Raw genomic sequence first — 133,859 nt, 5'->3', positions numbered from 1 at the left:
GACATCTGTGCTCAGAAGTTGTCCTTCCACCTTTTGGCCAAAGCAGAGCAACTGTCTTTGTGCTGATGGAGCATCAGAGCTCTCGGTATTGTATAACCACAGAGGAAAAAAAATTTATGCAAACCTGTAATAAATAAAAATAAAGAAGACTTTTGGATTGATCTTCCCACATTATGATCATTAGCGCAGAGGGTGAATCCTGGTTAAAGAAATAATTAAACGAAGAATTACGCAGAAATTAATGTGACCTTAGTATTTGGGTATGTTTGTTTGAGATTGTAGTGGTTTTGGCTAGAGATCAAAGCAAAGAATCCCTGAAGAAGTAACATTTCATACACCATTGCATAAAGTACCGTTCATTTCTAATCAAGATTTTAAAATCAACAGATTTTAATCACAAATAAGTAGGTAGGTTTTGTAACCCATCTACACCCTTGTTTGGTTTTGCCAGGAGCCAATTGCTCTTGCATTTGTGGAAACACAGATTTCAGTCTCTGTAGCATTGCACTGACGAAGACCTTTCCCAGATATACAGAGAGTCTTGCTCAGGCCCCCTCAGAGCCCCTCTGGGTTTTGTTCTCCACAGCAGGACTGTATTTGGTGCCTCCCAGCCATGGAAGGGAACAGCACATCACATCACATCACAGCCCACAAAACCCTCCCTGGCTCAGGGTAACCAGTGGATCAGTAATCAGCTGCCTGCCTCGCAGATCTGGCTTCCCCACCACTCCTTGGACCAGGTCTTCCCTGGCCCTTCCTTCCAACAACAAACATTGTTGTGAAAAACTGAGGTATGCGGGGAGATTCTTGGATAAGTAGACCTCACTCCTCTCAGACGAGGGCTCTGTAATTTCTGCTCACATTTGGAAGAACAATAAAATGCTCTGAAAAACTTCCATAATCTCCTGGACAGGAGCACCTCAACCTCAGGCAGACTTTGCTGTAGTTTCTATGAGGCAAAACCTTGTGTGCTGCTTTGGGCTGCCTTTGTTCAGAGGATCCTGTGGCCTCAGTTACCTCAGTACCGAGCTAATGCTAGTTTCTGGGTGTTGGAAGAAATTCACTGGCAGCTTAAAAATGAACCAATGCATCCAGAGGGTAGATGTGCTGCAGTAGTGAAAACATCTTTGCAATGTCCCAAACATCACAAATAGCACAGAGGTCAGGAAATTCATGGTTAGTCCTTGCTGTAATCCCAGTACCAGGTAACACTAATTTGGCTGTACCCCAGGCTCCTTTCTCTTTCACTGACTTTCTCCACAGAGGAGAGTGCTCTGCTCCTGTGGGACTGGAGCCTTGGGAGCAAAGCAGGAATATCCATCAAGTGTTCCTCCTGTGAAGAGACATTGTGGGGTACTGTAACAGCCCAAATGAGAGGGAATTCACCCCCTGCATTAGGGAGACTGTGGACAGATAGAAGCAGCTGTATCCAATATTGCAAAACAAGGTATACATCCCTGGGTTTCTGTTGGGATTATTGGCAATAAACCGGTTGGGTCTCTGTGTGGTGCTGTGTGTCAGGTGAGGTGACTGGATGCAAAACCTCCCCTGCTCATGGCTCTTGGCTGGGAGCTCTCCTGCCTTCTGCAGGGCTGTTTCATGTAGCCCAGATCTAAACTCCTGCCAACCTGGCCAGGGTTCCAGGGCTGGTGGGACAGCTACAAGAACGCCCTGATCTGTGCCAGTGTGTCCCAAAACAGGCTCTCTCACCCAGTGTGCAAGAGGCCAACCCACACACAGAGCTGAGGTATTTTATTTATTTATAGTTCTGCACTGGATTGCAAATCCACAAAGCCAACATGACAATGGTCAAAACTTTTGACTATATATTTCAGCAAACAAAAGGCATTAATGTTCATTGGCTACTAGTTACCTAGTTCTCATATCAATTAGTATTCTGTCTTCCATTGCTTAATGATTCTTTCACTTCCCATGCTAATTAGTCCACAGTCTTGGTCTTTCTCTTCTTTTGGGTTGGTGGGTTTCTTGGGTCTGTGGCCATGAGTAGGTGGTCACAATCTGCCCCTGACAGAACTACCTTTTACCTGCTTGGAGCTGATACAACCCAACTGCTGAGTTAGCATTATTGGTTTCTTCCTTATCTTGGCGATTCTGCATAATGTCCTTGTAGCCCATAAATCCTGCATTCCTTGCTCCTGCTATCAGTAGCACATCCTTCTTCCCAAGCTTTGTTAACCTCCCATTAAGTCTGAGATCATCGGATCAAGACAATTCGACCAACAAGACAGCGCTTAGAGCTTATTAGCTGCTGTCTGCTTGGGGGGTTAAATCTCCTTTCTTTTTGCTGAGGTTTGGAAGCACGCAGAGATCAAACAGATGCCATCCTTTCTTAAGACGATCGCTCGGCGTTTTGCGGCCCCGCTCCGGGCCGGCAGCGGGCGCGCTCGGCCCCGCGGCGGGGCTGGCGGGGCCCGCGCGGACGTGGCCGCGGAAGTGGGTGGCGGGGGCCTCCCCGTGCCGAGCCGCATCCCCCGTGGGCAGCCGCCGGCGGAGCCATGTCGCGGGGCAGCGGGAAGGGGCTCAGCCTGAAGGACAAGCTGGACGGGAACGAGCTGGACCTGAGCCTCTGCGACCTGAATGAGGTGCCGGTGCGGGAGTTGGTGAGTCTCCGGCCGTAGGCTCCCCGGCAGGAGTGGGGACCGGCTCCCGGGAAGGGGCAGCGTAGGGGAGCCGGATGTGCTGGGGGCTTGTGACCCGGCCTGCAGGTATTTAAAGCAGCGTGGTTCTGTGTCCCGCGGGCCCGGCAGCCGCTAGTCCCTGCTGTCCTGGGAATAAGAACCTTTTCGAACACAGAGATGGATCCGGAGATGACGTGACCTCGGAGCAGCCGCGGGGGATGGACGGACTGACGCGGGAGAAACCGCAGAGGCCGAGGCAGAACAGGTGTCAGAGGGGATCGGGTGAACCTCTATGGTCATTCAGTGCCTTATTTGTTTTTCAGGCCGCTCTTCCGAAAGCTACTGTGTTGGATTTGTCCTGTAACAACCTCATTTCCTTGCCGGTAAGGTGCTAGAGAGCCTCCGTGGGGATGAGTCTGCTGGGCAATATTTGGAAAGATAGATGGTGCTTCCGTAGAGGCTCACCAGGCACTGTGGAACTGGCACTTTCTCTGCCCTGGGGTGGCTGAATGACTCAGTTTTCAGTGACAGGTCAGTGCTGGCAGTGGATTTGGCTGAGGCAGGAGAGAGTACAGGGTTGAACTGTGTGAAGATTGCAGTACATTCCTTCCAGAGCATCCCCAGGTGAATACAGAGGAGTTTCATCAGCAGTGGAGACTTGGGTTTGTTCCTCTCATATTGTCATCCATAACCTTCTCAGTCTGTCATATCTGTCCCACTGTGTCTCACCTCCATCTTCCAAGGCGAAGGAGGAGAGTGATTTTCCTCCATCACAGTCCTGTAGTAAGTCAAGGATTTGTGCCTGGTGTGAGTTGCAGGCTGTCTCCACTTACTTCCCACTGAGGTTGTTCCATAAAAGTAATGACCAGCTTTCTCTGGGTTTTCTTTGCTTGGGTTTTAGTCAGACTTCTGCAGTTTGATGCATCTGGTGAAACTGGATTTGAGTAAAAATCGGTTGCAACAGCTGCCCTTGGACTTTGGCCGCCTGGTCAATCTGCAGCACCTGGACCTTCTGAACAACCGCTTGGTCACCCTGCCAGTCAGCTTTGCACAGCTCAAGGTAAAACTGTTTGCTGGGCAGTTACGTAAAGCTTTGGGATGCAGCCCAGGGTCTTGTGATCCTGCTCAAGTTGATTTCTCTGGTAAAGCATCCATCCTGCTGACTACCCATTCCAAAATTCAGCTGGGTCTGCACTGCAGCTCAGTGAAAATCCTCTCAGTGTATTGAAAACATCGCTGCTCATCTTCTGTATCTGTTTCATTAATGTGAAAACTAAGCACTTCTTTGCTTCTGCTTTGGCTCTCTTAAATAATTCCAAGACTTCCAAATAATTACAGCCTCCCCTTTGTTGTGCCTTTTTGCAGAACCTGAAGTGGCTGGATCTGAAGGACAATCCCCTGGATCCTGTCCTGGCTAAAGTGGCAGGAGATTGTCTGGATGAGAAGCAGTGTAAGCAGGCTGCTGTCAAGGTAAGGAGTCTGGTTTTATTCTATTTTTTTTTTTCCTTTCATGGCTTTGCCAGTGATTCTTCCTCTGCTTGCTTAGCAAGCTGGGCAGCTGCTGCAGGAGCTTGAAGTTTCTTCAAGGAGTGAGGTGCAGGTCCACTGCACTGACTCCCCTACTGTGTTGCCTGTGGAGAGCAAACACCTGGCTGAGGAGGATGCTTCTCCATTCGTGGAGTTAAGAGAGGATTAAATGCTGGTTGCCAAGAAAGTGGAGGCATAATCAGACATAGTAATCCATGCCTGTGCTGATAGTACAAAAACCTCTGGAGAAGTTCTGGCAAACATAAATAGAAATGTTCTGTGATCCTCTGTATCACTGAGCACCAGTTTGCCGTGTTTGTTTTTAATGGGAAGATTTGGTTTTTTACAACAGAGACTCACATAAGTTGTGAGTTCTTTTCAGAGCCGTAGCTGTAGCGATAGGTGAGGGTTGAGGGTCAGCCCCAGCTGCCTGTCCTCAGCCACACTCCATCTGTTCTGTTCTGAACTGACCGTGCCACTAGGCTTCTGCACAGCTCTCAGGTTGTTTTCTTGGCTATTTAAGGTACTGCAGCACATGAAAGCGATCCAGTCTGAGCAAGATCGACAACGGCAGCGGAAACTCCAGGCAGAGAGAGGTAGGGACAAGGAGCCCCCACGTGCTGTCTGCTGAGGACTGCTCTTGGCTTGTCTAACACACCCAAACATTCTGATTGCCATCTAACAAATTGCCATCTAACACATACTTTTAGCCACCCAAACCCAAAGTACTCGGGGAATAGTAGGGTAAAAGGGCTGGAGGGAGAAGTATAGCAGGGGTGTAGTGTGTGTGATTTCTTGGCCTGAGGAATAGTTAAATCTCTAGATGGAATGTGCTAGAGGTTACCTATAAAACATGAAAGAAAAGCACAGCAAAGTGCAAGGTATGTAATGCTAAATAAAATTATAAAAAGAGGATAGTTGTTTAATTGGTTTCCTCATTCCAGTTGGGATAATAAGGTAATAAGGAAAATGGCAGTGACAACCCTTTACATAAAAGGGAAAAACTTGCTGTTAACCCCCAGAAATGGAGAAGAAGCGTGAAGCAGAACAGCGAGCAAAGGAGGCTCTGGAGAGAGAACTGCGGAAGCGAGAGAAGGCAGAGGAAAAGGAGCGCAGAAGGCGGGAGTACGATGCTCAGAAAGCTGCAAAACAGGAGATGGAAAAGAAAACTAAAAAGGAAACAGTGCACACCCGAAGTAAGTAGTGTCCATTTTGGGTGGGATTGTGTCAGGTTTCATTGTCATCAGACTGTGATGCTGCCAGAATTGCTTTCATGCAGCCCAGGTACTGGGAGACTGGGAGACGCTGGGAGAGGGTAGGATGGAACTTATAGAAGTTCTGATAAACTCTGCTGCTGTGCCCTTTTCCCCTTTTCCTGTGTTCCCATGAACTGTGGAGAAAGTCAGGAAGTTCTCCAGCTGTTCCTAATGAGAACTTCCCTCCACTCATTTTTTACTTAAGTCTATTGGGCTACATTTGCATAATCAGACCTTGTGCAACACAGAGGTGTTTTACACCCTCTGCACTGCTGCCTGTGAAACTGGACCTGAGACTTTTCCTAAGCAGTTACATCCTGCACATCTACTTATTTATCAGAGCTAAGTGATGTTAATTCACACCAAAAGCCAACTGCAGCAGAGGATTAAGTATTTTACCTGAACAGTTTGTTTGTGAGCACAGCCTGTTAGAGTTGATAATTCCTCACATCCTGTCCTATTCCCGTTCTCACTGCAGAGCCAGCCTCCAGCTCCCGTCCCCCTCAGCCTCCCCGGCACAAGCCCTCGTGGTCGCGGTCAGTGCTGAGGGTCCTGCTCTTTGTGCTGTTCTGCATCCTCTGTACTCTGGCTGCCTGCAAGCTGACAGAGCTGCAGCATCAACCCCTCTGCGTCAGCGTGAACACCCTCTACGAGGATGTGGTGGCTGCTCTGCAGAACCACAAAACCCTGCAGAACATGCTACAGCACAACTCGCACCAGTGATTGTCCTGGATGGGCACTCGCTTCGTCAGCATCTCCTTCCGCCATCTACGCAGCCAGAATTCCTATGGAATTGTGTTCTGATGAAACTGCTTTGAACCAGTCAGCGTTGGTTTGCTGGTCCACTCCACAGAGCAGAGCTGTTGTTCAAACTATCTTTGTTGTGCATGTCTCTCAGTCGGCCTGTAACTCCCATTAATTGTGCACGTTAACCTAAACTTGTTACCACTCCTTGCCTCCAAGTTGTGTCCACCAGGATTGTGAGGTACAGGAAGCTGACAGTCTATAGGAAAGGGAACAAGCAGCCCTCACATCATCTGGGTCAGACAGCTGTAGCTCTGAGCTAGAGGTGGAAGGTTTTTCATACATATCCGTTCCTTGCTCTCTTTTCTGTTTGTGCTAAAACTGGTGGTATGGCTGTATGGGAATAATACACTAAGGCCCCACTCCAGGACCAATTACAGGCATGTAGGATGGCTGTGCATCCCTATGTTGGAGCAAAGAGGCTGATGTGCTATTGAAAGAAGCTGAAAATTTTCAATACAACAGTTTTCACAGCAATTTGTCTGAACTGGATGTTTATGTTGTTAACATAGCTTTCATTTTAATTAGGCCTTTTAGGAACAGCCACAAATGATTTCCAAGTACGTGGGAATATTCCTGCCTGCTGCAGAAGCAGCACTGGGTGGCACTGTGGGAGCACTGCTGGCAGGAAAGGGGACGTCTCGGGGCTGGGGAAAGGCTGGGAGCTTTGGTGGTTTGCACTCAAGAGGAAAACTCACCTCTGCAATGGTCTGTGATTTATTTAGAATTTCCTTTAAAATTATTTAAAATAATTCATTTTAAAATTTCTTTAACTCCCATCAAGCAGAATTTTTTCATACCCTTAAGGGCTTTGTGAGTACTTAAAATGAAGTGCAAGTTTCAGAGAATATCTGTGCTGCAGACTCCACTGAGACATTCTACACTGGTCTCCAGAATCTTCCCTCTTGTCACACCTGGGATTATTGCTGCCAGGAGCAGTGCTATGGGGAAACCATCACAGCAGTAAACCTTCATTTTTCTGTAAGCTGATGATAAGATTGTGGTTCCCTGAATATCACACAGGAGATCAGCAGCACAAGTATCAGATTAAAGGAAGGAAGGGCTGCCTCTGCCTTAGTCCGGTGCATGTTTTCAAAGCTTCCCTCAAACACCTTTAAGCTCTGCTTTGGGTGTAAAGCTCATCCCATTCTTTAAAATGTCCTTACTCTCTATCCAGAAATGTTCATGAAAATTACAAACAGCATCTAAAGCAATGTTTCTTCCATGCAGCCCTTCCTGCCAACATCCAGATGAGTGTTGCATAGGTTGGCGAGCATGGGCTTACACATTTATAGATTCATGTCAACAGCACTTCTGGTCAGGTCAGGGCTCCAGCTGGATGCCTGGAACAAGCAGGGCAGGTAGGGATTTTTCCACTGGAGGCAGTAGGGTTCCAAAGAGTTAACTTCCACACGTGGGATGCAGTTTAATTCTCTGAGCACTCAGCAATGCTGTTACAAAAACCCTCAACTGTCCTTGTGTGCACACAAGTGCTGATGGCTGCACGGACAGGCTGTGGTCCCCAATCTAATTAAAAGGAAGCTTTTTCTGCCAACTGTTTAGACCTCATAATTCCAGCACATATAATCAGATTTCAAGACCTTCTCTAGATTAAGCTGTCTGGAGACTGAATCAGAGCACTCTAAACTTCTATCTGAAAATTAGTCTTACTCATTCCCATCTGCTGCAGCGGAACATGAGAGGCTGTTTTGTGAGGTAAAGTTCTTTCACCTCGCTGGAGCAGGTGCTGGGGGGAGCACCATGTTGCTCTAGCTTCAGGATTTGTCCCAAAGGAGGGAGAAGGTAAGTCCTTGGAGTTCAGGAGAGCAACAGGAATTATTCCTTTCAACAGAGGACATACCTGTCTATATTCATGACACCATGTTAAGAAGCAAAGGTTATTCTTCAGAATTATTTATTGAAAAACAAAGCAACATCAGTACTATAAGTTGTGTGCAACTCATGTGCTTAGGGAAGATGCTCACCATCTTTCTTGTGTAAATTCTTGCTATTCAGCAACTTTATCCAACTTTTTTCCTTCTACAATAAAGTCTAAATGCTTTTCAAGTCTTTAAACAAGGATCAGTGAGTGTTATCTAAGCACTTCTTCACAGAAGAAAACTGAAAACTTGACCAAACAAATGGTAAAAACCCTTATTCCCTGGAGCTACCCAGTGAAATGCAAACCTGAACACTTAACTGAACGAACAGTACAACCCCTTTTTCCCTGTGCTAGCCGGTAAAATCCAGAGAGAGGTCGGGATCGTGGGATGTCATCTGCAGATAGATGCGTCGGGACAGTTCCGGCCCGACGCGCCGGGAGGTGGCCGTCACCCCCTCCCCACGGTGCACAGGGATATTGGCCAGCATGTCCTCCCGCTCCCGGTCCGAGGAGCACCTCTCATAGGCCTAAAAGCAACACAAAAGCAACAGTGGCATCACCCGCTCGCACCCGTTGCTCAAAAACCCAGTCAAAGCTATGCACCTGTACCTGCTCTGCCCTTCCGCAGCGTCCGCTCGTTTTTCTCTTGGTCTCTGCCCAAGTCCCATCTGTGAGCTTGGAGAGTGGAGCCAGTGCTGCACCCTCAGTGGGAAGGCAGAATAGTATCCTTGGCACCCTTGGATGGATGCCAAGGAATCAGTTCCTTCGCTAACCTACTGAACCGCAGTGCAGGATCACTGTCTAATTTAGTAGTGATTAAATTACTTCTTCTGCCCCCTGCATGAACTGGCTGCCTGCACACAGTGCTGGGTATCCCTGAGGCATCCTCACCTGGATCAGAAGCTGAGGAGAAGGGTAGGCAGACACGATAGCCTCAGCCATCTCAGAGCTGACACGGTTAAATTGCTGTATCTGCCTCTTCCAAACTTTCAAGAGGCCCTTTCCAGAAGGATCCACCTTCACCCCTTTGCAAGAGTCCTTCTCCAAGTAGAAGGAGAACCCTGTGTTCTCTCGCTCTCGCCTAGGGAGAACAAGGAATGAGGAAGCAAACGAGACAATGAGGCTGCGAAGAAAATCCTGTCCCTGCCATCTGTTGTCACAGAGCCAGAGCGCCATCCCTCACTTGAGCTGTCAGAGACACAACTGGCATCAAAAGAAACATGAATAATTTGACCCTCTTTTCTTTACATGAACTACCAACTTCTTTCAGACCCAGATTGCTCCTGAAGAAGAAACAATCCTGTACTCAGCAGCAATCCTGACACAAGCCAACTTGCAGACAAAGTGGTAAACAAGAATTCACCTTCTGGCTGTCAACCATAACAAAACACTTTTAGATGTCATTTTTAATGACAGCTCATCTCTTGTCATGGCTGACATGGAAATCCAGCAGCTGCTGTGATAGGAATGCCAGGATTGCGTGAGACTGCACAAGATGGCTTTCTTAGCTATCACTGTGCAACAAGCTGCTGTCCTCCCTTATCAATGGAAAGAGTCAAGTGGTTCATTCTCAGGCATGTCTCTGCGTTACACACTGAAGAAGAAAAGCTGGCACTCTAACAGCCAACCCTACTTGCATTCCCTTCCCACTCCAAAAATCTGGCTCAGAACAAGTGCTCTACTTGATGTCAAGGCTCCAGTGTGAAACCTGAAGGTGCTGAGGCACCAGAACTAATTGCTCAAAGGAGTTGCAGATACCCAAAGGAGCTGTGGATACCCCGTCCCTGTAAGTGTTCAGTGCCAGGCTGGATGGAGCACTAAGCAAACCAGTGTAGTGGAAGATGTCCCTGCCCATGGAAGGGGTTGGATTAGATGATCTTTAAGGTCCATTCCAACCCAAAGCAGCATCTGTCCTGATCCCTCTGTGAGCAGGACATCAATTTCATGAACAAGTCCTGTGTTGAAGGAGCTGTAACAGCAGATGCTGTGTCACCTGCACCTTTAAGAACCATTATACCCTGTGTTGTACCTGCTATTCCTTCCCAGTAGCTTAAAGTGCAGCCTCTCCAAAGGTAGGACCAAACTTACTCTGCTTACTCACTTGTATGGTGCCTCAGCCACAGCTTTTGTGAACATAGTGGCATATTCCCCAAGCTCCTCACTGCTCTCAAAAATGCTGATTTGGACTTGTGTACTCAGCTGCAGATCCACCAGGGCCTGTATCACCATTGGGAAAAACAAATGGCACAATCAGTCTTGTTGCATCAAATTCCATATTTGTCTGAAGCAGAAAAGGGTCACAAACGTCCTGCTGTAGGACAAGAACCTTCACTCTCTCTCCATTTTGGGAGCAGTTAACTTAAGAGATTGAAGTATTTAGGGGCAGTCTGTCTCCTGACAGTTAATATCACCTCAGTGTCCTCTGAGCTGCTTCAGCTCCTCAGTGGCTCTTGTTACGAACAGGCCAAGACCAGCAGGCTTTGCCAATAGGCCATGAAGGACAAGAGATGCTGAGACTGACATCAGTATCCAGGTGAATGAGACACATCAGTCTGTGTGGGAACAGGTACAGGACTGAGCAGGGGGAGCTGAGCCCACAGAGCTCTGTCCACAGACTGACGGACTAAAGAATAACGAAAGCCACGTGCTCCCATTCAAAAAATGGTGTGACTGGGTCAAATGTTCAGACACTGGGAGGTCCCAGATGATGGTTGCATGTGTTTTAAAAGAACTCACTTCTTTCACATCCATTCTGGATAAGTCCAAGCCAGAATCCTTAACCTCCTTTTTTCTCCTTTTTCCCCATTTCTCTTGATTCCCACTCGCTGCTGTCTGTCGCAGCCTTTGTTTTGGCTGAACTTGGAGAGACCTAAAAAGAGTAAAGTAAGACTGGGGTGACAGTCTGGATGGACCTTTGCCTCTGCTGGTGTATAAAAAGTGGTAGAGCAGTTCTGGGAATACCTCTTACACTCCAGTCTTTGCTAGAATGAATTAACATAAACACCTATGGCATTTTCAAGGCCAGAGAAAACACAGAAACATCTGGAGGGAAGAAGTCTGACCTGAAATAATTTTCTACTCCAACCACTGCCAGAGCCAGAATTCTCCCAGGCATTTTCTCCATCATATGAACTACATAGCTCTGCAGGGTCTCCTTCTGCTTTTCTGCACAGCCATCAGCATTCTACAAAGATGAATGGGAAAAATAAGGAGTTAAACCATTTTGAGGTATACAGAAAAGCACAGCAAATTATTGCCCTGCTCGTAGGTCTGCAGATGAGTCTTGCTCTTCAGGGTAAGCAGGCAATACTTGATCCCATGTAAAGTTAGAGAAGAAAGAATGAAAAAAAATAAACCCACTTGATGTAACAATGTAAGCCTTCAGAGGAATGTGTGAAAAATTTTAACTAGCAAAGAAAGCTTGTCAGAACTGTGCATTATACAGCCCATTAATGGCTTCTACACCCAGATTTCTGTTTCAGTGAAACCCTGCATTGCTAGAATGAATTAACATAAACACCTATGGCATTTTCAAAGCCAGAGAAAACACAGAAACATTTGGAGGGAAGAAGTCTGACCTGAAATAATTTTCTACTCCAACCACTGCCAGAGCCAGAATTCTCCCAGGCATTTTCTCCATCATATGAACTACATAGCTCTGCAGGGTCTCCTTCTGCTTTTCTGCACAGCCATCAGCATTCTACAAAGATGAATGGGAAAAATAAGGAGTTAAACCATTTTGAGGTATACAGAAAAGCACAGCAAATTATTGCCCTGCTCGTAGGTCTGCAGATGAGTCTTGCTCTTCAGGGTAAGCAGGCAATACTTGATCCCATGTAAAGTTAGAGAAGAAAGAACAAAAAAACCAAAAAACCCACTTGATGTAACAATGTAAGCCTTCAGAGGAATGTGTGAAAAATTTTAACTAGCAAAGAAAGCTTGTCAGAACTGTGCATTATACAGCCCATTAATGGCTTCTACACCCAGATTTCTGTTTCAGTGAAACCCTGCATTCCTCCCACACCAAAACCTTCCTGCCACTAAGAGAGATGACAAAACAGAGCTTTTACATCAAGACATGTTCAGGAGCATAAAAGTCATAAGCATTCTCACTTGCTTGTAGTTGTGAGCCATGGACAAGAACTCCTCCAAGCCAAGCAGAACTAGAACATTTGGTTCTTCTGTCCATTCATCTCCTCCTCCCATCTGTTCAGATGTGAAAACAAACAGGCCACAGACTGTTTCGAATTCACTCAGACACCCACTCAGACCTCTGAGCAGGGAAATTAGAGGGTGTTCACTTGGGTTGCTAAATACAATTATTAACAACTGCAAATAACACATGAGAAAAAGGACAAGATCATCAAAATTTTGCTCGCATACCTGTGATGTCACCGTCTTTCTCCTCCAGGTGATGCTGCAGGGAACAGTGTGGTTCTCAAACACACAGGAATAATTGGCAGCCTGCAAAGCACTAAGGATCTGCTCGCCACCTTCTACCTGTAAGATGACTGAAATCAATGCATGGGTCAGGCCTCCAGAGAGAGGAGACAACAGTCAGTACAAGGCAGCTGCAGGCTGTGAGGACAACTACCTGGATCTAGCACCACTGTTATGTATTTCTGGCACTCTCCTGGCCGCTGAGCTTTCAGCATCTTGGCAACGGCTCTCTTCCTCCCTTTCTCCTCCTCCTGCTCCCTCCTCTTTGCTTCTTGCTCCTTCTTTCTCTGCCACGCATTCTGGAAGATTGCCTCCTGTTCCTTCTGACTATATTGTCGCTTCTTGAGAGGGAGCGAAGTTTCCGGCCTTTCTCTGCTTACGGGGGGGCTACTAGGCCTGTCAGAGTTGACTGGCAAGGAGCACCAGGAGGATGTCTCAACACCGCGTGTGCCACTCTCAGTATCACAAGCTGCTTCCCCAGACGGCATCAGGTCTTCCCAAAGCCCTTCGCCCCCAGGAGCCATCAGGTCGCCACTAGCACAAAGCCCAGATGCCTCTCCTTTATCACCAGCGCCCAGGTTGAAAGGCTCAGGCTCCGCTCCCACACTCATCTCGATCCTCTCGTTCAAAGGGACAACGTCCATCACCTCCTCATCCCCCTCTTCACTCCCACTGCTCACCATCTTGACAACCTCTGCCGGTTCAGGATCAGGAGATGGCAACCGCGGGCGGCTGGGCTCGCCGAGGCATGGGGACGGCTGCAGCAGGTAGGCGAAGGAGGGCAGGCTCTCCTCCTCACTGCTCTCAGATCCTGATTCACTCTCCGCCATCTCCCCCGTCTCCTCAGGGCCACCCGCTCTCGCCTGAGGGGAAAGCCCGCGCCGGCCGCTGATTGGCCCGGAGGCGCGCGCAGTGGGCGGCGATTGGCCCGAACGTTAGCGAGGGCGTGCGCCGGGACCAATCGCCACCCAGCGGGCGCGCGTGCGCGTCGCCTTCTCAGCGGGTGGAGGCGGGGAAGCGGCGCCATCAAGATGGCGGCGCTGGGACGGCTGTGTGAGTGAGGGCCCGTGGCAGCTCGTTACCCTCTGAGGGGCGGGGAGCGGCGGTCTGGCCTTGCAGCGGGAGGGATGAGCTCGGGAGAAGGTGCCCCAGGGAGGTCACCCCGCTCCCGGTGGGATGTCACCGCCGAGGGCGCGAGGCCGAGGCTTTCGCTTTTTCCTCCGCTGAGGTGATGGCGATGGGTGGGTTTGTGTACGTGAAGCTGTAACTATGCTTCGTCTTTGTCTAATTTCCTGGGAATCGTCAAGTCTCGGAGGCTTTTACTTAATGGGTAATGGCCCGAAATTAATGGGGTTTTGTACCCTTTCCTCAACAGTATTTCTTAGAATTATGGACAGGTTTGGGTTGGAAGGAACCTGCCCTGGGCAGAGATGCCTTCCATTAGAGCAGGTTGCAGTAAGCCCCATCCAGCCTGTGCTTGAACACTTCCAGTCGTGGGACATTTCCAGCTCGCTGAGTATCCGTGATGATTTAATTAAGTTAAACAGCGGTTTTGCTCAGGTTGAGGAAACAAGATAACCACTGTTCTGTACTAACCTGCTGCTTAATTGGCAAGAGGGATTCAGAAAAATTAAGTTTGTCTCCTACCTGCATAAGAGATGGTACAGAAGAGATTTTTAAGATAATGATGATTTGGGTTGGGAGAGAACTTAAAGATCCCCCAGTTCCTACCCCCTGCCATGGGAAGGGACACCTTTCACTAGACCAGGTTTCTGCAAGCCCTGTTCAACCTGGCCTTAAACACTTCCCTTAAACTGAGAGGATTAATGGAAAAAACTCTGCTCCAGACTCCCTTTCTGCCATTCCCAGGGCTCTGTATTCCTTCTTAGAGCCTTTAATCATAGAATTACAGAATCATTAAGGTTAGAAAAGACTTCCAATCCCAGCAAGTCCAACCTTTATACTCCTGGATACTCCTCAGACTGTTTCTGGCTGGTCATAAATGTTTATGTATTTTCCAGAATTGGACTCTGCTCATTTGTAAGATTTCAGGATGTAACTGTGTAAGTGAATGCCATTTGGTCAAAGAGGAAACTGAAACAAATCACAACCCATCTTTTCTCAAAGCACTGTAAGAGCAATCCACAGCAACCAATGACATCTGTGCTGCATTTTACAAGAATGAAACAGAAATTTGTGCACATCATTTAACATGGTTGCTCAGAGTTTTATTCTTACCTGAGCAGCAGCAGCAGCACTTGAGATGTGACCTTTTTCCAAGGAACTTAGGCCATTTTGGTCTAATTTATCTTGGAAGTACTTTTTGTTTCTCCCAGGGCTTTCTTTTGCCTTTAATTTTAAAACCTGTCTTAACTGATATCCTTACATGTGACAGAAGGAATTACATGTGATATTTTTTCCAGCTGATGTTGTTCTTTCTCCTTACCTAGTTCTAACCACTCACCATACCAGCCTGCTTGCTGTCAGATGGGCTTCTAAGAAAAGTGGGGGCAGCTCAAAAAACCTGGGTGGCCGAAGCCCGGGGAAACGCTATGGCTTCAAAAAAGTCGAAGGTAGGCCTGAGTGTCTTATTTGCATTTCACTGGGTTCTTCACAGCTTCTCTCCCCTGCTGCGTGTCAGTTGTTGAGCGTTTCAGGAGGAGGTGGGCAGGGCACTTTTCCAGGAGAAAGGGGAGGATCAGTGAAACCTCACGATCAAGGGTTGTTGGTGGGAGGGCAGGCTGAGTCAGATCCCCCCACCACGAGTGAGCCGGCTGCCAGCCAAAATTGCCTAGAGGAAATGTACTTTGGTTCTAACTTTGCCTCTCCAGAGAGCCCGGGAGGAGGGAGCCCTGTGAGACACCTCATAACTGCATTGCACTTTGGAAAAACTGAGCATTTCCAGTGTTTACAAAGGAGAGAAGTACAAAGCTTAGCAGAAGCCAAAGTGCAGATTCTTGTGGTTGAGTGCTTAATAATTACTAGCTTTGCTGATGGAAACATATCAATGTAAATGTAATAAAACAAATGCCTTCAGCAGCCAGAAAAAAAGCCTTGTACCCTAGAAGCAATCTTTTCAGAGATCTGACTTTTTGCCATGGTCTATCCATTGCCCTTTTATTTCCTGCTAACAGCATTTTCGTTCAGATGCTTTTAACATTTGATGTAACTTTTCCTTAGAAAATGCCTGCAGAAAGCTGGGATTTGTAATCCTGGAATCATTTGTGTTCTGCCAGGGCTCTGGAAGCTCTTTCCCTGCAGTCTGACTGTGTCACTCTGTTGCAGGTGCCTTTGTCCATGCAGGAAACATTTTGGCTACGCAGCGGTTGATCCGCTGGCATCCCGGCGCTCACGTAAGGCCTTTCTTCTCTCTTTGGTTCTCAGAGAACAGCAGTCCCCCCCAGAGTGCCACATTCACTGCCTCCTCTCTTTCAGTCTCATTCTGAATGCTCATCCCTGTCTGCTGTGGTATTAGTCACAGTCTGCTCAGAGCCTCACCTGTCAGGTGATGCCAGGTTCCCGTGTTCGTGGGACTCAGGGAAGGTCTGCAAGTAATTGATATCCCAGAACACTGCTGTGACCTGACTGGGCATTTGTGCTTCAGGGTGGAACGGGTGTCTCATGTCTCATACTGAGCACCATTGCAAACTGGTTGTTGGAAGCAAGTTGTGTGGTTTTGTTTCAAAGAATAAAGCAACAGATGCTGTTGAAGCCAGGGTATCAAACAAGGCAGACCAATGAGCAGATCTGCTTTAGTTGTGGATGTCCAACCTCTCCTTTCTAATGCTCCTCATCCTCTCCCAGGTGGGGATGGGCCGTAACAAGACACTCTATGCCCTGGAGGATGGGATTGTGAGATACACCAAAGAGGTCTACGTGCCCCCACCCCGCAGCAGCGAGAGCAGGGATGTGATCTGCCAGCTGCCCAAAGGAGCAGTCCTTTATAAAACTTTTATCAGTGTTGTCCCTACCACAGAGGTAGGAAGCTTCAAACTCGTCACCATGCTGTGAACCTGCTGTGTCACACGGGCACAGATGGAAAGGACAGACCACTACAGCTGTGCTGGCATCTGAGGACAAGAGTGGCTCTGAAGATACCGTTTCAGGACTTGGTTTTGTTCCTGAAGTGCTTGTGATCTGTGTTCAGGCACTGAGATCACCGGCTGGCATTTTTAAGAGTGTTTAATAAATGCTGTGGGGCAGCTGAAGATCTTGGCTGCTCATGGAATGTGTTACCATGGTCATGTAGTATCTGGAAAGCCTGGTCTGCTGTGCCATTGGATGAATTCCCTCTACAATCACTCTTGTGTCAGTACTTGTCCTGCTAATAATTCCCTCTATTTTTGCTCATTTTTAGTCATTACTGTTCTGTTTGTACCTTAATTCAAAATACTGCAGAACAGATCCTTTTCCACGTGCACCTATGCTGTGTACCCAGAAGCTGGATTTTGTCTCTAGCTCACCTCAATGATTAACTTAAATATCTGAGTGTGCCATTCACTGGCCATGTAAGGTGAGTTCACAGGCCTAATTGTAACTCATTACTGAGTTCAGGGGGCCTGGCAAGATGCCCTAATCTGGGCTAGTATTTGAAGCCTCAGCAGCTGGAGGTGTATGATAAAGCATTATCCAGGATACTCATCCTTTTATCTTTGAGTCATTACGTGACATTTTTGAGCTTGTATTGCTCAAAATAACGGAGCCCCAGTGTGTTGTGTCCAAACTGATCTCATTTTATCTACAGGTTTGTAAACAATTTAAAACATTGACTCTGCAGTAGAAAACAGGTTATCAAAATCAGTAGTGTAAGGACACCGGTGTTGACATTATTCAGACAATTCTTCTGCTCTGCAGAAGACCAGGTGAACTGGGTCAGGCACATGTGTCCACCTGTGCTTCACAGTCTTCATGTAGACCTCCAGTTCAGTCCGTGCATCTGTCCTTTCCCAGCCTGCAGATCCATCTTGGTGGTCTGTATTTGGGTATAACCCATGGAGCCTCTCCACATCCATGGTGGGCTCTGTACAGAACCACTGTCAGTCACAGAGGCCACTGGTGCCAGAGCATGCAGCAGTGCTCCAAAGCCCATCCTTTCTGCCACTCAGGTGAGGATTTGCACCTGGCAGGTAATCCAGATACAGTAAAACACCTGATAACCTAAGAAACAGGTGAAGCAGCACAATACCACCAGTGCCTGGGGTCTGAGCCGTTGTGCAGCCAGCAGTGCTGCCTCACAGAGGTATGAAATGCTGCTCCTGAGGAGCTCTGGCCTAGCAGACATTCCTTGGCTTTGCCCTGTGCAGCTCCAGCAGCTGGACCTTTGCCTTTGGTGTTTGCCAGAGAAGAGTGAGCAGATGTCCCTGGTTCCTCTGCTCAGTGCAGCACCCAGCAATGGCTCTGTGGTTGTTCTTGTGCTGCAAGAGGGATGTCACTGATGACTGGGTTGGTCTTGCCTGTGTTTCAGCTGATTGTGGATCTGGGTGAAGGTTTGGCCATTCACTGTGGAGGAAAATGGTATCCCAGGCACTTCTGTTGCTGACAGCAGTACACTGAGGGCGAGGCCTTACACCGCAGTGTTCCGCTGAGTTTGGTAGCTGAAGGGGGCATGGAAAGGGTCTGGAACACCATGTCTGTCCAAGGTCCCTGAGCTTATTCCTGTTCCTGAGAAAGCTGGAGGATGCCTCAGAGCATGCTCATAAGGAGGTGGCATCTATTGAGGAGAGAGGAAGAGCATTACGGAGGATCAGAAATAACTAGGAGATTATCCCACCTCTTCTTACAGTGCAGATGAAAAGGCTCACAGCTGCCACCAGCCTGAAATTAAACCCCCACAGTCCCCCAGCACAGCCAGCTGTAGGCTGGGGAACACCTGGAGATGACAGCATCAGTCTGGAACATGGCACAAACCTGCTGAGAGACACATTCTCCCCTCACATTCTGTGCCAGGTTCCTGCTCTTCCCTGTTCCCCTTCAAGGACTTGGCAGAAGGCCAGAACAAACTTGACTTCTGTTGGGAGAGGGCTGTCATTTGTTTTCCCTTGACTAAAGAAAAATTACTGGGATTTACACAAGTACCTACAAACCAGGTGTTGTACCCAGGTTTTGGCAGCAAGTCTCACTGCACAGAGAGAGGAGCCTCCAGGCCTTGTCACATTTCTTTTGGCAGAGCTGGGCTAGCTTTCTCCCCACAGGTGACAGGAAGTGGCATGACAAGGAAGAGCTTCCAGTGCTGTTCCTCAACTACTTGTCTTTGGAGCTTTACTCTCCTGTGCCCTCAGTGCCCAGGTTTCATAGAGTTACAGAATGGCTTGGGTTGCAAGGGACATTAGACATCATCCAGTTCCAGCCCCTGCATGGGCAAGGACACCTTCCACCAAATCAAGCTGAAACTTTTCAGGCAGGTGTCATTAGATACAGCTCCAAACACGGAGTGGCAAGGGCTAAATATGCCAGGCTTTATGGTACAGCTTTAAGAGCTCAAAATCCAGGTAAATCAGTGAACTTTTAATGCTTTACTCAGGGTTTCAAAAGTTTTTGTCCTGCTTTAGACAGAGGTCTCTGAATGGGAGCATCTCAGGATGCTGCCAAAGGACCTACTTGGCAGGATGCATTCACGTTTCCCTGTTCATTGTGGGAGTGCAAATCTTAAAATATCATAACAAGCAAAGCCTCCTGCTCATAAATAAGCCATAAACACTTCAAGGTAATACCAAGGCATCTCCCCAGGAGTGTCCTGCAGGGAGAAAGAAGCAAGAGCCCATGAAAGCCTTAGAGATCCAAAAATAACACTCCCAGCCTGGACTTGTATGGAGCAGGTGATCTGAAGAGCCTGCCGTCTCTCTGTGGGGCTCTGCCCTGCCTCCTGGTACAGGCATTTCTGCAAATGCACTGGGGGAGGGGAGATGGTTCATTAACCAGCACAGATGTACACCAAAGGAGCCTCCCGATACACTTTGTGCTTTCCCAGAGATTAAAGCTATCAGGAAAGCAATCACAGAGCACAGAGTCCTCAGCTACCACCAACTGTGAAGCAAGACACAGATATGAACCACAGTGGTGACTGCCGTGGGCTACTGCCAGCCCCCCACTGCAGGGAGGGGAACTCACCTCCTGGGATGGCTCTGCCCACAGCCCAAACCTGTCAGCAATCATCTGATGGATCTCCCGCTGGCGATCCTTCTTCCGCACGCTCTCGTAGCTAGGCAGGCGGGGCTGCTCCCAGGACGGGAGCTGGTACGTGCTGGGGGGTCCGACACAGAAGAGCTCGTCTCCCTAGAAACGTCCATCCCCAAAAAGGGTCAGTGTGATGGTGGCTGTCATCACTAAAAGTTTATGTCCTGCTGCGACCTTGAGTTAATTCAGGGTTCAAAGCTGTAGGTAGTTGTGGGCTCCTTTGAACACCCAGAGAGGATATCCACCCTCCCAGGGGGCAATTACCACACGACCTGCGCTGCAGGATCCCAAAGCCCCCAGGATCTACCATTGGCACTTCCTGCACAAACACTTCAGGGCACTGTGGTATCCTCTGCAATATTCCTTCCCTCCACATGCCGCCTACCCCCGGGGTTTTTACATACTGGCAGCACTTGCCAAAGCTGTGGGATAGCACCAGAAGATTCTGCCCAGCACCTTTTGCCCCAGGCAAACTCCATAACTAGAGTGTCTCTCCAAGCCCACGAGCACCTTTGCTGTCATTCCCGCGCAGCTCCCAGCAGGGAGCCTGCCATCACCTGCATGCCGGGGTTCTCAGCACTGCTCTCCAGCCGTGAGGCTCCACGCTGGGGTCCCACCAGCTGCTGGCTGCTGCTGAAGTAGGGCGGGGGGCGGTCCTGGAATGAGGAGGACATGAGCAAAGCCAAAATCCCTCTCAGCAGAGAGCAGAGCTCAACCAGCTCTCACGGGACAGCAGGACCCTGGCAGAGGAAGAGTTGCTCCCTCTGCCCATGTGGCTCCTGCAGCCCTCCGTGCTGGCAGCAGCCCCTTCCTGTTCAGTGACACCAACAGCTCCAGGACATCTTCCCAGGCAGCGCAGGGTCTGCTCCGAGGGCTGGAGCCAGCTGGAGCAGAGCACAGCCAGAGGGACAGTCTGGGCCCCAGGGCAGGGTTTCATTGAAAATCAGCAGAACCATCTCTTTTTGAGGTACAACAAAAAACAACCCAGCTATTCTGCTGGTGTAGATAAGAGCTCTATCACATGCTCAGAGTTACAGAATTTGTTAGCTCCTATCTACTGAGCTTGTCCTTTCAGGATCATGCAGCAAGCAAATCCACAGGGCAATAGTTGTACTGTTCCCAAGTTGTCTCGCTCCAGTTAAACTGGATTTCCTGTCAAGCTGTTGAGTAACAGACAGCAGAAATCCTGTTCACAGAGAACAGCTCCTCGAGCCAGAGCCAGGACTTGAGCCATGGCTGTACCTTGCTCAAGGAAAACCCCATCTCTGCCAGCAGAAACCAGCCCAGAGACTGCCAGAGCAACCAGGGATGCGCAGGGAGGACTATGCGGATTTACTGTTGCTCTTAACAAGCAAGGAACTGTTTGTCTTGGCCCTACAGCACAACTACAGAAGCTGCAGGAAAACAGCACCCAACTGTTGGTTCAATAATTCATGAGCAAAACCAGTGCAACTATTCCTGCCTCACACACTACAACTGCTTCTCTTTTTCTGAAGGAAATACGTTCTATGTTCCCTTTCCTTACATAATTCTTTGCATCTATTCTTCTGCACAGTCCTTTGCTAAAGGCAAGATGCCTGCTTGAAGTTTCCACCTCAGAGCTCAGGGAGCATCCCTTACTGCCCCAGAGAGCAGCTCCACGGGGCAAGGGAGCACAGCAGCAGGGCCTGCTCCCAATGTGTGGCATGGGCAGGCAACAGGAGGGAAGAGAGGGAAAGAAGTGGAGACAATCAGACACGGACACCATCAGTGCAGCCTATTTCCACTGTGATTTCTGGTGGGGACTTCTCAGCCAGTGCTGGACTGTTAGAGTTGCATTTCATAGCACTAGCCTGTCCACCTCTTGCTAGTGAGGCTGAATGTCCACTCTTCTCCCAGGGACTGCAAAGTGGTACCTGCAGCCCTCCCCTCAAAAGCCATCCTTGCAGCTCTGTAGGCTGAGCTTTCCCCAGGCAGTTACTGCCACAAAAGCAACACTGGCTACACACGCTGCTCTTTTTTCATCAGCTTCCCCAGCTGAAAGCCAGCCCTAGGAAATTACAGATGCAAGCGAAAGGGCTTTGTGTCTCACTGCTCCTTCCCCAGGAGCTGTGCACAAGAGAGCCAGTTGTCAGGGATGCGGGTGGCTTTGTCTGCCTTTGCCCTGAGCTTCCAGCTCCCTTCCCTGCTGGGCCTCTTCCTATAAAGCGCAGCCCGACCCCACACATGACTGTGTAGGGGGAGGAGAACCTCCCTCCCGAGCTGTGTGGAGAGCAGGGAAGTCTTTTAGTGTTGGGTCTTGGAGATACAGCCACAATGGCACAGCCAGGCAGGACCGGGTGGGTGGATGGATGGATCTCTTGGACAGAGTGGGAGCAAGGAGGTGGCAGAGCCCAGGACCCATGTCCATCAACAATCCCAGCCAGGCTGCAGGACAGTAACCCAGCAGTGCAGCCCCACAGACCCAGCACAAGGGAACAGGAGCTCGGGGGACTCGTGAGCAGGGGAAAGAGAGGAAGGACTCTGAGGACACTCACATACTGGCTGGGGGTCTGGAACAGGCGGCAGGAGCAGAGGAATTGGCAGCACATGGGGTCCCGGTGGTACAAGAGCAGCAGCAGAATGAGGATCGCCACGATGAAGACGGAGGTGGACACCGCTGCCAAGAGACGGGCGAGGCGAGAGAGCCGGTGGTTCGACGGGCTCGCGGGCCTCCTCCTGCCGCCCGCTCTCGCCCCACGGCTGCCTCTTGGAGAAGCCCTGAGAAGCCGATTCCACCTGCTGCCCGTCTCAACAGCGCTAAAGCCCCTTTGTGCCCAGCATCTCTCTCCCTACCAGACGGTGAACAACCTGCAGAGGCAGGAGGGGCTCACCCCATCCCGGACCACCCCGTGGGGACCAGCACCGGCACTCACCGTCACTCGCCCGGCGCCTCGGCTCCCTCAGCACCACGGCAGGGAGCCGGTTCGCCAGCGTTCCGGTCTCCCGGGAGAGCCCGCGGCTCTCCCCCGGCCCACCCGCGGATCTGCGGAGCCCACCCGCACCGCCAGCCCCCGCCGCCGCTCCGCTCCGGCCCCAATCCCGTGAGACAGCGGGGACCCCCGAATTCGGGCCGGCTGCTGCAGCGACCTCTCCCCCGCCCGTCCCCAGGTATCGCCTTATCGGCACAGCCCGGGAGGCACCGGCAGAGGCCGATCCCGCCCGGCGGCCGCCCCCGCTTCGCTCCCGGCACCGCCGGAGCCCCCGCCCGCCACTCACTGGCGGCGATGACGATGGCCAGGACGTTGTTGTCCATGCTGGCGCTGGCGGTCGCCGTGTGGCCCGAGGCCTCTGCGGGCTGCGCCATCCCGACCCCGCAGCCGGCAGCCCCTGCCCGCCGCCCGCGCCCCACGGCCCGCGAGGGGCGGGGCGGGGCGGGGCAGAGCGAGCGGGCTCAGCCGCGGGGCTCCCCGTTCGGGCTCAGCCGCGGGGCTCCCGGGGCTCCCCCTTCGGGCTCAGCCGCGGGTGCCGCGGCCTCGTGCCGCGGTTAGCAGAGTCCCGCCGTGCCAGGCCGCGGGTCACTGCCGGGGTCAGCGGGCAGGAGACAAGCCCAGCGCTGCCCCGCTCCTGCAGAGGGAAAGCTGGCCTGTGCCGCACGGGGCTTGGCCCCGCAGGCAGCAGGAGGTGCCCGCTGTTAGCCGATTAACACCTTAATTAAGTGCCATGTCAACGCTAAGTATCTGGGTACCTTCAGGGCACCCGCTGGCAGGGTGTAACCGGGTCACTCCCGAGCTCTCATCTCCAGCCACAGGCTTTGAAAACACCAAGCTTGCTTTTGGGTTACACATCACCCATCTGAGGAAGGCGACCCTGCCCCAACACCCTCACAGCCCCTGTCCCGGTGCCCAGGAAGGATTTGCACTCTCACCGGGTACGGCCGAACTTCCCCCACCCTCCACCAATTCCGTAACACCACAAAAATCCGACACACCAAACTGTAGAGACAGAGATGTATTTGTGGTGATGTTGCATATTTAAGACAATTTTACATAATGGTTCTGACACAGAATTTTGGCGTCCTCCCGTGTGCGGCCCTTCTCTCCCCACATTGCTCCGCTGCCCCAAAGCACCCCAGGCAGCAGTGAGTGCAGGACAGGGGGGCTGAGTGCCAGCAGGTACCTGCCCTCACACACAGGGGTCTCAGCCCCCTCCGTTTTACAGTACACATCTTGCAACACCCACATCCTTAAATTTGGAGATTGGGAGTGTCAGACCCGCTGGGCGGAGAGAGCTGGGAGATGGGAGAAAAGTTAGGATGGCACAGATCCATGGACAGCAAAACCCCACCAGCTCCTGAGACCCTGCTTTGAGCAGAGGGCTGGGCCAGATGGACTCCAGATTGTCCCCAGCTGTGAGGTGTCTTCCCAGGATGAAACCAAACCTAGACTTCTCCAGGCAGCATCAGTCTTGGAGAGAAGAATGTTGGAGGCAGAGCCCAGGGACATCCTGGGGGCACTGCAGGGAAGGGGGGGAAGGGGGATGCTTCACTGCACCCCTTCCCAAGAGGAGGTGGCGCCTCTTCCCTCTGGAGCAGTGGGAAGCAGAAACAGCGGAGGGAAGATGGGGCTGGCCAGACCTCGCCTCGCTGCTTTGCTTTTTGCCCAGGGAAGCACAGCAGGTCTTGAAAGCTTCTGCTGACGTGGGAGGAAAGAAAAAGTCGGGTCAAGGAGCTGTGGCACAGGGCAGCACTCCAGGCACGGCTCATCCACAGCAGGACATCGGCCTGTGGATGATATTTTGGCAGGGGATCAGGGCGTCCTTTTGCTGAAGTGGAGACAGAAGTGGCAGGATCTACAGCGCAGCTTGTTGGACCTGAACCACACACTGAGCACTCCCTGCTCACTGCTGCACAACACGCCAGGGCTCCAGACATTTGGCATAGTTGGGCAGCTGCCCCACAACCTGGGGGCAACCCTGCCCCAAGGCCAACAGGTTACAGGTCCCCAGCAGCCCTCAGCAGGAAATGGGCAAACAGCAAAACAATAACAGTAATAATAATAAAAAAGGATGTAAACGACCCAGCACCCTGTCCTGTAGTACCAGGACACCCAAGGGAACAAGGTATGTTACAGTCTGAGGGGAAATGGAGACACAGGGACTTCCCGGCCAATGCGGGGTCTCGTCTCTATTGCACTTTGCATCATATATATTTCTATATATATATTTATAAAAATACAAACTAAAGGGCTGGGGCGGACAGGATGAGATGTAAACCCTAAGACAGCAGCAGCTCTGTGCACATGGCAGGTTTTGACCCATTCTGCTTCTGCCTATCCCCAGTCCCTCATCAGCCCACTAGGGCAATAGCCAGCAACAAGGGCCCATCCTGCCAAGTTCTAGTCCGGGGCTGGGCAGGATGCTGAGCTGGTCCAGAGCCTTCCTCACGCACCAGCCATCCCTCCCCTCCCACATCACCCTTTCCTGAAGCTCCAAGGCCTGGAGTAACAAACACACAGCTTTTCCCAGGTGCCTGCCATGCGCCCCCAGGGATGGGCACTCCAGCATGCTCTCCCTGGCCAGCAAGGACTCATTCCTGCAGAGATGGGCAAGACCCACCTCACACCTCTCCCTCTGCCCAAAATACCCCACAGGAGAAGGTTCTCCCCTGCCTGGAGGTTCCCATTTTCTCTTCCTCAAGTGACTACGGTGCAAATGGCACAGGGTGATGTGGTCCGGAGACACCCCCCAAATCAGAAACAGAGGATGCTCCCTGCTCCCAAGGCTGCCCTCAGGCTGCTCCTGCTACCTCAGCCGCCCGTCAGGTTTGACGGGCCCCAGTTCTGATTTGGGGTCTGGGGAGAGGGAGCTCCAGGAGGTTTTGCTGCAGGTCTCCAGGGAAGCGCAGGCAGAGGGGCTGCTGGCACAGACATTCGCTGCGGACCAGAAGGTGCCGATGGCAGCATCTGCCCAGTCCTCCAGCTCCTTGCCCGTCAGCCGTGCCTTCTGCGCCGCATCCTCCTCCGCTGCCTCGGAGCGCGGCAGGCTGAGGATCCCGCCCAGGCCCTGGAAGTTCTGGTCCATGTACTCGTTGCGGGGGGGGCCACCATGCAGCCAGTTGCTGTCATCTGGGAAAGACAGGGAGAGAAAAGAGTGAGGATGAGGAGTGTAGCAACATTCTGGCACCCTGCAGGTCCTACCCCCAACTCCAGTTGGGGCACAGCACCCCATTCCTTTGCAACCCCAGCTCCCATCTGGCACAAGGAAAAGGACACTGCTGCAGGAAGGATCTGACTGACATGGGCCAATGGGCTCTCCACGGCTGCCAAGGGGATAGCCCAGTCTAAGGATTCACATGGGCAAAGGGCACCAGTGGAAACTGGCTCCAGCCTGGTCATCAGCTGCAGCCCAGGGGCCAACACAGGGCAAAAGCACTTTGGACTGCCCACAGGGACACCCTCTCATACAGCCCCAAACTCCAGAGCAGCCTCACCTTTCCTGAGAGGCTGCTTGCGGTTAAAGGTCTGAGGCACCACCAGGAACTGGTTCTCCCCCAGAGGCTCCCAGAACTGGAGGAGGCGGATGGTCCAGATGCCAGGGCGCAGGGGGTGGTTGAGGGGGGGCTTGTACTGGGTGAACTCTGCCTCAGCATCCACCGTGATGTCGTAGGAGGCAGCAATGACATAGGTGGGGTCAATCCACACCACCGTGGCCGTCAGGTTGGGGCCCCGTGACCACTTCTGCATGGCCACTGGCTCATCAAAAGGCCCCATCAAGCCTCCAAAATTGCGGAAGAGTCTTTCCTTGGGGTCCCACTCTGTGCCCACCTGGAGGGACAGGAAGCACAAGCAGTGAGACACTGGGCAAGGAGACATTATCAGCTGAGGTTCTGTGTTTCACCTCCCTGAAACAGAGAGCACATAAACCTTGGCATCCAAAGCAATGGACACTCCGTGGATCACATGCCAGCACTAATTCAGCTGTGCAAAGCCTCCTGCAGCTGCAGGCACTGGATCTCACCTGCCTCTGAAAGATCCCCTGAAGGCCTATTCACCGATGATCAGCTCCTCACAAATAAACCAAACTCCCAGACAAAGGTTTGTTCTGAGACACAATGGCAGTTCTGTGTCCCTTCTGTCCCCATGGCATGCAGGTGGGGCAGAGGAGGAATGGCAGCACAGTGTGGGAAAGCCAGGAAGGAAAGTGCCACATTTACCTCTAGGTTCTGCAAGCGGTTTGCCTGCCCTCCATGACCTGACAGCTTCAGAGCTCCTTGGGGCATCATCCACACCTCCAAGGATTCTGTCTGCCCAGTTGCCAAATTTTGCACTTCCTGCATCACCAGGTAACCCTGGAAACGGTCGTCATAGAAATATAAGTGCACACTAGAGGGGAATCCTCGAGGCTCAAATCTGGATAGACAGAGAGATTGCATATCTGAGCATAAGCATACTTCCAGCACAAAATAAAGGCCTCCATTTGGAGCCTGGGTTGAGACCACAGAAAATACCCCACCTGCAGAGCTTGTCAGCCTTGGCTGCCGGCGTGGATGAGGCTTTGTGGAGCCCCAGCCTGGAGAAGGCTGTATAGAAGGTGAGGGTGACATCGGTGAGACCGCCGAGCCCATCGACACGGTCATAGACGTTTTCCCAGTAGGCCTTGAGGGCCGGGGTGTTGGCGGGGTAGCTGCCATAGAGGTGCGTGTCCAGGATCTCCAGCACCTCCTGATTCACCGTCGACTCAAACTTGCGGGCGAAGAAGGTGGGTCTGGAGAGTTGCTGGAAGAGCACAGGCATTTCTAGCAATGTTGGGGGCAGCCACTCTGCCCTCCCACTCCCTCAGGATCCATCCTACCCACTTTGAAGGCACAGGCTAAGGAGCAGCACAGCACAGCCAGCCTGAATGTGGGATCCTCTATGACAGGATCAGTGGGAGCACACTGACAGTTACTGGGAATGCAGATGGGTCCCCATCTCTCCCACCACCTTCCTCTTTCTGTGCCCAGAACCAGCCATGTGTCACCCAGCTCCTTTGCTGCAACCTCTACTCTGATGGGCCCCCACCCACCAGAGCCACTGCATTATGCTGAGCCCTGCATTAGCTCTGGCCAAGTGGCACAGCCTGCAGGAACAGTGTCTTGGGCTATGCAGGCTTGGAACTGCTGGGAAATCCTGCCACAACTGCTCTTTTCAGGGCTGGCTCTATCTCCCCCAAGCCTGCCGTGTTCAGTCCACATCCCCATGCACTGAGAGCATGGGAGACATTTTGTCACAAGGCATTTTGACCTGCCAAAGAAACAGCACTCTGAAGGGGTTTTACTAAAAAGGTATTTCCTTCAAGTGATACATTTGCAGGGAAAAAGAAGGAAAACAGGAGAGAAAAGTCTAGGAATAGGAGCAACGCTGCAAGCAGAAGCCTGGCTGAAGGGCAGGACAGTCAGGATAATCCCACTACCTGTTTACAGACACATCTACACTGAGCCCCACTGGGGAACCTGATCATGCTCCAGTCTCTCGTAGGGACATGCACAGCAGCTGGTACTGCAGCCTGGAGTGCCCACAGGACAGCTCAGAGAGGACAGGGAGGAGGGGAAAGAGCAGGAAGAGAAAGGAGGATCTTTTTCACCTGTAGCCGAAGGAAGTCCTGGGGTTTGAAGTCATTTGGGGAGCACCCGCACCAGTCGACTATGTGTTTATATTGGCACTTACAGCCCAGCTTCCGGTTCCAGTTGGTCACTCGGAGGTTGTTATCGACCAGCGTCTCGCAGGCATGGCTGTTCTCCAGGACCGTGTGGAAGAAGGACTGTGCAAGGCAGAAAAGGGGCAGGACACCCAGTGGGATGGAGGACAGGTGGTTAATGGAGATCCCCACTTATACAGGAGAAGGACAGACTTCAACTGCTACTGAACAGAAACTTCCCAGTTCCCGGTAGATGACAACACTTAAGAGACCAGGCTTGCACCAGTCCTCATCTGGCCCAAGGGGTGACTGGACCTAAAGCTGGCCTGTACATAAACACAACCCCTGACCTGTCTGCTCCTCTCTTCCCTCTTTCATACCTAAGTCTGGAAAAGGGGAGGCACAAAACTGCCTGAGCAGAACCAGCAATACCCTTTGCAGGTACCCAGAGCAGGGATGAAGCGGTAAAGAATGCTAAGCACAGTGGGAAGGAAATCTGTCCTGTGGCCCACAGCCAGCACCCACCTCAGCTGGCAGGAGTGTGTAGGTGTAGAACTGGCGCAGCTGGGACACCAGCTGGTCCTCAGCATAGACCACGTATTCCACAAAGCTGCGTGTCAGCGAGAACCAGTCAGAGCCCCCGTCCACCACGATGCCCTCGGGGATGTGGCGCTCGCCCAGTCGCCACATGTGGGAGTCACACTCGTGGAACAAGCGGTCCAGGCCCTGCTTCTTGATAAACCTGGGCACGGGGATGAGGAGTTCGGAGTGTCAACCACCTTGCTATGTGCAGATGCAGAACATCCCCTCCCGCCACAGCTGTTTCAGGTCTTTTCTGAAATCCCTCATTTTCTGTTCCTCCAGTTCAGCTCTGCCTCTAGCTGAGATTACCTGGCGTTGTCTCGGCCATGTGACTTCAGGAAGTTCTTATCTCGGTATTTGGACAGGAACATCACCAGTTCATCATTGGTCCTGAGGCAGAAATCAGGAATCATTAATGCTCCTGGGGTGAAGCAGCCCAGTAAATACTTGTTCTCCTAGAGCCATTAGACACAAGGAACCCAAAGCTGCTGACTCAAACTCTTGTTCCATCACTGGGCAGACACAGACACAGCCTCTCTGCTGTCTCATGCTTCACATTCCATTCTCCTGCAATTCCCAGACTACAGGAAAAAACAGCTTCGGAGGCACTTGCTGGGCTCCTCTGCATACACAGGTCCAGCCTAGCACCAGAGCATCATCACCAGCATGTGGGTGCAATCTCCAACCCCATCTCCCTCAGCTCCCTGCACCTCCCTGCCCCTCCCAAGGCTTCTGCAGCATCGCAGAGCCCCAACACCTCCAGCCGCCTCCCCTACCCCAGTAAGGCACTCACCTTGTGGGGTAATCCGTGGCACTGAGATTGATGAAGAAGTCCCAGGGCCACTCAGACAGTTCCAGGAGGTCCTTCATGCTACGCAGGTACATCTTCAGCAAGCTGGCACCTCCCCAGATGGTCACCATGCGCCAGGGTGTCACACGGATGTTGGGGTAGTGCCGGGCCAGCTCCACAGCCTCGCGATGGAGGTAGTTGGAGCGCTGCCAGGGAACATGGCTCACCCTCAGCAAGGAGCACATCCTCCCAGGGCCCTGTTTTCCTTGCCACCAGCCCAGAGTCAGCCCTTAGCAGCCTCCACAAGGAGAGAAGCATCAAATAGGACAGGGGGATAGATCCTACTTCCGTGGGGTTGCAGAAGTAGCAGCAGAGGGTCACAGCCCCACAGCAGCAAAGGCTAACCCTATCCAGCCACTCTCCTCACTTACCACCACCCGTGCCTCAGCTCTGCTCCCTCTCCCAGGGACCAATGGAGCAGTTAGCACCCACTCCCTCACCCCTGCCACACACCTTGTCAACGTGGATGTAGAAGAAGTGCTGCTGGTGGTACACGGCCTTGATGAGCCGCTTCAGCTGGCGGACGGCCCTGCCATGCACCACCAGCATGTAGGCAATGCGCACAGGCTTGCTGGGGGGCCCCTGCTGCAGCCGGCTTTCGTCCCACTGGATCACAGGGCTGACTTTGCCTGCATGGGGAGGGAGAGGGCTGTCAGCCACCCCCGTCCTTGGTATCTGCTACCTGGAGCTCCTGAGCAAGGCAGGGGACAGCAGGGAAGCACTCGGCCTCAAGCAAACCCCAAATTGGCTGCAGTGCCAAGGCATGGTGGCACATGCAGCCCCTTGTGTTACATTGATGGGGGATTTTGGGAAAGGGGGTGTCCTCCTCTGGTGCCTCAAAACAGAAAATGCAGCTGGGCCTGGCTCTGAGCCCTGAAGAACTGCAGACTGGGATAAACAGCCCAACTTAAGAAGGCTGGCACAACTTTGACTGGATTACAGAGGCAGCAGTAATCTGGGAATCAGTGACGGATTGAGGCTGCTATTTGCCACATGGGACAGTTTGGTGACATAAGGAAGGCGGCCTACCAGCCTCCCTGGGATATTCCCGATGCCCAGGGTGACCAGGAGCACTTCAGCAGGACTCACCTGAGAGCTGGCAGTGGCGAGGCACGGACTGGGGCATGAGGCTGCCAGCCCGATGCAGACACACCACGTTGGCAATCTCCTGTTGGCACTGTTTGCTGCTGGCCCGGGCCAGCGCCGACAGGGCGTCTTTGCCCGTGATTTCGCACTTGGGGGTGAAACTGTTCTCAGTGGGCTGGGGAGCTCCCTCCACGCTGCCCGTGTCACCCTGCTGGAAGACGGCCAGCTGGGCTTCCCCACGCAGCTCCGTCAGGTTCCTGTGGCTGGAAGAATCCAGCATGGCCGGCAGCCTCCATCCTGGCTTGTGCCTGGCTGTGACAGCTCTCACCACCTTGGACACCATGGCCCCGGGGCTGTCCAGCCGGCCCCGCCATCGGCCATGCTTCCGGCTGGCGCTGCTCCGGCGCCCAGCAGAGCTGTCCAAGTCCTTGGAGCCATCGCTGCTCTCGGGAAACCCAGCTTTTTTCTGCCGCTCCTGTTGCGTTCATGTGGATGCAGAAGAGAGGACAGACAGCATTAACTCAGGCCTGCTTCTCCCTAGATCTGTCAGCATGCTCCTCAGAGCATCCGTTCCCAGTCCCCACAGAGCTCAGTGCTCCAGGAGCAACCGCTGTGCGGCACAGGCCATTACACAGCCCCTTCACAGCCAAAAGCCAAGGCTAAGACCCAGCAACAGCCCCCTGACTATGTCCCCATCATGAGGACACCCAGACAGCCTCACTCTCTGTGGCTGGGCTCGCTGCAGACTAAATGGACACAGTGGGTTGTGTCTGCACCAGCCACCCTCTGAGGTCTGCCCATCTGCAGGGACATCCCTGATGCTGGAGATGAGCACTGGGCCGTACTGGCTGGTGATGGTTATTTCACTGTGAGGTTATTGGATCAACTCTTCCCTGCCATGACCATGCTGTGAGCCCAAGCCTAGCATAGCCAGAGTCCCAGGTGGCCATAGCTGTGCTCTCTGGGCTGAAAGCACTGCACAGGAATAGACCAAGGCCCTGCCCATGCTCCCTTCCCTGGGCCCTGGCTCCCCATGCTGGGCTGGAGCAGGCACTGCCATCACCATGTTCCCTAGAAATCCAGTCACAAACCCTCCTGTGGACCCAAGTGGATGTGTAAAGGGAGCACTTAATTACGCTTCATTACCTCTGCCAGGCTGGCTGAACAGCAGAGTCAGTCAGCCTTGTGGAGAGCAGGGAGCTGGAAAGTTTAGATGCCACTCTTGTGGGAAAGAACTTTCCCAGTGAATGTACCCATGATGCCAGGGTCACATGCCCCAGCCCACTGCAGGCACTCCCGGCTGCCTGCTCCAGCCCAGCCTCCCAGGGCTGCCTCACAGCACCCCCAAACTCTGACTGCCCAGCGGCCGTGCCAGGCTCCACAGGGAGCTGTAAGGAACAACCAGGAGTATTCCTGAGCAGCGGCGCCTCACAGGGACAGACAGATGCCTCACAAGGACAGCAGGACTGAACTAGCCCCTGGCACAAGACTCCCCTGAGGGTGTAGCTGCTGGGAAGGTCACAGCCAAACCACTGCTTAAATCCCGAAGGGTTGGTTCAGCGGGGATCAGCCAAGCCTGCCTCCACCCAGACAGGCGTCACAGGCAGCCCAAGACAGGCAGTGAACCCTTCATTAGTCACCACACAGGACCATCTGTTCCAGAGCTACAAACCTGTTTTCCCCACAGAGCATCACAGGAGAGGGCAGCTGGAAGGCCACAAGTGAGGAGAGAGTATCTTCCATGTTCGTACAGGAAGAGACTTGCTGATCCCACTCACATCCTGCACTCCCCAACACATCTGACTCTGGGGACACCCCCTATTCTATGCCCACCTGTGGTTACAGTCCTGCTCGTCCCCCTGGAAGGAGGCCTGTTCCCAGCCCAGGTGCATGCCTAGCTGCCTTTCCCAGTGGGGAAGTTGTTAGAAGCACTGCCAGCCCTTCCAGAGCTGCCAGCCAAGGAACTCAAGGGTTTCTAATTACTGCACCACAGCAGAGTGATCCCTCCACCCCAGCCTGGCAGGGAATGGCTCCAGCCACATTGTTCTGCTGTATTTAAGCCTTGTGTGGAACAGTCAGTGAGGGTCCCCATCCCCTCCTTCTGACACACAGATGACTCCTGGTACCAGCCAGAGCTCACTGAGAATCACAGAATCATTTAGGTTAGAAAGACTCACTAAGATCACCCAACTGTTAAACCCCTGTCAAGGCCACCACTAAAACATGTCCCCAAGTACCACATCTACCCATCTTTTAGATACCTCCAGAGTCTGTGACTCCACCATTTCCTCATCCAGCCTGTTCAAGGGCTTCACAGCCCTTTTGGTGATGAAGTTTTCACCAATATCCAACTAAACTGCCCTGGTATAACTTGAGGCTATTTCCTCTTGTCCTGTTGCTTGTTACTAGAGAGACTTGTCCTATTCTGCCTCCCCCAATGCAACAGTGCCAGCCCAGAGTGAAACAGAGCCATGGGTCACGCATCTACCTGCACCCCATCCCCTGCACAGGTCCCACTGTGCCACTGGGAGGAGCAGAGCTAACAGCACCTGGTTTCTGCTGAATTCCCTCTCTGGCTGTCTGACTCTGGTTTCTGCCACACACCAGCACTTAACAGACAAAACCAGCACCAAAATGTTCCAAAGTCATCAGAGGAATCCCGAGTTAAAATGGCTGGAGTAAGTCCCCTACAAACAAACTCTTTGGCAGGAAAAGTAACTATTGAGGAATCTCTTCTCCGGAAGAAAAGACACTTCATAGGAAGCTTCTCTTGTGGCCACAGCATACAGAGGACACCAACACACGAGCCCCAGAGAGCTGCCACCTCCTGCCTGGACAGACAAAGACAGGAGACCAAGTGGCTAAAACACTGCAGTGACAGATCCTCTTCTCCACCCACAAGGAAACTTTTGTGGTTTGAGTTTTACTGGTGCCAACTCCACCACGGGCTAAGAGCTTCAGGAAGGTCGTGTGCTCATTCAGGAGCTGTGGGTGTCACAATGACAGAGGCAGGATCACTCTGGTCTCTCAGGCTCCCACTTGTGTGGGGAGACACTCATGCTGACCACAGCAGGAATGGGAATTTCCTCTCTCATCCCTCAGTCTGGATAGGGATTGTGTTGTTTGATCCTGGTGGAACAAGATTAATTTGGTTTCCAGGAGGAAACACAGTGCTGACTTGGACAGATGGAGACAGATCCAAATACTCCTGGTCTGCACTCCATCAAGCTTGGTAAACACGGGGAGCCTTGTAGGACCCCAAAATAGGGCTTGGGAAGAGAACTGATAGATCCAAGAGGCACAGCCAACTCCACAGCACTTCCAGGACTCGAGTGTTCTTTCTTTCTCCACAGCCAGTCACAGCCCGTTCACGGAGGGGATGAGCTGTGTCCATTAGTGGGAAGGAGCTATTTACTGTGGCAATTAAGAAATCCCAAACTTCCACGGATCCTTTCAGGCCTGCAAGGTCAGACTCTCCCGGGACTGTTCCTCTGGCTTCACCAGAAATGCCCTTAGGGAAACGGTGTCTCCTCTAGGTCTGGCCAAAATCAGATGGCAGGATGGCACAGAAACCAAGAGCTTTGCATTTTATAAGAATTAAAGGTTAAATAGACTTTTCCCAGCTTGCTAATGGGTTCAGGCTGTCTGTGAAGGTAAGGATGCCTCTTGTCAATTCCCAGGATTGCTGGTGGTGAACCAACTCCTCTCCAGGAAAGGGGACCCACAGCAGCCAAACCTGTTCAGCCACTCAGCTCAGTTTTGGGATGAGACATGGGGAAACCAGGCAAGGACCACGCAGAATGAGCCAGCCCAAGAGGCTGTGAAGGGCAGGAGCAGAGAACAGCAGACAGAGTGCAGGATGGCACAGAGGGAAGGAGAAGCCAGGACAGGTGAAGTAATTTGATCAAGGTCACAGAACAGACAGAGGAGCAGCTGGGCACTCCTTGGTGCCAGTTCAGTCTGCTCTCAGGCTTCCAGTGCCTCCAGATCACGATCCTCTCCTTGCCACATTCATTCCCTGGTTCAGTGATGGTGATGGGTCTATGGCAGCACATGAGGGTGCTCGTGGCCATTTCCCGTGCCCAGGAGGAGGCCTAAGGCTGGGAATTCACCTGCTGAATGAGTGGTGTCACTCTGGAGACCTTTCCCACTGCAAGGGGCTGCCCTGTTCCCCTTCTCACATCTTTTATCTCAAGGAAAGCCTTCTAGACCTGCTGCCCATGGGATCACCCTCCACACCAGGGAGGCAATAGGAGGCTTCAGACACTGGTCCACACAGATACAACAGACCTGGACACAGTCTGAGCAGTTTCCAACAAATAAACAAATCCAAATTAACAACCCACAGGTGCAAGCTTTGTTTGAAGGTGGCAGCAATGCGCTTCATCAGCCTGGGTCCTCTTTGATACCTTCTCTGTGACCTTGGGCAAACTCCTTCACCAGACCGTGCCTCAGTTTCCCCACACTCACAAGAAAGAAGTGATGCATTTGGCCTTAGCAGGGTGTTCTGGTATAAAGACATCAGTGACTCCAAAAGGTCCCCCACTTCACAGGAATACCTCCTGCCAGAACAGCTACACAGGAGCTGACACAAACCTGCCAGCTCTCTGAACTCCATGTTTTTTGGTTTGGTGTCCCTGACCCCAGTTTCCCACAACATTCCCCAAACCACAAGTGCAAGATCCCCATCAAGCCCCCCACCCTCCCCACTCTATGCCAGACCCAAAACAAACCCACTGGGCCACAAGCTCCCCTTCTCAGGTGCTTCTCAGGTGAGCGGTCCCCGGGCAACATCTCGCTGCCCACCCCACCACCAAGCCCTCCAGCAGCCTGAGGCTGCAGGACCCCCCACCCCAGGAACCCCATCCTGGGCCTTGGCAGCCCCTCAGAGCTCACCCCCTTGGTCCCCACCCCAGCTCCTGAGCAAGGGGACAGGCGCCAGCCCCAGGGCACTGTCCCTCCCAAGGGCTCCCCCACGGAAGCCCCCTCCCAGCACCCATCGCCCTCCCATGAGACCCCCTCAGGCCACCTCGAGCCCCTCAGGCCTCCCTGGTCTCCTACGTCGCCCCCAGCCCCCTCACGGCCCCCCGGCCCTTTCATCGCCCTCATTCAGCACGGCCCTCAGCAATTCTCCAGCCCCTTCCCGCGCCCGCCCGCCGGCCACCATCGCCCCGCCGGCCACCATGGCCCGCCGCGCCGCCGCCTCCCGCGCATGCGCGGGAACGGGAGGGGCGGGGCTGGGGCATATGGGCGGGGCCAGATGCAGGGGGCGGGGTCTGCGAGAGAACCCGAGCGTGCGAGTAAATGAGAGAGTAAATGAATGTGTGCTAATTAATGTGAGTGTGAGCTAATTAATGTGAGTGTGAGCTAATTAATATGAGTAAATGAGAGTGAATGAATGTGTGAGCTAATTAATGTGAGTGTGAGCAAATTAATGTGAGTGTGAGCTAATTAATGTGAGTGTGAGATTAATGTGAGTAAATGTGAGAGTGAATGGATGTGTGAGCTAATTAATATGAGTAAATGTGAGTGTGAGCTAATTAATGTGAGGAAATGAGAGTGAATGAATGTGTGAGCTAATTAATGTGAGTAAATGTGAGAGTGAATGGATGTGTGAGCTAATTAATATGAGTAAATGTGAGTGTGAGCTAATTAATGTGAGTAAATGAGAGTGACTGGATGTGTGAGATTATTAATGTGAGTAAATGTGAGTGTGAGCTAATTGATGTGAGTAAATGTGAGAGTGAATGAATGTGAATGTGAGCAAATTAATGTGAGTGTGAGCGAATTAATGTGTGAGTGAATGAATGTGAATGAGTGAGTGTAAATGAATGTGTGTGAGCTGTTGGTAAATGAGTGGATGAATGTGAGTGTGCAAATGAATGTGTGAGTGTGTGAATGACTTTGAGTGTGAGCCTGTAAGTGAATGTGTGCGTGTGAATGAGTGTGAGACAACGGGAGTGTGAGTGAACACGCGTGGGGACTGAGTGATGGGAGCTGTGTGTCTGTGCCACTGCTGGCAACCCCCTGCCATGGCAGCGACACTTCCACCAGCCCAGGCTGCTCCAAGCCCTGTCCAGCCTGCCCTTGGACATTCCAGGGATGGGGCAGCCACAGATTTTCTGGGCACCATGTGCCAGGGCCTCCCCAGCCTCTCAGGGAACAATTCCTTCTCAGTATTCCACCTGGCACTGTGAAACCATTCCCGTTGTCCAGGCACTCTGGGCCCTTGTTCCCAGTCACCCTTCAGCTCTCCCAGACCCCTGCAGGCACTGAGGGGCCTTTAGGGGCTCTGAGGTCTCCCTGGAGCCTTCTCTGCAGCCTGAACACCCCCAGCCCTCTCAGCCTTTCCCTGTGACAGCTCCAGGGGGAAGTATTTCCGAGGGAATAGGAAGCAGTGGCCGGGTGGTGATAGCAGCCCCGGGGAGTTCCGTGGCTCCTGTGAGCTCTGTGGGCAGACTGTGCCCATAAAGCCGAGGGAGCACTGCAGCCTGGATGCCCTGAGGGTTTTAAGAGGAAGAGCTTTTGATAGCAGGGGCCTCCCCAGGCTGCAGAAGGGCTCTGAGCAGCCTGCTGAGCTCTAGGAGGGCTTCCCCTTTGAGAGGAGCAATTCAGTCCATGCCTCAAGAGCTGAGAGCAACAAGATTGGCTCAGCATCTCCACAGCAGCAGGAAAAGGCTCCCTACCTAGAATACTTTGGGCTGCAAAAGACCCCTAAGAACATCAAGACCATCCATTAACCCAGCCCCACCAAGGCCACCCTAAACCATGTCCCCAAATGCTACATCTACATGTCTTTTAGATCCCTCCAGGGATTGTGACTCTACCATTTCCTTCACAGCCCTGGGAGAAATTTTCATTAATATGCAATCTAAACCTCCACTGGCACAACTTGTGGAGTTGTTTCCCCTTGTGGCACCCTGTTTCCCCTTGTCCTGTTTCTTGTTACCTGAGTGAGGAGACCAACCTGCACCTGACTACAACCTCCTTTCAGGTATTTGTAGAGAGTGAGAAGCTCCCACTTCAGCCTCCTGGTTGTAGCATAAATCAGCATCCCTGCCCTGAAACCAGATGGGTTGCAAAAAGATACAGTGCCCAAATTCTCATGGCAAGGGAGAATTCACCTCTTTGTGCAAAACCACTTGCATGAAACCATGTATGTGTAAGAGCTCAGGTTTTCTGCTCCCAGCCCATCACAAGTGGACACCCATCCCTATGGCCTGTTTTTCGTGGGAGTGGATGGATAAATTGCCTGGCACTGGGCTGGAGAAGGGTGAACTCACATGGGGGAGGGCACCAGCACGTTCCAGTGGGGAGTGATGCTGCAGTAGCTGCTGGTGCAGCTGTGGGTTTGTGCTGGAGGCCCAAGAGCCCTTGTCCTTAAAGATGAGAGTTCTCACACTGCTGGGCACCAAGCAAGGGGCTGGACCTGCTTTCAGGGTGACACTCTGCAATAAACCCTTCAGCAGGTGGGAGCTGCTGTACAAACACAGTCACACACCATGGCCCATGCTATCGGATTCTTGGTGTCACTGATAAAGCAGCAACACTTCTCACAGAAAGTATTTAGTGGGTCCAGAAAAAAAAAAAAAAGTTATCAGCAAAGCAGAGAAGAGCAAGGTGATGGTTACAGCCCATCTGTGTGCTCCAAGGCTGGGGTCGTTGGGGCTGGTGGGAGACAAGGAGCAGGAGCAAACTACCTGGGGGCCTGTGGGACCAGGGGCTGGGGAGATGCCATTTCTGCACCCAGATCCTGACACAGCTCACCCTCCACACGAGCGCCCCATGCAAATGCACTTGGATATAACATTTCCCACTGTCCTGGTTCCCAGGAGCTGCCAGCTGGCATTAGCATGAAAACATGTCAGTCTGAGGTGAACAGTGGGTTTGGGAGCCTCAGCCCACATAAGCAATGCAGCCAAAGGAGCAAGTGGGATGAGTGGTGGGCAAAGGGAGCCAGCTCCTCACCAGCCCAGCCTCACCTCCCCTGCCCACCTCTCCCACGCCTTGCCTGGTGGGTCTCTGGCCTGGACTACCCCACTACAAGGGGGAGAGCTTTACTCCCAGCACCACTGCTGTACGGATGAGAACTCCAAATTTCATTTGCAAAGGCATGACTTTATCTTCAGCCCTCTCTATGCCTCCACACAACCTCATCCTCTCTGATGTTGCCTCAAAGAAACATCCAAGCCTCGGAGAGCAACAGCTCTGCTATGGAGCTGGCTCCTGCCTGAGCAGAACATCAACCCCATGTCCTCTGTGTAAGTCTCACTGGTGCTGCCAGCAGCAGGAGCAGCCCATGGGGCTGGGTGCTTGCTCATCTACCCCACACTGTGCTGTAGAGCTCTTCACTGGGCTGTGGAGCTGATGGCACGTTGGCGTAGATCTGCTCCTGCTGTGGCTTGGGCTTCTGCACTCTGGCATATAACGCCTCTCTTTCCTCTTCCAAAAGCTGGGAAAGGAGGGAGATAAACAAAAACATCCTTTGTGCGACTGCTCCAGGCAAACACTGTCTGCTGGAACCTCTCTGTAATGTTTTAAGCACCCAGGAGCAGCCACAGGGACCAGAGAGGGCACCCACATTAGCCAGGGTCACTCGGACCCCGGGTTGGCATTTCCCTTTGCAGCCCTCCTCTTCCCCACCCAGCCCATCCTGCTGCTCATTCTGTCACCCACCCACTGCAGCGTTCCTCCCAGCTGGGCAGTGCTTGGCGTTCTCCTACCTGAGCACTCAGCCTGACCTCCGTGTACTCCACCGGGAGCGTTTCCAGGCGGCGCAGAGCCTCAGCGTTGCCCTGCTGGCTCCCAGCCCCGCCCGTGCCGTGGGTAATGTCCGCATAGTTCAAGGCTTCTGCTCCCTGATGGAGAGGGATGAGCTCTTACCCTGCTGCCTCTCCCTGCCTGCAGCCACAGGGGTGGGAATGTCTCCCACCCTGCTGCCCGTCCTGATGGCTGCTGGGATGGCTGCAGGGGCACTGGGTGGAAATAAAAATTGAAGCAAGGGCTGGCTCAACATTCCCCAGGGGAATTCTTGTGACACCAGCCCCTCCTCAAGAGCTGGCAGCAAAAAATCAGAAAATACTTTCCAAGCAGTAAGCAAGGAGCAGCTGCCCTGCAGCCACTGCAAGTGTGATTTGCTGCAGGTTCCCACACCTCTTTCACCCAGAGAACTAGCTGCCATGCTTGGAGAGAAACCTCTCAGATCAATTCTAAATTCCTTTCCCAGGAATACTCTGTGATAGTCACAGAAAGTGCCTGTTTGTGTCTTTCTGTTGGCAAGCAGAGCCCAAGGATGCCTCCCAGCCTACAGTGCCATGAACCTCAGTGAAAGCAGCACCTCTGGCAGCTCGGGGTGCAATGTTTCCCCTCTTCATGTGAACTTGGGGCACAGAATCCCAAGAACTCATGAGGTTTTCCTTACTGTAGGTGACATGGTGCAAGTCCTGTCCATCTCTATGGCTGCTCCAGAAAGGGCTGGATGAAGCATGGATGTGGCTGGACATGAGTGAAAACAGAGGAAAAGAAACATATTGAGAAAATGCACTGCCACTGCAAATCTTGCCATAAAGCAGGGCAGGAACCTCACACTCCATGAGCCATCTAACTGGAGCAGTTCTTCAAACAAAGCCAGACCCCACCTGCCAGCTGGCAATGTCCTCTCCTGTCCCTCCCCATCCTTCACACTTTCTTAAACTCTGCATCAGGCCAAGTGTAAACCTGGCCCATGCAACTGATGGTGCCCAGACAAACTCAAGCAGATTCTGTGCCCAGAAGCACCCACCCCAAGGGCTGTCATTCCCTGCTCCCAGGGGACAGCACCCATGGGATAACACCCATGGGACAGACCCACTGCTGCCTTGAGGGAAGGAGTTCCCATGGTGGAGGTCTCAATGATGGACTGAGGAATTTGATGGATCAGGAAGGGAATAGGGGAGGAAAAAGAAACAGAGAGAAAAATAAGGGAAGCAGAGCAGGCTGTGTTACAGAAGCAGGATGTGCGTGGCACTGACAATTCCACTCACCCTTTTTCTTCCTGGAGAGTACTACTAGAACACCAGCAGCCACTGCTAGCAAAAAAAGGACCACAACAATGGCTGGAGTGAGGATGTGCTCAACCACATTCATGCTGCAAGAAAAGAAAGAATGACGAAGACAATTTATGTTGCCATGCTTCTCAGGATGAACCAGCATGGAGCAGGGTTGCAGGGAGCAGCTGGGGATGACACAGAAAGTAGCTGTGGCAGTAGAGTGGCAGGGCTTGCCCATCACAGCAGGCATGGGATGGTCAGGCTGCCAGCTGGGCATGGAGCAGAGCAAACCAAAAACTGCAGAAGCAAAAGGATGCTTGGGTCTGAGAGCCACTGTGGCTTCAGTTATTTAAGGATGGGCTCCTGCATTTGCATTAACTTCACTCTTTGTTAACCTTGTTTGTAATGGGCAAGCAGGAGAAGTCAGGGAGCCAGCACACCCTTGAGTGTGCTGATGGGGAGTCTCAGCTTTGTCTGCTGCTGGCATCACCTCCCACAGGCAGGAGAGGAACAGGGAAGATCTAACACCCTGGTTTCATGCTTTTTCAACTGTCTCAACTGTCTCTACCAGGCTGCGTGTAACTACAAAGAGCAGGACACTTGGCTTCCCACGAACAGTCTCACTGAGTTTTGGGGAAGGAAATGAGGTCGGTATTGCAGCAGAAACCACTTCTCCCATGTGAATAGAGGCACTGGAATTACCGTCATAGAATTAGAGATTATTTGGGTCAGAAGGGGCCTTAAAGATTATCCAGTTCCAACCCTCTGCCATGGGAAGGGACACCTTCCACTAGGCCAGGTTGCTCTCAGCCCCATCCAGCCTGGCCCTGAACAGGGATGGGGCACCCACGACGTCTCTGGGCAACCTGTGCCAGGGCCTCACCACCCTCACAGAGAAGCATTTTTCCATGTGGAGTGGTTTCTAAAGGCAAAACCAGCAGGTCTGGATCCTTAAGGGAGGTGTGAAGAGTCTGACGGTTACAGGGCTCCAGCTCAGGGAGGAAAGTGGCTGCTGTAGGCAGGAGCTGCTACTCACAGTTGAGGGGTGGAGGGATTTGATGTTGATTGCAAAATTTCCCCCTGGGAAATTGTCTGTGTGTGGCTTGAGAGAATGAGATCAGAGGACGTGGAGGTCACGTAGATCGATGATGGGACGATGGAAGGAGCTGTAACAAAAAGAGGAGAGGCATGGTTGATCTCTGCAGAGAAAAATGCTATGGGTTTTGCAGTGAGTCAGAAGTGCCATACGTGCTGTCACAGGAGGAGAAGCTGGGTCCCCTCTGCCACAACTCGAGGTCAGAGTGCTGTAAGACTCCTCCTCTGCCCACGAGGCTTTTCACAGTCTCAGTCCCCCCCCAAAACATCCACAGAACAGATTCACCTTACAGAAAGGGGTCTAGGCACCCCATGCCCAGTTTAGTTCTACCACAACAACAGCACATATATATTGTCCTGCTATGCAGGCTGATCCCTGGAAAGGCAATGGACAGGGATGTTTTCCAAGCCCAGGGCCTGGTGCCCAGGGGTGCTGCCTCTCCCAATGGGAAACTGGGCAGCAGAGTGCAATGAGGAACAGCCAGTGTTACACAGGAAGGCAAGGAAGGCAGAAGCATTAGCAACAGCTAATGAGGAAGAACAGTGGGCACAGAGAGCACAGTACACCTCAGTAATGGAGATGGCACCGGGGGTGCCAAGAAGAGGCTCTGGGTAGAGCAAAGGAGAGGCAATGAGTGGTGGTGGCACCTACTGCACTCTGGTAGCACACCTTGGGGCCGTCACACCTGCATGGACACCCATCAGCTGCAGGCGGCCCACACCGCAGCCCCTGCTCCAAGCAGCTAGAGTAGGACATATCCATGCTGGACGTGGGGGCCCTGCAGCCCACAAGTACTGACCTGAGAGCACGATCACCTTCACATCAGCACTCTCATCAGACACAAGTCTTGGCATTCGCACTCCACAGCGGAAGGTGCCCGCGTCCTCCTCGGACAGACCATGCATGGTCACCGTGAATGCCCGGCGTGTGCGGTTGTCCCGGATGGAGAACCGGCCCCGCAGCACCGCGGGCTGCAACTCCGAGGTGATGACGATGTCGTTATCACAGGTAAAAACAAACCTTCTACTTGGGACGCACCAGAATTTCGGCAACTCCTCCAAGCCCGACCGGTAGGTGCAGGTGACCGACAGGGAACCCCCCAGGAATCCCCGGACGGTGCCGGGCCCCGTCACTGCCCTGCAGCCTGTGGAGACACACGGAGCCCGGGAGTGCGGCCGCCGCAGCGGCACCTGCCGCCCGACGGGGCCGCCCCGGCACTCGGGGGCTCCGGCGCAGCCTTACCTGGCAGCAGCGCCCAGGCGAGCAGGGGCAGGAGCTGCATGGCCGCTGCGGGACGCCGGGGCTCAGCGCGCTGCCGCTCCCGGCCGCTCTCGGCGGAGCTCGGCCCGCCCCCGGGGCCGCCCCCGCGCCGCGGCCACCGCGGTGGGGCGGAGAAAGGGAACTGCTGGGCAGCGGGGGCTGCCGAGGAGACGGGGCACGGGTAATGAGCGGGGTCAGGGAGCCTTTACTGAAGCCTTTATTGAAGCCTTTACTGAAGCCTTTACTGAAGCGGGAAGGGCCCGGCGGGGCCCCGGTGCGGCTCCCCCTGCCCGCGCCGTCGGGAGCGGGGCAGGCGGGGGTCGAGCGGCGCCGGCCGGGGCCCTGGGGTCCCGGCGGGGCTTTAGCGGAGCCGCAGGCTGACCCAGAGCACGGCAGCGCTCATGGCCAGCAGCGCCAGCAGCTGCAGCCCGGCCAGCACGGGGAAGTAGCGGAAAGTGCCGCGGCTCCCCGGCGGAGCGTCCGGCGAGAGCGTCGGGGCTGCGGACGCGGAGGAAGGATGGGTGCAGCGGCTGCCAGACGGGCACCGTGTTCCTGTCACGCTCGGGGTGAAACCTCCTCCCGCAGTCTGGCCCCAGGCCCGCGACGTGGGGGTCACTCTTGCTGTGGGGGGAACGTGCAGAGTCTGACACAGGAACGCCATCCCCTTCCCAACAGCGCTCTCATCAAGCAGGTACATTCCCATTCACAGCCCGCACCAGAAGGTGCCCTTGCCCTCCTTGGCCAGACCCCCCACAGTCACTATGAACAACAGGTGTGTGTGGTTGGACCGGCTGGAGCGACGGTGTGGCAGATGGGAAGGAGGGATGGATGCAGGGAGTGCCACATGGACACCACATTCCTCTCCATCTTCCCCTCTCTGGGCGACATCTCCACCCTTAGTCTGGCCCCAGTCCCCCAACCCTGTTGTCGCTGTTGCCGTGGGGGACTCGTCAGGGACTGACCTGAGAGCACGATCACCTTCACAGCAGCACTCACATCAGGCACAAGTCTTGGCGTTCGCACTCCACAGCGGAAGGTGCCCACGTCCTCCTCGGACAGACCATGCACGGTCACCGTGAATGCCCGGCGTGTGCGGTTGTCCCGGATGGAGAACCGGCCCCGCAGCACCGCGGGCTTCGACTCCGAGGTGATGACGATGTCGTTATCACAGATAAAACCAAACTTTCTACTTGGGACGCACCAGAATTTCGGCAACTCCTCCAAGCCCGACCGGTAGGTGCAGGTGACCGACAGGGAACCCCCCAGGAATCCCCGGACGGTGCCGGGCCCCGTCACTGCCCTGCAGCCTGTGGAGACACACGGAGCCCGGGAGCGCTGCTGCTGCCCAGGCACTTCCCACTCCTTCTGCTGGATCCAGCGTGGGGCTCCAGCCCCAGCGGTGCACTGAGACCCCCCTGGCAGCAGTGCCAAGGCCAGCACCAGCAGGAGCCACATGGACGCGTCGTGGCAGCCCTGCTGCTCCTCTTCATTGTGTCTCTGGGGCTTTGCTTCCTCTTTTGCCTCTGGTAGCACTTTCGTTGCTGCTGGAGATCCAGCAAGATCGTGGCGTTTCCTGTTTCCTAGAGTTTCAGCTTCTCCAGGTCACTGAGATTGCTCTCTGTGCATGGTCCCCCGTGCCCTTCCCCAGAGTCTCTGCTTTCTTCCTCCAGCATGGCCCCCATGCGGGACACAGCCTGCCTCTCCCTGCTACACTGCCCAGCCCCTCTGGCCGGGCAGGGCACCCGGGGCAGAGGTAGCTCAGAACAGCACAGGCACCACCTGAAGCCCAGACAATCCTCCAGGCTGGGCAGTGCTCCTGCATGGCCACCCTCTCCTTCCCAGGGGAATGAATTGGGTAACACACTGCCCAGCCCCTCTGGCTGGGCAGGGCACCCGGGGGAGAGGTGGAACAGCACAGGCACCACCTGAAGCCCAGACAATCCTCCAGGCTGGGCAGTGCTCCTGCATGGCCACCCTCTCCTTCCCAGGGGAATGAATTGGGTAACCCCATCCCCTTATCTCGGTGCAGCTGGACAGGAGCACCCATTTCTCTTGCCAGTTTAGCCCCTCTGAGGCTCAGGCACCCCATGCTCTAATCAGGTCCCTCCAGGCCTCCCCGTGTCCCCAGTCCCTGCAGATGCTGAGTGGGGGCAGTGTTGGGGAAGAACACCCTTGCCTGGCTATTGCTAAGCTGGAGATGGGCATTTGGTGGACCAGGCAGAGGTGGCAGGGCTGAGGCTGCTGGGGCTGAGGGCTCCTTTCCCCATGAGGAAGCTCAGCTGGGCCATGGTGGAGCCTGCACAGCCCCTGTGACCCCATGTCCCCCCCAGCCACAATGCAGATGTCCCCACACAGGTACGTGCATCAGCCTCAGCTGCCACAGGCATCCCGGGCAGTGCTGGCAGCTGAGGGAAGGAGCAGACAGACAGAGAGACAGAGAAGCAGACAAGGCCCTGCAGGATACCCAGCCTTTATTGCAAAATTGTCTTCCATTGGCAGCTGCAGCTCAACAGACACAGGCTCTCTGCACCCCAAGCCCTTCCCTCTGCAGCGCAGGGGCTGCCAGGAGGGGCCGAGGCTTTCCAGGGCCAGAAGGACCCGGAGCCGAGCGCCTCCCGGCACGGGGCAGGCACAGCCCCAGCAGGGTGGGGGTCAGGGGGCAGGAGGGCATCCCTGGGGCTGGGAGGTGGTTGGGACGGGTGGGCAGCCCCGTGCCCTGGCGCTGCTGGGTGCCTCCAAGTGCTGAAGGATGTCCTGGTCACGGCTCCTCAGCCAGGCTGCCCCACCAACCACGGCTAGGGCCATGGGCACCTTGATGCTGAGCAGAAGCAGCAAGTAGATGACACTGGCCTGGGACCTGTGTAGGAGAAAGGAGGTTATGCTAGAGCTTTTGTAGGCTCTGGGGAATGAGGATGGGGACTGGGGCACTTGCATGTCTGCCAGGATGCTCCTTGGGACTCAAAGCTAGGAGATACATGCATGGGAAATGAAGGTGTTGTCAAGGGGATGCTTTTGGGGGTTTGCCTGGATCCCAAGCCCTAACTCACAGCACTGGAGGCTCTCCACAGCCCCTGGGGCACAGAGGGTTGGTGGTCAATGGGCTCAGGTTGCTGTCCTCAGTTGTGTTTGAAACAGCTGGCAGAGAAAACAGAGTCAGAACAAAGTGGATACCCCCACACCCCCTGTCCTGTACCCTGCACAGGAGTCTCTGTCCCCGAGACTTCAGCAATGAAGGTGCAGGGGTGGATATGGAGGTATCTGGGCAATGCCCTGAGCACTGCAGAGGAAGAAGAGGAAAAAGGGGGAAGTTTAATGCCAGCTTTGCTTCCAGCCCTGTTTTACCTGCAGAGACCATCACCTTGGTGCTGTGCCATCGGTTGAGCCCCACTTTCTTCTTCACCCCACAGGAGTACTGGCCTGCATCCCCTGGTGTGACACTGCTGAGTGTCACTGTGAATGAATTCGCTGTGTGGTTGTCCCTGATGGACACCCTGTCCCGTGTCACTGTCACCTCTGAGCCATCGGTTTGGATGATGTAGGTCAAGCAAAGCCAGAGGGAGCTTTTGCGGCACCAGTACTTGGAGTTGAGCTTGTAGCGTGGCTTGTAGCTGCAGGACACTGCCAGTGAGCTGCCCTGCTCAGCTGTCACCTGCCTGGGGCCTGTCACTGCCCGGTCACCTGCAGGGGACAGAGAGAGGAGCTGCAAACCCATTCTGGCATTGCCTCAGGGAACCATGAAGGATCTGAGCCCGGGGAGTACAGCCCGAGGAGGCTGTGCCTGTGCGCTCACTCTGCTGGTGAGCAGTCACCAGTCATTAAAAAAAGAGCCCCCATCAAAGGTGTATGTTAGTAAGAGAATGAAAAGCCTTATTCCCAGGGTTCACATGGCAGGGAATGAGCAAATCTCACAGATCACACTCTGTAACTACCAGAGGAAAAGTTTGGGATCAGCCTGTCTTTTGCCATGACCACAGTGAGCTTCTCAGTCTGCCTCAGCCCCAGCCTCTCCACAGCTCTGCCAGAACCCCTGATATAGATTTGCCTGACCTTTGCTCGTGGTTCTCATGAGGAAAAGGGTCCAAACTAAGAAAATCCTCATTTTCCAGCTTCTTGCTTCTGAGGTAGAATTTTCCCCGTGGTTTTTCACAAGAAATCCTTCAGGATGAAGCCAGGCCCACATACACATGGATGTCCTAAGAGTTTTCCAAGCTGTGTTCTCCTGCTACTTCTTTGGGCAGTGCTCTCCCACAGACCCTGGATGTTTTCTTTTTAAGACAGTTACTTCCTCCCCTTCACCCACCACTCATGACTCACCCTGGGGTGTTCCATGAGAGAGAACTCTGCTTTTTCTCTGAAACAGTCACTGGGTTCCCAGTAAAATGCCAAAATGCAACAGGTTCCTCCACTGTGATGCCCAACCCAGCAGGGACCAAAAACCCTTCCCCTGCACAGAACCCAAATGATTTTGGGGAGTTTTGAGAGGACCTGGCCAGAGCAGGATGCAGGGATTGGGGAAGAGTGAGTGCAGCTCAGCCCCTGCTGATGGACTGGTTGGGATGCTGGCTTGCTCTCCCAGTTCTGATGGACTGGGATGATGGACAGCCATCCAACCCCCTGCACTGCTGCTCTCTGGCTCTGGCTGCCAGCTTGAGCTGCTTTTGTTTTCTCAAGCAGAAAAATCTTCTTTTCCTCCCCAAACAACCTTTTTTGGCACAGCTGTAGGGTTTTGAGTGACACCGCTGTTTTTGCCCAGAATTAGATGCTTCCACTAAAAGTTTCAGAAACCCAAACACAAAGCAAAGCTGCTTCCCTGGCTTTCTTCCACTATGACCCTTGGAAAGAGCAGAAAGCACAAAGCTCCAGAATCCCCTTCCCTCTCAATGCCTTGCCATGGCAAGAGGGAGCTCTGGGTTTCCCTTTGGGTCATCAAGTAACTCCTTCCTTCCCAGCTGACTGCTTGTGAGCCAAACGCTGCAGGTAACAGCAAGATCTAAATTCAAAAAGTGGCTGGAGATGGCAGATCTGCTTTGTGCTGAAACACTTCCCACTCCAGCCACCTCATCTTCCTTGGGAATGCATCCCTGCCACTGCCTGGAAAATCACAGTGCATCCTTCCCACCCTTCCCTTGGAGTGAGGGGAGGACTGGCAGAAGTGGCTCGGAGGTGGAGAAGAGACTCTGGGTGTGTACAGGGAAGGTGCCTACAAAGGTATTTGCTGCATGAGGATTTTGAGGGCAGCTCAGTTACCTGAAAGCAGACAGAAGCACTTCTTCAAAGAGCCACTTTGGTTGAGTTATTGGGGAATATTTCAAGCCACATCCCTGCGGTGTCATTACTGTGACGTCACCATCAGATGTGAGGTGTCATTTCCCTATTTCCCAGGTTTGGGTCCTGGGCAGAATGAGCAGCTGCCCAGTCCAGTGCAGGGGTTGGGACCCCCAGAACAGACTGAGGCCACTTTCTCCCCATCATGGCACTCCCCAGGACTATGTTGTACCCCAGAGAGTTCCTGACTGTGTCACTGGAAGATCTCCCTCCATCCCCTGAGGATACAGCAGTGATTTACAGCCGCCCAACATCAGCACTGCAACTCCCACATGGGCTTTTACTCTAACACTTCTCCTCTCACCTGCTGTGTGAAGGGTCCTGGTGGGGTGGGACACTGACCAGGGGCTGTCAGTGAGGGGTTTGCAAAGGGGGTGGCTCCAGCTCAGTGCCTCAGCCCCAAACAAACAGCAGTGTGTGAACATCCTCCTGGAGCGGAAGGTCAAGAAGCGAGCAGGCAGGAATGAGGAACCCCAGAGTGCTGACACAGAAGTCTGTCACAGGAGGACCTGCCCAGTTAAAGTGAGTGTCAGCTGGAAGGCAGAACCAGAAAGGGAGTGGAGCAATTCAGGGACAAATCTGTACAACAGAGTATGATGAGGAATCACTCTGTCCACAGTGGGGAGGGCCCTGCAGAGAGCCCTCCAACACCCTCCAGCCATGGCACGGGTGCTGAGGTGCTCCAGAAGCCCGGGGGGAATGGATAACCAGGGCAGGGAAAGGCACTCTGCTCTGAACCAGCATCTCTGGGGGGCTGTGGAAGGATCCTGCAAGCCAAAACTTCTCTCTTTTAGCAGAAAGAGGCCCGGGGAGCACAAGGCAAGGCTGCTCTGTGAGAGAAGAAGCATTGCTGGAGTGCTTCTCAGGAATCCCACTAACACACCCTGACAGGAGCACATCAATTTGCCTTTTGGTCCGTGCTGCACGGGGCTGGAGCGAGCACCCTGGCGTGTCAGAGCCCCGGAGCGCCGTCCTGATGTGCTGTGGGCACAGCACAGGGGCTGGGGTGACACCGGGTCCTGCAGCCCTGCCTGCCCCCGTGCAGTGCCAGTCCCACCCTGCAGCAACGGGACCCTGCCCGGCACCACCAGAGCTGCTTCTGCTCTAGTTCTGCTTCTGCTCTAGTTCTGCTTCTGCTCTAGTTCTGCAAGATTATGCATCTGGGTTTACTCTCCGGTGTTGGTCCTAAGAAAAAGCCTCAAAGCCTTTGTGGGACAGGCAGTAATTGAATCAATCAGAGTGTGCATCTCCTTGGTTCAGGGCCCAGATCTTCCCCAGTTCTCATCCCACTGTATTACCCACCACCACAGCTGAGCCCTTCCAGAGTCCTGTCTTCCCTGGACTTCAGTGATATTTCCAATCCCCGATTCTGTTATTGAATCTAGGGCCTTTGAAAAATAATCAGGTCATTTCAGTCTGTTCTTCACGGGCAGATTTAGCAAGCTTGGTGAAATTGTCCTTAGGAGATAAGGCTGAATATTGTAGCTCCTTTAGTGCTGACTGATTGAACAGGCACTGTCTGATCTCTCTTTCCTCTGCCATCTCAGATACCCGAGATAAGTCTGGATCATTCCCAGATCTCCCGATTCAGTAAAGCCAGTAAAAGTGGCAAAACACACTCATCGAATTTGTGGTGCTGGAGGATTTGCTCTGGGCTCCCCCTGAGGCTGTACTCAGCCAGAAAGGACCAAGGCAGGGGTTATTTAATGCAAGAAATTAAGAATCCGTACTCAGTGGATTCAGAGGACAAAATTCTGATTCCTTCCTAGCACATGGGGAAGGAATTACTTCAGCAAGGCTTCAGTTTCCCCCAGATGTATTGTACAGGCAATCCAGGGAGATACTACAGCAGTTAATAGGGTTGGGCAGCAGAGAACAAGCAGGAGCAGGCCAGGAAGACAGTGAAGCAGAAACTCCTGAGATGGATTTAAGTTTTCCACTATTAGAGCTGTACTTCTCAAGGCAAATACACAAGTAATTAAGCCACCAGAGACACAGTCTGTGAGCAAATACACCAAACAATGGATCTAAATTGCAAGTTGATTTGGAATCATTGCAATTTACAGTTCATTCCCTCTGATTTCATTGCCCTGCATTGATTTCAGCTGGTCAGCACTTGCTCGGGGCTGTAGACTGCTCACTGGCTGCCAGAAACCTCTGGGAGGTTTCTGTAGACTGCAGACTGGCTGCCGGGTCTGGGGGAGGCTGGCAGAGTAAATGGTTTGCTCTGGGTGCTGGGGAAATGCACTCCCCAGTGTGTGAAGGGAGGCAGTGATGCAGGTGTTGGGCTGTGGGCTCTGATAAAGCTGCTGTTACCACTTATCTACGATGGATCAGGTCCTCCAGCATGACAAAGTGGGATAAAGCCCTTGGAGCAGGGCCAGGGCGTGCTGGTGCCTGGGTTCTGCCAGCAATCTTCGTTGTCTCATTAGGCTGCATTACATTTGGAGATACCATGACAGACAGGAGAATTGTCTTCCTGCTGAGTGAGGTTAAACCTGCAGGGCCTGTCTCTGGTGCAACGCCAGTGCCTGCAGGGGGAATGGACAACTTGGCTCGGTGAAGCTCCTCAATCCCTCCCTGCTCTCCTTTGTGATTCAGGGTAGTTAACTAATGTTGCTGGAGCTAAAAAGTCAGAGAATGCTCTCTGAGCCCCAGAGCTTCTCCTACAGCAGGGACCTGCCAGAAATTCCCAGGAGGGATAAGCAGACCTGGAGCCTCAGAGCCAGTGAGATGTTGGGGGCTTACCCTTCTCTTCACCCCCACCTTCCAGGAGAGGTGTGTCGGAGTTCCTGCCCCGTTTCGGAGCTCAGGGCAGAGCTGTGCAGTCCCTGCAGCAGGTCTGGGTCCCTGGGGCCCGTGGGGCCCAGCAGACAGCTTGGGTCAGGCAGCACCCCTGCTCTGGGGCAGGAGAAGGCTGAGCATGCACTCAGCATGGTGGCATGAAATCTCCATCCTCAACGGGCCATGGCAGCACTGGGATATCCGAGGGAAGGATTATGCAGACATCAATGGGAGTTTGGGAGTTCTGACAAGTTCTTGGTGTGTTTAAAAGTTGCCCTGACTTTGTTGAAGCCCCACTGAGGTTTGCTGCTCTCTCCTTCTTGGCCCTGCCTGCTGTGGGGTGTGTGCACTATGTTGAACCATTTGTTTATTTTCTGATCCAGACACCAGGGCTTGTGATATCATTTGTTTTTGTGTCGTTGATTGTGTTCCAGTGCATGAGGCCATGGTCTGGCTGCAGGATGGTCTGGGTTGGGTTGAGCTTTTTGGCCTCAGGCAAGCCTGAACTCCACTGTCCCTATCGAGTTTCAAATTTTTTTCTGGCTATTGTTCCTGGGTCCAATCATCTGACCCAGCAGAACCATCTCTGCAGTCAGAAGAAATAATGGGTAGATATAATTAGGAATGTCAGGCCCAGGCAGTCAAACAGCAATCGGATGGGTGCAGATGGCTCTTGGAAGCATGGTCTGTTCCTCTGGCTTCAGGCCATCTGCTGCTCTTGAGCGAGGGAATTGGAGACTGAATTGAGTCTCTCTTAAATAAACTTCTGAGTAAAGATTAATTTATTTCCAGTGCAATCAACAACATCAGATTGCTCTAAAGGGAGTTGTAAAGAAAAGGATCTCAACAAGATATTGATTGTGACCTTCAGGTTTAGGTACAGCTTCATCCTGTTTCTAATAACTTTTTTTTTTACTCTAAGCAGGGTCCTATCTGGGCTCTGTAAATACAGTGGAACCCCAAAGTGGACCTGTCGGGATAAACCAGGCTCAGCACCAGTTTGGCAAAGAACCTAAAATGGCCTGGCTGGCAGGAGCTGCTGTCCCTCCCTGGGGTGCCACGGCGGTGCCCACCCAGCTCTGTGCTTCACCCCTGCCCGTGGGCTCTGTGTCTGCAGCGGCATCAGGTGCGGGCATGAGGCTTCTGCGGTGCCAGCGAGCCTGCTGTGAATGCGGGCTGGGCAGGGCAGCGGACCTGGCTCCGTGCTCTCAGCTGGGCACTGGCTGGAGCTGGTACTGGAGCTGGTACGGGAGCTGGTACCGGAGCTGGTACGGGAGCTGGTACAGGAGCTGGTACCGGAGCTGGTATCGGGGTTGGTACCGGAGCTGGTAGCGGAGCTGGTACGGGAGCTGGTAGCGGAGCTGGTACCGGAGCTGGTACCAGAGCTGGTATCGGAGCCGGTACCGGAGCTGGTACCGGAGTTGGTAGCGGAGCTGGTACGGGAGCTGGTACCGGAGCTGGTACCGGAGCTGGTACCAGAGCTGGTACGGGAGCTGGTACCGGAGCTGGTACCGGAGCTGGTACGGGAGCTGGTACCGGAGCTGGTACCAGAGCCGGTACGGGAGCTGGTACTGTAGTTGGTAGCGGAGCTGGTACGGGAGCTGGTATCGGGGTTGGTAGCAGAGCTGGTAGCGGAGCTGGTACCGGAGCCGGTACCGGAGCTGGTAGCGGAGCTGGTACCGGAGCTGGTACCGGAGCTGGTATCGGAGCCGGTACCGGAGCTGGTAGCGGAGCTGGTAGCGGAGCTGATAGCGGAGCTGGTACCGGAGTTGGCACCGGAGCTGGTACCGGAGTTGGTAGCGGAGCTGGTACTGGAGTTGGTAGCGGAGCTGGTACCGGAGCTGGTACCGGAGCTGGTACCAGCCCTGCCGGGGCTGGCCGTGCCCCGCGGGTGCCTCAAGCGGGGAAGGGAAGAAGGCCAGCGATTCCCGGCGGCGGCGGCAGGGACCCCCGGGCTCAGCGGAGTCGGGGGGCTCTGTGGCGGCGGGCGGAGATGGGGAGGGGCCGGTGCGGAGGGACCAGCGGCCGTGCGGGGCGGCCGGCGGGCTCTGCCGGCGCGGGGGCCGCTCCCAGCGCCTCCCCGCGCGGGGCGGGCGCTGCCCGCGGTGCTGAGCGGGACGGGCGCTGTCCGCGGTGCTTCAGGGCCGGCCCGGGCACCCCAAAACCCCCCCGGCCATGGGGGCCCGCGCCGCCGGCCCGGGGGGGGACGGATACAACGAGGCACTGCTGCACAAGGTAGGGCTGGGGATGAGGATGGGGACGGGGATGGGGATGGGGATGGGGATGGGGACGGGGATGGGGATGGGGATGGGGATGGGGGCATCCAGGAGGGGGCTGAAGATGGGGGAGAAGGGGCAGGGCTCCTGCTTGAAGTTCCCGACAAATTCCGTCCCTCTGCATTCCTCGCTGCTCCTCTCCCGGCGGGCTCCGTCTCTCACCCTCATCCCGGCGCGGCGGCAGCTCTCTGTCCCCTGCGGGGACGGGCAGCCCGCAGGGATTGGCCCCGGTCCCAGCCACATCCCGGCTGATGGCAGGCAGGGGGTGGCAGGATTCGGAGTGTTTGGGAAGCCAGGACTGCTGGAGCGGGGCCAGCCCCGCGGCACAGCCCGCAGCCGCCCTTCAGCCGCTGTCCTGAGCGGGCTCAGGGCGGGCCGGGGGCAGCGGAACCCCGGGGCTCTGTTTGCCAGAAGCACATTGATGAGCCGGGACTTCCCTGCCATGAAATAGCCGTGTCCCAGAGACGTCCATTCCCGCCCTTATTGCTTTGAAATCCTCTCTTGCAGTGCTCCTGGGACTGTGTTTTGTAACTGCAGTTGCACGCAGGGTGGTCAGGGTTGGTGGTGTCCCTGCAGGACGCGGGGTGCTCGAGCTTTGCTGCGGGGACAGCAGCAGCAGCAGGGATTTTGCTCTCTGCAGTCAGGCGCTGCCCTGCAACTCCTGGAGTGATGGAGGAGATGCTGATTTATCACAGATCCACCCATCACTCCTTCCTGCTGTCCTCACACTGCTTTCCTGCAGTCCCCAGTGACTGTGCAGGAACTGGCACCCTCGGGAAAATCAGGATGGGACACGACAGGAGAAGGGCTGGGCTTCTGTGGATGTCTCTTCACAAATCCCAGTCTGTACTGTATCCTGCTGTGCTCAGGGTAAGGTGCCCAGCCCTTGATTAGTAGAAAAATATCAATTACTAGCAGCTCTTATTTCTGTTGTACATGGAATACATAGAACATGCCCCCAGGGATGACTTGAGAAACTCTGATTCTTTGCAAAGTCTTAACTGTCTATTCTCCAGGAAGCAGCTGCAGCAGTTCAGGAATTACATTGGTGGAAATGAGGCTCTGGGCAGAAGATCTGCCCAGGCAAACAACCATTCCAGTCCCATGTTCCCTGCTGTTTCCCTTGGTATTTTTCTGCTTCTCCTGGCTGGGCTGCTTGTTTTGCAGAAACAAGGCTGCTCTCACTCCAGGGAAGTGAGGCAGCAAATACCTCACTAGATCTTGTGTCTGAGCAAGCAATCACATTTCACATGTGTTGAAAAATCCCAAGAGAGCTTTGCAGTCTGGAGACAAGGATTAAATGATTTCTATGGTTGGTGGCTAAACCCAGGCCTGGGGAGGAAATGGGCCAGGGGCTAACCAAAGCAGGAACAGCAGAGGTTTGTTTTGGGCTGTTCCAGAAAAGTTTTGCTTGGTACAAAAGGATGAATTCTGCTCTCAGGTGGTTTGACCCATTGCCAAATCATTCCTCCTCCTCTGTGATTCCTGGATCCTTTTAGCTGCAGCAAGCCCCAAAGGCAGAGGGATGTGTTCCTTGTCTGTTGTTGATCCAAGGTGTTAACAGGGGCTGCAAACAGGGATCTCCTGAGCAGGTTTTGTTTGATGCACAGCCCTAGAGCTCATGCTGCAGGGCTGAGATACAGCATCTGCCAGGGCAAGGGCCCAGCCAGGCTGGCAGAGGGCTCCAGGCTCTCTCTGGAGCTGGTATAAGAGCCTTGGCCATGGAGAAACAGTGTCTGGGCACTGGGGACAGCCCTGAACTGTCCCTGTGGCACATAGCAGCTTCTAGCATCATCCAACTCTATCCCTGGAGTACTACCTGGAGCAGGGGAGAGGCAGCACAATTTTCTATAAAGAGCAGGTTAAAAATAAGTCTCAGGGACTGAGAGTCTCAGCCTGAGAGGCCACGAGAGTGGTTTGGCAAGGTGCTGAAAGGAGACATGTCCTCACCCTCAGACCTCTCCCTGTGCCACGTCCCAGCTGAGCTCTGCAGGCAGCTGTGCTGGGGGGCAACTGCACATTTGCCACAATTTGTTGTGATAAATCCTGCTCACCTGGGCACAAACCTGTGGGTTTGGGACTTCATCACCTCCCTGAGAGCAACACCAGAGCCTGTGGAGGGCACTTCTCCCTTCCCTGCATCCTCTGACTGGGTTTTTACCCTGTCAGGCTTCCATTAGCTATATTTAGCTCAGGTCCAGGTTCTGCATGTTAAATCCCGAAAATGAGCTGGGAAGACAACCTCAGCCCACATGCATTGTCCCAGATCTCCTCCCATCTGGAATTGCACTGGAATTGCACTCACTGCCTCCCAGTGCTGCCTTGACAGCCATGCAAAGCATCCCTTCCCTTGGCAGGTTAGACCAAAATATCTCTTTTCCTTGCAAGTATGGGAAGTTAGAATTATTTTGCCTTGTCCCTGCAGCCCGTGCCAAGCCAGCAATGATTTTGACTGGAAGTAATCCATCTACATTAGAATTAGCCCCAAAACTAACTCAGGGTGTAGGGAGGGATGTTTGCTCTTCCCCTAAGGCAGAGCAGGCAGACAAGTCTTTTCAGGAGCGTGTTGCAAGGTTTACCTGTTTTTCTCTGGGACTGTGGGGTGGTGGAGAAGTCAGGCTACCTCTGGCAGAGAACTGTTCCATCCCCACACCACTAGGCAGAGAGGATCAGCAGCACCAAAAGGAATCTTGCAATGTTTTACTTAAGTTTCCCATGAAAAAAAAAAACAAAAAGCAAACAAACCCCCCGCCCTAAAAACAAAAAACCAACAAAAAAACCCCAAAAACCCAACCCCAAAACAAAACAAAACAAAACAAAACAAAACAAAACAAAACAAAACAAAACAAAACAAAACAAAACAAAACAAAACAAAACAAAACAAAACAAAACAAAACAAAACAAAACAAAACAAAAAAAAAAAAAACCCCCCCCCCCCCCCACACACACAAAAAGAGAAACACCAAACCAAACACAAAAAACTGGGAAAACTTGAGGGGATGAGAAATGTGGAGGAGGTCTGTCTGTGGCTGAAGATGGGAAAAGAGTCAGGACAGCTGTGGAACTTCATCTCTGGGAGACTTTTTACTGTCATGACTCAGTCATGTCCAGCCTGAGATTTCAAGGGCTAACAAGCCACATCTTCTCTACAGTGGGCTTTTTGCTCTTGTTTTTTGTTTATTTGGTGACCAGGAAGGCCACAGTGATTTCTACTGTGCTGTCCCTCCACAGAGCCCATGAGCTTATCCTAAAGCCATTAGGAATGTTTCTTGGCTGATCCAGGCCAAATTTTACTGTTATTATTAAGTCATGAAGCAATTCATGAGTTGTCTCTATTATGAATCCCATTTAAATTATTAATAGAGGAATCTGCCTTTTATACATGTTCTCTGTAAACCCTGGGCTCTGGAGGCTTTCTGGTGCTCATTCCAACCAGCTCTTCTCCCTCCATAATTAATGCTGTTCTCTGCATTAACTGCTCCCAAACACAGCACTGCAGGGTGCACCCAGCCTTGTTGCACATCCCAGTATCAGATTTTATCTGGAAATAGTATGTGACACCAGATTATACAGCACTGAGGTGCAGGAGCCCCATGGCAATGAATTCTTGGGGTGCTTTCCTATCCAGCTGCTCCTGAGCATATCCTTCTCTCTGCACAGGGAAGAGTTCTGGGCCCTAGGGAAGAGCCAAGGGGGGTTTGGGCAGGGAAATTTCCCCCAGGAAAGGGGTGAACCAGTTCCTCTGGCCCAGAGATTTCTGCCTCCCGACATTCCCCCAGATGCCGTGCAGGCTCCCAGCTCACGCGGCTGCTCTGAGTGTACAGGTGACCTGCAAGCAGCCCAGGCAGGGAGGAGGAGAAGCCTCTGGCTGCAGGTCTGGGCACACTCTCAGCACACAGCAGCAGCCTGCATCTGGCAGAGGTGCAGGGCTCCCTCCTGCCAGCAGCTCTGCTCTGCAGGGCAGGTTTTCCCAGGACAGGTTCAGTGTCTGGGATGCGTTCTCCAAGGGAAAGTGCTGATTCACTGAGGCGAGCCCTCACTGAAGTGTGTCAGCACGAACACGCTCCAGGCAGGTTGTGGGGTGTGCTTTGTGCAAGGCAGGATGCTGATTTCCTGCCAGTCCACATCCCTGCGTTGTTTGTGGTCCTCAAGCTCCTGGGTTTTGGTCTCAGCCCACTTCTTTGGGATCTGTGGGGTGCAGGAACCGTGGTGCCAGGTGCTGTGAAGCCCACATGGCCTCCCAGTGTAAGGAATCAAGTCTTGATCTGCTGGGGCTGCTCAGGCATTTGATGAAACATTCCTTCACACTCGTGCTGTGTTTCACAAGGGGAAGTGCAGTGCCTGAAGTAGTGCCAGCATTGCTCACACCCCCGGGCACTTTGGGACAGGAGAGGGATTGGACCAGATGCGCACAGAGGCTCCCCTGAGTTTTGGGGAGATCCTGAAGCACCTTCAGGCTGGAGACAAAGGACTGAGGTGTTTCAGGGTGGAGCAAGGCTGCTGGAGCTGCACAAACACAAACCGAGCAGGGGTAAAGCAGACACAGCCACGTGCAGCAGAGCTGGATGCAGAGAGCAGGGAGGTTTAGTCCCAGCACCTCGCTGCCTCGTCCCTGCAGCCTCAGGGGTGACAGGGCACCAGTGACAGAGGGGACACTCCATGTTTGCCAGAACTGCAGCTTCAGCAACACCCCTGTCCTGAAAGACAAAGCCCAAACCACTTCTAAGCCAGAAGGCTGGTAGCAGAGTGTTTATTTTAATTAGTGTCCTGCAAAATGGCTGAAAGTGCCTCAGTTTCCTGAAAGGATGGGAATGTTTGCCAGTGGCTCTGTGAACAAAGCCCAGATAGCAGCAGAGGGAAGGGAGGGGTTCTGTTTGCACTGCAGGTCTCCCTTAGGTCAGGGATTTTGAGGGTCATGAGTAGGAGCAGAAGGCAAGATGAGCTCCCCAGGGGTGTGGCATGGGTACCAGGGCCACGGGCTGGCACTGTGGCAGCTGCTTCAGAGGTGACAGCTCTGACACCAGCACAGCTCCCTTGTGCCCTCTGCGCAGGGATGGGAACAGTGTGGAGTTTCCCGTGGAGGCTGGAGAGGCAGAGGGACCCCATGGCTTCCAACCCATCACACTGCCAGGAGGGAGTGCTGTGGGTCCATGGCATTAAGGCAGCACAAAGCCAGCCCAGTGACCCGGCTGGGTTGTGTGGCTGTGGCAGCAGCTGTGTGCAGCAGCTGCAGGAGATGCTCTCTTTACTAAACAGTTCTGGACTTAAGCCAGTGACTCCAAGGTCCTCCCAAAGAGGTTTTCCAACAGGCCTGTGTGAGCCAAGGCTGCTTCTGCCCAGCAGCTTCCTGAGCTGGGGTAGGAGCTTCTCTCCTGCTCACTCTCCATGACAGGCTGTGCTTTGCTTTCCCTCCCATCTCTCTTGGACAGGGTGCAGTGGGTTTCAGGCCTGAAACTCATCCCAGAGAACATTTCCTTAATTACAGAGATGGACAAAGGGGTGGAAATTCCTCTCTGGGCAAGTGGCAGAACCAAATGTGACAGATCCAGGGGCTGGGTGTGTCTTTCTTGATCCTGCTGCATTTGCTGCCACATTCCCCCAGCACACCTACCCAAATGTCTGGCCCCCAGCTCCTGCATCACCTGCACCTGCACTGATGCCTCTTTATCTGGTCCTTACAGACAATCCTGGTTGGAGACAGTGGCGTGGGGAAGACATCACTGCTGGTCCAGTTTGACCAGGGCAAGTTCATTCCTGGCTCCTTCTCTGCCACCGTGGGCATTGGGTTTACGGTAAGAGCCCAGTCCCTGCTCCCTGGGCTGTGCACTCACCCTTGGGGAGCAGCTTTATTTGGGGAATCAGAATCTATGAATCTGTGGTAAGCACAAAGAATTGGATACTTTGCTTTGGTGCTGCTGGATGAGGAGTTTGGTTTGGCTGCGTGCTTCTTGGCATGCTTTGGACCACTGCGAGGGATGAAGGATGGGTAAAGCTCCATATTCCAAATCCCTCGGTGGGGCTGTGTCTGAGTGCAGCCTTATGCTTCATACACAGAAAGCTGCTTTTGGAGCTGCCCTGCTCTGCCAGGGAGATGCCAGCCTGTGTCCAGCCCGTGTCCAGCCTGGGGCCCTGGTGAAAATCAGGCAGATGGTGATGGTGCTGGGAAAAGCACTCGGCTGCCATCCAGAGCTATTTGCAGAGCTGCCGTGGGGTCTCAAGTGGCTCTGATGTGTGTGTCCCCTCTCCTGGGGGAGATCAGGACAGGGACAGTGCTTGGGAGCTTACTCCAGAGAGACTGTCAGCCCTTCAGCATTGTGACAAAGCTGGAACTCAGCAAGGGGCTGGTGCCTATGGGGATGTGATTACCCACAGGAATTTTCTTTTTAGTCCAGGCCAAAGAAGCAGGAAAATGTGGCACCAGTGGGGATGGTCTGGGGCCAAGCAGCCCAGGGACCAGCAGCCAAGGGTGCCCCTGCTGAGGGGCCTGAGCCGTGGGCAGGCAGAGGAGGCTCAGCCACACCGCTGATCTCCACCAGCTCCTGGCTGCCTCGTTTCTCCGGCAGCAAATGCCCGTGTGTGGAAGTGATGCTCAGCCAGGCGTTTTCCCTGTCCAGCACGGTTTTTCATATCCTTCCAGCCCCCTCTCCATCTTGCTGCAGGGAAGCTCAGCCACTTCCAGGAGCTCCAAGTGTCCAGCCTCCAGCTCTGGGCACTTTCCTGGCCAAAGAGCACATATAAACTACAAATCCCCCAGCTGGGTCTGAGTGCAGTTACAGGACTGGAAATACAGGTTCTATTTCCCGGGGGGCAGAGCAGGGCTTGGCTGGTGCAGGAGCCAGCAGCCCCAGAAGGTGTGGAGGTGGATGCCATTCCAGAGGGCATCTCTAAATAGAAACTGGTGCAGGAGCCAGCAGCCCCAGAAGGTGTGGAGGTGGATGCCATTCCAGAGGGCATCTCTGCCACTGGATCTCCTGTGGCCACGCATGGCTTTCACCGGGATAGCAGCGAGGGGCACAGCACAGGAGCCCTGCCCCCCAGAATCCCAGTGAGCAGGGATGGGGGTTGCCCTGAGATTAGCCCTGAGGTGGGAGAGATTGAGATGAGGTGAGGTGAGTGGCCACGCATGGCTTTCACCGGGATAGCAGCGAGGGGCACAGCACAGGAGCCCTGCCCCCCTGAATCCCAGTGAGCAGGGATGAGATTAGCCCTGAGGTGGGAGAGATTGAGATGAGGTGAGGTGAGGTGAGATGAGATGAGGTGAGATGAGATGATGAGATATTCCAGGGAAAATAGATCAGGGAGGGCTCAAGGCTCCTATACATGAAGTGATGCCTGTAAGGCTGAAGACCTTGGCTAGCTGTAGTGCATGGACTTATATGAGGTTGGTATGGGGTGGGGTTTTGGGTAACACAACATCCCTCTCCAGGGATTTCTCCCACGTTCCCATGCTTGGGCTTTTCCTAAATGAAGTGCAGTATGAGCTGGGCCCCAGTGGCTGGTGTAGGATGCAGGGGGCTGCGAGCTGCCGGGGGCAGCGGGAGGCCGGGCAGCCACCCCGGCTGGGATGCAGGCTCCGGGGAAGCGGCTCGGCACAGCTCGTGGCTGCCGGCCAGCGGCTCCTGCCCCGCTTCCCTCCCGGCTCCGCGGTGCTCGCCCGGGGCCCGGCTCAGCACCGCTGGGGCTGCAGCAGAGGGGCAAACCCCGCACCCTGGGGTGGGCTGGTGGGGAGGGAGTGGGAGCTGCCACCCCCGCTGTCCCGGCGCGGCAGGGTGGGATTTGGTCCAGCGGGGTCTCCGCCCCCGCTCTCTGTGAGGGATGGGGAGACTGGTCATTTGCGGGGTGATCCCTTCCTCCTCTCCCCACCCAAACGTGCGGAGGGATGGGCCGGGGCTCTGCTCCGTCCAGCGCAGCCAAGCCGGCGGCAAACCCCGGCGCTGCGGGGGTGCAGTGGGGCAGGTTCCCGCTCTTCAGCCTCTTCCTCCTCATCCCCTGCCCGCGCTGGGCCACGGCCTCGGGGGAGGCATCGGCCGGGGAGGAGGAGGAGGAAGAGGAGGAGGAAGGCGGGTGGGGCCGCAGCTCCCGCAGCTCCCGCAGGCTCGGCGGCTCCGCTCGGACGCAGCATGGGCGGCCCCGACGGGGCGGCGGGGAGCGAGACCCCGGAGGGCAGCGGGGAGCCCCCGAGGAGCGGCGGGGAGCCCCCGGCCGTGCCCCGGGATTACGAGCTGTCCGGCAAGGTGGGAGGCGGCGCGGGGGGAGCGGGGATGGACCCTCCGAGCTCTGCCAGAGGGGAAGGTTTGGGTTCCCCACCCCGGCCTGGGGGAGGCCAGGAGGGGTTTAGGGTTTAGGAAGGGTCCCGAGGGCCGCCCGCTTCCTCCGCTGCTGCGATCGCGCCCAGGAAGCGGCCGCCAAACGGGGAGGAAGGCGAAGGAGGCGGCGGCCCCGGCTGACCCCCCCAGCCCTCCTCTGCCCCGCAGTCCCCCGGGGCAGCAGGTGCCGGGATTGGGGTTTTCCCTCCCCGGGAGGTGGGGATGGGGGGGTTCCCTGCCCGAGGGTGCCGTCTGTGCCCGGAGGTGGCAATAGGAGGGACCAGCTGCAGGAACAGGATTTTGGGGCTCCCCGGGGAAGGGGAGCATGGCCGAACTCTGCCCCTCAAAGCCCGTCAGACCTTTCCAGGGCAGGGGCTCCTGCCAGCCCCGCGACAGCAGCACAGGGCAGGGGGGGCAGGACCGCGTCCAGGCCATGGCAGCACCCCAAGGGCTCCAAGGTGAGAACAGCATTTCAGCCCTGGATCCAGCCCAGGACCCCCTTCACCCACACTGCAGCATGCCGCTTGTGAATGTCTCTGCACCCCAGCCCACCCCGGGGCAGGGGGGAGCCCTCCTTCCTGAGTGCCCCCCTCTTCCCCACCCCAGCCCAGGCGAGGGTTGCCCCAGGAAGCACTTCCTCACCCGAGCAGCTCAGGGGAGGCACGGGACTGATGAACCTTTTACCCCCAAAATTTAATACACAGCCCCAAGCTGAGCCCAGTGATGGTGTCAGCCCCGACACCCCCTGCTGCCTCACAGAGCCGGTTGCAAAGTGGTCCTGCACGCTGCCACCTTCTCTAAACTGCTTTTATTCTTCTGCCTTTTTCCTCCCCTCTCTGACTCCTCTTTGTGGAGGGCAATTTCCATGTTTGTGGGAGAAAACCAGTTTTCAGCTTGGTCTAGAGTGAGGTGGAGGCAGAACTGAGCAGTGTTCCCAGCTCCCCACAAGCTCTGGGGAAGGATTTGACCAGCAAAGTGGTAGCAGGAGGCAGAGCATTTCCAGCCACCAGCTTTGGCATTTGCTGTGCCATCCCTGTGGAAGGTGGCCATGGCCCAGAGGCAGCAGAGCTGCAAAGATTTACTTTGCAAGGTCCAGCATCCTGTCAGGCAGGCATGCAGGGATGGACCTTCCTGCTGAAATCCTGCTCACTGCTATTTTTCATAAGGGTGAAAAATGATGCAGTCAGGTTAATGATTGCTGGGCAGGAACAGGTTGCTGCAGGTAGGCAGAAAGAACACAGCATCAGGAAAGGCTGTGCTTGTGGAGCCCAGCGTTGGTCTTGGCTGCTCCCTGCCTGAGTCCAGCAGTGCTGGAGCAGCTGGGGAGCCTGGGCTGATCCTGTTTGCTTAGCAGGAGGGGAAAGGCACCGTGTTTGCTTTGGTGTCTGCAGCAGGCAGTGACAGGGAGAGAGTCCCGGACACGCAGGGTTTGCCCAAGCCATGCATCAGCCCTTGGGCTGGGCACACCCGGGTCGGGGGCAAAGCGTGGGTGTCTCCACACATTTGGGAGCCGTGGCTGGTTCTCTAGGAGCCTGCCGGGCTGGGAGATGGCCAGGGGCTGGCTAGGAGATCTCTCTTCTTGCTGCAGTACTTGCTTTCACACAGCTCTCCCCTTCTTTCGTGGCTGGGGGCTGCCCTGGGGCGCTGCTCGGCCGCACCCTCAGGGTCCCATCCCACACCCAGCTCCCACGGGGTTTTCCAGACCCATCAGGACCAGCCCTGGGGAGAGAAACAAAGGGAGAGAAGGAACCGGGAAGGGCTCAGCACCAGCCAGGGGTGCTGCTCCCTCCCTGTGCTGCTGACGTCTCTCCCTGCGCCCATCTTGCAGGTGATGTTACTTGGAGACTCGGGCGTGGGGAAAACCTGCTTCCTGCTCCAGTTCAAAGACGGGGCCTTTCTCTCCGGGACGTTCATAGCCACCGTGGGCATAGATTTCCGGGTGAGACCACCACAGCTGCCAGCCCCTCGCCCCCTCGACCTGCACCTTGGCCAGGACAGGGTGCTGGGCAGGGGGAATTGGGGTTTCCAGCCTCTCTACCCCAAATTATCTCCCAACCAGCTGCAGGTGCTTGCTGGAACCCTTCCACCCCTCCCTGGGAGACCAGTAACAGACAGAGGAGCCCACTGGTACCTTCGCCTCTTGCCTTTAAGTCAGCCAACAGTCTAGGTTTAGCCCACCCCAGCTGTGTTCATGGTCTGGGAGTGCGTGCTGGGCAGCCAGTACGCTCCACCATGCAGGCCAAAGCCCACAGCTGGGGGGACAAACAGTGGTTGCTGTAATTTCATGCCTTGACAGGGCTGAAATGGGCTGCTGAGAAGTTATTAGGGTTACCAGATTCTGTTTAAACCCCCACACTACTACACTGCTGTCTGCCCATCCAATTTCATCTCCCTCAGGGTGGCCAGGGAGGCACAGCTGTTTGCAGCACAGGGCAGAGCAGGAAGGAAGCCACGGGGGTGTCCCCGGGCAGGGCTGTGCCCACAGCCACCGACACGTGTCGAGTGCGGTCAGTGCTTCCTCTGCCCCCGCAGCTGCAGCTGCCACTTCTCTGCCACCCCTGCTGCCCTGGCTGTCTTCAGCTTTTGGTGGAACTGGGGCCTTGGTGATCAGGGGCCGGGGAGAGAGATGGCTGTGGGTTTGGTTTGATGGGGCCATGAGGCCTGTCCTGACGGAAAAGTCATGAAAGAAGGAAAATCTTCTGTGTCCCACTGCTGGGCTCAGTGCTGGTGTCCCCAGAGGTGTTGCCAGCCTGTAGGTGCCTGCTCTGCCTTGTGCAAGCATCCCCTCCAGCAGCTCATGGCTCACTGCTCCAGGTAATCTCCAGAGCCTCCTAGGGCATGTTTTTGTTTTATCCAGCCCATTTGCTCAAATGCTGTCATCGCCACATGGGCTGAATTTCCATTTCAAACAATTCCAGGCAACGAAATTATTTATAGGGGTCTTCTCTTTCCACACTCCAAGTATGATTCTTTAAGAGTCTTAAAATAGCTTTTCAGTAGTTTTTGATTTTCTTTTTTCTGGCCTCTGGAGAGAAGCCCCTGTGCTTCTGAGATGAGAACAGCGATTGTTTTAGCCTCAATAACTGCCTTCCCAGCTCAGCTGGAAATACCTCTTTCCTTTCCGAGTCCCGGCCCAGCCTTGCTGCAAATCATCGTGACCCAGGAGATTTCCTCCTGCTGTGCTGGATACAGCTGTGTGCTACAAGCAACCCCTCCAGCTCAGTGTTTTCTACCTCCTTTAAGAACCAAGCAAGGCTCCACCAGCAAGAAAACCTGAGCAGGACACCCATCATCACCCAGTGCCCAGGCAGTTTGTAGCATCCAAAGCCCTTAAATCAGTGCAAACAGGCTAAATTTTTGGTGCAGCAGTGGTTCCTGAGCACATGGAGCTGAAGAGTTCCATCAGAAAGATCAGGGCTTTTTGGTGAGCAAACATAAAAGCACACCAACGTGTTATTAATAAATGCAAAGTTGTGTGTGGTTCGTCCATCCCTCCCCACTTCCGCTGCTCTGCCAACTTCCCAGGGGCTGCTGCAATCCCTGAGCTTCCCAGCAGGAGCCAGAGCAGGTCGGTGTTCCTGGGGTTTGCTGGACAGCCAAGGTCATTAACTGACTCATTAGGGGACTTGGGAGCCAAGGACAGGGACTCTGGCTGTGGGAGATGAACGAGGCACCGGATCCAAGGCAGGCTGGGATCTTGCTGTCTCCTCTCCGCTGATTCTGCTCTTCACTCTGACTCGAGGGTTTGCTGCTCGGGGATGTCCCTGTAGCTGCCAAGCAATCAGGATCACGATTTGTAGCAATGGGGCTTCAAAGTCCAGCCCCACAGGCAGCCTTGCCTCTTTGCACTGGCCCAGGGAGCGCAGCTGAGGGGCTGTGGAATGCCAGCTCAGTGCCAGGGCTGGCTGGCACGTGCACCAGGACATGCTTTGGGCTGATAAACCTGCTCTCCTTGTCTTCTGCAGAACAAAGTGGTGGCCGTGGATGGTGTGAAGGTGAAGTTGCAGGTGAGCTTTGGGAGGGGGGAAGAAATTTCCAGATGGAAAGCCACCTCAGGCTGAGCGTGGTGGTCCGGCAGGGCTGGGAGCCACAGGAGCAGACCCAGCTCGGGGAGGTTGCTCTCCCTGCTCTCACCAGGGCAGTTTCTCGGCAGATCTGGGACACGGCAGGACAGGAGCGTTTCCGCAGCGTCACCCACGCCTACTACCGGGATGCCCAAGGTGAGTCTGGGGTCCAGCAGGGATGGGGAGACCACCCAGAGCACATTCCTGCAGTGTAGCAATGCCTCTGCCCCTCTTCCCCTCCAGCCCTGCTCCTGCTCTACGATATCACCAGCAAGATGTCCTTTGACAACATCCGCGTGAGTCCCGCCGTGGGTTGGGAGTGTTTCTCCCCAGGGCCTGGGAATGTGGGTGCCCTGCTTGGCTGGCCGGGTGCTGGGAGCAGTTGGGAGCCTGCTTTACCCGTAAGCACTGGCTGTTCTGGCCAGACCCAGCCAGCTGGGAGCTCATCCCAGGGCACCTGGCTGGGTGCTGCATGGCTGGGTGAGTTTTGTTTAAGGACATGGTGAATGCCTGAGGGAGAAAACGTGGCTTGGGAAGGATGTGAACTACGGCTTGGGCTGTAGCCAGGAGACGGGGAGTTTTCAGGACTGCTCATCTGTGATGCTGGAATGATTCCTGTGCCAAGAAAAGTCATTATCCCTGTCCCTGTGGGGGAGAGATGGGGGTGCTGAAGGGATGCGAGGGCTGAGAGGGAAGGGATGGGGGAACTGAGGGGTGGGGGGCTGAGTTGGGAGGAACGGGAGTACCCCTCACCCCGACACAGTCCTGCTGCCCTACAGGCCTGGCTGACGGAGATCCATGAGTATGCCCAGAAGGATGTGGTCATCATGCTGCTGGGCAACAAGGTGCGTGTGGGGTCCCTGTCCACGCTGGGGTCTGCTGTGCTGTGCCGTGCCCTTGCCATCCCCATGGCTGTGCAGGGATGGGGCTCTGCCTGCACCCTCCGCCGGGCTCTGCTTCTTTCTGGGTTCAGCCAAGCCCAGAGGTGATCCCCGGGGTTTGGGGGGTCGCGGAGGGCAGTATTCCCGGTATCCAGCGGGTGGCAGCACGAGCCTGAGGTTCCAGGTACGGGATGCTCCTCGTATGGGATGCTTTGGTATGGGATGCTGCTGACTCTGGGATGCCCAGCCAGGCCTGGATGCACCCCTGGACCTCAGGTAACCCCAAGAGGCCCAACAAGGTCCCAGATTCTCTCCAGGGGTTCTACATGCTGCTGGGTGCCCAGTGCCCAGCTGGATTTCCCCTTGGGACTGGATGTCCCCTAGATCCTGGATGATGCCCAGCAGGGTTGCAGAGCCTCCCTGGGTCCTGGATGCCCTCAGGTACTGCCCCAGGTCCTCAGTGTCCCCAGGTCCCAGGTGCTCCCTGATATCCTCAATGCCACTATGTCCCAGATGCTCCACAGATCTCAGATTCTCTGGGCAGTGGATACTTCTGGATCCATGCTGCCCCTCGTTCCTGTCAGCCCCCTGAGCACCCCGCAGTGTGGTTTGCCAGATGCCCCAGGGTGCCAGCTGGTCTGGTGTGCGGTGACATTTTCCTTCCTTTGGCAGGCTGATGTGAGCAGTGAGAGAGCTGTGAGGACGGAGGATGGAGCATCCCTGGCCAGGGTGAGTTGTGCCACAGTCTAACCCAACTTGAGCCCCCCCAGACAATTTCACATCACTCAGGGTTCCCATGCAGCCGTGCCATCCCCTCTGAGTGCCCAGACCTGCCTGGATCTTGCAGGTGCAGCACAGCAGTTACTTGCATGAAAAACCTGGGGAAAGGCAGGGAGGGGATGACCCTCAAGCCTTGTCCAGGGATGATTCAGAGGGCCAGGAGGGCATCCTGGGGATAGCCACTGATGGGGCTGTGCTGCTCTTGCAGGAGTACGGAGTGCCTTTCATGGAGACGAGTGCCAAGACAGGCATGAACGTGGAGCTGGCCTTCCTGGCCATTGCCAAGTGAGTACCTGGGGCTGGGGCACTGAACAAGGAAGGTGTCCCCTGCAGCCCCACCACCTCCCCCACACCAGCACAGTGTGGGAGGGGGTAACACAGCCTCACCACTCTAGGGAGCTGAAGCAGCGCGCGGTGCAGCCGCTGGATGAGCCCCAGTTCCAGATCCACGATTACATCGAGTCACAGAAGAAGAAATCCAGCTGCTGTGCCTTCTCCTGAGGGTGGCCCAGAGGAGCTGGCAGCCTGGGGGCCCAGGTGTGAAGCAGAGCGGGGCCCCATCCTGCCCTCAAGCACTGGAGGGAACCAAGCTCTGACAAGCCGAGGCGGATGGCACAGCACAGAGTGAATGAGGAGGGCCCTTGTCCTGGTGCCAGGACTCAGATCCTGCTGCCCTGCAGAGCAATGACCCGTGTGCCATCGTGGGAATCACTGTGGTGTGGTGACTGCCAGCCTGGCCTGCAAGCCATGGTGATCCATCACCTCCAGCACCTGAGCAGGGTGCATGACACAGCCACACACTTCACTGAGGGACCCTTGGAGCAGCTGGAGGAGCTGTGCCATGGATGAGCCCCCCTGCAGCCCCCAGTCCTGTCCTCTCTTGCAGCTATTCCTGCTCACAGTGCTGCTGTTGTCCAACTGGAAGGGCCTGGTCCAGCCCCCATGTCCCTGGTGCTGCCAAGCTCTGGCTTCCCTCCAAGGAGCCTCAGCTCTGTCCCCCCAGGCTGCCCCACACCCCAGTGCCCACGCTTGGCTGTGGCTCCTCATTTCTGCAGTTGCTGCCAATGGCTTTTATCCTCCTGCCACCACAAATGCAATGATGTCCCCATTGTATCCTGGCTCTGCTCGAGGGAAGGGCTGGGATGGGGAAGGGTCCAGCCAAACCTGCTCCCTGCCCACACGGCTGGTGTGAGAAATAAAATTCCCCTGGGAGCATCTGAGCACTGCTTGGAGCGCTTCTGGTACACACAGCAACTTGGAAAAACTTTGCTTACACCATGTTGTGCCACAGAAATTAGAGAATTTATTTTTTTTTTAACAAGAAAAGGCTTTTTCATTTCAATGCCTCCAGACTGAACCATCTCCAGCCTCATGCAGGAGATGCCCACGATGGCATCACCTGGGGTGATGCTTCAGCCCTGCTGTCTCCCAGGCCAGGCTGGGTTTCTCTCCTGTCACTGTCCATGGAATACAACTATGCCTTCCTGCTGCTGGCAAATAGCAGCTGGAGCCCGCTGTCTGGAGTCCAGATGCCTGAGAGCCTTCATGCAGCAAACACTGCTGTGTTGGGCACTGGTGGGGCTCAGGGACATCCCTGGTGCCCAGCCCAGCTCTGTTGCTCCCTCGAGCACTGTCCACTCCCCTGAGCAGTCAGATGGTGAATATTTGGTTGTGTAGCTGAAGCGCTGATGCAGAGAGCAGCTGTGGAGGGTATGGCACTGCGTGTAGGAGTCAGGGACTGTCCAGCACATCTGTCCCCATCAGCACCTTCCCTGGCCCTGCACCTGACTGCTCGTGTCTCACCTGCCCCGGTGCCTCCTTCACCTCTGCTCTGCCCCTGGGTCTCTCTTTGCAAGTTTACAGATTAAAGCTGAGTATTTTTTTGAGGCTTTGCATCTGTCTGGTTGTTTATTGCGTGAGAAATCCCTGCCCTGGGTCTGCGCCGTGGGAGGCTGAGGCTGCTGCGCAGAGGCGCCGCAGAGCAGCCGGGCTGGGGGCCCTGGGAGCAGCCGTGAGGAGGGGGAAGCACCCACGGCCCTTCCTCCCTGCCGGGGGGGGCTTTCATTGCACATTTCAGACAGACCAAAGGTGAGAGGGGAAGAGTAAACATGGCCTGTTAAATTAAAACCAGCCTCCTCCCCTGCTGTTCTCATGGTTCGGAGTCCAGCATTCCCCAAATAACTCCGTCTTCCCACCAATGGCATTGCTGCTGCCGCTTGGCTGATGTCTGCAAAAAAAATGCTGGATGGCTTCAACACAAACAGACGTTGGCTCTTTTCTCTTTCCCCCCTCCTGCCTGAGCTCCCTTAACTTCACTGCAAGATGCAAAGGGCAGGAGGAGGCAGCTGGGGCGCGACGGTCCTGCCCGTGCCCTGCCGTCCCGCAGGCACTGTTAGACCCAAAAGCAGTTCAGCTGTTTCCTTTGCTGCTGCCTTTCTTCCTTATCACGGTCCCGTGCTCAAACCAGCCCTGCCGGAGCTGGGTTTTGTTTCCTGACTGAGCACAGGGTACCCGAAATGTGCTCTGCATCTGCCCTTCCAAAAAGCTCACTTGCGGGGCTGTGAGCAGCACAGCCGAGGGGACGGCTGTGACACGGGCTGTGATCCCCCGGTCCCGGGGCCGTACCACATCACTCTTGCCCTGGTTTTCCCCTCCGAAGGCATTTGCCGTGGGATTCCTCTCCGCCGCTTTTCTCAGCGCCGAGCGGGCGCGGGCGAATGCTCAGCCGAGTGGAGGAAACAAATGAGCCCACCCTCCGCTCCCGGCTGCGCCCCACGGGCTGCAGCACGGCCACCCCCAGCACACAGGGGGTTCTTCGGCCGCTGGGGTCCCTGAGCAGGTTTTTGGGGCAGAGCACCTTGGGACAGACGTGTCCCACGGCGTGCGGCTGTCCCCTCCTTGCTTGCCGGTCTGCAGCTCGGTTAAACGCGATGCTGGCGGCCCCGAGGACCTTTGGCCAGGAGCTTCAGCCCTGCGCTGGGAGACACCGCTGTGCTAGGCTCTCTGGACAGCCCCAGGAGCCAGGAGGCAGCTCTGCCTGGCACCAGCAGCCCTGCGGCATGGCCGGAGCAGCCCAGGCTGGTTGCTGCCTTGCTCTGCCCTGGCTGAGCCCAAACCTCAGGATCTCGTATGCTCATGACCCCCTGAAGCTACTCCTGCTTCTCAGTCCGTGAGCAGAGAAGATGCAGCCAGGGCAGAGCAAATCCCCTGCGTTCCCTCCACCTTCCCCACCTCGGGTCCCCACCTCTAGGGTGCTGAGCAATGTTCAGAGGCTGGGGAAACACGACCGGCATCTCGTTTCCGCTGCAAAGCCCTCTTCCCGGCCCGCCTTCCCGTGCAGTTTCGATTTGGGGATTTAATTTCACTTATTTTTATTTTACTTCGAGCATCCCTCCCCTCTACCACCCTCTACGTCGGAGAAGTGCTGGGAGCAACTGCAGCCTTCAAGGACTGGGCGAGGGTACGGGATGCATGCTCCCCGAGAGGCCACCCGGGATGTTCCGCGGAGCGGGAACAGCTGGGAGCGTCCCGCCGGAGTCGGGGCTGTGACCGGGACGGTGGCAGAGCCGATCCCCGGTGGGGGGAGTTCAGCAAGGATCGGGAGTTGCCGCGGTGGGCTCGGGTGGGGCCAGGAGAGGCGGGGGCGGCTGCGGGGGAGCGGCCCGGCCGCACGGGGGCGCGCTCGGACCCGCCGGGAGCGGCCCGGTCCCGCGGCCGGCGCCACGACCCGGCGGCGCCGCGCCCGCAGCGCCCCAGCGGGGCGGGAACTCATTTGCATACCCACCCGCCTCATCTGCATAACCGCACCTTTAACATTTGCATGGACACGCCCTATCGCTGTCCTTATTTGGCGGGAATCATCCCATCCCGCGCTCTGATTGGCCGCCGCCGGCCCCGCGCCCCGCCTCCCTATATAAGCCGAGTGGCGGGCGCGTTGCCGCGCAGTGCGCTGAGTGCGGGTGGCGGGACGGGCCCGCTGCTGCTCCCGCCGCCTTCCCCGCCATGAGCAGCGGCGCGGGCCCCGCCGCCCGGCTGTGCCGCCTGGAGCGCGGCCCGGATGGGTACGGCTTCCACCTGCACGGCGAGAAGGGCAAGCCGGGCCAGTTCATCCGTCTGGTGGAGGCGGGCTCGCCGGCCGAGCGGTCGGGGCTGCGCGCTGGGGACCGGCTGCTGGAGGTGGACGGCGAGAACGTGGAGCGGGAGAGCCATCAGCAGGTGGTGGAACGGATCCGCGCCGCCGCTGGCACCGTCAGTCTCCTCGTCGTAGACTCGACGGCCGAGGATCAGCTGCCGAAACGCGGCGGGGCCGAGCCGCCGGTGGTCGGCGGGCAGGCGGCTCCGGTGCCGGCGGAGCCCGCGGCGCGGGAGCCCGGCGGGGGCGACCAGCGGGTAAATGAGCGGCCGGGGCATGGGGCTCGGAAGTTTTCGGGGCAGAGGGTGTTGTCCGAGGAGGAGGGGTTGCGACCTTCCAGGCGAGCGAGCGGGAGCCGCGTCTGCCCTGGGGGTTATGTGTGGTTTCGGTCTCGATTCTTTCTTTTTTTGCTTTGCTTTAAAAACGGCTCCCCAGAAGCCGCGGGTGCTGCCGCGCCCGACTGCTTTGCCTATTTTATTTGAAATAAATAGAACAAAAATCCTGTGGCAGAGGGTGTTTTTTGGAGCCGAGACTGCAGGTATTGGTGGTAGTCACTCCTGCTTTGAGTGTGTTCAGTCTCTGCTGTGGAGTGGAGATAGCAGAGCTCTTCCCGGGCTGGGGGCTTGATCCTGGCAGTCAGTCCCACAGATGCTTCCCAACTCAGGAATGTCGGCCTTAAGCACGCGTGGGAGTGAGCAGTTGCACAAACAAAGTGATGTAGAAAGGTGAGGAATTGAGAAACAGCTGACCTTTCATGCCCCAAGCGGTTCCTAAGAGACGCTCGGGGCTCCGGGAGATAATACTGCTTTTTATTTACCCAGCAGAGACGTGTTTGTTGTCACAACAGACATGTGGATGGCTCCCTGGGCAGCAGCCTCTTGAGTTCCCGGTGTGAGGAGCCTTCTGGGGAAATCTTATGACCTGTTCCCAGAGAGGTTGGTGCAGTGGAGCCTTCCCGGTGTTGATGCTGAGTCCCAGGAGGACCTTGGTGCTTCACTGAGCTGCTGTCACATAGGGTTTTGCTGAGGATTAGGTGGTTTTGAGCTGTATCTCCTGTTGGACTTTAGCCTGTGTTTGTTCCCTTGGTTGGGCTGATCCACTGCAGGCACAGCTCTCATCCCTGCCTGGCTAAAACATCACTCCAGCACCTCCTTGATGGGCTTATTTGGGTGGGAGCAGCTATGTTCTATCCCTGTGCTGTCTGTCTTGCTCGCTGTCCCCTGTATCATGCCACGTCCCTCACGTGTGGCCCCGTGCTGGGCTCAGGTGCTGCCCCGTGCAGGGAGAACGTGCCTGCTCTCCTGTATGTCACAGTGCCAGTGCTCCCTCGGGGCTGGCGAGGCTGTGCTCTGCTTTCTGCTCCCAGACCTCTCCATGGGCTGGGAAAAATAAAAGGGATGTTCTTAATGCAGCTCAGGTGAATCCCCTGCCAGGCTGGGGGGCTCAGGACGTGCAGTCCCCAAAGAGGATGGAGTCCTCTCGTGCTGTGGGACTGCTGCCTGCTCGCTGTGTTGGCTGGAGTGATGGAAAGAGCTTAGGAAGCTGGAGATGCCCCACAAGATCTTTGGGAGACAGCCCCAGCTGGAGATACCTCTTGGGCTTTGGAGCTGAAGGTTCCCCACAGTCTTGGGGAGCAGGGCACAGCTCTTGCACAGTTACTACTGGCGGTTTCTCTGCTCACCAGATCAGGAAGCAGGTGACATGGGGTGACATTGCCACAAGGCCCCAGACGGTTTCTCAACAGGTAGCAGCAGGAAATCTTGTGGCTGGGGGCAGGGCCCAGTGGAAAAGTGGGTTTAGAGACATTGCCAGGCCAGGCACCCACCAAGCAGGGTGGGAAGATGCCTCGTGGGATGCTGAGCCAAGCCGGAGCAGGCAGAAAGGGATTCTGTCCAGTGAGGCAGGAGCACACCGGTGGCCTGTTTCTGGCCACTGGCACAGAAGCGGTGCTGGCTGCTCCATCCCCCTGCAGCCCCATCCCATCTCTGTGGGTTGGTAGGATTCCCTGGGATCACAGGGGAAGTGGGAGATTTGCACATGTCAGAGTTCTGTTTGCTTTATTGGGCTGGACTTGCCTTTATTTGTTTAACAAGCCTGGAGACGCTCAAGAGCTGGGAGAGCTGCTTGTGGTGAGCAGTGTTTGATGTCTCCCACCTTCCAGCAGAATCCATTCTCTCTCCAAACTGTACTGGGTCCTGCATGATTGGGACTGCCAGGGGTCTCAGACACCTCACGAATCCCGGGGCAGTTGTGGGAGACTGGTCATGGGCTCCTTTTTCATTCCTATCAAACCTTGAGTGTGCAAATCCCCCCGATGGTGTGGTGGAGGTTTTGAGCCTCCCTGGGAAGCTGGTCCATGCATCCCTGTCTGCGGTGCTGAGCCAGTGCAGTGGCAGTTTCACACCCTGGGGCCCTGTGCCGTGGGGGTGTCCCCCAGCCAAGAGCTGTGACAGTTTGTCTGCCTCCATCTTTATTTCCGGAGGCTTCAGCTGCTCGGGAGTGTCTTGAGAAAGTTTCATACAAACTGCACAGTGTTCCCAGGGCAGCACCGGATGCTGCCAGTAAAGTGCCCTGGTACCAGGGCAAGGCATTTGCTACCAGCCCCAGGCTTCCCTCTTACAAATTTAGGGTTAAATTAGAGCCCTCCCTGCCAGCAAGGCTCATCCCTCCTTGTAAAACCTGGGAGAGCCTCCCAGGCTGGGTTTCAGAGTGTAACAGGGAGCAGTTCCCTCGGCATTGGGAGTGTTGCACTGGGGTAGCTAGAGTTTAATTAGGAAATGAATTAAATTTCCTCTCAAGGCAGCTGCATGAAAAGCAGCTCCAGTCAAACAGGACGTGACAGGGATGCTGCAAGGAGGCTGCTTTGCATCCCCTTTGTATGAAGCCCGAATGTGTGCGCCAGATTTTGGGACCCGTGTGAATTTGCTGGCTCAGGCATCCTCAGAGCTCTTGTGTTTCTCTTTGAGTAACTGGGAATGTTGCTGCTGCCAGCAGGCTTGATGCTGCTTGTAGGGCTGCAGGGAATTTCCTGGGACTTGAGGCTTCAAAAGCTGTCCTGAAATTGCTGTTGAGTGCCTGGGAAATGGGGAGTGAGTCCTGACATGCTGTGCAGCTGGAGTCCCCACAATCCTGGGACTGCTGGTGCTGCCAGGTGACTGAAGGTGCTGCGGAGGAAGAAGCATCTCTGGGTGTGCCCCAAATCCTGTTTCAGGGTAGGAGCAGCAGTGCAGTGCTGCAGAAGTCCTCATCCCAAGCGGGCATCTCTGCAGGCAGAGACCTCTCTGCCTTCCCTGGGTGTACAGGACAGGGGTGGAATGGGATGCCTCTGCAGGGAGCTGATTCCAGCTTCCCCCAGTGCCCTCCCTGACAGAGGTTGTAATTGCTTGTAACAAGGCTCTGCCCGCTAATCCCAGCGCGGCAGGAGAGCTGCTGGCCTTGCAGGACAGGATGCAGCAGCTTAGAGAAATTAGGGGCATTTCCACTGCCCAGCTCCCAGCTTCATAGCCACGGGTCTCCTTGGGTTGTTGGCCCCAAACCCTCTTGCCTCACGTTGTTCAGCCCAAAGGGGACTTTGGGGCTGAAAGGATGCCCTGCCATGGGGTGCTCACCGCATGGATGGGCAGGATACGGCTGCTGGAGGATCAGATGCATTTGTTTTCCTCTCTGGATGGCAGAATGGTGGCTGCCCGCAGGGTTTCTGTGACTTGGGGAGGGCACAGGCAGCCTGGCATGCTGGGCTGGAGGAGCTGCCAGCCGCTGGTGGGGGGATGCTGGGGGGCTGGGTCATGGCTTGGCCAGCTGCCTTTGCAGGATCAGTGCCTCCCTCACCGCCGTGACCTGTCCCTGTGTCCTGAGACATCTGCCCACCCTGCAGGGCTTCCCCATCCCCCCAAAAAATTCATGGCACCAGCATCTCATGGAGCCCAGGCTGCCAGGGCTTTGTTGGTATGGGTGGGAGCAAAGCCCTCCCTCCTCCTCCTCCTCCTCCTCCTCGCCCGGGTGCGCTGCCAGCACCGCTTGCTGGGTGCTGCCTCTGGCTTTGTCCTGAGCTATCGGCGTGGAGCAACCCTGCAGTGCTGCCAAGGGCACCGGCAGCATGGGTGGGTGCTCCAGAGCCTGAGCCCCTCGCTCAGAGCTCAGCCAGGACAGGGGTCTGGGAAGGTGCTACCTTCATCCAGCAGCTCCTGCCTTTTGTCGTTATTTTGGGTATTGTCTGTCCCCACCACTGCCTGGGATTTTGGCCTGGGTGGAGGATGCTGTCACACCCTGTGAACCTGCTGCCACCATGGGGTGGGGACGGGAGGGTGGAAGGGGCGAAGTCGAGGGGGTCACAATCCTCCACCCAGCCAGGGAATCCACAGCTGGGCTGTTGTGCTGGGCATGTGAAGCTGGCACACGTGGAGACTAAGTCCTGCCTGCCAGTGCTGAGGCGTCTCAGGATCACCTTCACTCCTGGCAGATGTGCTGGGTGCTGCACGTCCCTTCCCAGGGCGTTGTCAAGTGGTGCTGGGGTGGTGGCTGGCCTTGACCATGGAGGAGGGTGTTGTGCAAGAGGATGGGGCTTTATCAGGGCTTTATTGCAGCGTTGGGCTTAGCAATTGTAAATGTGTCACCCCGGCCCATGTGGGACCCTGTGCCACACCAGTGTGTCAGATATGGGGTGTCAGCATCCCAGGACACAGGTTTTCCCTGCTGTGGGCAAAGGTGATCTCGTGGCAAGATGCAAGAGTGCTGTACAGGGGGTAAAGAGCCACCCTGGTGCAGGTGTGGGAAGGCAAATTCCTGCAGTGCCTGTCCTCAGGGATGCTATGGGTACCAACAGAGAAAAAATTATCTCGGATGAAAGATTAAATACTAGCCCTCTTGGTGAGGAATATTCCAGCAGTTTGAGTGAGTCTTGGCTGCTGGGAGGGCCCAACCAGAGCCCAGGTTCTGGTGGTCAAGGTGGGATCAGACCATTTTATATCTAAATTGTAAAAGTGTTATTGGGTGCTAGGGTCAGAGCAGTTCTGACAGTGAGACATGCAGGTGTCTGGTTTGTGTCACCTGGTTCCTCTGATGCTTCCTGGACACCCCACTCCCCACTGGGTGAGTGAAGGCAGTTCCTGTGTGCCATGCTCCCCGGGATGCTCCTGCTCCTTCTGCTGCTCACCGTGTGGAGGAGCTTAGAGGGCACCAAGGGGGCCAAGTGAGTGGCTGCCCCAGCAGGGTTCTCTGGCTCCAGGTGCTGGTGGATCCACTGGTCAAGGTGAAACCAGGTGCAGATGAGCTGGGTGTTGCCTCCTGGAGAGGTGAACGTCCCAGTCGCACCACCCCAGTGGAGCTGGTTTCTGTTTTGCAATCCTGGAGGGTCATGCTGGGGCATGGAGGTGCCTCAGCATTACAGCTGCACCCTCTGGGCTCCAGCTGCCTGCCCAGCCCTGTGTGCCCCTGCCCTGTCAGGGTGGCTGTGGGGTGCTCTGGGGTGGGGGATCTCCCTGAGCCCATGGCTGGGTTTGCCATGGAGAGGGGCACTTGGCAGGAGGGTGATGCAGGAGACCTGTGCCAGCACCTGAGACCTCTCCAGTAGCCAAAGCTTCCCGAGTGGGATGGGGTGGAATGGTGGGGTGCTTCCCAGCCACCTGGGCTGTGTTTCCTCCTCCACCTGCATGGCAGTTGCAGTCCTGATCCCAAAAGGAAGAGCGTGGTTTGGGAACACACGCATAATAACAAGTTTCTTCAATGTTTCACTGCAATTAGTGTGCCTTGCACCTAATTAATTAATTAGAGCTGAGGATCATAGGGTGTTTGGCACCCTGCATCCTATATTGAGGTGTCAGTGCCCACAGGTGTCCCTGACACTCCAGCAGCTCTCTGGGGTTCCTGGTGCTGTCCTTGGGTGTTGGGGGGTCCGGAGCAGTTCACCCACAGATTGTTCCCATTGCAGGAGGAGCTAAGACCTCGGCTGTGCCACATGAAGAAGGGCCCTGATGGCTATGGCTTCAACCTGCACAGTGACAAGAGTCGCCCAGGGCAGTACGTGCGCGCCGTCGACCCCGGCTCGCCAGCTGAGGCAGCAGGGCTGGCCCCCCAGGACCGCATCATCGAGGTGTGCTGGGGTGAGGGGAGGTCTGAGGGGTCTCTCTGAAACGCTTGGCACTCCCTCACATCCTGGTGCCTGGGAGACAGCTGCCCTTGGCCAGGAAGGCACACACGCTGGTGACTCACGGCACAGCCGCCCAACCTGCAGCAGCCTGCCGGTCCCCACCCACGGGTGCAGCACTGTGGAGGGCTGGGACTGAGCATTAATTAGCTGTCTGGGGGTTAATTAGCAGTGGCCCTGTCCCTGGGGATCCCCTGGGGTGGTGCAGGCTGGGGACAAGGTGCACGATGGTCACAAGTGCTGCTGTCAGGTGTGACCGGGGTGGGGACGAGCTCAGGTTTGTGCCATGTGGGATGATGATCTGCAAGAGCAAGGACCAGCTGAGCCCAGCCCTGCTGCTCACCAGGGCGTGGGGTGAACCTTGTAGGGTTTCTGGAGACCGTGGCTTGGCATATGGGTTTTGTGCCAGCCCCGGGTCCATGTGCTGCTGGGAGTTCCCTGCCAGCTTTGCCCATTCAACCCCATGCCAATTACTCAGAGGAAAATCTGCTTTTAATGAGGTTTTTCTGGCTTCACTGCTAATCCCTGCGAGGCTGTGAATGCCTGTGGGGGCTGTGGGGTGGCTGTGCTGGGATTATGACTGGTACCAAGGCTGGTACCTGACCCCTCCATGGTGCTTCCGAGGGATGGATGTCCCCCAGCTCCAGTGGTGATGTGGTACCTGCAGGTGAATGGTGTGTGCATGGAGGGCAAGCAGCACAGTGATGTGGTGGCAGCCATCAAGGCGAGTGGTGACGAGACCAGGCTGCTGGTGGTGGACATCCTCACAGATGAATTCTTCAAGAAGTGCAAGGTGGTGCCCTCGGAGCAGCACCTGACAGGTGGGCTGGGGACGGTGCTGCTGGGAGGGGTTTGTGACACCTCTGGTGGCTCTGTGTCACTGTCTCACCAAACCCAAGGGTGCTGAGCCCTGGGAGGTGGCCTTTTCACCTTGGGGCCATGCAGAGTCACCTGGCTTTTGTGTCTCCCTGCTTGGCTGAGGGCCCCCCTGACATGGGCAGGTTTATGGCCCTGGGTTGCACTTTGGCAGGGTTTATGGCTTGGGGAGCAAACAGGCATCAGCTGCCCTTTGCTCTCCTCTGCTGTCACAGTGGTCCCCAGGAGGATGGGGAAGGGGTCTCACTGGGCTCCACACCACAGCTGCCATCATGGGGATGTGTCTGGCAGCATTCCCTGTGCCACGGGGCTGGCTGCAGTTGGTGGTTAAAAAATTCAAGACCTGGCCAGACCTTGGGCAGTGTTGTGTGAGCATTGGCCATGTGCAGCCTTGGCTTGCCCTCCACTGGCAAGGGGACAAAGCAAACACATCCTCACCCAGTGCTTGTGTCCTTATCCCACAGGTCCCTTGCCAGAGCCAGTAGCCAATGGTGATATAGGGAAGGTAAGAGCCTTGTCTTGATTTTAATTCCATCTGTGCCCGTCTCCAGTCAGGGACCCTCCTGTTCATGTCCCCTCTGCCCATGGGTGGGTAAAGCCACCAGATACCACAGTGGTCTCAACCTGCCACACAAGAGCTGGTGCCACTGGGAAGGGAACTGGTGTCCTCCAGGAAGGGGGATGCTTGTGGTGCTGAGCGTCATGGAGGCGGCTGTTTTCCTGCTCTCTTTTGCCATCCGATGCTCCAGGGCTGGGAGCCCTCGTGCTGCAGTAGGGAAGTAGCACCCAGCCCTGCAGCCACCCTCCTCCTCCTCCTCCTCCTGCTAAAGCCAGGGCAGCAGGCTGGGGTTTAATCCTTCCCCGCCCTGATGGGCAGCCCTGGAGGTATTTATGTGCCTGGAGCTTGCAGGGGATTACGTGCGGGAAGGACGGATTTCATGGCCCCCCTGGGTGGGACTTGCAACTCTGGAGGCTGTTCTCAAGCCCCGGGGCTGGAGCTCACACTCCCTCCCTGCTGCCCTCAGGAAAACGGCGGAGAGCCGCGGTCCCACTCGGTGTCCGAGAGCCCGTCCAGCCCCGCGCCAGCGGCCGTGTCCCCCAGCTCCAGCGAGACCCACAGCGAGGTAGGGCTGGGAGTGCTGGGGGGGAGGCAGGGCTGGAAAGCAGATCTGGGCTGAGCCACACACGGTGGGGCTGACACCGCCTCTCATCCCCTCTCAACGTCACGCACAGGAGGGTGACAAACGCCACTCAGCATCTGGCTCCCTCCTGGACCTTGACATCCCGCTGGCCGTGGCCAAGGAGCGGGCGCACCAGAAGCGCACCAGCAAGAGGGCACCCCAGATGGACTGGAGCAAGAAAAATGAACTGTTCAGCAACCTGTGAAGGCCCTGAGGCAGGGTGGGTGTCTTCTAGCCCCTGCCCAGCCCCATACCCACCTCTCCTGCACTCCTCTCCTCCCTGCCATGAGCTTCTGGTAGAGATGTGGGGCTGCTCCCTACCACCCTGAGCCAAGTGCTGGGCTTTGGTGGCCAGTGAGCATCCCTGCAGAGGAGTTCTGGGCTGGGGGTGCTGGGGGTGCCCCCTCCCAAAAGCTCATCCCCAGGGTGCTCCTCCAGCCCTGCCCTGAAGCCCTGCACACCCTGGTAGGCACAAGCAGGGGTTTGGGAGGGATCAAGGATTTGGGGTGGCCTGATGCCCAACACTCCTGGTCCCTACTGTTCCCTGTTTTTTCCCCCACCCCAAACCTCATCTCTATTTGAGATCCTCTCCAAATTACCCTTTAACTGCAAAACCTGGCTTTTAGTGTCTTCTCCCAACCCCCACCTGCCCAGCCACTGACCACAGCCAGGGTATTTGACCCTGGCCTGGCAAGCTCCGTCCACAATGACCCTGTCCCTTTGCCTCTTCAGCTGCAAGGAGGGGCAGCACTGGGGAATGCCCAGCACTCTGCCCTGGGGCAAATTTTGGGAGAGGAGAGGGTGTCTGGAGCCAGCACAGCAAGCAATAATAGTCTCCTTTGCTACTGCACACTCCTGGAGACGGAGCCAATCAGGGTTTGAATCCAACATTGTTTAATTTAAAAGCTTCTCACAGACTTCTTGTTTTTTTCTGAAATGAGTGTTTTTCCAATCACTTTTTTTTTTTACCTGTATTTTGTGGAAATTCTTCCTGTGGATGTTTTGTTTCCATGTGCTGCAATCAGGTGTTGTTGTACTGTTGAGCTCAAGAGAAATTCTGTTTACTGGAATAAACCTTTCTGACTTCACGAGTCTGGTTTAAGGCTAAATCCTTCCAGAGCCTGGGGGTGGGGTGCAGAGGGCTTGCTGTGGCCCTCTGGGGTTTGAGGGAAAAACACTGGGGGACACTGGGCCTGGTTTGGGTATCCCTCAGCACGTGATGGGGACAGGTTGAGGGGGCTGGGGAGGCACGGGCTGCTCCCAGTGGGGGCTAATGCCTTGGGGTGATTAATGAGCTTTAATCCCCTGGGTAGATGGGGGGGAGGGTGAGGAGGGTGATGCAAAGCTCTTATCTGGGTCTGCTGGCCAGGCTCGAGGGCAGTAGCTTTGGGGCAGCCCAAATGTGCCCCAGCCCCTACAGGGGTTTTAGGGATGAGCCTGGGTTGAGGGAAGGCAGGGGGGATCAGTGAGGAGATGGGTGCTTGTCCCTCCGAATGAATGGATGTAGCCTTGGGTGGCTCAGTGGGGCCAGGCTGGTGGCACAGTAGGACAAGGCAGGGCTGTGCCTGGCCTCTGTCTGATATCTTTGCTTCCCCCCATTCTGCACAGTCTTGTTTTGTGCTCCAAATCTGCAAAGAAGCTTTTCCACCTGAGCACACAAATATTCACAGATCTTTGCGCTTCAAGTGACACCCAGGTGACAAAGTGCCACCAGATTTCTGGGGGATGTGCAGGCTGTCACTTCCTCCTGGAAGCTGGGGGAGCCCATTCCAACTTGTCTCATCCTCCAAAGACGTGTCCTCTGAGGGAAGGTGAGCCCCTGTCCCCTGTTTTCCCATCCCCATCCCACTGGGGCAGCAGGACACCCCTACCTGGGGCGGATGCCCCAGGGTGGGCAGGAGCGGGGGCAGCCACTGGGGCCCAGCAGCATCTTTTGCCTCTTGGCCTGGTCAGAGCAGCTGGGCACTGGTTCCCTGTGGGAACCCTGTCTGAGCCCTGCCAGGACTCTTCCCCCCAGCCTCTGGGGTGGGCTGAGCTCCGGGACATACCCAGCTTAGCTGTGGGTTGCCAGGGAAAGGCTGTTCCCTGTTCCCAGCCGCCTGCGGAGCCGGGGCAGCGCAGGCGTTGCCGGGCCCGGGGATGCCAAGCAGGGCCCTCAGTGGCTCCAGAGCAACCAGCTGGGCACAGGAGCTGCCACAGGAGATCGCCCTGCCCCTTCCCCCTGGCAGCAGAGGTTAAAAGAAATTATTTTTCCCACATTGGTCGGGTTTTTGGGGAAGCAAATCCCAGCCCAGCTACATCTCTCCTGCCGGTTTGGCCTTGCTCCTCTGCCAGAGGGATGAGACACTTCACAGAAAGAGCACCAGAGCCAGCAGTTCGCCCAGCAGGTTCTGCAAATCTTGTGCTGGAGGACAGAATCCATTTCTGCTTGCAGCAGGTGATGAGGACCAGGAGGATTAGTAGCCCTTGTCATGGTAATCCCAGCGGGAAGTAGAGCGGCTCTTCACTTTATTACCACACAAAGCTTTCACTACAACTAAATCCACACTAAATACTTGTTTAAAATGCCATGATGCACTGTTCCCACACTTGGCTTTAATATTAGTCACAGGAATAATGCATTTAAATTAGCTAAAATTGGAAAAATAAAGCCCCCAGGCCCTAAAAATACAGGCATGGCAACACTAAAAATTCCAGACTGCCACTCTCCAAAACATCCCTCGGCAAGTCTGAAAGTTATTACCTGACCTATCACTGAAACAGCTAATTTGTGGTCTAGGATTAGCCACTACAGCTGCTGTTACAGTATGAAAACACACAGGAGCATCAGTTATCCTTCTTACCTTCTGTCCTCTCCTCTTAGCAGCTTCCCTGCTGTGGACAGTGTGTGTAGGGCAGGCCAGCTCAGGCTGAGTAACTGCACATGGAAGTGTGTCCAGTGGGAGTCAGGCAAGTGCCTCTTTTTCATCCATGGATCTCAGATCTACTGCAGCAGAGGCTGGATAACTCCTGCCCTAAATATATCTCCCCCCAGTAAGAGATATTTCCCCCACATTCATCTTTATCTTAGTGGAGAGCAGCAAATGGACCCTCCAGGCTCAGCAGAGCGAGTCCTGAGCTGGTGAAAGAAGGGAGCTGTCTTCTTTCAGTGTATTCTCCTTATTTTCATCAAAGCAGCCAAGGAAAATGAAGTGCAACATCACTGCTGGCCTGTGGTTTTCAGATCTGGAGCACAGCCCTGAAGATGAAGGGGGCTTGTCTCAGAAGCCTCCTGCAGCTCTCAGCCCCCTCATAGTGGTGGGGCTCAGCTCTAGCCTTCATCAGCCAATATCAACAATTTCCATCATATTAACTTGTCCTTTGTTTGTGTTCACCCACATCTGAGCTTCTCCCTGCCAGGACCCAGCAGTGCCCCCCCTGAAACCTACCAGACCCCAGGAAACTGGGTTTAAAGAGTCTCTGCTCTCTTTTACAACTTCTAAACCACTTTTTGAGCTGCCAAAGAAAGCAGCTTAGCCTCACGTAGTGCTCAGGAGCCTCAGATCTTTGTGATTTTTTTTTTTATTCAAGAGTAAAAAAGAATGAGCTGCCAGTATATGAAACCTCCTCGCTGAGGAATCTGGATTTGAGAGCAGTGGGAGAAGTTTCTGCTTGTCCAGGAATCAACTGCTGGTGATTTTAAGCTCTGTTGGAACAGCAAACCAAAGAGTAATTCCCAGCCAAACCTGTGGGTTAGTGGCTGTTCCCCAGGTCCAAATTTCAGGCAGTAATCCTGGCTGGTGGAGCAAAGTGCAAAGCTGACAAGATGAGAAAGCAGCTGAAGGAGAACAGTTCAGCTGTTGGGGAACAGAACAGTTCCAGTGCTGGCTCTCTGGTGTCCTCCACACCCAGACTTAGCAACAAGGTCCAACTCCTCCCTGGAAACCCAGCTGGTGTCTGGAGGTGTCTGTCAGGTGTCCAGCACCCCAGCTGGCTGCTTCAGTTCAGAGTAACTCTTCTCCTCCACGTGGTTTGTCTGCTCCAGGAGCCACTGTCTCTCCTGGTCACTGACATCCAGCCTCAGCGTCACCTCCTGGAAAATGCTGTTCACAGCAACCTGTAGCACACACAGAGAAAGCAGCTCAATCCCAGCCACAGGGCAAATGCTGCTCACATTCTCTGGGGAGATGGGCTGTTACTGCACCTCCTTAAAGTGAAGCTTTTTGAACATGCAGATACTGGCTTCATTTTCCTGACCAATCTTGGCCTCAAACTTGGTGATCCCCAGTTTTCTCACTCCTGCAGGAGAAATCAGAGAGAGAGGCACTTCTGTTACATGCCACATCTATAAAAGCACAGGACTCCAGTTGTGGGGCAGATGCATCCCTTACTACCCTGCTGTATCACTGGGAATTATCTGCTCCCAGATCTCAGCCCCCCACACTCCTGTTCCTGTGCACTGGGCCACCCTCACCGTAGGCCATCATCAGCAGAGTTGCCTCCTTGCCAAACCCTCTGCCACGGCAGCTGGGCTCTGAAAGAGACAGCACAGAGTCAGCACCAGTTAGGGGAGACAAACCAGCCACACCAGACACTTCTCAGAAGAGGCTGTGAGCTGGACACGCCATGGACTGATCAGGGCTGAACAGCCACGGTAAAGCATGAGAATAAAAAGCTGATGCAGGAACATCAACATCTCTCTGCAGCAAGCAGCCCCAGCGACAGAGCCCCAGGCTATGAAGCAGAACTTGACCTGCAATCATGATTTCAATCTCGCCCACAGTCGGGTCCTCGGCGTTGGTGAGGAAGAGATTCACATCCCCAACCATGGAGCTCTCCTCCGCCTGCCCAGGCCAGCGCTCCGAGTCCAGCACGATGAAGGTGCACTCTGGGCAAAACAAGAACGTGGCAGCACCTTCAGAGGGGGCTGATAATTCTTCACCAATTACCAAAGAATGAAATTAAAGGTGCGTAATGGACAGAGGAATAACAGTTTCCATGTGTTAACAGCAAGGAAGAGTTAATAATTTGGCTTCCCACACCAGGTGTGCCTGTTCCCACCTGCAGAAATGAAAGAGATACTTGGAAAAACCTGTTGTGAGGGTGACACAGACACCAAGACTAGAGACAGCCCGTGGAAGAAGTGTGAAAACTTCCTTCCCATGTTTGAAGTCTCCTTGCCTTGTCTTACTCAGCAGCAAGTTGGGGCAAAGAATTGTTTTGGTGCACAAGAGGCTGAGTGATTCACCTGGTCCATCTTATTGCCGCTCTGAGTAAGGTTTTTTTTATGCCACCTAAGACAAATGCTCCAGACTGAGGTCTTTGCCAGCTTCAGTATTTTCCAGCTCACTAAATTTATACCAGGCTTTTATGGGCAGTGATTCACTACCTGTAGGAGAGTCAGGGAACCAATTTAGTCAACATACCTCAACCAGGTGATCATAAACTCATCCAATTTATCAAGGAGAAATACAACCTCCTTCTACCTTTTTGCAACAATCAGACCTGGGGAGTGTTGGCTGTGCAGGAGTGATGCTTAATGATTTTTAGCTCGGCACAAAATGCTGTGGGAAATGAATCACTACAGTCTCTGGAAAACTGCATGAAAAAGACACAAACAGCTCGAGGAAGTGGATGGATATTCTCCACTTCCCTGAACATATACCAGCTGTAATGAGAAAACCAGTTCAAGCTGCTGTTGTATAAAGTGTCACATCCCCTCTGGTTTACAGGAACTCGCTCGCAGAGCACTCCCAGTTCACTGTGGGTCCTTCCCAGCATGGAGAGGACCTGCTCACCACTCCCACCCTCCCTCGGGAAGCACCCCAGATGCTCACTGTCAGCGTCATCCCGCCAGCTGCGCTGCATTTCGTACTCCTGCTCCAGGCTGAGGGGCTCCGAGGCTGTCAGGCGCTGCAGCTCCTCCGACTGCATCCACTCGTGGTACCTGGCAATGCAATGCACCCCACGGCAGCACCTCAGCAGATCCCTCCGGCTGCTCCGTCGTCAGGACATCACAAAGCAGCTCTGGGAACACCCACCCGGCTTTTGTGGCCACTTAAAATGTATCCACAGGCCTCTGTGCCTTATGGAACGCAGCGCTCTCTGGGAATTTAGGAAGTTTGCCCGTCCTGCGGCTTTGTCCGGAGTGCCCAATGCACACCTGATGTTTCTGAGTTGTGGTGCATTTCACCCCGAGCAACACTGACACAGCCCCTCCCGGACACTGACAAAACACCAACGCTGTTTGTGCCGATTTACTTTACAAACTCTTGGCACGCCTCATTTATCCAACATCCACCTGGCTTTAGGCGCTGAAGCTTTGCTCCTGCACCGCCACCGGGGCAAGGCCTCAGCGGCCGTCAGAGCTCTGCGTTCCCTCACGGCCAGGCATTCCCTGTGGCACGGGGGACAGCAGAGCGGGCACGGAGCTCAGGGGACAGCAGAGCGGGCACGGAGCTCAGGGGACAGCGGAGCGGGCACGGAGCTCAGGGGACAGCAGAGCGGGCACGGAGCTCAGGGGCCACAGGGAGGGCATGAGGGCACCTCACGGACTGATTCCCGGGGAATGCGGCCGGCAGTCACCTTTCCTGAGCCCAGCATTGCTTCCAAAGGGACAACTGGAACCAGACCGTGCAGGAGCGCCCGAGAGGGCACGGGGCACGTACCGGGGCACGTGTGCAGCGGTGTAGGGCACCAGCGTCACCTTCTTTCCTCGCAGCACCATGTCCTGGTTAATCTTCATGGCCTCTGCACTGAGGGAGACACCCAGCACCCCACTCCGTGTCTCCACGGAAGGGGCAACGCGGCCTGGCGCCTTTCGGGAGCGAGAGGCGGCTCTCACAGTGCGGCTCTCCCAGCTCGCACCAATACGGCCGCGTTAACAGGCCCGAATCCCGGCTCCCACATCCCGACGGGACCCCCGGGGCTGGGGAGGGGATCCGGGACCGTGCGCCCGCCCTACCGCCTTCCACGCATGCGCACCAACCCCGGCGGCCTTCCCGTTACGAAAGGTGTGGCGTCATCGCTCCGCCCCGTGTGACCACGCCCCTTTCGTGCCGCGCCCCGCCCCCACTGCCCCGCCCGTGTTCCCGCGGGGCTCCGCCTCTGCCTCGTCCCCCCTCCTCCCGTGGCCAATCACGGTCGGTGTATTCCCCCTGTCCCCGCCCCTGCTCCCTCCTGCCTTTCCTGGACACGCCCCTTCAAGGTTCGGCCACGCCCCTCTCTCCCCACCCCGTTTTATGTACCACGCCCCCTTCTGGGCAGCGCCCATTCGTGCCCCGCCCCGTCCCCTCCCATGCCCCGCCCCCTACTTTTATCCAATCACGATCGCCGCCTTCACCCCGCCCCGCCCCGCGGGCCTGTCACGTGCGCGGAAGGCCCCCCCCGCTCTCGGGCGGCGCGTGCGCCGTGAGTGCCCCCGCGCGGCCGGGGGTGGGGCCGCCGGCACGAGCCGCTGGCGCTGGTGAGGGGCCGGGGGGGTCCCGGGGGGCCCGGGCGGGACGCGGCCCTCAGAGGGGCTTTGGGGGCGGCCCTGTGCGGGGACAGCGTGCGAGGAGGGCTGGGAAGGGGCTCGACGGGCGGGGAGAGGCCTGGCGAGGGTCCTGGTGTGAGGGTGTGCAGCGGAGCGGGCCTGGGGAGAACGCCCTGGGGGCGCTGCCGGGCTTGTCGGCGCTCTGTGGGGCGGGGGGAGTTCCCCGGAGAGGGCAGGGGGGCGAGCAGCGATCCGTCTGGGGTGCAGGCCCGGGGAGGACAGGCCGGGGGGCTCCGGTGCCCTCGGGGGCCTGGTGTCGGTGTCCCCGCCGGGCCGGGGCCTGCTCGGGACGCGCTGGCCCGGGCGTCCCGCCGTGTGCGGTGTCTTCCTGCTTGCTCTGTGTTTGCCAAGCTCGGCTTCAGCGTTGTGAGCCGAGGTGTGTTGGGAAAAGCTCTCCTTCCTGTTGTGTTGGAGCTCTCCTTCTGAGCTGGCCCAGTTGTGACCTCAGTGAGTTGTGCTGCCCGATTCTTTTCTGGCATTCAGCGGGGGTGTACAAGCTTATCACTGGGTTTTTCAGTGGAGCTCAGCTTGTGCTGATGGTTTGTCCCAGCTGATGTGGCTGAGTAGGAGCACATGTAGAAGTGTGAAGCCTTTACTTCAATCGTGGCTAATCATTGACACTGAAACTTTACAGAAGACTTCAGTTCCTCCATACACATCTAGATTTTTTGAATCAATGTAAAGCTTCCCAAATACTTCTGCTTTGGAAATGTAGATGCATGAAAAGCATCTTGGTGTGTCTTTAATAGGTCCAATATTTTAATTTGTCTGCTTATTTCTGAACTTGAATTTAGGAGGAGAGACTTTAGGCTGCTTTTTTGATTTGTAGGAGGCACGTGTTTGCAAGGAGTAGTAGCTGCATGAGAAGCAGCAGTTTGAGATCATCCTCAAGGCAGTAACTTTTCCTGTTGAGGTTTTAGTTGTCTGGAACAACCCCTCTGGCTGTTTGGAGAGGATGAAGTTTGGTCATCACATGCTGTGAAAGGGCAGGGCCTTTTGGTTGCTTTTAAACCAGTTTAACAGGTTTGAAAACTTCTCACAGAAGTGCTGGTGTGTGGGGTCTGTCTGAAGGGCAAGATCCTGCTGAAATCTGTTCAAATACCATAAAACCGATGTGCCAAAGCTAGCTTGTGACTTCTTCCTTTTCCCAGCAAAGATAACACAGCATTATGATGTTTCCCTAGGTTAAAGGTGACAGAAGTTGAAAAGACCCTCCCAAAAACACCCTTCTGGCTCTGCTCTGGGGCTCCCCTCCATCTCCAGGATGGCAGGAGGCATCACTGACACCGGAGAGCTTTACTCTCCCTATGTAAGTTCCACTGCTTGTGGGTTTGCTCACAAGTTTGGTTTTTTTTATAAAATCTTCTTTCCTCAGCATTGTGTTTGCCTTACTTCCTCATGGACATAACCTCAGCATTTCAAGAGGTTGTGGGGGTCAAATGGTGGTTAAAGATGCTTGATGTTTGTAGTTTTATGGGTTTTTTACATCACAGGTCACTTTTCATAAGGTAAAGGGATGATGTGTCCTTGAAGTATAGATCTAAAAGTGCTAGAAAGAGCTTCATGTCCCATGCCAGCTCTTTATCCTTCTGCCCACTTTCTTATATTTTGTTAATGTTTTCATCAGCCCAAATTGTCATTGGAATAGACAGGGGGGACTTGGACATTGAAACTAGCCCACTTTCTTCCCTTTTGTTTCTTTATGTAAACATTTTCCCCTGAATTTCTCAAAGTTTACTTAGCTGCAGCTGTTGCAGTAATTTGTTTTATACCACTTCAGTGGAAGTGAGTAATTTAGAGGTTTCTTCCCTGTAATGTGGTGTCCTGTGCAACTGCAGAGCCAATTACTGCTTTCCTATATTACTGGAAATACTGGTTTTCATAGCCACAAGCCTTCACAAAATGTCAGCTTATAAAAACAGCACTTTGTAAACACTTTTTTTTTTTTGAAGTGAACTCAATAGATTTAGAACCAGCCCTGAAATCTTTGTGTTGGATTTTAAATGCTTTAAAATTTTCATCTCCATGTTAATGATTAAATGTAGGAGAAGTGGATTGTAGGCTGCAGAAATAGGTCACAGCTGAGAAAATGGAGAAGTAAGACAGTAACTGGGATGTCTGGACCCTCAAGGATTAGTGTCACCTGCTCTTATGTTGTTGTGCTGGTGCTGCATGAATTTCCTAGAGTAATCCCAAGGGCTGAGGCTCTCCTGTTTCCCTGAAGATGTCTAACCCAGCTGAACATTGCAGGCACCATTCTCATTTCTGCTTGACCAAAGGAAAAGCATCGTTCTGGGATGTTCAGCAGAAGATGAATTTGCTGTGTTTATGCCAGTGAAGTGCTCTCAGGGTCACTGGGGAATCATTCTCCTGATGTTAATTGCTCCACACCCAGAAAAGTCTGCTCATACACAGCTCTTTACTGGCTTTCCTCTGGAGGGACTCTGACCTATATTAAAAAAGCCCACTAAAGCACAACAGCTTTGGCAGTTTTTGATCTTTAATTGAGCTAAATTCTTAGCCTGGGGGGTCCTGTCCATGTGCACAGTTCTCTTTTGTCTTTGGACACTGGAAAAGCTCATTGCCAGAGAAGATAAAATCCTTTCCCTTCAGGAAGTAAAATCCCTTCTTCACAATATGCTCATGTTCTTACTGGTAAAATGGCAAGCAGGCTTTGAATTAGAATTCTGTTTGGATATTTCCTGCTTGACTGGGAATAAACATGAAAGGTACATAGCCATAACTACTTGTATTCAGGTCAGAAAAAAGGGAGAGACCCCAACCCACAGCATGGACCTTCTGGTAGAAAGCAGTGATTTGAAAACAAACAAAAAAAAAAATTTCATGCACTTTATAACTTTACAAGCTAGAGAGAAAAAAAAATTAAAATAATTAGAAAAATGGAGGGGACTATCTGTTTCTCCAATAATGTGCTGACACCCACATTGTTCTCTTTGGATTTTGGTCCCTTCCTCCAGCTATTTCTCACATGGATTTGTTCCCACCCTGCTGGCTCAGGGATTGCCCTCTCCCTTTAAATCAGGGTGTATGTGAGGTGTTTTGGGTGATTGCTGGCACACTCTGATGCTGGATCATGTGGCTGGTTGCAGGTTGGCCTGGTGTACATGTTCAACCTCATTGTTGGAACGGGAGCCCTGACCATGCCCAAGGCCTTTGCCACAGCAGGGTGGCTCGTCAGCCTCGTCCTCCTGATGTTCCTGGGATTTATGAGGTAGGATGTGTGTGTGTGTGTGTCTTTAGGGGGCTGGGCAGTTCAGCTGGGTGAGGACAGTGTAAAGACTGTCACTGTTTTCCTGGGTACTCTGCCCCTCTGCTGCTTGAGTGTTGCTTTCTGCAGTGGTGTTGCCTGTGGACCTCATTTGGAAGGATGCACTTCCTGACTCTCTGGTACATCCCATTTCCTGACTGATGGGAAGGACTTTTCCTCTAGTCCAGAGTCTTCTGGAACCTTTATCCCTCCTACCTTTTTGACATTGTCCTCACTGTGGATATGTTCCATGCTCACCTCTGTCAGTTCCCCAAACACCAACCAGGCACAGGTGGCACAGGGTCAGGTCTTTGCTTTGTGACTTGCAGACGTGTAAGCTTTCTCTTGGCTTCTGGCAATGCTCTCACAGCTGAAAGAGAGTCAGGAACATAAATTCCTGTATAGCCAGGCCTGTCTTAGCCCCTCCAGACCTTTGCTGCTCAAGACTCTGAAGATCACAGAATAATGAGGTTGGAAGAGACCTCTAAGATCATCAATTCCAACCCATGCCCTAACACCTCAACTAGACTATAGCACCAAGTGCCATGTCCAGCCTTTTTTTAAACACATCCAGAGATGGTGATTCTACCACCTCTCTGGGAAGAGCATTCCAGTACTTTATTATTCTTTCAATGAAAAATTTTTTCCTAATATCCAACCTATACTTTCCCTGACGTGGCTTGAGACCGTGTCCTCTTGTTCTGTCAGCTGCTGCCCGGTGGAAGAGACCGAGGTGGTCTCCTGTTTGCCACACTGGTTCACTCTGAGCCCCTGCCCAGGTAGCTCCCTGCTGGAGCAGCAGGTGGAGCTGGAGGCCGTGGATACAGCACTGATTTCTAAGGTGTTACTGCTACAGTTGCCATCTTCTGGTGGGCTGGGAATCCCTGCGTCCTTCTTGCTTGGTTTTAAGATAAAATAAAACAAAATTCCCTCCTGCCGTTTGTACAAATGGACTTTTGAATTACCAGCTTTTTCAGTAAGCAGCTCTGCCAGCCTGAATGTGCTTTTGGTTTGGAGGCAGAGCTTTTGGGATCAGTTCTGTGCTGCTGTGCAGGGAGACTGTATGGTCAAATGCTTGTGACTGCACCACCTCAGAGCTGGGTGCTGCAAAGGCTTGGTAAAATGATATCTGTGGGGTTACCAGGAACTGGGAGATTGAGGAGCAATTCCTTTTAGCTGCTTTAGTTAAAAGTATAAATCCAACATACGGAATTCAGCACCAGCAGACAATCCTTCAAGGTCAGCAGGAGAGCACAAACCTCCAAATCTGTTTACCAGAACTGCACTGGATTAAGCTCAGAAGACACACTCAAAGTGCTGCATGCCTTGTTCTGGTACTTGTGACTTCCTCGTGCCCAGTGGGCACCTTTGGTGCAGGAAAAGCCTGGGCGGAAATTGCTACACAGGCCTCAGCACTTCCTTTTATTTTTGCAAAACTCATCTCTTACTTGAACTCAATAGGCAAGTCCAGTTCCTGAAGCAGTGAGAAACCACTTTAAAGCCTTAAATAAGATTGATTTGAGGGTTTTTTAAAATTTATTGATTAATATTATAGGACTGGTTTTAGCTGAGATAATGATATTCATTCCATCAGTAGCTCTCCCTGTCTCCCTGGACAGCTTTTCCACTGGCCTCCAGTATTTGCCTGCATGTGTGATGTGCTCCTTCTTCTTCTATTGCTGCTTTGCTTCTGATGCCATGTGTAAGATTCTTTAAGGGGCAAGAGTACTTTTGCCATGAGCTTCAGAGTAGAACTGGGTTTGTCCTAGGTTCTAAAAATAGGAAGGAAACTTGCCTTCTAGCAAAGATCAGAGTTCTCTTGCTGTCTTCACCCCACAGGAGCACCAGGAATGTGCCTTCCAGATATCTAAAGTGTCTTATTATATCTGGGGGTGTGTTATATTTTACTGCATATTGTGGTCTGCTTGAACACTTGAATCTCAAGAGCAGAAGGGAGCAATAAACTGAGATGAAACACTATCAAAAACAGTGTGTGGGGAGCTGGCAAAAGCATTGTTTTGGTTTGTTTGTTTTCTCCTACAAATAGATGGGAATTATTCTCCATTTCTCTTCAGTGACAGTTCTTGACTGTTACTGATGATATCAATTGAATTCTTCTCTCTGTAGCTATATGACCACAACCTTTGTGGTGGAAGCCATGGCTGCTGCAAATGCCCAGCTGAGATGGAAGAGAATGGAAAAACGCAAGGTTTGTGTGAGGCTTAATTCTCCTTTTCCTCCTGTTTTATCACGTAGGATTTTCCTGGCATTCCTCTGCATTTTTGCCTTGTCTCATTACTAACTCCAAGGAAATAAATTTCTACTGTACTTAACTTTGCCATATAAAATGTAGCTGTTAGTTCCCTGTGGGGTTGCTCATTAAAGACAGGATTTTCTGCTCCTGCTTTGAAAAATCTCTTGTGCTGTTCACATTTCTTACTGATCACACTCTCCTTGCCCAGAAGCGCTGCTCAGTGAATGTGGAGAGGTGGCAGCCAATATATTGGTGCTATTTGGAGTGTGCTGAGGACTATAAATCCTTGCTGATCTCAGGTCATTTAACTGGGACAGGCTGGGATGTCCTTGCTGTTACTTGGGCAGTATCCCAGGTTGTGGACAGTTCTGAATTATGTCCTTGCTGTGAAACTTACTTGTGGCTTTACTGGATCAGAGGGAGGCATAATTGTTTGCACTGATTTAGGCCCCTTGGCTTAGTGTTAGTGGGATGGAGTTAGGAGCTAGACCTGCTTGTGTTAGCTAGATATGCCTGGATTTATATTTTTTCTCCCAGTTCTGCAGCACTGCAGATTTTCCTGAAGTTTTCAACTTCCTTGTGTCACTTATCACTGCATGAATTGGGCAGTGTTGCTGTGTGTGTATGTGACCTGGGGCTGGCACATGTCACTCACTTCAGCCTGCTCTGTCAGTGTCCTCTTCTGCCCTCCACAGCATCCTCTGGGTTCCCTGGTATTGCCTTTGCTTGCAAGGTCCCCTCCTGTTCGGGACCTTCCTTTGAGTGTCTGGAAGTGACCATGACACTGGGGGTGGCACAGCCTCTACTGTGGGTAGCAGATGTCTCAGCAGTGGTCTTTTTGTCCAGGAGGATGATGAAGATGAGGATTCTTCCTCTGGAGTGTCTGACAGTGATGTTCTCCTCCAAGATGGCTACGAGCGAGCAGAGACACGGCCTATCCTGTCCGTTCGTGAGTACCCAGCTCATGCTTCCCCTGGTGTGAGGCCTCTTCTCTGCAGACAGTATGCCAGTGCACTCCTCTGTCCATCTCACCCTTACTTCCACATGCTCTCATCCCAAAGTCCTCAACACTTGTAAGATAAGACTCATTGAGCATTCAGTTTGCCTTCTGCAGCCCGATAAAATCTTTTCCCTCTACGTCACTAAGATGAGAACATCTTATTTTCTAAACTCCTTAGACTAGCTTCACAGAGTAATTGGCCCAGTGACTCTGCAGCTGTGGAGTTGTACATACTGTCCTTCAAACTGCTGCTAGAGGTTCCCAAGTATCCAGGGAATCTGGCCTTAGGGCTTATTGGAGGGACTGGTTGAAACACTTGTTTTTTAACTTGCAGAGAGACGTGGCTCAGCCAATATCTTTGAAATCACTGAGAGGGTGGAAATGGGCCAGATGGCTTCCATGTTCTTCAATAAAGGTAAGTGATTTTCAAAAGTCCCTTTAAGTCCTCCTGCATGTTGTGTGTATGGCTGTTCTGTAAGTTTGCATGCTTCTCAGTGTGGGTTTGCATCCTAAGTTGGTGATAATTCCACCCAGATGTGCTGTTCCTTCTCACTGTGGACTGTATTCATCCTCTTGTGTGGTGTTTCTATAAAGTATTTATGGGCCAGGTGGGCCAGAACCTGCTGTGGTGGGCATGGAACCAGCAAAACAATGCAGGTTATGGGAGCAGTGTCTTGATACAGGAAAGTGGAAGTCACTGCCTTTTCTGACTTCAGTTCACCTACCTGTGAACCACGTGTCCTCTGTGATATCCACTTTCTGAAGCAGTAGAGTCCAGCTGTAATGTTTTCTGTTGCATTTTGGTTGTAACATTTGAGAATGAGAGACTCAGGCTTCCCTGAGCCTTGTAGATAGCAGTCTGAAGGAGAGAGACTTCTGATAGGAGCTTCTAGGAATTGTCTGCATCTGGGGAATTATCAAGAGAGCTGGGACATGAACTGCTGAAGAGTTCCCTGCTGAGGATGTGGTAGGCAGCTGGCTTGTCTTTTTGCCTTTAAATGTTTTTTGTATGCCAGGGAACAAACTTGTAACCCTGCTCTAATAAAGTCCCATCCATTGCTGCGTGTGATAGAAATGCAAACCACAGTGATGAGGATTCTGAAACCTGTAAAGCAGGACAATGAAATGCTGTGCAGAGCCAGAACATCATCAGACTCCATGGCTGTGCAGTTTTGAGCCTGTCAGGCCCCAATTTTTGTGGAAAGTGATGTTTTCCCTTCTTTGCTGGCCACCTTGCAAAGAGGTAATAGAAGGCTGGGTTTTTTCCACTACATTACATCAGTGTTATACCAGTGTAAAGCTCTTGTCTCTGAAGGACAGCTGGGTTTAAGGAGTGAATATTCTTTGAACTTTATTTTTTACTTGTAAAGTTAATTGAAAAAAACTTTTTAATTTTCCTACATGCCTCTTCTGGGAATTGGTAGTTTTGAATCATTTAGGACTATCAAAATAATCCACCTTGGACTAGGCTGCCATGTTTTTAGTCAGAGAAGTGAAGTGTGTCAGAAACATCTTGTTCCTAGTCTTGCCTGTGCCATTGAGTTGTTATGACCTAAGGCAAGTTTTCTTGCTTGTTTGCTTTGCTGTGTGTAAAATATGGTGAACACATGCCTGTCTCTTGATGCTCCTCTGAGGAGTAACATTTGAGAGGAGCTTTGAGAGCAGGGCTTGGCTGTATTGCTGAGGATTGGGCTGTGGAGGGATGGGGATTACAGGAGTCAGAGTGTTCTCATCACGTTTCAGGAGGCCCCTTCTTTGTATGTGCTTCATAGGGGGGCTGGAAAGGACCCCCAGGAGCCAGGCAGGTTCTGGGCCTCTCTGGTGCTCAGCCAGTAGAGGGTGCTGGGAATATGTGTCCTCTCTCCATCAGCACTGATGTAGCTTCCGAGCAAAGTGAAATAAACTGCTTAGGACTCTTAAATCTTAATCCCTCTTCTTAATGTTGCTTTAGCCAGAGTTATCTGATTTCTGTGTTAGAGATCCTCCCCAGGGCCTGCTCAGCCCATCGCAAAGGGATGAGTCCATCTGCAGGAGGGAGGCTGGAACAGCTGCAGGCCATGGCCTGACCCTACTTATGGCTTCTGCAGGGGATGAGATGCCCACAGCAAAGGATCTGGGGCAGCTCTAACTCATCTGCTGCTTTCCCGATGTTGGAGCTCAGCAGTGAGGCTCCATCCCTGTCACTGATTCAGAGACACCCTCTGGCTGTGTGTGGCTGCAGAGACAGACAGGTGAAGGTCCCTGCAGGTCCCTGCTGAGGTGCTGCCTCCCCACAGCTGCACAGAAAGGCCTTCAGCATGGGCAGCTGCTCAGTGACCACTCAGTGCTGAGAAAATGGGCCACACTGGGGAATTCCCAGCTCCAAGCACCAGCCCGTGAGGTTTCACAGCTGGCAAATGTCTGGGTGTTTACTGATGATACACAAAGTATGGATCCAAACCCAAGGTGATGGAGGGCTTTACAGCCTCCAGAGGGAAGGCTGATGAAAGCTGTGCAGTAGACCTCAAAACCCCTGATTTCTAGAGAGTTCTCTGCTCCTTTCCGTTGACTGATTTTTATTTTCAACAATCTGACAGGAGTTGAATCTGCAGTCCTAGGAGGTAAGCTGGGGATAAATCTCAATTTCAGATTGTCTGCTTTCTTAAAGGGAGCTGACTTAGGTTTAGGCTGTGAAGAGACTGTATGCTCTTTTGAAAGAGCTGTCTCTGAAAAACTACTTTTTTCTTGATTTGATTTTTTTATTTTTTAATGTTGGGTGCTTTCTTCTTGGACTGAGCAGTCATTTATTGCAGTAATAGATTCTAGGCACATCTATCATGCTGTTTCCTCACAGGAAGTAATTGCTTTTTTTTTTTTTTCCTCGTTTCGTGCCAAGTAATGAAAGTATTGATCAGGGAGGGTCAGCAGCAGTTTATAAAATAACTGATGCTAAAATCTTCCTGTCTTGGAGAGGAGTGTCACCTGTGCTTCCTGCAGACAGAGAGGTCTGCATTGGAATGGGGGTGCTGCTGGGTACTGGCTGCTGCTGCTGAGGCTTGGCTGGTCATGTCAGCTTTATTTTGTGTGGGTGTGGGGCAGCTGAGTCCTGAGACCAGTCACAGATCCCAAAACAGAATATCTGTCTTGAGTCTGTGTAGTCCTCAGCTTCGTGTCTCTGCAGCTTCTGTGCTATGTCAGGTATTTTTTAAAACCTTCAACCCTTCTTAATGGGAAATTGGAAAAGACTGGTAGGTAGTTTGTTGCTGTCTCCAGAACAACGCAGAGATGCCCTAACTGTGAAGACATCTTTCACAGAGCAAGAAAACAGTGGGAGAACTCTATAGAATGATCTGACAATTTCTGTAGTAAGTCCATTTGTCTCCAGGAACAACTCCAGAGCACTGATTTAGTGTGCTACTGTACAGAAGCAGGGAAGCTCATACAGCTCCCTTCTTGCTAAGCAGGCTCAGCACATAGAATAATTTATTTAAATGAAGGAGAATGCCTATTAATGTTTCCTGACATCCAGAGATCCAGGGGCAGTATGATGGTAAAACATGGTAAACTTTGGGGCACCCAGGCACTGTGGGAATGAGTCTTCAGTCCCACAGCAGTGCTGTCCTTGTTTGATAGGTGTCACAGCCATGAGTCTGAGGTTTGCTCAAGCTGCACTGGGATTAAGCATCAGGTGGCATCACAACTTGAAAGTATGGGCAGGTTTCTTGAGCTGTTTTCCTTAAATGTCAACTTCCTAAATTAAATAAATTTGAGGCTTTTATTCTGTAACTCATCTGACTCTGAAATAAAATACCTCCCAACTTGTTGGTGAGATTTGTACAGACTTGCTTGCAAGAAGAGGATCCTGGAGTCTCATCAAGCATTTCTTTATCCCTTTAGATTTTAGTTCTTCTCAGCAGTGTCTTCTTGTGCCTCAGTAAGGCTGTTTTGTGCACCCAGTTATTTGTGTAAGATTTTCTTTTAATCTCATAGGTGAAGGCAGGGCGAGCTTTAAATTAAAAATAATTGAAAGAAACAAAACAAAACAGAAAAAGCTTAACCCAAAAAATGAGTAGGGGCAGGAACAGTGTATGTGGTGGCATCAGGGTAAGTGGGATGCAGAAACAGTTTTAAAGCTTTGCAGGATTGTACCTTGGCTCAAGTTGCCAGTGGTAGGGAATCTCCCAAAGCAGCTCCATTTCAGCCCATTGGAATCTGAGCTCTGAAGGGTTAAATCCCTACAAGTCCACATTGTGAAGGTCCTGCAGGTTTGCAGTCAGGGGATTTGGAATCAGCAGAGCCTATAAAGATTCTCTCTGCATTTCACTTTGTCAGGCTGTGCTCACACTGTGCTTGCACTTCACCCGGATGTTTGCCTGTGGCTGTTCAGAGCTGACACTTTCGTCTGGCAGGTGACTTATGTGAGACCTGTTGGTCTAGACTGCAGGATGGGCTTGAACTAGAGGGTTTATTTAGTGTCAGTAACAGGTATTGAAGGAGGCAGAGTGGAGCTCTGAGACCCCTCATGACCCATCAGTTCCTGTTCCATGGTAAGTTCCCTGAGCTTGAGTGGTTTGCTGCAGAAACTATGGAGGCAAATGGTGATTTAAGGTCTTAAAAATTTTGTATATTTGAAATGCAGAGAACAAGAGTCTCTGTGTACTCTGCTGAATCTGGACAATATTTTCTTTTTCTGCAGTGGGTGTCAACCTCTTCTATTTCTGCATAATTATCTACCTCTATGGAGATCTGGCAATCTATGCAGCAGCAGTGCCAGTCTCCCTAATGCAGGTGACCTGGTAAGTGTGCTTACTCCTGAGGGGCTGTGTGCTGCCAGGGAACAGGGCAGGCTTAGGGTTTGATGGGGTGATAAATCTGACTAGGATCAGCTATACTTTCCAAAGCAAGGGGTGGAGAAATGACTCAAGGACAGCTCATCTCTTGTGGGTGGGTGGTGAAGTTGTTTTGTATTCCTCACCTGAATGCCTGCTGCTTGACTGCAAGTAGCTGACCTGATTCCAGGCAGGTGCTCAGGTGCTGAAGTATTTCCAGCTTCAGCACTTGCAGACATGAGACTTGTTGCTCCATAGTTTGATTGCAATACTCTGCAATATGTTGCCTTCTCTCTCACTTTGGGTAAGAGTTGAGGGGTGTGATGCTTACTAAGCCTGAGGCCAGTGGGTGGTGATGGTACATGGACTTAGCTCTGGACTGGGAGTAGTGCCTTTCTCAAAGAAACAGATAATAAAATAGATTGGTTTGATCAAATCTGGGCTGGATTTGTACTTCAGTCTTGAAAATGGAAAAACTCAACGATCCATAAAATATCTAAATTCACCAGCTTGATGATTAAATGGCAAAACTAGCAAATAACTGCAGGTAATCCAAGAATTTGCCTTTAAATCTCTGGTACTCAGCAACTCACTGTGTTACACTGTCCAGAAAATGTAAGGAAGTGAGTGTGACCAGGAACAGAGAGGAGGATTGGCTTCTGCTAATTCTTCTTTCTTGAATGCAGGAGAGGGGAAGACATCTGCTAGGAGTTAATTATTCTCTTTTGTTTCTCCCTCCTTTCCCAGCAGTGTCACTGGCAACCATTCTTGCAGTGTTGGAGACAGCACAAAGTACAACGACACGGACAAGTGCTGGGGGCCAATTCGAAGGATTGATGCTTACAGGCTGTATCTGGTGAGCTTCTGCAATTGGAATGACCACTGTTGCCATTTAAACTCTGCTTCTAGTGCATAGGGAATCTTTTTTTCTTGTAGAAATAATGTAGTTCAAGTGAACAACAGAATATGAAACTTCTGGTTCAGTGTGACTTTTTTGGCCGAATACCCCCTCCCTATTCTTGGTGGCATGGCTGTGTTTGAACTTGTTTGCCATCAGAATGATCCTTATGGTTTTGAGTTTAAGTTCTGTCCATCTCAGTGTGTAGTTTTATATTGCTTAAGCAGGTGAGATATTTTTGCCAAAGGCTGGGTTTTTCTTCACTGTTTTTTTCAGTGACTGGCTAATTAATATTTGCTTGGGGGTGATTGTTGTCAAGATGCTGAAGTATATTAAACTCACTTGAGTGCTTTTACAGTATAAAATACCCAGAGTTGGAAGGGACTCACAAGGATCATTGAGTCCATTCTTTATGTGAATAAAATTGTTAATGCTGCAGGAGAATGCTACTTGAAAGATGATGGAAACAACCAGCTTAGACAACATCCAGTGGTATACACTGCCTTAGTAATAGCTTTGTCTAGTTCAGGATTGTCTATTGCATCTGATGCTGTGCTGGGGTTCTGCTCTGAACCCAGGGCTTTTCCCAGAGGATGATGAACGTGGCTTCTTTAGAGCCTGGGGAGTGCTGAGAGCTCGTATTTGGAGACAGATGTCAGTAGGGCAAAATGGGAGGAGGGAAGGATGCTAGTGCAGCACAGTGTGGCTTCTGTTAAGGGTCTCAGTGAGAATTTTAAGTAAAAGGAATGAGGGTGGCTACGTGTGTGCAGAGAAATCCAGAGGTAATTTTGGGGTTAGTACATTTTGGAGATGCAGTGGATCACATCCAGCGTCACTGCAAAAGTAAGAGCTGGGCCTCAGAAATATTAGTGAATCTAATAGACTAGTTAATTATTTAAGAGAAATATTATTGCTGTATTAAATTCTGTCTTGGTCTGTTTCTTTAAAACTTCTAGAAGATTGAAGATTTCCTTCCTGAATTTCAATAACTCTCCCTGACCCAGCAGAAGGAGCTAGTCAGAAAAGGCAGACATGCATTAATTACTGCCTGTGTCTCTCAGATATTACGTCTATAATTCATGAAGATAATTGTTAGGACTTGCAAAATTAAAAAAATTAAGACTCTGTAAGCATTAGACTTGAAGTCTGTGTACATAAGTCTCAGAGGAGCTTTTCCCTCTGCTTGTCTTGTGGATTTGGAGAATAAATATCTGCAAAGTCTTTGCTAGTGGTTAATCCTTTTCTGCTCAGTAGCTGGAATAAGGCTTCGGTGTTGTTCTCTGCACCCTCTTAGGTGAAGGGTGGGTTTGTTTGTGGGAGAGCAGACCAGTCTGTAGTGGGTTACTTAAATCTGGAAATACTGGAAATCACTATTTCCAGGATACTTCTGGGTGTTAGCATTATCTCTTAAGTTCTGCTTTTCTGTTAAAAGTCTCTAATGCTTTTTAGTGGGTGAGGACAGGAGTAAACTGGAACTTGTTCTGCCTCCAGCACTTCTGGTCCCACTCCCTGCTAGACCCGTGTGATTTCATTCTGCAGAAAACAGAGGATGGTGACCTCTTTAGAGAGGGATAAGAGATGTAATCATTTATAAAACACTCAGACCACAGTACTGACCGTGGCTTTGAGTTTGGGGTGCCTGCAAAGTAGCTATGCTGGCGAATATTTTTCACCTGCTGTCCTGGTTATTATTTTCCCCACTGTTCTGTTTGTAGTGTGGACAGCTAGTGACCAGTTGAGCTCTTAAAATTTCTGTGAGAAACCTGGGGATGGGAGGGCAGGGCAAGGAAGTCACTTGACTTCAAGCAAAAAAAAAATTAGTAGTAAACCATTGTAATTATCTCTACACATTTTGTGCAAGCTTCTTGTGTGTAGAAGTAGAGTTTTGAACATGCCACTAAAGCTGAAACCTGCCTGTCTGAAGGGGGAAATGTAACATGAAAGTGAGGAGGGGAGAGGTGCATTAAGACCACAGCTTCTCTTGGTCCCAGGCAATCGTATCCATAGAGAACTATTCTCTTTTCTTAACTTTCTATTTTGAATTCTTGCCTGATGGAATAATTCAGGTTCCACGTTTCAGTGGACAAACAAGGTCTCTTCTTGCAAACAAGTTCCCCTGTGGCAAGGGGACAGATGGACACTGTGATCCCAAAAGAAAGCAGCTGAGTTTTGGATCAGCCCTTTTGTCCTAGATGCCTGCCTCTAGTTTTCCTGCCTTATCTTAGTACTGTATTTAGGTTTAAGTGATGTCTAGGAGGAAGATGTGTGGATGTAACTGAATCATCTTGCTTGCTCCAGTGAAGCAGTTCTCTGGAAGTAGTGTTATATTTCATACTCTGTGCATGACCCTACAGAAAACCTATTTTGGAGGAGAATAATCTATTTGAGGTTTTCTGGACAAATGGTGCCAATGGGAGCTGCTTTGTGCCAAGTCCCACCAGTCTGCCAAAGACCCGTGCTGCCTTCCTCCTGTCAACTTTTTCTCTCCCAACACTGTGTCTTCTTTTCGACAAAAACCATTTCAAACATTGACTCTTCAAGCTGGGGATGAAGAGAGGAATAATGGCTGATGTAAAAATCCTTTTTCACACCTTACTGTCTAAAAAGGCTTCTGGAAGCTGTCTCTGCTCTGATTACTGTGAATGGAAGCTGAAAACTATGTACATAATGAGAATATTTAGACAGATTAAACTCTTCTCTTGAGACTTGCTTGTCTGTGCAGCATCTTTATTGCTGCTCCAAGATTTCACACCTAAGTGTGTCTGCAGAGTCTTCAGAGACTGCTAGGCCCCTATTAACCTTTGTCTGAACAAATGGTCGTCTCGCTTCTTGTTTATAAATTGCTTTGGAAAATAAAAGATTGCTAAACAAATAAGTGAAAGCAAGTGCAGGAAATATGTAAATAGACTTTTGCTCCTGTCCCATCACCTGCTGCTAACACTTGCCTCCTTTTTGGGACCATAAAAGATCTGGGAGGTTTGAAGGGTGAGCCTTGCTGTGCTGTTCCACTCCTGTGAGGGCAAGACTCTGCAGGACAAATTTTCTTCCAGGAAAGGCGTGTGTTGGGCAGCCCAGCGACCTTGTTTAAGGCAGGCAGTGATCACAGTTAAAGCAGATCGATGGCTTTCTATCTTTGCTTCAGACCCGTTACCACCCTGCCACGTCCTCAACAGCTGGAGTGACTCCCAAGTCCCTTGGCTGTCTCTGGCAGTGCTGAGGACAGGGTCACGTTCTCTCAGTGCTGAATTCACACTTCAGTGCAGCTGCTTTATCATGCTCTCTGTAGGTTCCACTGGGCTATGCTGGGGAGGTCGTGGGGAAGGGGCAGCGGATTTAAGTTTCAGATCTTTCATTTTAACACTTCCTTGTCTTTGTGTCGAACTCATGTGGGAATGTGATATGATAGTCCCTGTTTCTAGAAAGCAGGTACTGAGATAAATAAGAGATTAAATCCTGGGGATCAGCAGCCATTCAGTGTGTCTGATCCAAACTGTGTTCATGACCTGGCAAACAATGCTTCTGTTCTCCACCAGGGCAGCCGTTGAGGCTGAAACCTCTACTCTGTTCTCAGCCCTCCTCTTCTGGCAATCTGGGACATGGTGTCTTCCCACGATGGAAAGGAAATGGCTTAAATTCTCAAGGGGAGCCGTGTGCCTTTCAGAAGAGGCACTGGCACAGGTACTCCTGGTAGCCTGGCTCGGTAGCGCGTCAAAGCCACCGGGTGCATCTGTTCTGTCTGAGTCTCCGTTGGTTTTTTTAGCTGACCGGGAGAGGGACGTGGCATCCGCTTGTGCCGGTTCACAGATGCTGCAGTATCGCAGGCAGCCCAGCGGGTGCGGGCCAGGCGAGGATGGGAGCGCAGATGGTTTAATGGAGATTATCCCAGTTGGAAACGTGCTTGTGCAGTGAATAAAATGAGCGGGCTCGCAGGCGCTTACTGTCCCTCTTCGGGAGGGGACAATGTCACCCCGGCCCGACGCTCTGATCGGTGACCAGAGCGGGGCCGGGCTGCAGCTGCAGGAGGCTGTGCAGGGGGGTGAGGGGGTGCTCTGAGGACACACGTGCTATTGTTCCATTGCTCAGGACCAGCAGAACTTAATCAGCAAACGCAAAGGCTGAACTGATAAGCGTTGATGTGGATCCCGTCGGCCTCGGCGCGGTGCTGCCTTCCCGGCCCGCTCCGGCTGCAGGCTGGAGTGCTGCTTTGTGTGCCTGCTGTACGTGCTCTGCTTCCCTCCACAGCGTTTCCCCTTCCTGGCTCTGCCTGTGCCCTGCTCTGGGTAAAGGTATCTCAGATTTTTATTGTCAAAATAGATCTTTCCAAATGCATTTACCTGCACTGGGGCAGTTTTATCCGCTTGTTTGGTACATGATGCTCTCGTGGCCTCTCGGTCCATTGTTGGTTTCTCTTTTTTTTGGTTGTTTTTTTTTTTTGTTTGTTTTCTATTTTGCCTCCCAGCAGTGATATGAGAGGAGCCCTCATGGCAGTACTTGAACATCCATGCTTGATCTAAGCTGTCTGTTTCCAACTAGGAGCTGGAGCAGTGCTGCAAGCAGAGTGCTTCTTCCAAGGGCACCTGGGTTTTCTGCACTGTTCCCTTTGCAGCAAGCACTTTTCCTCTGCCCTGCCTTCCTCAGCTGTGCCCTGCAGCAACATTCAGTAATAAATGGGTCACAGCTGCTGTCTCCTGGATATTTATTCTTACAGGTCTCAGTGTCTAGAGACCTTGAGAACCTATGGTGGGGAAGAAAGCTGCCTCAGTGGCAGGAGCTGGACCAGGAAGGGTTGATTTCACAGCACATCAATCTAAAAGGTTTGGGGCACTTGTCCTGGGCTCCCAGAGTGAGCCAGTGAAAAGGAAGGAAAGCTGGTGGAAGTTTATCCTGATGTGTGAAGTCATCATCTTGTTTAAAGAAATTGCTTAAACTGTAGCATTGTTGTGTTCTAGGTTACTTCAGCTTGCAGTAAGGATGCAGCAGGACTGGGGCACTATTAGCTTGTCACCCTGCATATCCTATAAGAAGTTTCTCATGGTAAGACCTTCTTGCCAAAAATATTGCATTATATTCCTTACCACAAATGCTTTGATGTGGTTTACTATGATACTGATATAGAAATAAATGTACAAAAAAGGCAGCTGCTACTTCTGTGCATTAAGGCAGTTCTGAAAGCCTTCAAAATAAGAAAAAAGCTTTTCAAGAGTCCAGAATGTTGTGCCATTTCTGTGTGTATAGGCCATCTGAGTTCTGAAGCATTGCTGTGACACAAGAGGAATTAGTACTGCATTAAGTATCAATATCAGTAGGCCAGATTGTTATAGGTGCCCCTGAAATACAGCTTTGCTTGGCTAAAAGCCCTGTCTCAGAGGCTGACTGGAGTCTTCTCATGCCTCTCATCTACTAAACTTCCAAAAAGTAAGGTCAGTTAAGTTGTTGCTTTGGTCTGAAGTGGTTGAAGAGGGATAGGAGCCAAGTTCTGCTAAAATAAATGGTGTCTGGATGTGGGATGTGAAGGCAAGCCTCCACTCTTTTTATTGTGCAACTAATAGGTTGAAATTGGCACACAGCCATGTTAATATGGTATAAATCCTGCTTCCTTCATCCTGCTCCGTTCTTCTGTGGGCTCATCAATAAATCCTTTCAATTGCTTACTCATCATATGCCTGTGATAGCTAAACTGGCTCTACTGGATGTTGCCACACTCCTTGTGTTTCCTAAGGCAAAGGGATCTTCAGATAATAACTGGCCTTGTGAAAAAGATGTTCCTCCTGAGCCGTCAGGAGGAGAGGCAGATGAATGTGGTGTTGTGGAAGTGAAATATAAACTTGTTGTGCCTGTGACCTAAGAGCTGGAGTTCAGCTTCTGATGGGTGATTTTTCTTGCTTCCTTGTAACTGATGGCATTTTGAGTAAAAGAAATACCAGCCAGAAGGCAAACACTGGGTGAGAGAATCAGCCTTTGGGACCAGACTGAAGCAACTGCAAGACCACACTTTGAAACAACTAACATTAATGGATTAGCTTGTCTCTTTTCACTGGAAAATCAATAGTGCAGGGGACTGGAATGTGTTTTCTGTACAGAGCTGTCTGTTCACTTCACAATGAGAAGTGTGTTTTTCCTAAGTGGAGCTTGAGTTGTGCTTGTCACTTGGATGCTGAGCTTTTCCAAAGGACCAACTGTGTCCCTCTGGTACCTCCAGCAGGCTGACAAGGGCTGTCTGGAAGGGAAGGGTGCTGTGGTGCTGCTTGAATGCATGGCCAGGTGTGCTGCAGGTGCTACCAGCCCTTCAGAGAAGCAAGGTGCAAGAGATTCAGAGATACAATGGGCAGAGGCCATCAGTGAGCTCAGACACTCTTGACTTCCCCAAGGAAGAATGTCCTGTACACTTTAGTGCTTGGCTTGACTTAGGTGGTGTTGGTTGGTGATCATAAACCTTGGAAACAAACCAACTAAAAAACTTGGTGAAGCAGTGGCTTTGCACAGATCTCTGTGTATATATTGTCTCATGGATCTCTGTGTATATATTGTCATAGATCTCTGAAATGTGCTTTTCTGCACATTCTGCAGTTGGGAGCTGACCAGAGGTGATGCTGGGCTCAAACCACAGCCCTGCTGTGCAGCACAGCCACCTTGCCAAGGCTGAGAGGCCATGCTGCTGCTTTCCCTGAATAAAGCTGTCCTTTGGAGTCAGCTCACTTGGGCAGCAAGGCACCAAAGCTGACACTGTTCTCTCCTGATACTGGAGACCAATCTCTCCTGAATAGGGCAGGTGTCAGAACTAATATATGTGATCACCCACTCCCTACACCGAGTGGTAAAGGTTTTAAAAGGGCCTTTTAAATTCCTTTCTTGGACTAGGCTGTTCCAGCAGAGCCACAAATCTTAGGTTTTCAGAACATTGGTAGAAAATAAGTAATGAATAGATTTCCCCTGTGTGGTTTTACTTTCTGTGACAGTGATTGTGACAGCATCCTAGGAGCCAGAGTTGGAGAAGATCTGTTAAGTCAGCTAAACAATCCCCTGGGAAATGCAATATAAGCCTTTTTCTTAACAGCATATTTTCCAGTATTCTGTTTGGTGCTTTAGTACCAGCTTTGTTTTTAAACAGAGGTCTGACCTTGCTGCCTGCCTGATTCACATCATTGTCTTCATCTAGTAAGACAGCAGTCTTGATCTCTCATCCCCTGAAATTACCATTAATTCTTTAATATACAGGTAGAAAGTACCAGGACTGCAGAACTGTGCAGTTCAGCTGCTATGAACATTATCAGAAGCTGTGGAGGAAAGCTCTGGACAGATCCATATATCTTTTTACTCCTAAATAAGTCTGCAACTTAACGCCATCCTAAATTGCACTGTATGTCTGAGTGAGATCACTGACGCTCTTGTCCAAAAATGTGGATTTTTGGACTACATCAGCAAATCCCACACGTAGCTCATGCTTCTGTAAGCAGGACTATAAATACAAATAATGCAGCTGGGATTTATCTTGTAAGTTGAAGTCGGTATAATGCTCTGGGGCAGAGCTGGTCTCTCAAGCCTGTTGCACCTGTTTGGTGTGCACTGTGCAGGGAAGAAGCTGGAAGTGAGCAGACACCCCGCTGGCCCTGGGCAACAAGGCTTTCTCTCTTCCTTTGTGCTAAGCAGTTTTAAAGTGAGAGACTTTCCTTCCCTTCAGGCAACTCCTGCATGACACAGTGGGCAGGATAATGCTGCCCCTGAAGCTACACCCTCCAGGCAGCTGGAAAATCCTGAGAAACTCAACTGAGAAGTTTGTAGGGGAGAAAAGAGGAAAAAAATTGGCTTAGTGGTGAAAGCACTGTTGGTGTTGTGGCAGACAAGGGCTTAGTGGCCGTCAGGAACATTCATCCTTGCTGAACCCAAGTACCTCCTAACCCTGGCAGCTTGTAGCTTGACATGTTTGCAGGGCCCTCTGTGCATCCGTGTCACGCTGGTCCACATCTCCCTTGCTTTGTGCTGTCTAACCCAGGGGCTTTTGTAGTCAATATAAATATTGTTGTAGTTGTCAATGCCCTGCCGGGAGAGGCTACAAATATGCAGGAATTTGGGGCTGTGTTTGTGTATAAAGATGATGCCCTCACACTTTCTTGGAGGAAACTCATTAATCTCTCATACCATGCTAATGAACTGGGGAGGCAGAGAACAACTCCTCAAGGTCACCCAGTGTCAGGAAGGAGGAAAGCTCCACTTTCATATGCTGCGAGAGATCAGAGCAAGCTGGTGGTGGGGGGTACAGCCAAATTTGGCTCTGCACCTCCTCTGCTGTCCTTCCAAGTATCACAACCCAAGCATTCAGCTCTCCTGCATCTATCCACTTTGCTGCTTCCCTCCTGCTTGTTCAGATGCAATTAGGAGATGCAGAATAAGGGGGAGCCAGGGGTCAAGGAGGCGGTAAAGTGATTACAAGATGCTGCAAACGGCTGTGCCATAAATACTCCAATGATGAAAAATTAGATGCCAGTCACCTCGGGGTTATTGCTGGCCTCTATCTCTCTCTTGTTGTGAAAAATGATAATGGAAGTGTATTTACCCCAGAGAGTGTAAGCTTGCCGCTGGCTGTGATCCTGCACACCCCAGGTAGGCCAGGAACAGAATCCTTGCACCTAATGACTTTCTGAGAACACTTTGTGCCTGAATTCCTTCAAATTAAGTGGAGAAAGAACTGGTATTTTAGGGTATTCTTTCCAAAGTGGAAAGTTCCTGGTGCTCAGAGATTGACCAGCTTCAGAAACAGGCTGTGGCCCTGAGTAAGGATAGGGAAAGGAAAGGAGAGCAGCACCTGCAAGTGCTGCCTTCTGTCCATGTGCTGCTTCTGCCTTGGCCTCCCAGAGCTGCATGTGGAGGCTGCCCAGTTCACAACTGGTTTTTGGTGTGTTGGATCATCCCCAAGATCAGAGCTTAATAAGCTGGGACGACCACACCTTTTTGCTGGGTGGGCAGTTAGAATCAAATGCTGGTGCTGGGCTAGAGCCTTTAAAACCTCTAGATAGTATTCAGATCCACTGGAGGTGGTATCTTTGGGGATACAAGCGCTTTTTTTTCATCCCTTGCAGAAGGTCTTCCACTTTGGAAGAGGCATTAGGATCACTGTGGCACAGGAACTGTGGAAAGCATCATCCAGCTTAAAGGGTACTGTGGGTGAAAGGCCTCTCTGCTTCACTGGCAAAAACCAGCCTGGCAGCAAGCGAGGTCTTAATTCCTGTAGGATACCTCCTCTCTGCCTGAAGGAACTGGGAGAGAAGGTGGGTGAGGGCTCCTCAGTGCCAGGAATATGCCTGATGTGAGTTATGATAATAGAGCTCTGCCAGGTGTCCCGAGAGCAGCACGTTAATTACTGGAGCTGCTGTGGCAGCTGCCTGCTGTACCCAAAGCATAACTGCCCTTGTTTCTTCAGCTATAAATATTCCTTGTGGATTGTCTGGTGGCTGTGGCCTCCCTCCATTGTGACTTCCTGACTCTGCAGGGGATGTGGAGGTTAAAATCCCTCTTGCCTCTCAACTTCTTTTTGCAGTCCTTGTTCTGTGGCTGGTTTATCTCTTTTCATCCAACTTCGAGCTTCATAACAGCTTGTCTGCTGATAACTTACTGCCTATCAGCACGGCCCCTGCTGCAGCCCTGCCTCCAGCCTTGAGAAGCTGTGGATTTTAAGCCTTTTTTTTTTTTTTCTTAGCTCTCTAAAAAGCTCCTTCCTGAACAATCAGACTCTTTCCATGTATTTATATTTGTACTGTCCGCTGCAAGGGGTAAAGCTTTACCAGGGAAAGCTTGGATCGCCGCCCTTGCTGATGGGCCATCTGGCTCTGTAGCTTGAGATATGAGCTCATGTAGGACAGAAACATGGCCTTGTCACCCTAGTGAAGGGGACAAGAGATGGTAGAGGGGACACCACACTCAAGATCCTTCTCTTAAAATGTTTTAGCTGAAAAGCCCTGGCAGGAGTAACTGGAGCCCACCTTGGGGTAGCACTGCAGTAGCCACAGCTTGAAGTGGGTACAGAAGAGCTTGCAGAGACTGCAGGTGTGTGCTTGGGGGAGCTGCAGATAGGTCTGAAATGCCATGAAGGTGTTTTCTTCATCTAGGAGTTCCAAACAAGAGTGGGCAAAGCACCATGCATTTAACATTTCTCTCCAAAGTCAGCCCTAAAAATTCCCTGAGGATGTGCACAGAACAGCAGTTCCTAAGGAATTACTAAAGGTGATAGGTCTGGTTCAGCCTTCCAGCCAGGAATAAAACCTCTGACCTGTGCCCATACCAATGAATCCAGTTTTGCTTTTTGGACTTCTTTTTCCCTGCATGTGACACACTCTAGTGAAAAGCACCTGAGGTGGGAACAGAGTATCCCAGTTCCCTGACATCTTGTTTGCTCTCTGTACTTGCGCAGTCTGGTTTTGTTGGATTGTTTCATCTGTCCTTTCTAGTGCTCATCTGAGTTGTGAAATAGCTCTGAGCTCGGGGATGTCTTGCAGAAGCAGAGCAAGTGTCAGAGTTGCCACTTCTGACAGCATGTAAGAAATGTCTGCTTTTTCCTGCCGTGCTCAAGGAGACTTTCCTTAATTCTGAGCACTGAATCAAGCAAAGCTTCCTTTGGGAAGTGCTCGCCCAGTCAAGCCTGTGTCTCACTGGTGTCAGGCTTTGCTGTGGGAATGTTGTGTACCCACAGTCCAGTATCAATCACTCAGCCCTTGGCTTCCCTGCAAAAGTGTTGAAGTCTACCAAGGAGAGTGATCCATTTTATTAAACTAGTGACTTTTAAGTGAGATCTTATCTTACCCCTCTTTAGAGTAGGGTTATTTGCTGTGCTGTCTTGTGGGGCAGCAGTACCATTGCTCAACAGCTGTGAAGTCTAAACATCAGTATCTGCAGAGATGGAGCTTGATACCATCCTAAAGTGAAGTTTGTCTGAGATGTTGTCACTTCTGTCAAAGGGAAGCAAGAACTCCAAGGAATTCTATGGCTTGGGGTGGGTTGTAGGTTTGAATGAGGGTGTAAAAAGCAGGGAAGAGGAAAGGGAAAGGCAGGGTGGCTGGGGGCCCAGAGGGAGATGGGAGTGCTAAGGAGTGAGCACTACAACACCTCTTCTCCATCTTCACATTAAAACTGAGGGATCATTGCTCTGATATTTGAAACTTAGTAACTTCTCATTGGTATGATAGCCCTGTGCTGCACAAATGATTTTTATTTTTTTTTTATTCTTGCACTTTTTGAGCTGCTTCTGGCACATTTGTTGCATTTAACAGTCATGGTCTCACTTTGCTCAGGTACATACCCTGCTTCCACACAATCTTTCTGAGAGTTCCAAGGCTCTGAATCAATAAGAAGCAATAGCTACTGGTTTTAATTCACTACTTGGCAAGCACCGAAACCAGATGCAATTCTTACAGATGAGTTTGTGTAGCATGAAAACAAGCAAGTTCTGATGACAGTTATGAATGAGGCTGGTTTTTCAGATGGTCCTCTTGCAAATGTATGCAGGCACTGGCTATAATGCTGTAACCACTGTATCTAATACATGAATCAGCCACGTTTTGGATGCTAATTGTGCTTCCTGAGCTATATTGGCTGCTGCTGTAAAAGCCACATGCTGAGCAGCAGATGAAAGCTATTGAACTGTACTGGCTCAGAGTGATAGATGGACCCTTCAGGTCAATAAAGAACCCGTTTGGTCAGACAGCCCTCTGACTGGCTTAAAGCATGTTTGTATGGTCTGAAAGGCTCCTGGCATTAGCTGGCCATCACTTAGTGGTTGAGAGCTGTCTTGGTGGTCCTCTTGGCTGCAACTAAGCTGATAAAAACCAACCAGATGTCCTATTAACGCTTGATCTTACTCTTGCTTTTAGAAGATAATCCAATAAACAAGGTTATGTAACCAAGTTTTAACATAAGAGCTTTAATAAAATATACTTTTAGAAATATATAAATATATATAAAAATATATTCCAGGCAACGGTAAGCCCTAGTTAGTTCCCCCGTGGCAAGAAGACTCGAGTTGACCAGCCTGCTTTTTCATTTTGAAATACCAAGAGCTGACAGGTGCAGAGGCTGGGAAAGTGGTATCAGCTGAGTTGCCAGCTCAGGGAAGATCCCAAACCTTGGTGCCTGTGTTGCTGTGGCTTGGCTTGGTGGGAGGAATGGATTTGAAGACCCTCCCAGGGGTTGAGCAAGCTGGTGTGCTGCTTGTGGCTCCTACTAGCCTGCAGGGAAGACTAATTCAGGGTGACAAGCTGCTGTTCTTTCTTCTACCCTCACTGGTTTCTCATTTTTTTGACTGGAAATGTCAGTAAAAGCAACAAAAACACAGTCTTTTTTAGTCCTTAGTGTGCTGGATTTTCACGCTGTTTTTTAGCATGAGAAAGGAAGGAAAAATAAAGAATTTTGCATTTACTTGCTGTGTGTGGATTCCACATACCCTCCACGATGAGTCTGGTGATTTCCTGGCCTTTCCCTTTTAATGGAGGAGCTTGGAGGAAAATGAGGGAATCATTCTTAATAGCCAGCCGTGTGCCAAAGCACTGTAATGGTTTCTCTCTGCCATCCTGTGAATTTAAACAGCATTTAATAGATTCAGTTCTCCTCCTTAGCTGAAGGAAGCATTCCTTTACTTTGTTTCAGTTTAGTCATGAATCAGCCCCCTATGCCTGCTTGTTTCTAATAAACCACTTCACTAGCAGAAAAATCTTAATCAAAGTAGACTATGCCCATTCTGCTTTGTGTGGGTTTATTTGCTGAATCTTAGGGAGAGAATGATACACTCCTAGAAAATACCTCAGCTGACTCAAGAGGTAAACTGGAACATTTGGGAGGGTTTTTTCATGTGCCAGGGCTCTGCATATTTGACTTCTGACAGGGCTGACCGGTACAGATTTCTGTGTAGGTTTTAGATTGTTTGAATTACATGTGTAATGAAGTGCTTTGTGAATTATTTCCCTCTGGGAGAGACTGGAGCTTGGAAAACATTGGATAAAAGTTTGGGTATATGTCTAACGTGCTTATTTGGGCTTACTTGTTCCTTAGGGGGGAGTTATGAAACTAATCAACATCGGATAGAAAGTTTGGGTATATGTCTAAGGTGCTTATTTGGGCTTACTTGTTCCTTAGGGGGGAGTTATGAAACTAATTAACTTAATGGGTTGGAAGAGGATTGAGGTGTCTGGCACAGTGAGGTAGAGAAAGTAGACACCCTCCTGTGGTCTCTTCTCATCCTTTTGGGGATGTGTTTTTAAATAGAGTTCCTGGCCTTGGGACTCTTGATGGCTGATGGTGAGATTACTCTGATCCAGGGACTGAGTGCTTGTCCTCATGTCCTCGCTGTTGGTGTGAAACTGGCCCCTTTTTCCTGCCCTGTGCTCAATCCTGTGGAGCTGCACGCAGTTTCAGTTCAAAATGATGTTGATCTGAATGTTTAATGTCCGGTTCTGCTCAAGCTTTCTTCTTCCAAGCAGTCCAGTGTGTTCTGTAGCTTCCCTTCCTTTACAGTGGTTGGCACAAATTCCTGCAAAGCAAGGCAACCTCATCTCATTGCAGGCCTTAGCATTGTTTGTATTGATCCATGGGTATTCATCTTGGATCACTAATGGGTGTCAAGTGGAGAAGGTAATAAATTCCTATTGCACTAGAATTAATCTCTTGCTTGGCTCTTTTGGACCCGGATCTTGTTAAGAACAGAAGACACTGATCATCCTAAAGGATGGGGGGACATTCAACCATTCAAGCACAACTTGTATGTCTTCCCCATGAGTTAAGCAGTAATGAACAGAGAGGAAGAGAGTTTAAAACCTTGCTGAATAGATTTGGTTGTTTAAGGTGCTCTGCAGAAAGTGAAGAACACCCAGCTTCTTCCAGTACCTCAGGTTGCTTTTCAGCAGCTGAGCCCTAAATCCACCTTGACGTGTCTCCTTTCCTCAGTGGTTGAGGCAAATCTGGATTTCAGACCCAGCTGCTTTGGTGCTTGGTGATTTTGTGTCAATCCTTGCTATGGTTTGAGGGGCTGTTTTGCCAATTGGTTCTGGAGCATCCTCATTTGCAGCAGACACCTGGTCCTTAATTACCACATCCTCAGTCCATCTCTCTGTGTTCAGCGCTTTCTGATGCAGGAGCTATAAACTGATTTGAGGGGAGGCTGTGTGGAGCAGTGTTGGGAGAGAAGGTTGAAAGAGATTAGTCACAAACTCAAGAATACTTGTCAGTAAGACAGTTGGTATCAACTTTTGTTTGCTTTGGGGGCTTGCCTTTCATCACATTTTAGACAAAGGTTTCTTTAGTCTGTTGGAGTTTGTGCATTGCTCTAGGATAGAGTAGCAGTCCATAGTGGGCAGGTATCATGGTTTAACATAGCTTGGTTTTTTATTTAAAGAGAAAAGAGTGGAGTTAAGATCCCAATTAGAATAAAGCAACAAGAGGGAGAAGAGTAAAAAAAAAAGGTTTGTAACTGACTGTTTTGATTCTATGTTAAAACCTCAAGTCCCATAACTGTTAAACCTGATTTGGCTCTTAGTCTTGCCAGTTATGCCTGTGGCATTGTGTTCTGTGTGATTTCAGAGTTTCATCCAACAACCATCAATTGCTTCACAAATCTGAATTCTGTGCATGCTTCCTGTCCTTTTTTTTTTTTTTTTTAAACTGAGCAGTAAAAGCAAGACTTGGTGTAAGCAATGGTCCAGATCTGAATATATCCCCACCAAGCAACATGTCAAACGGAGGGTTCTCTCCCCTGCTCCCCTTCTGGGTTTACTTTCATCACCTGAGAATACTTGTGATATGAAGCATTTCCAATTTGCCTTGCAGATATTCTGAAACTGTCTCAAAAAAGGTTTCTTGGGGTTGTGCTAGTCTTAAAATAGCTTGGATTCTGTTCTGTCCTGACTCTGTTGGGGTTGACAGAGACCTTGAGGCTTGGCAGACCTGCCCCTCTGAGTCCCAGTTCTTCGCTTCTGGTGACACCTTTTCTTGAACTGCTTTAAGAAGTCATGGAAAAGAGCAATGTGTAAATATTAATGTTGAATATTTGTCTCTTAAAAATCTCTTTGGGATGCTCTACAAACCTATGCTGTGTGTGCTGTGGCTTTCTAAGCACTGCCTGCTTACAGCATTTGGACCTGTTAGAGTATTGCTAGCTGGTGCCATCCCATAGAGGACAGGCAGGGCTCTCTTCTCTTAACACCCATTTTGCCTCCCTCTTACGAGTAGTTTCTCTCAATCTCAGTGTTCAGACTGCAGCCAGGGTCTATTTCTTCTTGCAGTGAAGCCTTTGCTCTTCTCTCTGGTGTAGGTAAGGCTTGAGTGCTGCTTTGAGCAGAGGTGACAGTGCTGCACAGGACATGTCACCTCAGGGCGTGGGCTGATAGCATGGTTGCCTTGTGTGCTCTAGGAGGTGCTAGAAGAAACTCTCTTGGGAAGCTGTATAGTCCAGATTCCTAGGATGGATCTTTGTTGGATGTATTTTGCAGCCCAGCTGGAAGAGATGCAACAGACTGGTGCTGCAGTGTACCCCAGTTTAATTGTCCCCATCCCTGGAAGTCTTCAAGGCCAGGTTGGACAGGGCTTTGAGCAACCTGGTCTAGAGGAAGGTCTCTCCCCATGGCGGGGGGGTGGAACAAGATCATCTTCAAGGTCCCTTCCAGCACAAACCATTCTGACTCTAGGAAAACACTGGTCTCTTAATAGGCATCCAAGAGGGCAGTGAGGAAGTTCTTCATTGAAGAACCTTTACTTTGCCACACTGAATTAAGTTCTCTGAGTATCTCTTTGATGACTCTTTCCCTCATTTTGCACAGGTTTTTAGCTTCCAAGAGCTGAACTGTTACACTGTAGCTTCCCACTATCTATTTTTATGGTTATAAAAAACCCTGTATGTTTTACACAGGTGACTCAAAACATGGGGGGGAAAAGCTCTGGGCAGGCTTGGCTCCATTGCTGTTGAGCCTGGGATACCCCGAAGCCACCCCATCAATGTTAATGGAAGTGGACTGGTGAGGACTATTGCTATTCATACCTAAACTGAGCATGTACTTGGGCAAAGAGGCCACAGTTTAATATTTAATGTTCTGTAAGGCTGTACTGAGAGCTTTTACTGAAATGTGTCAGTAAAGGAGTGCTGTAGCAGTGATAGCAAAGGGCTGAGAGCCAAGAGGATCCTGAGCTCTACTTGTGCCCAAGGCATGTTCTCTGATACCCAACAGCTTACTTGAACCCCTGTGTCTCAGCCAACTTAGCTGTAAAATTAAGCAACAAAGAAAGCTTCATGACAAATGGACATGTCTGGAGGTGAACTTTCAATGCAAGCTTTGCTCTTCTGATAAATTCATCTTGCTGGCAGAATTTCTGTTTTTTAATCTTACGTGTGATTTTGTTGTCCTTCCAGGCAGCGTTCACGCTCCTCCTGGGTCCTTTCACCTTCTTCAATGTGCAGAAGACCAAGTATCTTCAAATCATGACATCCCTCATGAGATGGATAGGTGAGTCTTGGCAGAGGCTTGGCCACCCCTTTACCATTGATGGAGCCTGAGTCACGCCACTGACGCTCCTCTTTGGCAAGACTCTTGTTTGGAAGCAAGTGCTTGTCAAAACAACCTCTTTGAGGACAATTGTGCAGGCCTAATAAATCTTTGAGGAGAAAGGTTTTAGTCTAGGATGAAATTTCTGATGAAAACAAAACAAATTGTTCTCTATCAGACATGGCTGGTAAATGAGATTTTAGTCTGGTTTGTGTGAGGGGCAGAAGAGGTTTGGCAAAGTCTCCTGTCTGGGTGCTGGCTGTGATACCCAGCAGTTGGAAGTTTCTTATTCTCACACATATGCACAACAGACTTTGGACAATCTTTGTTTTGATCTGAGAAAAAAAGGCATTTCTTTCAGACTTTCCACCCTTAGTTTTATCATCTGCTTGCATTTATTTTCCTTGGTCGTCCTTTATGGTAAGATGTGCTGCATTGGAAACCCCCAAACCAATGTGTGCTGTCCTTGGGAAGTCCTGCTCCCATGAGTTCTTTCTAAAATATTGCCAAGAACTTCTGGGAAGACAGATCATTCCCTTAAGGGAAGTAAGACATCACTCCTGCTTTGTTTTTTTTTTCCCCAAGGCCTTTGTTATTCAAAGATGCAGCTGCCTCGTGTCTGGCTTGTGTGTGTACATGCTGTTAAAGGCTGAGAGGTGTGTGTGGGTTGTGGAGGTTTATGTTCAGGTTTGTCTATTTTTGTGTCACCTAGACAGAGTGATTGATACTCAGGGCTAATAAAGAGCATTTCTTCAGGTTAATGATCAGCATTTCTGCAGGTTAACAGTCTCCTGGTGTGTAAATCCAGACCATTCAGACACAGAATTAGCTCTGTTCATACCTGTCACTGGAATAAGAAAAAAGCTGCTTCTCTAACTATTTCCCATTACACACATACTCTTGGCCAGACTGCAGTTGGGTATTGTCCCTTCTCTGTGAATTCATCCTGTTTGGAGGTGGCTGGCAATCACTGCAGAGGAATAGGGATCCTCTGTTCTAGAGAATTCCTGAGATGGGGTTAAGCAGTTGACACCCAGGAAAATTAAGTTGGATTTTAAGCTCTCAACTCTAAGATGTTGAACAGTTTGAGTTAATGAATCCTGACTTTGGATGGTGTGAAAATCCTGAATGCCTGTTTTTCTCCTTTGTTGTCTGAGCACATGAAAGGTTTGGAAGCCCCCTCCATTCTTCAGAGAAAGAGGTTATCTGATTAAGGGGTACTAAAGTTTTGCATGGGGATTTTTTATTGGCTTTTTTTTCTCTATAAGAGTGATCTCTGCTCAGCTGACTGGCCTGGTTCCAATCACCCTGCCTTCTTTTTCCTGGTAAAGACATCAGTCAGACCTCATCCTGTCTCTGTGACAGTCTGATCCCTGCCTCATCTGCCACTGGTTTCCCTTTAGCCAGCTCCTTCCAGTACAAGGATTGCTAAACCTTGGTGTGATGGCAGAACTGTTCCTCTCTTTCATGGCTTGATGGAGAGGGATAAAGGCAGTGTTTGGAGGAGTGTAGGGGAAATTCATGCTTTAGCCTGATTGATTCCTGCGTCAGCACGCTGGGGAACAGCTGCCCCAGATAATGATAGTTAATGACCCTGACAGCACCTCAGTGGCTACTTAGGAGAACAGATTCCGTATGTGTATGATGAGGGATAGATTTATAGGGAAAGGCAATTTGTCAAAAAGCCATGTGATTCAGGGAGCAGAGAAAAAGCTCCTGCTGCAGATCTCGGGGTAAGGATCAATCCCATACTGGTGAGATTTGTCTAACTGGCTTCTCCCATGTCCTCACATCACTGCTGTCCCCTCCTCCAAAAGCAGGGCTGTGAGTTAAACACAGGTTGGTGTGTTTAAAGAATGTCTAAAGAATGGTCTTGGGTAGTGTTTTGTGGTCTTCTGGACTTTATTCCTACCTGCATGCTGATGGCCAGATGTGAACTCTTAGTCCTGGTATAAAATGTGCCTTTCCTTCACCTTCCTTGGGTTGGTTTTAGCCATTTTGTGCTGATGGTGGTTCTGCAAAGCACTCTGAGCAGCAGAGCAACACTGCAGCTTCCCACCTACCTGTTTATTGTGTGGGAGAAAGAAAACATTCCCCTGTGGACAGTGGCATATTCAGCTTACCTGTGCTCATTGGCTTGGTGTGGATGGGAATCTGTCCCATGCTTTGCATCATGATTTTATAAAAATCAAGCCTCCCTAAGCTGGGAGAACAGTCCAGACTTTGCAATGTGCCTCCCACAGGACCCACTACACACCCTTCTCCCCAGCCTGGTGAAAAGTCCCTGGATTTCTGAGCAGAAGAGGCTGATGTAAAGCAGCACTGCCCCAGGTGTACTGGTGATTCAAATGATAGCAGCTGAGAGGATGGTTCTTGGCAGCAGAGAGAGCTAGCTGTGTGTGAAGGTCATTTTTGCTGGTGTTTGTAACAGTGTCAGCCTTGCCTTTGAAAGTTGCTTCCACTCTTTCTCCTGATCTAAGTGATAATCAAATGTCACCAGCCTCTTCCAGAGCCTTGTGCTCATCACAAGCAGCACATCAGCTATCAAACCCTACAGCAGTCTCATTGCATACCTCACAGATAAAAAAAAAAATCATTCTCTCTCTGAAAAACAGGCTTAAACACTGGGTTCTGAGCTGGAAATTAAAAATGGACCAGTTCAAAGAATGTGGAGATGTTCCAGGGATCAGCCCTTTATCTGGCATCCTCCCAGGATAAGGGACTAAACCAGGACAGGCACCTCTGAAGCCTCTAAAAGGAGAAAGTTGAAGGAGGAGTTTGCAAGCCCAAGTGTTGTGCTGCTAGAGAGCCCAGACAGATGGGCTCTCCCTGTCTGGGCCTGTTGATCATGGACAGCTCATCTGGAAGGAAGGCTGGCATGGCAAGGCACTTCCCTGCCAGGACTGGTGGGAGCACAGAGGGTTGATTTGTGTCTCCAGGTGGAGTGAGGCTGGTGGCAGAGAGGGCTTCCAGAGGAATGGAGCTGTTGCCAGTCTTCTGAAGAATAGCAGCTTACACACTTGGCTGCAGAACTGATTGTCACTTGGCATTGGCGAGTGCCAATGGTTAAATTCAGTGCAGCAGTTGGTGCTTGAACTGCTGGCCTTAGCCTTGCTTAGAGATCTCTGTTCTCCAGGAGCTGGCAGATGAGTAAGGCTTTGCCTACCCAAGTTCTCATCCCTTTCCCAATGCAGAAGCTCCTCAGACTGCTTTGTCAGCCTTTTGCAGGTACCTAAGCTGCCTTGGGAGTTGGAGCAGAGGCACCCCGAGGGGTGCAACAGGGAGCCTGCCTGCTGTGCTTCCCTGGAGAAAGGGCCAGTCAAGAAACATCATTTGTTTTAAATCCTGACAATGGTGCCTACAGTGAAGCCTTGTTTTGATTTGTGGTTGGAACCTTATTGGCTCACCCAGCTCTGGGGCCATGTGAGTACAAATTGTTCCTGTGGAGTGAAGAGAGTCCTTCCCCAAAGTATAATTCCTGCCTTTCCTTCAGCTCTCTTCCACCTCAGCCTTGGGAAAGTGGAGAGTTGTTATTAGGTCAATTCCTTTACTAGTTTTGGAGCCTGTTTCCAGGTTTCTTACAAAGTTATTGGAGCAGGGCTTCATGCAGAAGGCTAAACTAACTGAGCCATCAATAAATTCAGAGCTGTTGGTATTTCCAATTCTGCTGTTTGGATTTCAGACACTTTTTTTTTTCCTGGAGGGTTTAAATCTATGGTGGCAATGGATTGTTCTATAAAGAGACTTGCTTATCTAGCTGGTTTTTTTCCCTCTTATTTCTTCAATCCTGATCTAGTGGATACTGTTAGGGGTGAGCTGCTGAAGGGCACAGCCCAACAAAGAGAGACTGAACCAGGCAAGTCCCATACACCTCTCACAGCAGAGGGGATGCAGCTCACTGGGGCACAGCCCTACCTCTTTGTTATTGGATAATATTGGATAATAACTGTCTAGCAGCATCATGGGATAGGGTATGGATTAGGAAAGATAACAAAAGGACAGAGCTTGGTGGAGCTGAGCAGCAAACACTGAGCTATTGTGTATTAACAGCTAACCCGATTAAGTGCAGCCTGTTGCAGCCCGAGATGTCCAGCTCTATAGGTGAGGACTGCTGGCTCTAAAGACATTGGTAGTGTGATTATCACTGCTGTTATTAAATTGTCTCTGCCAAATGTTCCCAGACAGCTCCCACGGGGGGCCTGTGCTCTGTGTGCTGCTCATGATGCTGTATTGTAGTTATTAGAAAGTATTGTATTTTAATGAAGAGATAGTTCATAGAGTAATAAACTTCTGGGTTCGGTTAACAGGCTCAGTTCTCTCTCCCTGTTGGGTCACACCACATCTATTCAAGTAAATGCAGCCCTTGAGACAGAGCCTTCACAACCCTGCCCAAACAATGATCTAACAATTACATCCTCAGGAATAACATCTCTACCCCAGCTCTTTCCCCTGGCCGATAAGATGGAGGGAAAGCAAACAAGAATTTCTGGGAAGCCTGTGTTAAACCCTTCTTTTCTCCATCCCATCCCCTTCCAGGATACTTAGTAGAAGGCTTCTGGGGCAGAAACTAGGAAAGGGCTGTCCAGAGCATGCTAGTGGAGCTGACTTTCTGTATCTGGTGGTTTCTCTGGTAGTTCTGCTCTTTCCACCAGAGCTGTGCTCTTTGCAGCACTGCTCTGCACAGAACTGGTCTCAGACCATCTCACCTTGCAGGCAGTCTCAGGTAAGTGTCACTGCCATCCTTAGCAGCAGAACTGTCTGTGCTGGAGTTGACTTGCTGCAGAAGCCTGGGGTCACTGTGCTACATCCCTGCAGGTACTGAGACTGAGAACTACAGAGGAGGCTGATTTAGGAGGGGGTGACAGTTATCTGAAGTCCTGCATTTCCAGCCTCCTGCTGAGAAATTAGTCTGCCAGTGCCCACAGTCCTCAAGGTGGGTAGCCTCTTTTCACATCAGAAATTGAGCTTTCTGCAAATAGCTTAAGGAGGGATCATTGTGATCTCTGCCCCTCTCCTTTCACACTGCAGGGCATACAGGAGGATGAGGGAATTGGACTGTAAATCAGGACACTGTTGCATGTTCATTCTGACATGCTGCTTCAACAAAGTTACTTCATGTTCTTATATCCCTTTCAGAGCAGATGAAGCTGCTGCTAGAGCCCAGGGTAAATAATTCACTAAGAGAAGTGAATATATTTATGAAGAGTTAGTTAAAATGCTGTGCTTCTGTCATGCCTGCTTTTGGAATTGTCGGCTGAGGAGCTCATTTCAGTGCTGTTTGTGGGAGGCAACGGGGTGAAGCAGTGCCTGTGTGAGCTTCAGACACAGATGGAGAGTGATTTGCTGTTCTGGACAGGACCAGATCCTGCCTGAGGAGCTGATGCTCCTGAAAAGAGCACTTAACAGACACTGATGGGCCTGAGAGCTGAAGAAGGGGAGCTAGACATGTAAGGTCATATTCAACCCTGCAAAAGGGTCTGGGTGATGGTGCCCACTCAGGTTTTCAGAGTGGGGCTGTGGCATGAAAAGCTGCTTTCTGTTCAGAGTGGACATTGGTGGAACAAGGTGATAAAAAACTCTGCTGTGTAGGGCCCAAGGCAGGATGGGCAAGATGTGGCTGAGTCTGCAGAGCACCTGGATGTTATGGGACATGGGTGCTCTGCAGCCAGTGCTTTCCAAAGCATGCACAGCCATAGTTTGGGCTCACAGTGACATCAAGGTGTGTATTATTCCCTTCTCTCAGAAGAGTAGATTATTACATGGACAGAGAAGTGACTGTCAGAGCTAATAGGCCAAGCCAGCAGCAGAGCTGAGAGCAGAGTCCTGGCTGCAGAGGTTTTATGGTTTTTCTGCCAAAGGTGACCAGCAGAGAGAGAACCATAAACTATGCAAGTAATTTTCCCCCAGAAGCAAACAAGCCTCACTGGCTGCTCTTTCCTTCCCATATGTTGAGAAAAAGCATCTGTGATAAACACAGGAGTACAAGCCCATTTTTCTGCTGTGAGCTGTTGCTGGTGTGCAGATGTCTGTGGGACCAGCTGATGTGGGCTGAGATGGGGCAGCTGAGCTGGTTTCATGGCAGGCATTGTTACCACAGTTGGGGAAGATACTTGTAAATCTTGGTTATGGTATTGAAAGCTTGATGAAGAAAAGCAGGGAAATTATGCCCTTAGAGCAGAGAAGCTCCACTGAACTGCTTTTGGTTGCCAAAAAGTCCTGGTAGTACTTTTTAAATGGAATTTCCCTTTGTGAAGAAAAGGGGCTGCAGCTGGTCCAAGGCAGCAGTGGCTGCAGCAGAAGCAAGCCAGGCCTGGAGGAGTGGAGGTGCCTGAGAGGCTTTTTCTTGCTTTCTGTGTCACACTTCTGTGTATAAGCAACAGTTCCCTGCCATGTGGACCCTCCCTCAGGCTTTGGGGCAGGGAGGGTAACAATGTCCAGACAAGTCCCTGCTCTCCATTAGAGGAAGGAGCCACAGTGATATTCCATAACTTTTGCTCATACCTTTTTTCTGGGAAGTAATTTCCTTCCTCTTTTCCTTCTGACGTTTCTCTCTGGAGAATTGCTGTCTTCTATGAACATATCCATCTTGTTTCCCCACAGTCTCTGCACTCATAAATCCTTCATCTTCCTAGAGATGGTGTTTTAGGCTCTGTCATTGTCAAATCCAATCCTTAACTACTCCAGCTCCCACATCTAATGGAGCAAACCTGGTTTTTATGTTACCTCTTTACTGTCAATTCATATAGAAACCCCCTCTGAAGGCTGGAGAAGTTAATCAGTTGCTGCTCTGGAGTTTGTGGAGAACTGGAGGTCATGAACAAGTGGCAGGATATAGCTTCTGCAAGACAAACTGGCTAAATGAGTTTTAAATTCAAAAATCAATGTCTTAATTTCAAATACTTTGTTCTGCCAGCATGTTGAATTCCAGCTGTGCTTTAATACTTCAAATGACAAAAGATCCAGACTGCCTGGTGGTTCCAGAGTTGTAGTGGGCTCTTCAGCTTGCCCACATCACTGCTGGAAGCCAGATGGCTCTGAGAAGGAGCACCAACAACTTAGAAAGACATCAGCAGGGAAGCAGACAGCACAAGTGTCAGGTGGGGATGCAGAAGGTAAAACTGTCTTGACGTGTTCCTCACCTGTACAGTGTGTACAGAGCAGCTGCTCCTGTTTTTGTGCCCTTTCTATGAAAAAACTACCTAATGTTAAACTAAATGAGATCTGTTCTTCTGTTTAAGAGTGGCCTGCTGTGTTTTGACTTGATACAGGATCGAGGTGGGGAGAAATCTTCCCCTTTCCAAAGAGATTGGATTTAGGAAGCTCCTGAAAATGTCTTCTTCCTGGAATCCATCATTCTGCCTAATGTACGAAAAGGGAAGCAAGCGGCGTGCATGGGGATAGGGTGATCCATTATCATTATTTCCTGGCATATTGATTCTCTGCCTGGACAGGAAAGCTCTGTCACACCGTCAGCCAGCGGTGACGGATGGCCCTGCCACAGATGTGTCATGGCACCAGCTCAGACAAATGGCTGGGGGTAGGGGAGCAGCCAGGCGTGGGGTGGCTGCACACCACTGCCTCTCTGCTCCCTGCAAGGGGTGGCAGGCAGGTGTGGTGGTGTTCTCTTCAGGCTTTCTGTGTAGAAGGAGCAATGGGAGTAGGGACAGGGCTGGAGAAGATGTGAGCATCTCACAAGTACTGTGTCTTGCAGGGATGCAAGGGGGCTTAAACCAGAAGCTCATTCTGAGCATCAGTTCTTGCAGGAACCTACCATGACAGGGGAAAAAAAAATGTGATTGAGGCTTGGACTTACTTTCTTTTCTGCAATAGCCTTTCTGCAGAGAGATGAAACTCATGTACAAACACCATTTTTCATTTACAGAGGTGTTTTCTCTGACTCTGTAAAATAATCCTTAGACTCAGAATGGCTAAATTATCTTCTCTGCTTCTCTGCAGCTCTGTTATGTTTCTATCAAAATGCACAAAAATGTATTTCTTAATATCCCCAGACTCACATATTTCCCAAACTGTACTACTTTGGATGTCTGCTCATCTATATTCATCCTTACTTCACCTGCAAGAACCAGAGCAGAACTGCCCTGTCTCTGAATCAACATCTCCTGAATCAAGAGGAGAGGAGCAGTAGCTGACTGCAAGGTCTGCTTTATCTGAGTACATTTGTTCCTCAGACAGTGAGGGGAGCAAAGAGAGTCTGCAGGAGAGGCAGTTGGATGGCTGGGATGAGATTTATCACAATTTTCCTTTATGGCGTAGCCCCTCTTTATTTTTTTCCTTAGGCTCACTTAGATCCTTCACTAAAAGTGATGCTTGAGCACAGGGTGAAACAAGAAGTGGCCTCTGTGCCTTGCTGACTGCCAAGTCTGTGGTGTGGGGGCTTGGAGTGGGTTTAACACCATGGAAAAATCAGGACAAGCAAAACCCTTGATTGCTTTTTAAGCATTTATATAAGACAAGGCTTAAAGCAAATTTTTCTTGTAACCATCTAACAATCCAAGGTGCCATTACTGTCAGCCTTGCTTTGTGGCTCTGGGTGCTGTTGGTCATGGTCTGAAGGTGTTTCATACCTGGAACACATTGCTTGTGTCCTCTGTTCTGTGTGGAGAGGAATGCATCAAGGGTCTTTTGATGCATTCCAGGATTCTTGTGGTGAAGGAATGCTGTTGGACAGCTGATGGGACAACAGTAGGTGACATGAAATAGTGTCATGTGAGACTGCCTTCAGCCTGCTGTCCCAGGTAGGGGATGTGAGTGGGAGCTTTGTGTGTGCCCGAGGAACTTGTGCTGCCTCTTTTCTGCTCAAAGCTGCCTGTCCATCAGCCTGTCATCTTCTTTTCATTTTGACTTACCATCCAAACCATATCTAGGTTTCAGAGTTTCATTTTTTGGCTCACCTCTTCTCAGGGACAGAGAGATAAATTTGACAGGCAAGAGTTTTAGCTCTCCAGTTCCAGGAGTGAGAAACTCTTCTGCCTCAGGGACTGAGAGAAAACAACCATGGGGCAGTGCTTTTGTTCTCCTCTCTGAGGCTGGAATTCTGCAGGGGAGGTTTCCAGTTTACTCAGCACCTTTTCTCTCAAGGGTCTTGCATCTGCAGAGCCCCAGTGCTCTGGCAGGAGAAGCAGAGCTTGCCTTGTTGGAAGCAAAACTAGTTTGGATCTTAGTATTGGATCCTCACTCCTTGTAATTATAATAAATTTCTGTAATGCATATTTAATGAAAAACAAATACATTAAATTCTAGTTGCTTAAGCCAAAGACCATCCATCATTTAGGGAGTCCACAAGAATTCTGCTCCTTCAGTGTTCCCTGCCAGAAAAGCACATGTCAGGGCAGAGGAGAGTCTGTGGGAGATGCTTCAAGGACGGGGTGCCTGCCTGCAAGTTCCCCTGACCTGGTCCTGTTGGCACTGGTGCAGAAAGTGGGGCTTTGAGCCAATGGTGAACGTGGGTTGGGGGATGGAAATAGATCACTCATTACTGTGCTGAGCAGAGCATGAGGAGATCCACTCTCTAGTGTGCAGGGGGAGAGCTGTGGGACTTGTGAGTAACGTCTTAGCTCAGATACAGGACCAGCTTAGGATGGGGCTGCAGAGCCTGACCACCTCTCCCAGGCAAGAAGGAAAGGAACAGTCCCAGCACATTTCCAGAGCTACCCAACCTGCTTTGTCTTGTTACTCAGGGCATCTTTTCCTCTTCCTTGTAGCCTGTGTACCCCCAGGGAGTGCAGCCATGTCACATCACCTGGAACACAGCTCTTTCTGGGTCTCTTGCTGGAGCAGATACGGCTGGCAAGCACCTCCCCTCTGGGGAGCAGTGGGGGAGGCACAACAACTGTACCCCTGTTCACAGTGCCCCTCACCTGCTGGGCTTGAGTGAAGGCAAGGGGAATTGCACACCCCCAGAGCAATGAGCTGTTGCCTTCCATAGCTCTCTCTGACTGCCCTTGGGGGAGGAAATGGAGCCTAGCACTCCCAAAACGACCTGGCCTCGCAGTATCCTGAAGGAATGGATCTGCTGCTGTCAGTGCAGTGTTTGGGGAGGGCTGGTAGACGTGCCCTGTCACTGGGAAACAGTTGGAAGCGAGAGGTTTCCTGAGGCAGCACAGGGTGAAATGCAGCATGTGGCTTGGGAAGGGTTCAGCATGGAGCTGGTGTTTGCTGCAGGAGAACGTGAATTTCTGAGAGAGGTTTTTGGAGAGTGCTAGGGTGTATGGGAGGCAATGTTCAGTGAGAATCTGATCTTTCTGGGCACAAGAGAGGCAGCATTCACTAACTGGTCTGTAACTATTTTCCCTAGTCCCATGCCTGGCAGGGTTTCCCATCGCCAGCTGCCTGTTGTGGGGAGCAGGACTGAGCACAGAGCAAGCCTGTGATCTTGTCACCCCATGGTGAGCCTGCCCACCTAGCACTGGTGCCAGCCTCCTATGGACTTGAGCTGTGCACTGCTCTGTTTAATTCCTCTGGATTTACGACATTCAAAGTTGACTGTAGTAGTTGTTTCAGCATTTTGTTGATTTTTTCATTACCTGATAATTCACAGCTCTGTTCCTGTGCCTCAGACTGGTACAAGGACAGCTCTGTGCAAGCCACAGTGGCTCACCCATTGCAGCACCAGACTGTAAATCTCACTGCCTGCTGCCCTGCCAGGCAGGTCCTTTTCTCCCCATTACTTGTTAACTCCAGCAGCTGATGATCATCTTTTCTAGGCTGATGCAATTTTTGTGACACCAGAATTAGTTTTCTGCTGCTTTTATATGCCATGGTAGGAAGGAGAATCTCACAATAACTGCTCTGGCTCAAATTTCCACTCTCAGGGTAATAAGGGCATTAGCCCGATCCCCTCAATTCATTTTGTCCCTGGCATGTTGTTATTTGTAATAAGCTTTGTAAAATGTTTTTAGGCTTTTTCCTGACATAAGTGAAGGGTAGACAAGCAGACTTTGTGTCTAGAAATGATGAATTTTAATAGCAGTCTTTCAGTGCTGCTTTAGTCCCTTCCAGACTGGCTTCTCCACCCTGGGATTAGCTACAGACAGCCTGTTCCTCTTACCCAGGAAATGGCTGGCTAGTTCTTGCTCTATCATGCTTGACAGATCCCAGGGACAGGAAAGCTTGCTGGTAGCTGCTGCTTCTGTGCATGTAGGGGAGGTCTTGAAAACATTAGTCCAGTTGGAAATGTGTAGGACTGTTACTGGGGTTGACTGGAGCCAAGTCAGAGCTCAAGCATCTTTAAGCCTTTTTGAAATGACAGTATTTAACCAGTGTGTGTGCGGCAGAAGCATCCATGGACCGAAACCCTTGAGGGCTTAGGGTTCACCAGCCATGTCAGTCTTCTGCTTCTGAAGGGCCCTGTGCTCTTGGGGGTGGGAGGGTGAGTCCCTGTGGGAAGGAGACTGGAGGGAGATGCCTGAGCCCATTCCCTTATCTGCTGACTGGCACTGACAGCAAATCACAATTAATTCCTGTGCACCTTGCCTTGAAAGTAGCACCCTCAGATAAGGTGGTGCATCAAAGAGATAAGGAGATGCTCTTGCATAGCAGGAGAAAGCCGGTGCCAAGACTGCTAGTGGAATGGGAGGAGGTCATGAGGAGCGTGGGCCTGGGCTTGACCTGCGACCTTCTCTCTCTCTCCAGCTTTCATCCTCATGATTATTCTGGCCCTCATCCGCATCAGCAGAGGCCAAGCTGAAGGTCACCCGTCCATGGCCCAGCTGTCTGGCATCCGCAATCTATTTGGGGTGTGCGTCTACTCCTTCATGTGCCAGCACTCCCTGCCATCCCTCATCACCCCCATCTCCAAGAAGAAGCACGTCAACAAGCTCGTGCTGCTCGATTACATCCTGATCCTGGCGTTCTACAGCCTCCTGTCCTTCACTGCCATTTACTGCTTCCGCAACGACACGCTCATGGACATGTACACGCTCAACTTCACCAACTGTGAGATCATCAGCGTGGCCTTCATTCGCTACTTCCTGGGCCTCTTCCCTGTCTTCACCATCAGCACCAACTTCCCCATCATTGCAGTGACCCTACGCAACAACTGGAAGACTCTTTTCCACAGAGAAGGGGGCACCTACCCGTGGGTGGTGGACAGGATTGTCTTTCCTGCCATCACGCTGATTCCCCCAGTGCTGGTGGCTTTCTGCACCCACGATCTGGAGTCCTTGGTGGGGATCACAGGAGCCTATGCCGGGAATGGGATCCAGTATCTCATCCCAGCTTTCCTCGTGTACTGCAGTCGGAAGGACACTCAGCTGGTCTTCGGCAGCGGGACGGTGAACAAGCACCTCTCCCCTTTCCGGCACAGCTTCTGGATTGTGTTCGTGCTCATTTGGGGTTTCTCTTGCTTCGTGTTTGTGACAGCAAACATTGTCCTGAGTGAGTCAAAGCTCTGATGAGGGTTAGCAGCACACTCCCTCTGGAGCTCCAGAGACTCCAGCATTTCAGCTCCCCCTCTGGAACTGTGCAGCGAGGAGGAGAGGCAGTATGAAGGGAAGTTTCCAGGCCGTTGGCTTGGTGACACAGACTTTCTTCACTCCACTTTGGGTGTGGGTGGAGTGGACTCAGCCTTGTTACGGTTCTGGTTCTCGGACAAAGTCCTGGGGCTGAGCCCTTGGCAGCCTGCACCGTTAACCAGTGTCCAGACATTCCTGCCTTTGGCTCTGTCAGAGCAGCACATTTTCTGTCTGTCCCTCTGTGTGCTGCAGGTCTCAGCACACAGGAAAGAAACAGCCTTGGCTGTATCACTAAATGTCCCTTCTCCCAAAGGCAGGAATATGCTGTGCAGAATCCAGCAGGAGTTTGGGATAACTGAGTCTCTTCTTTCTGCTGAGACTCCCTCAGACCAACCTCCTGTGTCAGCTGAAGGAAAACATAAGGGTGGAAATAGACCTAATTTGAAGGAAATAATTTTGTGATGTTACATTTTCTTTTTCTAGAAGCATTATCATGTCTTTGCACATTGCCTGTGATCGGGGATCTTTTGCTTAGAGCTGGATTTCTCCAGCCTGGGAGTTTACATTCACACTTCCATCCTGTTCTGTGCTGTCACAGCTCAGCTGGGCAGAGCAATGCCCCTCTGCATGCAGGGATACAGCTCTTCCCACTGGAAAGGAAATCAGCCTTGCTTCCCTCAGCACCAGCACACGACTCGGAGCTTTCCACTGGCAGAGCCCTTCTCCCTTTCTCAGCTTTGCCCGGAGCTGGTACAAGCAGCCCGGCCCCGAACTCCAGCGGCCGGGATCGGGATCGGTGTGGGCTGGGGAGGTGCTAATTACCCAGTCCTGACACGCCAGGCTTCGGCTGTGCACACTGATGCGTTCCCGGCTCCCGCGTTGGGTAATTAGCCTTGAAACGAGGTGGGTGTTAACTCAGGGGAATGAGCTGGTGCCGGGAGGAAGCGGCTGTGCCCTGGCTCAGCCCTGCCTGCAGCAGCAGAGCTCCCGAAACAAGGGAGCAAAACCTGAAACACTGCTGGAACTGGGCTTGAATTCCCCGTCTTGTCTTTCTGCACAGGGTTAAGGTGGGCTTGGGGGCTGCTCCTGCTCTGCTTCTTTCACAATTAGGCTGCTCCTACCTTAGGCAGCTCTAGGAGAGGCTCTGCTTTTAGGATGACTGTGGTCGCTGTAGTAACACCGCACTTTGTCACCGGGTCCTGTGTTCAGAAGCCCTGGGGCACAGATCATACGGGGTTTCCTGACAGAAGGAAGAACTTTAAAAGTTTTCACCTGAACTATTTTAAACCCCCTGCTATCAAAGCAGGTTCAAAGCCAGGTGCACATCAAATCCTCCTGCCCTCTGCACTTGCTGCAGTATTAAATGTCATCGCTCGCTAAAGCAAGCTTTGAACTGCAGCTCTTTTTAATCAAGCTCTGTTTTCAAGTAGGACTTTCTGGTTTCCATATGACCTGAAGTGCTCCTCCTGGGGGAATATGCAAGTACCTGGAGCTGTATAAAACCACTTCATAGCTTTTAAAGCAAAACCCTGCACCTCTCAAGCCTGAGCACCGCCACTGTGTCCTTGCCGAGCTGCCTGGAGAGAATCTGGAGAGACTTTTCATCATCTCTCCAGCTTGATCCTAAACAGGCATTTGCAGCCCCTGCTAGCGAGTTTAAACATCCCCAAGTGCTCCTGGAAAGCTGATGGCAGTATCTTCAGTACCAAATTAAGAAGGTATTTTACAGTTATCTGGTGCTGGTGTCTTGTTTAGGAAGCAGTAGTTTGGAGGGCAGATTCATGGGGCAGCTGAGCTGGGAGCCACCTGCAAGGCAGCTGGGAGCTGGGCAGAGCTGGAGGGAGAATTAAATGCTGATGAAATGAGCTTTTGGAAGCTGGAGAGGCTGAGGAGGCTGTTCCTCTGCATGAGTGTGCAGATGTGGGTTGATGGAGGGGCTGAGCTGTCTGCCCTGAGCTGCCCATGCATTGCAAGGTCCTTGGCTCAGCTCCTGCCCTCCACATGACCATTTCAGTCTCTTGCCTTCACATTTCATTGCAGCCAGGAAACAGGGCTGTTCTCTGTTATTTCATCTCCTTTCACCCTCCCTTCCCTTCTCAGGAGGGAGGGAGTCCAGCCTGCCACCCTCTTTCCTGCCATCTCTTACATTTAAAGATGTGCCTTCTCTTCCCTGGCCTGTGTGTCCCCCTTTCCCCCTCAACAATGTGTGACAGTGACTTCTTAGGGGCTGCACTCCAAGAGCTGCTTGGATCCAGGTATTGGATGGAATGGGATGCTGAGTGCTTGTGTTCCAGCCCCAGCCTTTGCCATGGTACCTTACTGAGAAGGACTGTGCTCCCCAAGGAGCATGAGTGCTTCTCAAATAAATAACCATGAATTCCCAGACACCTGCTGTCCTTGCACAGCAGCAAAACAAATACATCCGAAGAATTGGGGTGATTAACAGAAAGAAGCTCTACAGCAGAGAACACTTTTCATATAAAACATGACATAGCAATGCCTTAAAAATTACTGGAGAAAGCAGGAAGGGAATGGTTCAGTGCAGCCAGTACTGGCTGAGGGGACACTGGGTGACCCCGTGGTGCAGGGCACAAGCTCTCTCCTCTCACTCATCATGAATAAGTCTATTTTTATTTGGCCATTATCAGCACTAACAATTCATTATTGCAGATTCACACGTGATGCTTTGTCCTGACTGTAATTAGTTTTTAAAAAATGGGATTAAAACCAATAAAATGCACATTATACATCTGGTTTAGTCTGATTTCTTTATCCATCCCTTTCTTCCTCATGCTTAGGCACGGAGCAGCTATTCCTGGAGGGGATGGCCATGACGGATGGGGCTGCAGGCCAAGGAGAAATGGCAAGTGGAGAGGGTAATGGAGACCCTCACCTCTTCTCTATTAGCCTACTGCAACTCTGGGTTCTAGCTGCAAACTCAATTAAAACATCTGTACTTCCCCCTTCTCAATTACGGCTCCTTACACTTAAAGCCAAACAAATTGAATTGCTCCACTGCCTCAGGCTGCAAAGGCAGTTTCTGCCAGCAAATTTATTATCACCATAAAGCACAGCTTGATTTATGTTAAAATATTAAAGCAGATCTTTATGATGGAAATAAACACTTTCTACTGTGATTCTCTCAAAGGACCTCACAAGCAGCAGCGGATTTTGGGGCTTGGGCTGTAAATCTGAGGCCAAACTGGCATCGGGGAGGAATTCAGTCTATTGCAGCACTTGGAAGAGCAATGGCCAGGGAAAGAAAAACTTTGAACCTGAGAAGAAGCTTTAGGCAAAGCTTCACCACCATCAAGGAGCCACGTGTCCCTGAGGGGATTCAGCTGTTGGAAGTTGGGGGAAAGTGCTCACCAGCCTTTCCCCTGGATGGATTTGGGCAGCCCAGGAGCTGTCAGTGGGTCAGGGAAGGGCACCCTGCTGCAGGGTCTGAGCTGGGGAAGGCTTTGTGCCGTGGCTGTGCCTTGGCAGGAGGCAGGAACCAGGAGGTGGCTGCACCTGCTGCTCCCTCAGGCATCCTTGGGCACAGGCATGGCAGCTGTCCCCAGCGGCTTCTTGGCCCCATATGTGTCCTGGTTTGTGATTTACCCAGTTTCCTCTGCCCGGACCTGAGTCACCATCTCCCCACAGCAGCACCAGTGTGTCCTTGCCATTGGAACCCCTTCCCAGTGGCTGACCTGTGCTGTCCTGCTTTGTTCCCCCTCTCCTCATCAGGATGCTGAGCAATGGGGCAGTGAAAATAGGACCTGCTATGGAGATGTCAGGGCTGGCAGAGGCTGACAGCCTCTGGGTTTGGGGGGACAGTGCCTCCCCCCTCAGTGGGGCTGAGCCCCAGAGGTACCCACCCAGCAGTGATCCAGCCTTATTTTCTCTCTGCATAGCAGCCCACAGCCTCCCTGGGTACCCTGGGTGCCAGAGCAGGCTGAATTAAAAAGTGATTGATTAGACAATTTCAGCAAAAAGAAATAATATTTCTCAACGTCTGTTAAACACTAAATTACCCAGCCCCTCTTTGGAAAGCCTAGCCAGGGGGTGCTTCCAGACTGCTGCTTCCCTGAAGGTTTGTCCCTGGTGTACCCACAAGCAGAGAAATTCTGCAGGAGCAGCTTGGTCCTTCCTTGGTCCTTGAAGGTCACAGATCTCACCTGCACTGGACTGATCGTGCCCCAAACATTTCCTTTCCCACCAGTGCCCAATGCCTGGCACAGAAATGGGAGAAAATCTCAGCTTTTCCATCCCAACGGGCACGTAAAGATGATTATGCAAATGCCACCATGGTGGCCAGGGACCTGGGCATTCACATGGGGCACCCAGAATAGCCCTGGCCTTACACCAGGTGCTGACACCCAACCCTGGGGCCACCTCCCCTGGGAGCACCCCCTGCACCCCATTTGCCCTGTCCCTTGCTGTCCTCAGTCTCCTGCAGCAAAGCCCTTCCATAAAACATGAAGCAGCTCCATTTGGCCTCTGCTGAGTCACCAGGGACATCTCTAATTAATTTAAAACGTGGGTTGGGGATTTTTTGCTACTTTTTTTTTTCTCTTTTCTGCTCCCCTTTGCTGTCACAGCCCCAGCCTCAGATCAGGTTTGACTGCAGCTGTTTGTGCTGGCTTCCTCAAGCCAGAGAGCCACAATTTGAGGGAAGGTTCCCAAGGCCACTCTGAAGCTTCCCAGGGACCAGCCTGTCACTCCAGGGGGCATCTGGGGCACTCGGCTGGGAAGAGCTGCCCCGGGTGAATGGGTGCCATCACCTGTGGCAGCCGGGATGAATACCCTCCTCTTCAACCGAATTTATTTATTTATTTATGGCTTTTATTTATACATCAGCACCTCCCACCCTCGCCAGGAGGCATGGAGGGGCTGCCAAAGCCATTAAGAGACAATTGCAATGATAAATAAGTAAGTAAAGGGAATTAAAGCACCAGCACCAGTGTGTGATGGCAGCCAGGCTGGGGGATGGGGGGACTGGCTGGATTTAACCCCAGACAGATGGGTGGATGCGCTGACAGACGGACAGATGGATAGACAGATATTGCCAATGCTTTTGAGCCTGGACCACACGTGGCCGGGCCCTTCTGGACCTCCTTGGGGATTTGCAGCCATCCCTGGGGCAGG

General features: G+C 52.2%; 12 protein-coding genes across 19 annotated transcripts; 5 read left to right on the top strand and 7 right to left on the bottom strand.

The window, feature by feature from the left end:
• Positions 1–2,464: 2,464 nt before the first annotated feature.
• Positions 2,465–6,703, top strand: LRRC59 (leucine rich repeat containing 59). 3 transcript variants are annotated; one of them, XM_041409352.1, is made up of 9 exons: positions 2,474–2,621; positions 2,963–3,022; positions 3,165–3,263; positions 3,383–3,422; positions 3,541–3,699; positions 4,005–4,109; positions 4,690–4,762; positions 5,189–5,362; positions 5,901–6,703. In XM_041409352.1, the coding sequence occupies exons 1-9, from the start codon at positions 2,599–2,601 to the stop codon at positions 6,143–6,145; spliced, it is 978 nt and encodes a 325-aa protein (XP_041265286.1). In that variant the 5' UTR covers positions 2,474–2,598; the 3' UTR covers positions 6,146–6,703. The 3 variants fall into 3 exon arrangements, with proteins under 3 accessions (XP_041265287.1, XP_041265286.1, XP_041265288.1); XM_041409353.1 differs by lacking the exons at positions 3,165–3,263; positions 3,383–3,422 and having other exon boundaries at positions 2,465–2,621; XM_041409354.1 differs by lacking the exons at positions 3,165–3,263; positions 3,383–3,422 and having other exon boundaries at positions 2,549–2,621; positions 3,545–3,699.
• Positions 6,704–8,458: 1,755 nt separating this feature from the next.
• EME1 (essential meiotic structure-specific endonuclease 1) lies at positions 8,459–13,378 on the bottom strand. The gene is made up of 8 exons (XM_041409177.1): positions 12,703–13,378; positions 12,492–12,619; positions 12,222–12,314; positions 11,687–11,808; positions 10,845–10,977; positions 10,210–10,325; positions 9,000–9,189; positions 8,459–8,635 (listed from the first exon to the last, which is right to left on the bottom strand). Exons 1-8 carry the CDS (start codon positions 13,376–13,378, stop codon positions 8,459–8,461), a joined length of 1,635 nt encoding a protein of 544 aa, XP_041265111.1.
• A 152-nt stretch (positions 13,379–13,530) lies between these two features.
• MRPL27 (mitochondrial ribosomal protein L27) lies at positions 13,531–16,756 on the top strand. Its single transcript, XM_041409176.1, has 4 exons — positions 13,531–13,601; positions 14,999–15,121; positions 15,834–15,901; positions 16,353–16,756. Exons 1-4 carry the CDS (start codon positions 13,580–13,582, stop codon positions 16,557–16,559), a joined length of 420 nt encoding a protein of 139 aa, XP_041265110.1. The 5' UTR covers positions 13,531–13,579; the 3' UTR covers positions 16,560–16,756.
• A 997-nt stretch (positions 16,757–17,753) lies between these two features.
• Positions 17,754–23,081, bottom strand: LOC121338454. Its single transcript, XM_041409414.1, has 5 exons — positions 22,959–23,081; positions 22,238–22,359; positions 20,279–20,377; positions 19,656–19,820; positions 17,754–18,258 (listed from the first exon to the last, which is right to left on the bottom strand). The coding sequence occupies exons 1-5, from the start codon at positions 23,044–23,046 to the stop codon at positions 18,112–18,114; spliced, it is 621 nt and encodes a 206-aa protein (XP_041265348.1). The 5' UTR covers positions 23,047–23,081; the 3' UTR covers positions 17,754–18,111.
• Positions 23,082–23,675: 594 nt separating this feature from the next.
• XYLT2 (xylosyltransferase 2) lies at positions 23,676–43,312 on the bottom strand. The gene is made up of 16 exons (XM_041409244.1): positions 43,240–43,312; positions 42,797–43,141; positions 41,938–42,067; positions 40,896–40,999; positions 40,295–40,368; positions 39,597–39,731; positions 30,877–31,348; positions 30,241–30,416; positions 29,731–29,933; positions 29,247–29,327; positions 28,881–29,097; positions 28,302–28,478; positions 27,192–27,454; positions 26,893–27,088; positions 26,170–26,503; positions 23,676–25,804 (listed from the first exon to the last, which is right to left on the bottom strand). Exons 1-16 carry the CDS (start codon positions 43,277–43,279, stop codon positions 25,482–25,484), a joined length of 3,270 nt encoding a protein of 1,089 aa, XP_041265178.1. The 5' UTR covers positions 43,280–43,312; the 3' UTR covers positions 23,676–25,481.
• A 154-nt stretch (positions 43,313–43,466) lies between these two features.
• On the bottom strand, positions 43,467–44,712 carry LOC121338428 (CMRF35-like molecule 6). The gene is made up of 2 exons (XM_041409378.1): positions 44,220–44,712; positions 43,467–43,878 (listed from the first exon to the last, which is right to left on the bottom strand). Exons 1-2 carry the CDS (start codon positions 44,710–44,712, stop codon positions 43,619–43,621), a joined length of 753 nt encoding a protein of 250 aa, XP_041265312.1. The 3' UTR covers positions 43,467–43,618.
• A 1,197-nt stretch (positions 44,713–45,909) lies between these two features.
• Positions 45,910–47,356, bottom strand: LOC121338427 (protein CD300H-like). Its single transcript, XM_041409377.1, has 4 exons — positions 47,326–47,356; positions 46,600–46,938; positions 46,305–46,392; positions 45,910–46,114 (listed from the first exon to the last, which is right to left on the bottom strand). The coding sequence occupies exons 1-4, from the start codon at positions 47,354–47,356 to the stop codon at positions 45,910–45,912; spliced, it is 663 nt and encodes a 220-aa protein (XP_041265311.1).
• Positions 47,357–49,111: 1,755 nt separating this feature from the next.
• On the bottom strand, positions 49,112–53,885 carry LOC121338426 (putative per-hexamer repeat protein 5). Its single transcript, XM_041409376.1, has 3 exons — positions 53,805–53,885; positions 52,440–53,341; positions 49,112–49,115 (listed from the first exon to the last, which is right to left on the bottom strand). The coding sequence occupies exons 1-3, from the start codon at positions 53,883–53,885 to the stop codon at positions 49,112–49,114; spliced, it is 987 nt and encodes a 328-aa protein (XP_041265310.1).
• Positions 53,886–61,599: 7,714 nt separating this feature from the next.
• On the top strand, positions 61,600–69,840 carry RAB37 (RAB37, member RAS oncogene family). Of its 2 annotated transcripts, XM_041409553.1 has the most exons (9): positions 61,600–61,876; positions 63,777–63,887; positions 65,914–65,955; positions 66,102–66,168; positions 66,256–66,308; positions 66,792–66,857; positions 67,566–67,622; positions 67,882–67,958; positions 68,069–69,840. In XM_041409553.1, exons 1-9 carry the CDS (start codon positions 61,763–61,765, stop codon positions 68,172–68,174), a joined length of 693 nt encoding a protein of 230 aa, XP_041265487.1. In that variant the 5' UTR covers positions 61,600–61,762; the 3' UTR covers positions 68,175–69,840. The 2 variants fall into 2 exon arrangements, with proteins under 2 accessions (XP_041265487.1, XP_041265488.1); XM_041409554.1 differs by lacking the exon at positions 63,777–63,887.
• Positions 69,841–71,620: 1,780 nt separating this feature from the next.
• On the top strand, positions 71,621–81,092 carry SLC9A3R1 (SLC9A3 regulator 1). The gene is made up of 6 exons (XM_041409211.1): positions 71,621–72,062; positions 77,732–77,893; positions 78,615–78,768; positions 79,288–79,328; positions 79,849–79,947; positions 80,057–81,092. The coding sequence occupies exons 1-6, from the start codon at positions 71,676–71,678 to the stop codon at positions 80,207–80,209; spliced, it is 996 nt and encodes a 331-aa protein (XP_041265145.1). The 5' UTR covers positions 71,621–71,675; the 3' UTR covers positions 80,210–81,092.
• Positions 81,093–83,547: 2,455 nt separating this feature from the next.
• Positions 83,548–87,120, bottom strand: NAT9 (N-acetyltransferase 9 (putative)). 3 transcript variants are annotated; one of them, XM_041409213.1, is made up of 6 exons: positions 86,652–87,120; positions 85,821–86,010; positions 84,737–84,871; positions 84,458–84,517; positions 84,188–84,282; positions 83,548–84,100 (listed from the first exon to the last, which is right to left on the bottom strand). In XM_041409213.1, the coding sequence occupies exons 2-6, from the start codon at positions 85,915–85,917 to the stop codon at positions 83,954–83,956; spliced, it is 534 nt and encodes a 177-aa protein (XP_041265147.1). In that variant the 5' UTR covers positions 85,918–86,010; positions 86,652–87,120; the 3' UTR covers positions 83,548–83,953. The 3 variants fall into 3 exon arrangements, 2 of the variants coding, with proteins under 2 accessions (XP_041265147.1, XP_041265146.1); XM_041409212.1 differs by having other exon boundaries at positions 85,821–85,930; positions 86,652–87,104; XR_005953019.1 differs by having other exon boundaries at positions 84,055–84,100; positions 84,378–84,517; positions 85,821–85,930; positions 86,652–87,105.
• Positions 87,121–87,346: 226 nt separating this feature from the next.
• TMEM104 (transmembrane protein 104) lies at positions 87,347–131,482 on the top strand. Of its 3 annotated transcripts, none has more exons than XM_041409276.1 (10): positions 87,347–87,448; positions 88,702–88,826; positions 90,628–90,749; positions 92,913–92,994; positions 93,886–93,988; positions 94,374–94,454; positions 98,715–98,814; positions 99,598–99,703; positions 116,124–116,217; positions 127,909–131,482. In XM_041409276.1, exons 2-10 carry the CDS (start codon positions 88,782–88,784, stop codon positions 128,667–128,669), a joined length of 1,494 nt encoding a protein of 497 aa, XP_041265210.1. In that variant the 5' UTR covers positions 87,347–87,448; positions 88,702–88,781; the 3' UTR covers positions 128,670–131,482. The 3 variants fall into 3 exon arrangements, with proteins under 3 accessions (XP_041265210.1, XP_041265208.1, XP_041265209.1); XM_041409274.1 differs by having other exon boundaries at positions 99,595–99,703; XM_041409275.1 differs by lacking the exon at positions 87,347–87,448 and adding an exon at positions 87,678–87,893 and having other exon boundaries at positions 99,595–99,703.
• Positions 131,483–133,859: the final 2,377 nt, after the last annotated feature.

The sequence above is a fragment of the Onychostruthus taczanowskii genome, unplaced genomic scaffold (genome assembly GCF_017590055.1).
Source record: "Onychostruthus taczanowskii isolate IOZ18803 unplaced genomic scaffold, ASM1759005v1 scaffold30, whole genome shotgun sequence".
NCBI classification, from domain to species: domain Eukaryota; kingdom Metazoa; phylum Chordata; class Aves; order Passeriformes; family Passeridae; genus Onychostruthus; species Onychostruthus taczanowskii.
The sequence above is the reverse complement of the archived record's forward strand: the minus strand, read 5'-3'. Positions and strand labels throughout refer to the sequence as shown.

Excerpts from the sequence above, each read along its gene's own strand:
- LRRC59 (XM_041409352.1), top strand. The coding sequence starts at position 2,599 with ATGAGGTGCCGGTGCGGGAGTTG. Across the intron at positions 3,264-3,382 it reads TCCTTCCAGAGCATCCCCAG|GCGAAGGAGGAGAGTGATTT; the intron begins GTGAATACAGAG and ends CCATCTTCCAAG. Across the intron at positions 4,110-4,689 it reads GTAAGCAGGCTGCTGTCAAG|GTACTGCAGCACATGAAAGC; the intron begins GTAAGGAGTCTG and ends TGGCTATTTAAG.
- EME1 (XM_041409177.1), bottom strand. The coding sequence starts at position 13,378 with ATGGCGGAGAGTGAATCAGGATCTGAGAGCAGTGAGGAGGAGAGCCTG. Across the intron at positions 12,315-12,491 it reads GAAAGACGGTGACATCACAG|ATGGGAGGAGGAGATGAATG; the intron begins GTATGCGAGCAA and ends ACATCTGAACAG. Across the intron at positions 10,978-11,686 it reads GGAGTAGAAAATTATTTCAG|GTCTCTCCAAGTTCAGCCAA; the intron begins GTCAGACTTCTT and ends TACTCTTTTTAG.
- MRPL27 (XM_041409176.1), top strand. The coding sequence starts at position 13,580 with ATGGCGGCGCTGGGACGGCTGT. Across the intron at positions 15,122-15,833 it reads TGGCTTCAAAAAAGTCGAAG|GTGCCTTTGTCCATGCAGGA; the intron begins GTAGGCCTGAGT and ends ACTCTGTTGCAG. Across the intron at positions 15,902-16,352 it reads GCTGGCATCCCGGCGCTCAC|GTGGGGATGGGCCGTAACAA; the intron begins GTAAGGCCTTTC and ends ATCCTCTCCCAG.
- LOC121338454 (XM_041409414.1), bottom strand. The coding sequence starts at position 23,046 with ATGGCGCAGCCCGCAGAGGCCTCGGGCCACACGGCGACCGCCAGCGCC. Across the intron at positions 22,360-22,958 it reads GGCCATCGTCATCGCCGCCA|CGGTGTCCACCTCCGTCTTC; the intron begins GTGAGTGGCGGG and ends GTCTCTTGGCAG. Across the intron at positions 19,821-20,278 it reads CTGAGAACCCCGGCATGCAG|GGAGACGAGCTCTTCTGTGT; the intron begins GTGATGGCAGGC and ends GGACGTTTCTAG.
- XYLT2 (XM_041409244.1), bottom strand. The coding sequence starts at position 43,279 with ATGCAGCTCCTGCCCCTGCTCGCCTGGGCGCTGCTGCCAG. Across the intron at positions 29,328-29,730 it reads GCCACGGATTACCCCACAAG|GACCAATGATGAACTGGTGA; the intron begins GTGAGTGCCTTA and ends TTTCTGCCTCAG. Across the intron at positions 25,805-26,169 it reads CAAGCAGCCTCTCAGGAAAG|ATGACAGCAACTGGCTGCAT; the intron begins GTGAGGCTGCTC and ends TGTCTTTCCCAG.
- LOC121338428 (XM_041409378.1), bottom strand. The coding sequence starts at position 44,712 with ATGTGGCTCCTGCTGGTGCTGGCCTTGGCACTGCTGCCAGGGGGGTCT. Across the intron at positions 43,879-44,219 it reads GAAGGTGATCGTGCTCTCAG|CAAGAGTGACCCCCACGTCG; the intron begins GTCAGTCCCTGA and ends TTCCCCCCACAG.
- LOC121338427 (XM_041409377.1), bottom strand. The coding sequence starts at position 47,356 with ATGAGGATTTTCTTAGTTTGGACCCTTTTCC. Across the intron at positions 46,393-46,599 it reads CAAGGTGATGGTCTCTGCAG|CTGTTTCAAACACAACTGAG; the intron begins GTAAAACAGGGC and ends TTTCTCTGCCAG. Across the intron at positions 46,115-46,304 it reads TGTGGAGAGCCTCCAGTGCT|GTCCCAGGCCAGTGTCATCT; the intron begins GTGAGTTAGGGC and ends TCTCCTACACAG.
- LOC121338426 (XM_041409376.1), bottom strand. The coding sequence starts at position 53,885 with ATGTGGCTGGGACCGGGGCCAATCCCTGCGGGCTGCCCGTCCCCGCAG. Across the intron at positions 53,342-53,804 it reads GCCGCCGCGCCGGGATGAGG|AGCCCCCCGACTCCGCTGAG; the intron begins GTGAGAGACGGA and ends CCGCCGCCACAG.
- RAB37 (XM_041409553.1), top strand. The coding sequence starts at position 61,763 with ATGGGCGGCCCCGACGGGGCGGCGGGGAGCGAGACCCCGGAGGGCAGC. Across the intron at positions 65,956-66,101 it reads GTGTGAAGGTGAAGTTGCAG|ATCTGGGACACGGCAGGACA; the intron begins GTGAGCTTTGGG and ends GTTTCTCGGCAG. Across the intron at positions 66,169-66,255 it reads CTACTACCGGGATGCCCAAG|CCCTGCTCCTGCTCTACGAT; the intron begins GTGAGTCTGGGG and ends CTTCCCCTCCAG.
- SLC9A3R1 (XM_041409211.1), top strand. The coding sequence starts at position 71,676 with ATGAGCAGCGGCGCGGGCCCCGCCGCCCGGCTGTGCCGCCTGGAGCGC. Across the intron at positions 72,063-77,731 it reads CCGGCGGGGGCGACCAGCGG|GAGGAGCTAAGACCTCGGCT; the intron begins GTAAATGAGCGG and ends TTCCCATTGCAG. Across the intron at positions 78,769-79,287 it reads CTCGGAGCAGCACCTGACAG|GTCCCTTGCCAGAGCCAGTA; the intron begins GTGGGCTGGGGA and ends CTTATCCCACAG.
- NAT9 (XM_041409212.1), bottom strand. The coding sequence starts at position 86,728 with ATGAAGATTAACCAGGACATGGTGCTGCGAGGAAAGAAGGTGACGCTG. Across the intron at positions 84,518-84,736 it reads GATTGAAATCATGATTGCAG|AGCCCAGCTGCCGTGGCAGA; the intron begins GTCAAGTTCTGC and ends TGTCTCTTTCAG. Across the intron at positions 84,101-84,187 it reads AAAAGCTTCACTTTAAGGAG|GTTGCTGTGAACAGCATTTT; the intron begins GTGCAGTAACAG and ends TGTGTGCTACAG.
- TMEM104 (XM_041409274.1), top strand. The coding sequence starts at position 88,782 with ATGGCAGGAGGCATCACTGACACCGGAGAGCTTTACTCTCCCTAT. Across the intron at positions 88,827-90,627 it reads GAGAGCTTTACTCTCCCTAT|GTTGGCCTGGTGTACATGTT; the intron begins GTAAGTTCCACT and ends GGCTGGTTGCAG. Across the intron at positions 94,455-98,714 it reads TTCCATGTTCTTCAATAAAG|TGGGTGTCAACCTCTTCTAT; the intron begins GTAAGTGATTTT and ends CTTTTTCTGCAG.